Genomic DNA, 138,393 nt, shown 5'->3' with positions numbered 1-138,393 from the left:
CACGGCGGATATCGATCTGCAGCGAAAGAAGCTATCAGAGAAGCGGATGTCGGCCGATGACGCGGTATTCCGAATTCGTTTTAGCGAGAAGCAGCGGCAGCTCGTCTTTGATGGGAAACCTGTACAGGCAAGAAGTCGTAGGAGTGAAACGATCGAGCGGTGTCGAAAATTGACAAGTGGATGCACGGTCCCAGCTGATTGAATTCACCGGCGGCGGTGTGTGGGAAATTTTTTCGCGACGTTGTTTCGCAGCCCTGCAAAGGGTTCTCGGCATCTCGGCTTCGACGGAAAGGTGCGATCAGGGTCTGATGGCGTTCATTCCCGTGTGACGGAAAAAGGCATCGACATGGAGTGAGAAGCAGAGGGGGGGAAACGTCGAAAAAAAGAAAGAGAGAAGCGAGAGGTAAATTACTGTAATGTACAGGGACGCGAACTCCGCAGTCAGGCAGCCCTGTTATTACCTTCAGTTGGAGTGGAATTTTACTGCACAACCTTTTAATTTCCCGCGGGTGAAAGACTGCAGCAGGCTGGAGGGTTGGAGGACGGTCGACGATAAACGAACCGCAGGAGTCGAGGAGGTCACGGTTCCCCCATGGGTGACCAACTAGACCACGGATTACGGCTAATTCCGATGTCAGATAATTAGATTTTACCTCAAGAAGTAACGGTGGATCGCTATCGCTGTGATGCAGCCAGCCAAGCAATTTACCATTAATCTGCCTTCTGTCTCGTTACGTAACGTCTCGCCGAGAAGACGCGGACTGCACGAGACCTTGGATGGCAAAACAGGGTGCTCCAACCTACATTGTAACTCATTCGTACCAGGTATGCACGTACACGTTTCATACATGCATGCATACTAATAGCATATACCTTTATACTCTGCTCGTCTTCAGGCGGAAGCAAGAAGCTTAATTGTTAAGCTGTGCACCGATCGGTATATATTCACAGCCGGACCCCATTTTTAACCACGGTTCTCAAGGGAGGGATTTCATCCCTCAGACATCGTTTTTTTCCCGGTTTTTTGACTCACCTATTTTTTATTTCAACACATTTACCGTGGCAGTTGCGAAAGATTGGATTTAAAAAAATTACACGACTGCCGCGTTTTTCACAATTTTAAAGGTAGATTTTTTTTTTCCATCTGTTATTTCATCGTGAAAATTGAAATGCAACGTGAACAACGTGTGCTTGACAATTTCCAACATTTTTCAAATTCATTTCTAATATTTGTCTTCTCTCTCAGTCTCTGTTTTCTCTACGGTACTTATCACAGTTACGTGTTTCAAAAGCAGGAACATTTATCTTCACTTGTTAAAGCTAACTTTTCATAAAAACTCGGCACTCTCTGTACAGAACAACCCATTAAATTTATACCTTTCTGCATGTTTTCCCAAGTCTCACGATCCCAGAAAAATTCCCCTGACAGTTCCATGGTTTCCAAATTCCCGGCTCCTAATTCACTCTTAATACTCAACTTTCAGCCTTGCAGAGAAGAAAAAAATTTCCACAAACACAAGTTCTGACTTAAGGAGATTACAAATTCCCTTTTCATTTCAATTCGTTCGAAAAAAGATGAGAAATAAACGGATTGCTGAAACTGAAACTACGCCACGAAGACGGTCTTGTTCGTAAAATTACCTGCAGCAGTTTCGCAGCTAACCAAAATTTCGCGAGTCTATAGTTAACACCAGTCGAAAGGACTCGGGTGCTGTGGGTGTTTCTGCAGAACTCAAAGACTGGAAATGTTCCGAAAAGTCCTCCAGTGTCTGAGAGCCAGTCTCCCTATATAAACGACTACCCGAAATTTGCTTCGCGAAACTTCAATCCCCTCAGGGGTAAACTCTTCGAACACCAAAATGATGGATATCTCTACCAAATTGCCATCCATTTATCTACATTGACTGTACTTAATTTCCAGAGTTCATTTAACCCGCCCACCCATTCCATCTACTCCCTGAAAAATCTTCAACGTACTATAGTAAAATAATAATTATAAATTACTGCAGAAAGTAAGTTGTCTGTAACGGTGCAGCTATTGCGCTTTCAGCCACCCGTCGCTATAACGCGAAACCAATAAGTTTAATTAGAAATAACTATCCGATCGACGATAATCTCAGTATGTTCAACAAGTTTCGAACCCTAGAACACGACCGGCTAGTACTCCAGTTAAATCGGTAATTCGCGAAAAATCATAACCAAAATGCTGGAATCAAGAAATTGCGATTTATTGCGCCAGAACTTTAAATTAAAGGTCTCAGGCTGTAATGAAAGCGAAGACGAATCGCAATGTTTGAGGGGAAAAATGCAGGGCCGTTGAGTGAGAAATGTGACGAAACGAACCGAAATTGCCTCGACCGTAAATAATCGCGATGGCGAAGCCGGGCGTTAGATTACGCAAGTTGACACGAGCAAAGTTTCGATTTTTAACCTCGACGTTGAACAAGCCGCGTACGGCGAGGGATTACGAAGATATCGGATGACCAGGTGCCTATACGTGGTGAGAATACAGAACGTTAAGAGAGATCAGAAATCCAAAATAAATCCCGCAATCTGTGAGGAAAAGGAGAAGAGGGAGGAGGGCTTTGACGCGTCAACGAAACCCGGGGGAGAAAGCTTGTTAAAAAGCTTGCGCAAATAGTCAATGCGTCTATATATGTATGTATATATATATAAATATAGCATCGGGAATAAGCCTACACACCAGGCGATGCGGTGAGGGTGATTCGGGGTAATTGGATAATTCGAATTCATGAGCGTGAGCCGACCGTTTACGACTACGACTACGAGCTGGCTGTGCGACACCCGGAATGACAGAAGAATCCAATTCGGAGATCACGGCGACGACGGTGCTATGTGGAAAATAATCTGAAAGCCAGGGCGTTACCGTGCGATTCATTCGCGGATTCACTGTACTATTGACTTTCGCCTTCTGGAACCGACAGATAATTTCCGCCGTGATAAAACGGCTTTGCGGTATATTCGGGGGCGGAGGGATGAGGCCATTTTTCCATTCCTCTTCTTCACCCCGGAGGACGTAGAGCCGCACTCTCTACCGACGTCATAACTCAGCCGGATAAGATCAGAAAATGCGAAGAGCCGTCCGTCGGCCGGGACACGCGACTGACGGACTGACGCAACGTACGCAACTATCATACGGTGAAGAACGTAATCTTAATGCGGCGTAACGACGCGTGTGGCTCAGCATACGAAGAACCCGAATCGGGCAGAACTCGCGGTAAAGTCCTGTCCCAACGCGACGAGAGTACCATTGTGATCGGTCAATTGGCACGTCCATTTTGCATTCGAGTAATGCCCTGTGCTAAGTGCCCGCCAAAATAGAATACCGCCGACTGCTTGAACTGGCGTGAAATCGCTGAGAATCGTCCAGGACTTCGGGATAAATACGAGTTTCTAAAACTCGTTCGGATTCGCCTTTAGTCAAAAGTTTTTCGGCCGTACTTCAGCAGTCGAGGACTACTGAAGTATTTGTGCGACTATGATCCATGAATGACCCGTCTTGTTCGGATGAACGACAGTAACGGCGATCGTGTTCTCAACTTTTTTGCAAGAATTAACGACACGTTACGCAGAGCCGTTAATTGTGAGACTTGCAACTTGAGTGAACAGCATACCGATTGACTTTTCTCTCGTTTTTAAACCGCCAGTTGCGCAATACTAACCTTATGCAATCAAATTTAGGGCAGTCAATGGTTGCTGCTTTCAAAATTTGGCTGCTTGCAAAAAGGCCGTAAAGTTTCAAGAAAGAGGAGTGTCGATCTCATCGATTCAAGAATCACGGTGAAATATGTCCCGGCTTCAACGTGGTCGTCTTTTTACGTACCACCTAAAAACAGGCTTCGATGATGACCTGAATATCAAAGGTTCCGTTTGAAGTGAAATGACGAGTCGTAATGTTGTGTCACCCGCCTCTCTCTTCCTAGAAAGAGCTTGTAATATCAGCTTCTCAATTGTCGCCTAATCAGACTTACGACCTGTCTTATTACCCTGTTGCTGTCTTCGTTTTTATCGCACCGCAAGAACTTTAGTGATCTCAAACGCTCGAGGACTACAAAACGCGGCAGAAAATTGATTTGCATGGAGCTGAATTGTTAAACACTTTTTAACGCACCTAGGTATACGTTTCAACGGAGATACTCCGAACGAAATGGAGAGACCCGAGACCTGAGAGGATATAAACACGAGTTTATGGCATTATTTTCCAGACGTTGCATCTGCGTTGCAGAAAGTTGCACTGAGCTCCAGTCGACCAACGCATCGATACAAAGAAGTCTGTGTTTTAATGTTTCCGAGTTGTCCCCGTTAACGATGACGCGACTCTGAATAGTCGACGTGACGGTTCACGATCTCCTTTTTTTCTTTTTTCTTTTTTTGCATTGTATTTAGGAAGTTGGAATCTCTCTGTTTTAAGCTTAAAATTGTACTGCTTCAGTTTTGACACGAAACGCTGAAAAACGCGATGAATCTGAAGACGAGTTCCCGTTTGAAATGTCGTTGATCAGTGATTGCGAATGAACGTTCTGATTTACCGCGTCACTTGAATAATTGAGCGGAATTAAGAACAACGTGAAAATGAATTTGTAATTCCTTGACTCAGAGAGGATTCTCGTACCGTTGTTACTTTCCAAGAGCCGTTTAGAGCTGAGAAATTGCGAAGTTAAACACCGCGATAATCTCGTTCCCAATGCCCCCAGCTCCCTGGATCTCGGTTGATTCTGAATAAGCCAACGTTTTAATTTCGAACCCATGGCCGAGATTTTCATCGCAACGTTGTCTCGTTCAAACAACGTCTGCAGAAGCTTTCCCTCTTCACAAGTTATATTATTATACCTATACGTTGGTACATTGTGCACAATCTATACTCAGTCAACAAAGAGAACACAATCGCGCTTTCGCCGCGCGTTCGAATCATCTGCCAAAGCCACAAAGCTTATTCGCCAAGCGACGACAATACACTCACTGCATCTGTAACACCACCATATTATTATATAGATGTATATACGTATGTATGCATTTATTGTCAAGCACAAAGAGCGATCCCGAATGGATCTATAAATAGGAGCACTAATGCGGGCAATGGCAGGATGCTGATCTGATTGCGACATAAAAGTGGTAGCAATCCTTCCGCAGTCAAAAAAATTCATCGGAGCAGTGAACACGTAAGAATTGGAGTCTGTGTCAAGTTTACGTACTCAATTTATTTGCGCCAAAAGTCCGGATCGAATTCGAGAAAACTCATTTTTTCTCGTCGGAAATATAATAATACTGTCGGAAATAACGCGTCTCTGGGCCAATCCTGTAAAAGGACCTTTCGGCCGAGAATCGGGTTGACATTTCAATGCGACAAATTCGTATTACAACGTGTCATTCCGAAACACCGTTTCATCCGTATGTACCCACGTCGATCCAGGTCCGCACGAACACAGTGACAAACCCTGTTTACAATAGGTGAGCCTGCCACGTGAATGCTAATGATCGGATAAGCTCCATAGACGCGTGTGTAGGTGAGCGAATGCCTAGATATACACGTAAATTTATCCACACGTAGGACCAATCTGGCTGAAGCCACCGGGAGGAAGCTCGGTTCGCCATGCGTTTCATGAATAAATTTCACTCGTCTATTAGCCAGCTTACTTCAGGTTCAATTATTTCTTCGTTCAATGGGTATACGTATGTAACTTTGGCTGTAGCACCTCGACTAGTAAATTAGCAACATCTTTTTTACGACGCAACCGAGGTACTTTGCATGTACTACGGACCACATTGACGAACCTTATGGTGCCACGCTCCAACTATCCTGTGGGAGATGCAAAAGGAGTCGAAACACATTTATGTTACAAATTAAGATGGTTGGAATTATGGTGGGATTTTACGATAACGTTCACGTGATTTAAAAGTCCGAGGGGCTTTCGATCGCTATCGGTACGCTAAAATTTATCTTGCAATGCTCTGAACGTAGTTTTGAAAAGACGAAAAAGAAGGACGTGGATATCGGAGGAGTATGCATACCGTAAACGCGGGTAAATAGAAAACGTTGCAAAGAAAACAAGGAAATAATACAACCGGAGGGACTTTGAGAAGAATGAAACTCAGACTTTGAAATCAGTTATACTTATTCTCTGTTATTTTCAATAGGTTAAGACGTTACCTCTACGGATAGATACATTTAGAGGTAAAGCAAGCAGCTTCTACGTATCAAGTGAAAGACTGCATCTGTTGCTTTGACTTGATATTTTATTCTTCTTCAGCAGTGAAAAACATGCACTCCTGCATAATAGATGAATCGTATATACATAGAAATTTCGTACAATTAAATGCGAAAAACGACGTAACCCGAATCACGGTTCGATCCGAGTCCTCGTGACAACTGCTTTTGCTTCAACCGTATAAAATATAACTCCGTGAGAGGTAAAGTACGTATCGCAAATCCAGACTATCACAAGGTGATACTTCAAAAGACAATTCTACCGCTCTGGCGATGCTGCATTATCTGAAAAATCGCTCAGGACTCTTGGACTCTTTAAAGGTACCCTTAAGACGCATATAATACGATATACATACGTAACCTCGCAAGTAGGCTGATACGTTTTCCATGTATGTACGTCGTAATATCAGTTATACGATAACCGAAGAGGCATATGCATTGTGCGCCGTTTCCAACCATCTCAACACGGTGATCGACGTGCGTGTCAGAAAGCAGCATTCTGTTTGCGTTATCAACACCGATATCAACGATCGTTTTTCCATCACGAGTATGGTACTGCAAGCTTATGCCTACGGCTCCTGAGCATGATGAAAGACACGCATGGTGTACATGCACAATTCTCACAATCGCGTAACGCTCTCTTGAGATTTCCGCTTCTGTAATTTGCTATGACCCAAGCAAACGAGATTATCCAAAGATGTTTCAACGCCAACGTCATATCGTATAATTACTGCTAATGATTCTCGGTAATTATCTTTGATGAATATACATACGCTTTGGTGATTTGAAAGTCTTTTCTTACATTGCGACGATAAGGATGACCGCATGAAACGCCACGCGTCAATCGTGACTCAATATTCTGCACGTTTACGACAACGTACCTCGACTGCGTTGTTTGTTGTATAATCTACATTTTCCTACATATTTCCTAGACACCGACCGTAAACTTCGAACTTGTGTAAACTTGGCATATGTAATTCTGTAATGATAACATGTCATAAACGATTCGACCTTCTGTTGGCAACCAGGTTAGTTCTACGATTCCCCATGGATTTATACAGCAGTTCATTTATTTTTCTCGAAATGCAGCATTCCAGAGAGATGAGATGCTAGGCTAGGCTCTCGTAGCGTCGGATATTATCTCAACAGCAGTCGATCATTTCGGAAGACGGGTTGGGAAATTTAGATACGATATACGATCACGTGAGATCCAAATTGCAATCTCACTATCGGTAGCAAGCTTTTCGAAGCACAAAACCAAAGACCAGCAGTAGCATCTGAATTTTAAACGACAGCATTTTACATTGTGTCATCATTATTCCATACTACAATTTGGCATTATACTTCACATTTTTACATATCCATTTTTTTTTCAACATTTCCAATATTTGTGTATATTTTCATTTTGTTTCTAGTATCGGTATATCATAACATGTCTTATCACGTCTTAAATAAGTGTTTGTATTTCTCTCACATGTCTATTGCCGAATTGAAATCACAAAACCCCGGAAATGATGAGAATGAACTCTTGAACTTCCCAAATTCCGGGACTCCCGAACTCCCGAGACTCCGGAATTCTTGGGACTCTAAGACTCCCAAGACTCAAGAACTCCTGGAACTCCCGAACGTCCGGGACTCTAAAACTGTTAGTTCCATATACATATACGTAAGTGTATGTACATACAAAAACTACTCTCTGTTGTATACAAGAACGATATGTCGAACCTGGACTCTTTACGTTTATATTACGCTGTTATGTGTCCAGAGCCACAGGTAGGAATGATTAGCCGATTCTTGTTCAGCGCCTCAGTTCGTCAGTCTTGTTGAATATTTGAGAGAAGGAAGACCTAATAAAAGTGTCGAGTACAATCTGAAGTTAATAACCCATTCCCTGTAAGGACTGCAGAATTCCCGAACTCCCAGGACTCCAAAACTCTCGTGACCCCCGAACTCTCAGAACTCCCAAACTCCCATGTCTCCAGAATTCCCGGACTCCCAAAATCAGCTTGACTTCTCTCGATTTGATATCGAATCTAATTCGCTGCTCGTCCAGCCTATCAATACTCAATAATTAGCCATTTCAGAGGTGATTTCGGTAAAACTCGTTTCCCCCGGTTGTAATTTCTCTGATTTTCACTGAAATGATCAGGAAGCCGACCGTGAAACGCACTCGCAAAATCAGCTTGATGTCTCTCGATTTGATATCGAAATTGAATTCGGTGCTCAATCAGTCTATCAAAAATCAATCAAGTCATACCAATGTAATTTCGTGCCCATGTGGACGTAACGTCAATGTCAACACTGTAATGATTTAAACGTCAAAGTGGATAAATTGATATGCGAAGTCTTTCAACATACAGGCTTATTTATTCGTTGCTGAACTCTCAACGATATGCCAATGTGGAAATTTTCAAAGATTCGTACTACGTTAAATCGCAGAGGCGTCCCAGAATTGGTTGTCACGTGGTTCGAACCAGAACCACACGTGACTGTTGGGTTTCCTTGCGATTCGGTTATTGTTGCTTCGACAATGCTGCGACAATGACCACCCGACTCATAGTTCTGACAAACTAAATATCAGAAATATTCTTTCCAATCGTTGTTCCATAAAGAACTTTCGACAAAACCGGTCCTGGATGCAGAACTCTTCAGATTTGTGATCAATCAAGGTCAAGTGATCGAATTTCGTTGACAATAAGATGCTGTGAGATTCCACGCAAACTTAGCATCTAATTTTTTTCAGGCGTCGTGTTTTGAAAATCTCGACGAAACTATTACCGAAACTCATTGGGAGCTATAGAACTTACCTAGATACCAACAGAACTTTGATTTATTTATGCCGTTCCAATATTTGAGATGCACAAATGTGAACTTTGACGGTTGCCACATAGCTTTAAATTCACTCTTTGAACAAACTGAACAAATGTTTGAAATGGCGTCCGATAGCTCGGTATAACACTTAGATGTTTGTTTTCGGTTGATGACTTCGTGATAGCCGTTAAAGATTTTGTTTACATCCCAGAACCAAGGTAACGCAACCAGAGGCCGTTGAAATGTTAGGCATATTTCGATGATACCTGACCGACCTCTTGTTAAATAATTGAAGTGTATTGAAGATTTCTCCATTGAAGGATTCGAATACGTCACGCCATACCATACCACTATACTGCACATGGTCAATAAACTACTCGAGGATAATTGACAAAGACGTCCTTGTGGGTTCGGGGTCGTCCGGTCGAACGTTCGCATTCCCCGGAGGCTACGACACGCCACCATACGTTCCGGACTCGGGTTACACGAAGACGTAAGCCGCGCCATAGCCAGGTTCGTCTCCAAAGCTGGTCGTCCAATTCTTGACACGTTTCGACGAAGCCCAACGGGCTGGACTTAAAACAGTTGTCAAAGATAGTGCGTCCATATGATTGATCCAGATGTTGGCGAAATTTTCAGTGCACGTTACATTTTGGCAGATCAAAAATATTGTCTTTAGTCACGTGGAAATGACCTCAAACCTCTAATTCGATCATGTGAGCACAGAACCCTTTGGTATGATATGGAAAAGTGCGTTCTATACGTATTTTACAACTTATATGGTCCGCCAATTATCTTTTCCTTCTCTGCGGATATGCAATTTAAATATTGGTAAATGAGTCCACATCCTCGAAAAAAGTCATGATTTCTGACCAACGCCGAGACGAAAGACTTCAATGTCTACTTGTAAAATTGAGCTGATTTTACGCGGCAAGTATCGAGCACCACGGGACGACGTCTCGCAGATTTCTAGTTTCACGTCGGTTGTTGTGAATTAGAAAAGTGATCAATGACTGAACTAGAATTTCGCCGGAAGAATATATCCTGTAGAGACAGCGACCGTTTTCGAAAGCTCTTCGCGAGGAACTATCTTCAAGAAGAAAGCAAAAAAAGAAGAAAAAAAAGTAATGTATTTCGAAGATTAGAAAATGCAAAGCTCCAATGATAAACGAATCTCATATGCAATGAGCCGAGACCTCGATAGAGAATAAAACGCAAGCTGTAAGCGGTAGCAATGCCCTGTCAAGGTCACATCCGTAACGTGTACCAAGACACGCGATAATCACGCACGTGTGATCTCTCCCGCCTTCTTTCTATCTATACGACTCGCTTCTAGGCCGGTTAGTAACAAGACGAATATCCTGCACGTAAGTGCTTATCTCCTCCTCACTGCAATTCACCGGAGGTCCAGAAAGTATAACAGGCACGTACGGAGGCTACGTGTACGTATATCGCGAGACGAGTTTAAAAACGGTCGTAGGAACCTGCAGTTATGATTTAGCTACCTGTAGTCGTAATTCACTCGGTTAAACCCTCGAAACTTTCATCAGAAAATGAAATCACCTTCGTTCGTACGGTGCTTTCTTTTCGCAAAACTTAATGCGATTCAGCATCTGCGTATTGCCGAACGTAGCGTGGAATATTTAAATCATAATTAGATACGAGAAATATTTTGGATAAATACCTGCGCGTGAAGATGTTCCAAGAACGTCTTTGAAATTAATTGGGACGGTATCAGCGACTGTGTACTGCTTACTTTGAGGCTAAGAATAATTAATGTTACTATCCGGAGCAACCGGGCAGAAATTCAAAGTCTAATTAATATCTCGGCTTCCGGTAGCACAATGGCTGAATCCGGAACAGAGGCCCATTCGTATATCGTATAATGAAAGTTGAACGGTAACGTGAGAGTGATTTTACGTGGCTCTGTTTATCTTTGGTAGGTATCGCTTTTTGCGCGTGTGGGCGTGATACGTGTGTGGAAATTGTTACAGTGATGACTAATTGTATTATCCTCTGCGAATTTAGAGCCGATCGATTTGCGGACAACGTTCAGTTTCGTCATTCGGTAAAACGGCCGACAATGTGCAATCATTTCGCGTCTTGCGTAACACCGGTATCTAGGTAAGATCGATGCTAATACAGGCGTCTGTTGAGCCATCGCGAGAATGGTCCTTTGTCCAGTAAATACAGGATACTGCAAAGGAGATCAGTGGTGAACAATCGAGAGGTTTTTTTTTTTTTATTTCTTACAGCTTGTGGTTTGCTTATCGTGCGTCGAGAAGTTAATTACGTCGCTGATCGAGAGTGCTGCATGGGCGGGTTACAACGGTGATTTCGATGGAAAGCGAATTAGAATTAATCATTGCAACGTCGAACTTGAGCCTGGACGCAACGATCATTCGCGCAAGAAAGAGCCTCGTGGAAACGTGCCTTGTATAAAATATCGCGACGACGGCAGAGGCATCGATAAGTCGTCGTGAGGTTATTGCCAAGTAACTAGTGAAGGTCGAAAAGCTATTTAGAAACAATCGAACACCGATACGTGTTCGCAATTAAAAACATTCTCGTCTCCCATTCGCGAATCGTCAGTGCGATTCAATTATTGCTGTACCATTAACCTGCATCGCAATTCCGGCCACCAAATCTTTGGAACAAAAAAGTCTGGCGCTCGAGCTGGAAATAATCAACTCTACGACTCATTGCTCAACGCGATTTATCGGTTCGATAATCCCAGCACAGAATTTTCGGCTCGTAATGCGAGGGCAGCTATCATTTATCTCAAGTTGCGTTGTACGTATTACAAGAAGAAGTGCGTGTTTCTTCAACCAGACGCTTGGGATAAACCTCATCAATCCTCTTGTAAACACGTATGTTATACACCAATGTAAGACGTTGTGCTGCTTCGATAAGAATGACCAAAGAGCCTCCGTCTGTCGGGTACACTTGACTTTTTACAAAAGCTCGTCGAGTTAACGAAAGACCGCTGCCGTTACGCCCGGAGGTGAAAGGGCTCTTTGCTCGAAGCAATTTTCGGATCACCTATGTTCCGCTCTTTATTTTCTCCGCTTTCAATCGCATCATCGAACTCAATCTATTTGATGTAAATGGAGCTAGGCGCGGTTGTCGGGGTGTGAGAGAATCGCGAAATGGCGGCAAGAGAACGCGGACAGGTAGCCAATTCCCATCGAAGTAGGTGCATCTTCGCCGCGTTAAGGCCGCGCAGCGTCAATCACTCTTCTTTCCCGACCCGGAGACGGAGCGACATGACGACAGCTAGCGAGTAAAGGTCCCCCCTGATCGCATCGGAGGTGAACAGGAAGTGCTTATCTCCGGTCCACAATTTCCTCGCCTTAGACTCCGGCCGCGTCATAATCGGCCGACAGCTGTTCAGCTAACCGTGATCAAGACAATCACCGCGGCGTGTTGTTTCACGAAAACCAGCAGCCCAAGTGCAAGAATTGGTTTGAGAAAGAATTTCAGTCCGATTGTGAGAAGAACTTGACGGTAAATTCAAATTTCTCGAAATGGCGTAGATTGGTTTGGAGAATTAGAAGAAGGATTTTATCGTCGACATTTTGAATCTAGAGTATTTTGCGGTGAAGGACATTACGATTTTTTATACTGTAAACGCAGCCTATCTCGGTTGCTATGTTAAAGGCAACATTAATCTCGGAAGGCCATTTGAGAACAGATATTAGCCCAAGAGGATATATCATTAATCGCGTATTTCATCAGCGATCTATACACAACTATTCCCAGCTGATCAAGCAGTGTCTTAATAAGCTAGGATCCCGCTGATCAACTATCATTGAAGAGAAAAAAAAAGAAGCAAAAAGTATGTGTGTATATACTCGTAATATTCATATCTGAACGAGCATAAAAATATCTGAGATAATAAATACAGAACGTCGAGATTGAAATATTTTTTCAAATGAGAAGGTCGAGATTACGTGAGTATAATACTTTAGTCGAGTGCTCTAAGATTAGAAATGATTGATAAATTCTATTTAATGCGTCGGTATTTAGCTACAGTCGTCAGCATTAGATTGAATGTGATTTCATTTTCTTTTTTTTGCACACGCATTTTTCTAAACTTGAAGAATAGATCGAAACCCCGGAAATCATGTCGGATACACAATAAAAGTGAATTGTAGGACGTTATATAAAATATTCCCGACGGCTTTCTCGAGTGAGCATCGTGACGTGGATCGCAAGTTCTAAAAATCATATTTCGCCGCTGAACGAAGCACGTACTGCGGGAGGCAGCAGCAACGACGTCGACTAATCAGGACCCTTGGCGCTAGATTTTTGAATCCCGAAGAAATAGTATATTATGTTACAAGTACGGAAAGTGGGCGATTTCCGACGTGTCTGAAGTTTGCAGCGTGATCCGAGGCGAATGCTGTCAGGTCAGTCACACGCTGTTTTTTATAACATCTGTGATGGAAAGCTTGATTTGACAAGAAGACGAATTTAATATAATAATTAAAAAGAAGCACAGACCCGGCTGCATCAAACCTAACCTGATCGCGCCAAGGTCAGGTTGAACTTATTGTTAGTTCAATAACGTCAGTGGCGGTGCGTAAAATTGAGTTATCGGTAAGTGCGCATGCGCCAAGAAAGCCCTAGTGTGTAAAATAGAGAATTTCTTTTTACCGCACCGTTCAGAAATAAGACACTTTACACAAGCTCCGCAGGCTTCAAAAATCTAACTTTCCAAGCATTTGTTGGAACAAATATATTGATTCGCGCGGTGTATAGTCGAGTACCTCACAGCGGTGAAGCTGCAGGTAATATACATACAAAGTGGAATCCAGTCCCGACTTAAATTTACCCAGTGTTTCCCTATCAACTTTCCTACGACTTTCGTACACCTCGACCGGTTCGAATAAATAACCTCAACTTTCGGTTTACGATATTTTTGGCACAAAAGGTCTAATCTCACTTTAGAAACTTTCCTGCACAGGTATACACAGCTGCGCGTTACAAACTTTTCTACTTTGCAAAGGTTTTAATTCACAATGAAAAAGCGTGCCACGATCGCGTATCAAACCCGCGAAAATTTTCCTCCAAAATTTTCGTATTTTATTAGTAAATATACTCGAAAAATATCAGCCGACTGGATAAAATTTTTCACATTATTTGCCAATGAAACTCCGACCGTAGAGCTTACAGGATCAAACACAGCTGCAACGAGGCGTGTTATAACACCTCGCTAACGAATTCGCTGTAATTCTTTCTGCAAAAAATTGCAGCAGTTCTTGATCCCGATTCTGCAGCAATAAAACGTAAAAATCTAAAAGTTTAAAAAGGGGATTCTCGGAAAATCAGCTAGCTGTTAAAGCCGAAAAGGACTGGGGAAAAAACGTTTAGAAAAAAAGTCTATAGATAACGAATTAACATTGACATTCTCGGACGTGAATACAGTGCGATTTAGACGTAGCTCGATGCACAGAAGCTTCCATTGAGAAGACAAGACGTCGTGAGCCAAGGAAGGCATAGCCGGAGGTTGTCTGGATCTTGGAATTGAATGAACTTCCGGTCGTAGATGCCGACTCTCTCTCTCCCGGCATATGAATTCACGTCGTATGTATTCAGCCGTCAAATTCCATGGAGAATTGATCAACTGTTGCGAATCCTTGACCAAGCAGATCTTCAAAAATTTTCACCTTATAGTATTTTCCAAATTGTTTGCTGAAAATGAATTCTAGTCAAGAAAAATTATGCGCGAAAATTGGGTAAGGTGTCAGATTTTTGTTACTTTTACGAATGATTTTGATTTTATCATTTTTAGGATAAATATTTTCGTTCTAATTTTTGTTCTTGAAATGTCTTCAACGTTTTAGCATCGTGATTGAATTAAATACAGTCGTTTCTTTACGGTTGTAGTAAAATGATAACAGATATAAAAGTTTTCCATTCGCGATTCAAGAAGGAGTTAGGATAACGTAAATAAAAATAAATCCGCCGGTTACTTAGGCGACTGATCGTGAGTCTACCGGAAGAGAATGCTGCGGTATTATTATACGCATGTAATAATGCGGGTGCGTTGAACCTAAGCTGCAGAAACCGCGTGGGACATTGCGGAGGGTCTGAGATCTCAGTTTATAGTTTCCGTCGCTCGTTAACGCAAAAGTCTTGCTGATGGCCGCGTAAATCCGTTATCGCAAAGTTTAACGATGGAATGAGCAAACCGGAAGTACGTCGTAGAGGGGACGCAGCTCCGCACCATTCAACTTCCAATTTGAGGAGCCTGCAGTCCCGACGAACCAAAAGTCAAGATCACTCCTATGCTGTTTTTTCAACGTAAATAATCAGCTCAAATCTGAATCTTGATTATAAGATCGGTTCCGATGTACGGGATTGATTTTGTCCATTCAGGGTCAAGGAACTGCCAAATAAGAACGATATTTACTGTCTATCGACAATTCTACAGTATAATCAAGTTCGGAATAATATCAAGTGACAAATCTCTACTCTCGAATGAATACTGACGCAATCACTGAGCACTATGATACATTATCGATATTATAGGACAAGTACGTGTGGAGGATAAATTATGCGTGCGCTGTCGTGCAAATAATAGTTAAAACCGCAATTAATCATTTCACCTCCCATTTTAGCACTGGTTTAATTCTCCCGTATTACTAATCGCAATTAACTGGGAACAATGATATTGTCAATTTTGGCAGAAAACAGAACTGTGTGCACGTTAAACCGTTGCACTGTAAACAAATTGTGAAAATCTGATGATATTTGACCAAAGTGTCGACGAAGCATTTTACTAGCGATAGAAAAAATCTTTGCGAAATCAACGGCATGATTCGTATTTTCGGACAGGCCTTAGCCTTGAGGTTGCGCAAGGATAATTGAAACTAATAAAATTTACTGTCCTGAACGATTTTCGCCCGACGAAACGAGAGATCAAAATACCGTCTTTGACCGACGATTCGTTCCATGTCCTGTTAAAATCAAGCGGTGAGACAAGGGCGCAATAAACTCAGTAATCAAGACAGATCGTGAAAAAGAAATGGCGTAAAATTTGCGAGGTTGCAATCGTATGGTTAAAGTGACGATGGTGCAACGTGTAGCGGCTAAACATGCCCGAGGTTCGCTTATCTCACGCATGACACATAACCGTGTACAATTTACTCAACGTCAAATGCAGCGACTGATTTGCAACCGCAACGTTTGGCGCGTAACGACGTGACGCCTTCGTTTTGTGCCGATCTTTGTCATGCTGATATATATATATCTTGTGTATCCTTTGTGTTGCGCAACGAATTACAGAGATTCGAATTTCGCTGCTCAATTCAAGGGTTACACGAACCATTGCGGAATAAAGTGGCCAGACGATACGACCCGTCACAATTCGGCTTTCCGTATTTGTCGATTAGCGAAATCTGATGCTCACCCAATGTCACAGTTCAGGTACCTTGAGGGATAACACTACCTTGTAATAAAAGACAAAGAATTTCCTGCAAGCACATTTCTAACCGTCCGCCGCACCTAATACACTTTCTACGGAAGAATCCTGTCCTTTGAACCTTTTAGTTTGAGACGAGATCTTCGATGTCTAGGACAAAACAATGCTTTTTGAGAGAGTTACGTCTTCTTGGTGCCGTATGAAGTCCAGCCTGAACGACGCGACGGACGAACCGACCTTTGCGTGTAAGTTGCATTTATTTTTACTCACGTTCGTTGCATTCTACAATTTCAAATGGCACTGGCTTGGCCACCACGACTCGTCGCGATTACGCGCATGCAGGTTTTGCCAGCGTCAATCGAATGGCATTTCGAAGCTGCAGGGCATTCGGCGAATCCGCAATACGATTAGTGCGCTTCAACGTCAACCGCAATTTTTAAAACGAATCGGTGACATCATTCTTAGGATATATTTCATAATCGCAACGGAAACTTTCACCAATGCATTTGAGTATCTTCGGCTCATCTTTACTTCTACGAACCGGTTGGAGAATGCCACGAACCAATTATGAATTATCTGTGGTTAGAGGATTAGACAAAATCGCAAGATCGGTCCAATCCTTACGTACCAGATTTGGTGCATAGCTAATCCATGAAAAAACACCAAGCGGCGCGAGTATTCGAGAAGTGTTTCTCCCCAATTTCATTTCAAACGTGCGTGACGTTTAATTGTAATATTTACAGAAAGATAAAGATCGTACCTAGTTAAACAAAACGGCAAGTTTTCAGTAGTAAGTGCAAACGCGTCTCTGGTTGGAAATTATAAGTTTGTTGCGACCCTGTGATATAATTACCAGACGTTGAAACTTCTGGCACCTGTTAACGTGCTTGAAAATTGTAGAAAATAAAATTTCGCGCTGCAATATCTCGACTAAATGGTATACCTGTAAAGGCGTTTCGAGACCAAAGAGAGTGCGCCTAATGTAAAGAGATCCGAAGTACAGAGTAAGGCATGACGAAGCAATCTCAAGTTGGTTTAAATTAAAGTTAACGTTGAGTCAGAGTCAGCCGCTGTTGGGGTTGGGTAAATGAAAAAGTTCACTTGAATATCGCTTCGGTCGTCATCGTCATCGTCATCGTCATTGTCGTCGTTGAGGAGGGAGGTAGTCCCTCTTCTCGGCGTCTAAGCCCCGGAAAATCGGAAGGGCTTTGCAGCGTTAAAGTCACGTCTGTTTTCCGAAACGGGTGGCAGGCGAAATGAAGCGGCAGAAATGTCCTCAGCTCTGCAGAGTGAAATTTGTCAAGCGCCTAGAGTCCACTTAAAACTCAAGATATCCGCGCGGTACAATAAAGAAAATGGAAAAGAGTGTTCTGTTTCTCGCGTATATTTTCTCTAAGATGTCTCCCCTGCAGTATAAAATGGAACTCGGTAGGAAACGCGGAGTAAAAATAAACGGAGGAGTAAGAAGAAGAAGAAGAAGAAAAAGAAGAAGAATAAGATGAAGGAAAATAGGAAACCAAGTACAAAAAAGCATCGCTAGACGGTGAAACCGGGAAACTCGCGTGTAAAAAATGTTTTGCTTCGTTTCGCGTTCAGCAAATCCCCTTTTAAAATGAAATTCTGCAAGGATGGCAATGGCGAGACGAAACAAAGTGATTAATACCAGAAGCAAATTAAATTTCCAGAAATTATGCACAGCCACTCAGCATGTATATATGTATACAATACAACAAAATACTACACGGGTATGTCACATCAATGAGAAGGTATAAATAATGCTGAAATAATATATCTGCGCTTACTCAACCCGCGCAAGTTTTGCAATATATTTAGCCTCGATTATCACAGCTGATTAACACTTTGTTAACACGTCCTCTCGCGACAAGAGTTAAGAATCGTTACATAACTTCTCAACCTTACCTCTAGCTCCAACATTGACGAGTCTCTTCATTGAAACATTCACGATTTGTCATCGCCGAATTCGGTATACAAATTGAACGTACAAATCTTCGCTCATCTCTCAGTTAACCCTGCATGCTGATTACGTATTACAAGCACGTAACGTGAAACCAGATATTTTAACGAGGAAACATCCGACCATTCGACGCCTCGTGTGCCTGCATTGATCTTCCAAACGAAATTGAGACAACAAATAACAATTAATGCGTAATATAGTAGTAATACGCAAGGTATGAATCATGTGCGAAAAAACGTACAAATACCTGGTTAAAAAAGGTAAAATTTTATGCGCCTTTTGGTCCAATGTCATTAGCGTAACGGCCTTTGAAGGACATTTCAATTAAGCGAAACGTTGGACGGAAGTTTCGGTTAATTTGATTATAATCGACACATCCTGTAACCGAATCTCGGTTCTGTGTGCACGTCTGCCTCGGGCAAAAAAGTATTAAGCTTGGGTAAAAGCCCGAGCTAATTACGAAATAAAACAGACGGAAACGAGGGTCGAGGGGAGGGGGTGGATTAATTAAATTAAATATGATTTGGAAGAAATCCAAAGAATCACATCTGCGGCCTCCGTGTTTATCCTCGTGATTTAATGCGAGCAATGCGGTTACATGTACCGGCTTCAATCTATCAAGACACGCGGTTCGCGTGCGTTCCAATAACGTGTAACGCACTTAACTCTAACTGATAAGCGATTTTGACACACTGCACGCCTCGGGCTCGCTGCAACCTCGATCAGACTCTCCGCTGATCCGTTATCGATTTGCAATAGAAATATAGCGATATTTGCGTGACGTAATGCCCGCGCCGAAACTGGTTCAATACAACGTGTGTCTACATACGACGGTATCGGCACACGCGACACGCATCCGGAGTAAGGTTCGATCCGAGATAATGGAAGGGGAGACCGTTTAGCTTAGAGCAGTTAACTTTTTTGCCGGACCGTTTATGCAAACAAATACACCGCTAAATACTTCCTCACTTTCATTTTCGAAAATTGCTGTACACATATGTTGACCTATAGTTGTAGATATATTATGAGCTCCCGAAATTATCGTGTACACATTCTGTGCTCAACTTTGTTGTTTTTTTCTTTCACAATTTATCTAGGAGATTTCTTTTTCAAAAGATAATATCGCTCCTCGTCTCTTCGCGTGAAATTGGCGGATCATAGCGACGTTTTTTTATTGGAAACAGTCGAGAAGTGAGTCCGTAAGACAATGTATGTAGTTTAAAGACGAAAGATAGGGACTGAAGTGTCCTATTGAACTTTCTATAAGCTTACATCTATTGGAAAATCTCACAATACTCGTTTTGTACGAAATCCTAGAGACGGAGAAGCGATGACCGATCGATTTCACTCTCGTGTAGTCTTGCCCGAAGAATATTTGGCGACGAATTGCGGCACAATCTGACTATTCTTCGTGGTTTGCTTAAACGATTCGTTACTCGTTGTCGGTGAAATTTCTGTAATATTCTAGCCTTGAACCGATGTAGACAGATAATACGGGGGCGTTATTATAGGTCAGAATCACGCATTCTACAATGTATGTAGAGCAGGACGAGACTTTCGGTCAGTTATTCGACTTACTTCTGGTTTCAGGCTTCCCAGATCGAGGAGAAAGGTTGGAGAAAGGTATTCGGTACCTCAAAGATCACACTTTCAGCCGATTTTGCTCGGACACGAGGTGCTGTTCGGTTTCATCCTCACGGTTCTGTCCAACAACCGTGTCCTCTAAGCCCGGCACATCGTACGGATATACTTCATATTCAAATCTGGCACATGGCATATGCAGGGGTCGAATAAATCATTCCTATTTCCGTTCAGCTGGAGCAGACGGAAAATCCAAATCGCGAAATGAATCGAATTTCGCGCGACACAAGCCTCGAAGTTTTTAATCCATCATACGCTGTTCGCCCATCGATACTAATAACTCTATGCACGATGCGTGACTTCGAGATGTTTGCAATTTGCGTTTAAAGATTGCCGGATATTTCCGACTGAGACAAATTATGAACTGTGCAAAATTTTCTGAAATTCACGAATTAAGCTCATCAAGGAATGTAAGACGAAATAAAGAATAAAGAAATAAAGAGATAGAATGAAATTTGTAAAATTAGCTAAATCACTGGTTTTTCAAACTGCATTATGGCGGTTTGCAAAAGATTGCAAGCACAGAGAGACAGAAACTTGCTTTTCTCCAAATTCGAAGACGTGTCACTGTATCGAGTGAAACGCTCAACCTTCTCCTTCCAGTCTTCTCGGCTTACCGATCGACCTTGGCGTTCCATAATTCCAGACAAAGCGGAACAAGACGCACGAACGGAGACGAAGAGGACAACGCTTTGACCGCATCGACTTTTTTCCGTCCACCTAAAATGCGTGATTATCGAATAACAAGAAACTGTATCAAGAGCGGTTCGACAGTGCAGGTGAAACTGTACAACAAACCGCAATGAAGTTTCAAATAATTCGATCATTCATACGCTCGAACGCGTCGGGCATCACGGTTCGGTTATCAAAGTTATTTTGCCGGACGATATCGAAGCGAGAATCTACGTTGTTGTTGTTATTATACATTTATTATCAAGGGAAAATGCGCAATCCTCCGTGCCCGAAGATATATATCCTCGGAATTGCACGCGGCTATAACGTAATCGTTTTATACGAGGGCACATACAGAGCTAATGACCCGTAAAAATTTGGCGTTTATAGGTATGATGTTTGAGGAGTGATAGAGAGGGAGAGAGAGAGAGAGAAAGGGGAGTGGCTTACAGTTCTCGAAGTGAAAAATTCAACCGTCTGAGCAGAAAGAAACTTTGCCAGGGGTGAAAATATCGCGAATACCAACAGCGAATACTTCTGATTCAAAAACCTATTTCTTCTCCCTCTTCCACTGCAGCGTTCGCAAAGCTCAGAATTAAATTCGATTTTTTCACAGAAAATGGACTAACGCGTAGAAAATTCCCTCAACAAAGAGAAATAAAAATCTGATACACGATTTATCTACTAAATTTTTGCCATCCCGGCGCTTCGCGCTAGTAGAAGAAACTCATCTCTCATCTATTTGCGCCTGTAATGCGTAGAACGAAATCTGTTTGAAAAAGAAACTCCTTTGCGCCCGAAAGCGAAAGAGAAACGATCGAGGAAAGAGCGAAACAAAAGTATGTGAGTCGAAATAAAAGATATAGTTCGTGTATCAATCTACATACAAATGCAGGTAAATATTTGCTTCGGCGAGAAAAGTTCTGGCCCGTTGTCCTTTACGTTTCGCCCGATAAAACTGTGTTGCGTATAATCTGCAACAGCAGTGGCAGAAGATCTCGAGTCTCTTCTTCTCTCTTGGATGGTGTTAGACGGTAGAAAGTGGACGAACCTCCTCACAGAAATCGTTAACGCGGCGGCGGCGGCGGCACTTCGCACAATAAGAAGAGAGAGAAGAGAGAGAGAAGAGAGGATGCCCCCGCGTCTAGAGAAAGTCTTTGATCTTACCAAGCACCCGCACACAGATGCAGACACTCGCCACTCACGCTCAAACTATACACAATGAATTGTAGTGATCCGCGCCGAAACGAAGATCATCCTCTACTCCGCCGATGTAACAACATCGGTACGTAGGTGCTGTAATTGGTATCGAGCTACAAGCAAATTGCAGGAAAAGACTTGTCTTTGATACAGAGACAAGCTGCTGCTGCTGCTATCTTCGTTCATTTTTATTCCCAATTTAATTCTATAAGGTTGAAATTTGCCAAGTAACTTGATCCGAGCTCGAGTTACCTGAGATGGTAACATCCGTCGTCTATATTACTGACGTAAGTTGTGCATGAGGGATAATCCTGACACCTTTGTTCTGGACTTCTTCTGTAATCAGCTCGAGTGAGAATATTTCATAAACTTGATGAAAACGGGGGGGGGAATGAAACCAATTTCATGAGACGTCGATTAATTCGTCGACCTATGATTGGTAATAGCGAGATCGGGTTGGGTAAAAGATGGATTTTGCTTTGTTATTCAAGAAGACTAATCGCGAAGACATTCTCTTATTGTCATACCACTAAGAAATACGCGTAACTGAACGGTCAATTTCCGCAGATTACGTACAGCGGCGAGACGAATGTTCGCGTCTTAGGTTGTCATGTTATATAATACGAAACATTTCCGTGTTGATGGTAAATTAAACGATTCAAAATTAGGTCATGAGTTAATTGGTTACGGTTGCAACATCGTTCATATCGCTTCTGCCGCAACAATCGGTAATAAAAAATTGCGACGACCGTCTCTTTTTCAAACAATCATTCGGAGAAAACGATGAAAATCAAGAAGATAGCGGAAGAGGAAGAATGAGAAGTTTTGCACATTGGCCTATAAAATTCCATGAGAACTGATTCCGGACACATTGCACCGAGGTGTGAACTAGTGTTGAAATGGTGTACAGAACATCTCGATTTCCGATACATTTCCTTCTAACATTGCCATGCGACATCATAAAACTCGTTCCAAAATTTCGCAAATTCCTGAAATATTCGACACAAATTCCTAAAAATCTTGAAGAATGTCTGAAAATCTTGTAAAAAAACTTGCCTGTTGTACATCAAATCTCTCTTATGATTCACCCCTCGTATTGCACGGAGTGTTCCCGGACCCTTCGGTTCAAAATTATCCTAGGTAGTTAGAAGGGACACCGCGAAGGTGCGTGAAAGGCGGTGAAGATCCACGCAGGCTGGTAGAAACTATCGCAAAATTCTCCGCGTCGCGAAACGCGCAGTGATCTCGTTTTCGCCGTCAATTTCTGCGAGGGTTGGGAGCCGAGACATTCCGTGAAATAGCGGTTACAGGGGCAAGCAGGGGACGTGGGGTCTGATATAACACACGCGTGCAGAAGAAAGCAAACAGGTGAGAGGAGAGCTTCCAGGAGTATCGCGGAGATGAGATTTCGAAAATGGCGATTATTACATCAGGAGGAACGTCACGAAGCGAACAACTCGATTCGCAGCCCCTTTCGAATATCACTCAATTGACAGGTATTGTTTCTCCGTAAGAAAATTAAACGTACATACCGTAAAGTCTGCGAAATTATTAATTATCCAAGTGTTTGTACAGAGTCTGAGTAGAATCCTTTTAATTTTTCTTTTTCTGCATGAATAGCCCAGAGCATCCGCCCGTCTTTCACGTGCTGACGTAAAAACAGCTTTCCTACACCCTGAATATGTTTCGAGGAAAAAGTGCAAATAACATTCCTGACGGTTCAGAGACCCGTGCCACGTACCAGCGACGCTAGTGAAAACACTGAATACCACGTTAGAAGAGGCAAAGGCAAATAGAGGAAATGTTGCCGGAGGAATATTTTCAAGGAGAAGTAACGCACTATGTGCCGCAAAACCGTCGCGTTTGAAAGGGGGGGAAAAAAAGGAAAAAGTCGAGGCAAAACAAATTTCGACGAAATATATTTTATAAAAAATTAGAAAAAAGTAATGTATTTTTACTACTCGGGTCAATTTTATTTGAAGAGAAAGTACTTTATTACAGCACACGCGGTGCGTAAATGCAGCGTAAGGTTTGGTTCCCCGGTTTGGTGCTTGCTACGGGAATTCCTGAGAAAATATTTCCGTGGGAACTAAATTGCGGAAAATAGAATAGAGGCGACGGAACGGAACGGAACGGAACGGCGATATAACCCGGCTAACAAACTATGCCGACCCAAACTAGATAGATAGGGGAAATTACACTTCGGTCGATTTGGGTTATCGCAATTTGCAGGCTGCCAGTCAGTCCCTTCGGCAGGTATTCGTGTTTGCCCTGAAAATAAAGGGACTTGTTGAAAACTGTACAGATGATGCATAATTTGTCGATTTTATCCAGCCGCACGCGATGTTTTCGGGGAAAGCCTGGAATAATGAAATTTCGCGAAACCGCTAATTGAATTCATCGTAGTTCAATATAATTGTTGCAGAAATTTTCGGACAATATTATGAACGAGTATCTGTCCCCCCGTCCGTATATATTTTCATATCACATTCTATTTCCACATCAACAGTTAGTTTCAAAAAAATCGAACACACGGAAGCAGCTGACACGCGGTTAAAGTCGAATCGAAAAGCATGCTTAGGTGCACAAAAAAATTCTGTTTGCAGTTCACGATTGATCGGGAAAAATCGGGGTTAAAACTGTTTCTCTAATTGCAGCATTATAATAACCCGAGGGGCACGTATTAGTGCGGAGGAGAGCTAAATCACGGCGATGCACTTTCCCGCGGAGAAGCGCAGAAAAAGAGAGCTGATTAAAGAAGAGAAGGATGAGAGGGAAGAGGAGGAGGAGAAAACCTTGGCCGAATGACGAGGTGCGGACGAAACGTGACGGAAATGGCAAAGATTGCTAAACTCCGCAGGAAGGATCGTCAAACAAGAGTTTCCTGCTTCCGTGAAAACCGCTGACCCTGGTTCTCGAAAGGCAAGCAAATGCCGTTAACGACTGCGCATGTAAAACGCAGGGGGTAGGTATCGAGGATTCGTGACCCGACGTTTTCCCGACGGTGAAACAGACATCGACGACGATATCTGCACCTACCATCAATCGAGGGTCGACTCCGACGCAGGGATCACGCAGATTCTTATCGTTCTTTCCATTATTGTTGCACGCTATATCAGATTGCGAGTTAACCCAGGCGAAGTCAAAAGCCCACAACACGCAGCGACGAATGACCAAAAATAATCGATTTTCAACTAAATCGATTACTTTTCCTTCAGAATCGTTTTTTCTTTATTACTCCCATGAACGATGCAATACGATATCAATTTATGTGATTAAAGTATCAATTACTGTCACTGTCTTACTTGCTAAGTACCTATTTGATTTAGTAAGTAAAAGATGAACGAATATTTTCACCTAACATTAAAAGATATTTTGAATGAAACTATAAATTGTCAGGAAACTTTTCCCGCCGTTGAGACTAGATAAGAAATCTTACCAAAATTTTCGAAATTTTGGTTTCATATATGCACCGTTTCAATCGAGTCGCAAGCGATTATTTTTTTTGAATCTCTTGTTTTCAGCTTAGCGGCCATCGCTAGTCACTCCCTTGAGGGCCCAAAATTATCCTCAACTCAAATTCGAATTCCAAGAATCGCAAGGCGATGGAATTTGCCGCATCTCAGATTCGGTTATAATCCGGGAATCGGCTGCTAGACCATCCAGCGAGAGGAAGTCGCGGAATTATTCAGAATTTCAAGATCTTGATCAGGTAATTACCCGGATACCTGAGCCGTTCTATAATGCAGCAATTTCAGGCACGGAAGTTTACCTAGCTTTTGTTTCGGCTCGCCCAACTATCGGCCGAGTTTAATCCTGACGTCACATAATCCTGACACCGCCATTATAAACACACACCAGCGTGCGTTAACTTCGAGCGAATTAACTCCGACATTTCGGTGCGCTTTTTTAGAATTCGCACGATGCATGCGTGTTACCGTATCGCACGTAACGAGGCGACTTTTTTAACCAACGTTAAAATGAAATTCATTAGTCTACTCTAACGCAAGCAACGCGTGTCCTGATAACTCCAACTACAGCGGAAAAAAGGAGCGGTGAAAAAAAGTTTGAAATCGAACGAAAACAAAGCTTAATCACTGTCAGTCGAAATGAAATTCGCTAACAACCTCCACAAATACCGTACTAATTTACGGTAGATGGAAATTCTGGACAGTCAGTGCTGGAAAACACGAATCCCCGTAAGAAACGAACCCGAATCGAGGCCTGATCGTCGTTCATCTAAGGAAATGTAATGTCGCATGCGTGTATTAGGAACAACCGATGCCAAAAAGTTGGCGTTTGTTACTTGATTGTGTTGCTAGGTAGGCCAGAGGCCATGTGGATGTGGAATAAGCAGCTTGGCTGTTACCTTTGAAAGGTGGGGTGGATAACCTTGGATAATCGTTCCTGCACTGCGGTCACTTGGCGAAGATATATTTGAATATCAAGAAGGAAGATGACGCTCGTCTCTATTATCATATTACTGCAGCGCAATTTGACGGATAAGCTTCCGGGAGGAATATGGATGAACGAAAGTGAGAGGAAGAGGATAATCTGAATGCGGGGAAAGCGAAGACGCGAACGTGAGTTTACAAAACGCGGGACAAGCGGCCCAATTCCAAGACTCAGCCGACGGTTAATTAATCATCCTCGACGAACGGATAAAGAAGAAGATAACGTGTCACTGCCCGACTCGTGGAAGGGCGACAAATTATCACCCGATGATGTGAGCTACCTGTCGTCTCTACGATTCAGCTACGCAACTTGTTAAGGAAACTCCTAATCCAAGATTAATTGGTACCGTAACGCGGCAAGAAGATCGATAGCTTCGATGCTACGTACTTCATTATTTCGTGGTATATTACGTATTCGAAAAAAGCTGTTCTTATCATGATCGGAAGCCGGCTCTTCGAACGCGAAGAAACCTCGAATCTACGTGTCTTGTATTATACTAACATATATTGCAATGTTGAAACTTGACACTGTTAGCAAAAATATGAAAACAAGTGCACCGGAAATTTCGATCGATCAAGCGTGATCGAAAACTCTAATACTGCAGTTTCGGCGAGTAAATGAAGAAACTTGGTTGTAATCCATCAAAAAGCACGAACTCGGGATTCAAAATTCTACTAATCTATATTTTATTTATTATCAGAACGTAAAATAAGCGAAAACTTGAGTTTTGGATCAAGTTTGATCGATCAAAACTTCGGATAGGTACGTAAAAATAAAGTAAATTAAAACTTCCAATCACGAAACAATCAAATGATCATTGAGTTTGCAATATCTATGGTGATCGGATTTGTTTTGATATAACGTTCAGGAATGTAAAACAAAATTGAAGCTAACCGGTCTGCCAGTCGTATAAAAATGCCTCAGCCATTACAGTAAAACAGCGATCAAACACCTCAGTGATTTCCTGATAATCCGGCCGGTGTCCAATTAAATTCCTCAAATTTCATTAGAGTGGTATGACAGTGTTGAAATTGAATTTTCGATACAGTAATAGTCCCAGGAGTTGTATGGTGAAAAAGAAAAATGAAAAGAAAACCCAATAACAGATATGCAATATCTGGTTTATAAATGCTCAATATCCGTGGGTTTTCGATACAACTTTTTCAAACCAAAGACACTGGAGAGTGAAAAATGTCAACTAGAATCGAAATCATGCAAAGGTAAAATGAAACAGCGAAGACTGTCTTGGGACGATATTTTTTTGGAATCGAGGCTACGCGCCGGGCAAGCAGAAGAAAAAGTAGTAGACTTCGAAAACTGTAAATCGAACGTTATGTGACGCGTTATTAATTCAACTGTACACATATAACATCTATAGGCAGAGTATCAAAAAATCGTGGCTCGAGCAAATCGTTACATAGATTCGGGAAAAGGTAAAGGAGCAAAGTAAGAGGAGCGTTGTACCGAAAAAATGTAGTGTATTCATGAACCATGGTTATAATTTCCTATTTCGCAATGAATGGGCGACTAAAAAACATTGACAAAATAATAAGATGTCATTTTACATTTCACCCATTGCCGCCGCGGCCTGTCATTATCCACGTTTTGTAATTGAAATCGTGGCATTATAGCCCAACCATTAAAGTGATGCAATTTAATTGCAGGCGGTGCTGCTGCATAGAATTAGTCAGGTATAGGTATGAAAGCACCTATTTTTCATATCATAGGTCTCTCTCTACGCACGTATATTGCATGCATTATGCGGGATTGAAAAACGCTTTGCATGAACACAGTTGCAAAATCGAGAAGCGTTCGTACGTTTACAAGATATAATTTCAATACATTTGAATTCCACAGCTTTTTCTTCATTCACATACTTATTTGGGATACGGTGAATTTGTTTATGAGTCAAGTTTGTGATTTAGATTTCATTGATTTTTGGAAAAATTTAAAACGCGACTAAATATATTTTTTCCAGGCTAATTAGCTGCTTAATTATTCCTGCTTCGGTATCTTGTATCAATGATAGTGCTACGTGTTTGATTAGCTTTAAAAACTTGTCAAGTTTTTCAAAAACGTCTTACTCTTGACGCGTAAAAGTTATTTGCTAATAACTGTTGCGAGTGTTGGAGATTAATATTCAAATACTATTTAAACCAAGTACGGTGTGAATTGGGTTTGGAATGGCAGAGAAATGGTATTGGATAAGCGGCTTCGTTTTATCTTACAATAATTTAGAACTAAAAGGTAAAGCCAACGAGGTTGACGTGAAGTAATGACTTATAATTATAGGCGATGTCGAAAACCGCAAAAATACATGATAGTAAACGTCTTACTATATGACCGTTGATAAAAAATAATCACAGATATATTCAAACGTACGCTTACGATGTGTAACCGAATTAAAATCGCAAAATAATAAATTGGAGGCGCAATTATTCATTCGACTTTCTCTCAAGAATACTCTATCATCCAAAATTCATGCTGAAATACACGTGAACGAATAATTAAAAAATAACCGAAGCTAATTCCAAAATTATGACGGTAATTGAAGTAAAGAAATTTACTCTGTTTCAGTTGCAAGGTATCTATAATAAAATAGCGTGCGAAGAGATACAGGAATAAGTTTAGCGTATGGCCTGAATTCAATTCATTGGCCAATAACAAGGTTATTGGTTTTTTAAAACAGATATTGTACAGCGATAATGTTTAGGTGAAAAGATTACTTACCTGTTAATGGAAAATGAAATTACTGAGAAAGTCAATATTGTTAACGATTATTTTATAAGCATTAAAAACAAGATGTTAAAAAATCAACAATTGTAAACAATCAAATGAAATAAGCAATTGTTTCTGAAACTATCTGATTTGCTTTGAAGATATTGAAATTCACAAACTTTGCATGATTTCTAATCGAATTTTAATATTTTCAAAAAACAATTTATCCAATGCGTTTCGCTGGAGAAAAAACCCCTTAAATCAATAACAATTTGTTTCGGTATTTTGTATAACGTTCCGAAATTTAAAAATATTTCGACACAACTATCAGAAAAAAAACATTGATCGAAATTTTGTCGCTAACAATTGACATTCCGACATGAACTATAAAACATCATAAACAATATACATGCATTCACAGTCATTGAAATTAATACATTTTGTCTCTACGGTATAAAATCGACGCAAAAAATGGTCGAAATGTCCCACCACCAATGATTGCGAAACATGCCAACAACTGTAGACAGTAATCATTTAAATGGTATTAAGCAATAACGTCTTACCCAACAAAAATGAAAATTCCGAGATTTCTCCGTTCACATTTTTACATTGATTTTTGTCTTCCACAACAATAAACTTAACTAGCACTGAAATTTTTATTTTTTATTTACCGTTGTTTTCTATAGTGAAGGAGTACAAAATGACAAAACACCCAAAAAATATCCTGACGAATTATAAAAACAGTTGATTTGTTTTTGCGTAAGAAACGTTGTTTTACGGAACTTTTTAATTTAAAGAGTGGTTGGATAAATTTGTCTAACTTATGCTGATATTAACTTATAATTGTGTCAATAAAAACTATGAAACTTGAATTTCGTTCGTGTTATTCAAAATATTTGTTGGATGTAAACGCGAGAGTTATACATATGTATAGTAGATACGTCGTTATTACGAAATACGGTATTCAAGTTACACTTGGCGTGAGTATCGATGTAGGGAGAAAAGCGAATAGAATATACTCGAGTCTCATTCTCTGTATGCATTTGTAATTCCTCGATTTTTTTTTTAAATGTCGGTTCAAGATGTTATTCCCTAATACCATCCATTTGTAAAAGGTAAGAATGTGTAAGTCAATACTTGTGGTGGTGACAATTCGGTTGTTATAAGTGCGAAGTGCGTGCTGTCCTTCGTGATCCCAGTTCCGACATCCAGAACAGGTGAAGACTACACGATGAAGAAAGCCGGGCGATCATCAAACACTAGATACGGTTATTCGAAATATTTCGTGAGTTGTGCGTGTATGTGTAAATTTACATTCGTACTGAAGAGTGATCGTGTTGTTGACCTTTGGATATCGGTACAACAAAATTATGCCGGGAACTGAAATAGTGAAATTATCCGGGGCCAAACACTCCGCATTTCCAACCCGACATGAACACGGTCACATGTGACTCGATCGGCCTTTGTTTATACCCGCCACTCCGTGAACGTTGCCATCCATGGATCTCGAATTTTACACGCGTGGCGCCCCGTCGCGGTGAAAACGTTTACTACTCACCCTGCCTTGTTTGCGCGCGATATGACAGGAAATTTGAATTGCGAAAATTATGCAGACTTTGACTGGAGATTTGCGATGGTCGCTAACGCTTGTGAGAGTTGATAAATAAACTGAATCAGGGTGCAGAATTTGTATGTATTATTTAGACAGTGTGAAAAAGCTGGGAAATTCCAGTTTTAGACAACTACTGACTCGATTTGTATACCGTTCCGGTTGAACGAGTCGATAAGTGTAGGAAATTAGAATTCGATTGATAACGAGCAGAATTACTTTCCTAACTTATTGTTCAAACTACTAAATAACATGCAATTTCCAGATATTTCTGGTTTCTTGTTTTTTAATGCAGTTGATATTTGGACTGCCCTCGTATAAAAATTGATGAAAACAAGAAATGTAATATTACAGAATTCGAATCCAACATTTGATCAGCTGAATTTATTATTTCAAGCCGTTGCATCAGTACTTTCATATTGAGTGTTTCTGCATTTGAAAATGAGAAACGTCTCGAGGACGATGCTGATTTTCATTATTCATTGCTACGCAAACTTTTAAATATTCCTTTTTAGAAAATGTAACGCATTTATTTAGCCGCGTATAGTTGAAGACTTTTATCGAGATTCATGCCTAGCACATAGTTGAGATCCATAATCTAATCTTATTCTTAATACCGTATATATTTTCATTCTCATTAATATTCTGGCTGAGATTATGTCAGCTGTTATCACAAAGGTGTACGAATAAATAAGAAAACTCATTACGATTCGTTCCATTCCCCCTGGGATGAAAATGAGATAAAATCAGATTCTTGTATCGGCGTACCAACAATTTGAAGAAGTACGTAATCATCCTCGTCGACGCCATGTTTACAAAACTGCCCCCAACGGCTCTATAATCAACTCGCGTATCTCCACGTGCGGGGGTGTTTCCAAAACGTAGAGCACTGCGTCGGCAATGTCTTTCGACTGAAGAGTTACTTTGTGTTGAGAAAGCTCCGCCATATCCTCCTCAGTCAATTTTTCAGACAAATTTCCAAGCCCCGCTGCCATTTCCGTCTGCACGGTGCCCGGACTCAGGTTCTGAAATGTATTATATGTACGTAAATTGGATACTTCTGGACGTGTTTTCGAGATCCGGCGTGGTAAATCGTCAGAGCATAAGATACTCGAAAGCCTCGATCCGCAAGATCGAATTTCGGGTGAGAGAAAAAGAAACGTACAGAAGAAGAAAAAAAAGTCCAAGTTCACTGGATGCCTGGGGGCTATTTTTTATGCATGCAAATCAACTCACCGTGACTTTGATCCTCCTCTTATTGCGGGCACACTCTGCTCTCAGACTGTCCGAAATAGCTCGAAGAGCGTGTTTGCTTGCGGGATAGACGTGCAGGAAGGATGGAACCAAGTTCGGAATCCGATGACCTGCAACGCTGCGAAGGAAATCGGGAATCAGAGGATATTTCGATTCTAAAACGTCCCTCTTACCTTTTCGCGATCCAATTTCATACCCAGGATACAGGAGAAAAAGGAGTAACAAATTATAACAAAAACTAAAGCAACGAACCTGCAAATATTTATCACATGACAATGCTCACGATCTTCCATCAGCTGCATGGATTCCCTCGTGCAGATGCAAACCGCCAAAACGTTAATGTCCAGGATATGCTTCCAGTCCTCGGTATGCCCGTCTGAAACCATTTTCCGATTGATATACTACATTTACTTTTGACACGAACTCGCGAGGAACTCGGAACCGCGTGAAATTTCTGCAACACTAACTTGTCAGGGTGGATAATTTAAACACGCCTGCATTATTTACGAGCACATCAACTCCTCCCCATTGAGCTTTGATCCAACGAAAGGCCGCAAGGATGTCTTCCTCCTTGGTGAGGTCACATTCACAGGCGTGTAACTTTCCCGGTTCTTCTTTCAATTCGGTGGCAAGTTCTTGAACGCGATTTTTCCGTCTGGCAAGACCGACAACCGTGAATCCTTTTTTGACCAGAGCTTTTACGACTTCTGCACCGATTCCAGCCGAGGCGCCAGTCACGACGGCGACCTGAACAAAAGATTCCAATTTCATTGTCGATTTTCGGATATATCAGATCGCAGGCTCTGGCCGTAAATTACGCGGCATCGTAATTGCCTGGTGATTTACCCCAAAATACAGCTGACGCTTATGGTGCGTTTCGAGGTGCGTGCAGCCGTCTTTATAACCGGCTGGGCAAACTCCTGAGTGAATATTTACCTGCAAGTTTTCGATGAGCCAGGATTTCACCTGAGGCGAGTTTCGCAAACTCAACCCTCCCCCGATATACACGTATAATCTACTCAGTGATTTCGTGCGTATGTTCAGGAATATAATTTCCCAGGAGCATCGTGTTCCTGGTACGTATGAATACATCAGCAAAGTATGTATACATATATCTACACAAATTTCCCTGCCGAAAAATATTCTAAGGGGAAACGGAGCGAGTGGCATTTTTATGCCACACGTTCGACGCGAAGCGCGTACCTCATAAACAACGCCGTTTGAACCTTCTTGTTCGCAGAGTAAAGACCGAATTCTAAGTAGCCATATGTTAAAGTGTAAAGTCTGCGTGCAGGTACGGATAGAACGATTCCGCAGACTCTTTGATGAGGCAGAAATTACCTTCGTTCGTAAAATATACTCACGCTGTCTCGTCGTTTTCACAGCAATGAAACTAACGAGTGTTAAGTGCGATCCGTTGCCGATTTCTACGACTTATCACACGTGTTCAAGTGTCGGCACGACCAGAAGTTAAATAATTATTTTCTCGGGGGCCCAAAACCTCTATTCGTCCCTGGGCTCGAGCGTCACAAGTGCCAAGCTAAGGAACCAGCTGTAATAAACACGACTCAAGTTGATACGCCAGCGATGCTCTCCGAGCGAGAGATAAGAGGCAAGAAACGGAATTACACAAGAGCGTTGCGCCGCGAGTTTTACGCAAATGCGCACGTCGAATTATTCTCTGGCAAATAAAACTTGTAATTAGAAATCCTAACGTCAGTCAACGCCGTCACAGTATTTGCATGAAAAGTTTAAGCCTGAATCTAACAACGACGGTTTGTGCAGTGTAACTACGTTGTGTGACTACGCTGTACAGTTTCAAGGCGACAAATTCGAATTGTATACAACGGCAGTGTATAACGGTATAATCATCGTGCTTTCGGTCTTATAATTAGCTTGGAGATGCTGCCTACGCTGGGTGAATATTTAGCAAGTTTGCGAAACCTCTAAGCCACATCTAAGGAGGCCTGCGTCGGGGCTCTGGTAAGTTATATGGGAACCAACGGGTCCAGTGGCGGCTGCTTACCTTATCTGCCCATCGTTCCATGTCCCTGCACAGAGTAGGTATCCGATTGGCGAGAACGCTGTCGACGTCTACGTATGAATACCGGAGTGACGAATCCTGCGGACCTCGAATTGAACCCAATTCCACTAAAAGCCAGAGCCAAACTGACCACCGGGCTCAATTCACAAAGGAAATAAATATTCAGATAAGGTCGTCTACTCGGCAGAATCCCGAAGGTCCCACAGAAGATACGTCGGGCGACTATCGACGGACGTCGTCTGTTCAGAGAGAGAATATACTGTACACTGTCATGTTTTTATCTTAGCGACAGACTCTCGAGCAGTCTCAGCTCGCTATTCCGTAACCGGATCACACAAAGCCCCCTGTCTACGACGCGCTAAAGATCCAAACAATTTGGCTGACACAGGCTGAATACGTAACGTACAGCTTACACATTTTCGAGAGATTGACACACGACTTTTAATCCAGGTGTATTCGCACTTTCAGCTTCCAAATGCCGACTGCGGACGGAACGATCCGTGCCAAATTGAAAAGCGATCCAAACGATGATCGAACGCTCAACTTGGTGAGTGTAATTTTATATAAACAGGTTTTCACGACCGTCTCCTTGATCCTGGCATAGTTTCAAGGCTAAGATTCAACGTCACTTATCTAGTAGATTTATTCTACGTGATAAACTTGAGTAAATTTTGCAGCTCCGATACGGTTGTTTAACGGATTTTGTTACAACGTAATTACTTATCGCTAATTGATGAAGATCGCACGCAGTTAATGACCTGATAATCGCACGACCTGTGAGTCGAAATATCGATGTTTGGAAATTTACAAAGTGATGCGTTATAACATGCAGGCAGGGGTATAACGATCAGGCTTTTATCAGGTCGTTCACAGGAAATGATTAGGCAAAATCTTACATTAGCAATTCAAATCTCTGTACTGACGACAATAAATGGTATCCCCAGCACATGGTGTCTTTAAAAGTATTTGTAGCTTTACAGTCGAGCTCGTGGCTACGAATAAGATTAAGTCATTTTATTTGCAAAATGTATCTAAACTTAACAAAAACACATACCTAGTACCTTCATTAGCTTTCAAGAAAGATTTGACAATCGCTGTATCGGTATGGAAAAATAATTATCACAACTATGCGTACATCACATATCTTCGTCAAAGTGAACTAAATTAGTCTCTTATCGTCGACGAAAATGAAATATAACGTAGTTAAATTCACATTATAACACGCGGTTTTAACTACGTGATTCCTTTCACCTAAGAGTAATAACTTCGTAATGTATGTATAATCATCCGTGATGGAAAGATACAGTTAAATCTGCGACATTTAATTTCCCCCGGTGAACCAGCTAATGCTTGCTTGCTCGATGGTTACGATGGTTACACTTGGAAACCGGCAGGGAGAAGGTAAACCAACGTAATGTCCGAGTCTTCGTTATACTCGCCAATCTTCGATCATTTTCTCCCGTTACGGCAGGAAATATCAGAGGTTTCACTGTTCTATGTACGGTTAGATAGGTGTCTTGTCTCGTCTTGTCTTCCCTCGACGGAAATGGCGAACAAAAATACCGAAGCGTTTTCGGCAGCGCAATTCCACCAAGAAATTTTCCTTCTCTGCCAAATCGTACTCAAAGTTGTTCTCCGACTGGTCGAATGGTCAGTTCTGTTATCTGAAATAAATCCCATATGCATTCCTGCATTTCAAGGCACTTCAAAAGTTCACAAGTACTTGTAGAATAAATTTCTGAATAGCTAATGAGCAGGGAATGAACAGAAACGTCACGATTCGTGGAGAACTTCGGAATTCATTTGCTGTATTCACAAGGTCAGCGGCAATCGTTTAAAGTCGTTTGCTGTCGTTGATCGTCGATGCGAGATTCGATCACAGTTAATTCTATAATTCCTGCACTTTAGCCAAGAGAAGTTATACAGGCACCGTTTCCACAATGCCAAAGGCTCAAGGCTGTTCGAAGTAGTTCGAAGCTACTCAGACACAGAGACTAACTGGTGTTTTTCATTTTTTCAGGAAGCATCGCTACCACGAAAACAAAAATTTACTTGAACGTTTGGCGGTGTGCTGAGTATGTAAAGAACCGCATCTGAGATGTCCTTGGCCTGCAATGTCGGAGCATCGGGACTTCCTGTGTTTTCCACGCAATATTCTGCAGCCTCCATGATCTCGGTCTTCACCAATCCAGGACTAAGACTCTGAAAAGCATGTCAGCTCTGATTAAAACGCTTAAAAATACAAGAGTGATACGCGGTACTGTGAAAGAGATAACATGTCCGGACATTCCGCTTTTCACTCGGCTTTTCTACTCACCGTCACTTTGATGTTCGTTTTAGCGGAAATTAGCTCCCGGCGAACAACCTCCGTCATGGCGGTCAATGCGTACTTGCTACTTGGATAAAGGCTCAGATGATTCGGTAGATTCGGAATAGCATGTCCGGTTACGCTGGAGTCGGAATTGTTTGCAAATGTAAGATAATTTCGTGAAACTGGGAGAGGAATTTTACGTATACTGATCTGGCTTCGCGGGCATCTGATAATGATAATAGCGAAGCGTCCGTTTACCTGTTGATGTTTATTATATGACCATCGACTCGGCGAGCTCGCATATTCGCGACTGCCTCTCGTGTGCATATGGCCACTGCCAAGACATTGACATCCAGTACGCGCCGAAAGCCTTCCGTGTCTCCGCCTAAACGAGAAGACCTTGAAAATATATTCACGCCAATCGAGGAAATTTGGTATTCCTATAACATGCAGCAAGTATACGCGAATGCCTATGAGACCATTCGAAAATCGTTAGTGAAAAAAAGAGCCAGAAATCTTGTCTCAATTTAGGAGAGACATCGCGTCCTTCATCTTATTGTTGATTTAAATTCGACGCGATGATTTTTGCAGCCATTTTATAAAAATTATATCGAAACCGAGGCGTTGGGTGATGGATATTAGGGTGTATCGAAAAACCACGTTTTTCAAATTTCGACACGGTTTAGTGTTTCACTCCCCTACAGCTATCTATTGAAAAAAAAAATATACCAGTATTGACTTTTCTTGTTCTCCTTACTATATTCAAGAATATTTGACTGTGTTAAAGAAATTTCCAAATTTAAAAATGTTTTCCTTGAAACCGATTTATTTTTCTGTCAAGACCGAAATTTTCCACGCCAGTCCGTGTCGAAATTAGAAAAACGTGGCTTTTCGATACACCCTAATGGATATACTAAAAATTCATTCTTGTTGCATGGAGAATCGAATAGTTTTCTTTACTGATAATATGGGCGAAGTGGGCGACACCCGCATTGTTCACGAGGACGTCAATTGCTCCGAGATGATCTCTGATCCATCTGAAGGCATCCAAGATTTCTTGCTCGTTCGAAACGTCGCATTGGACCGGATACAGCTTCCCTTTCGCGATACTCAAGGCCTCGGCCGTGTCCTGGAGGCGATTTTTTCTCCTCGCTAAGCCTACGACGATCATTCCTTCCCGAGCCAAAGCTTCGGCGATGGAAGCCCCGATCCCTGAAGAAGCTCCCGTAACAACGGCCACTCGACCCGCCCAACGCTCCATGACTTAAATTTTTACGGATTGAAATCTTCGTTCAACTTATGCGAATCTCCTGATGATCAAGTTTTTATAAAGTTTTTATGAATCTATCGCAGTAATGTATTCAGACGTGTTGTATAACTTGGACAAAGACAGAACCGTTTCCGTATTTGATCGACGGATGATATCATGCACGGGCTCGAACGCTGTGTAATTATCGGTGAAAAAATATTGCGCAGTCACGGCAAACAAGATGATGTGTAATACATGTAGAGGTACATCAGATATTCATCGCTGACAAAAATAAAATGAATGGGAAAAAAGGACTACATATAATAAGAACGTGATTACGAACTGAGAACCAGTGGCCACGGAATCGTTTACGAAATTGCGTTTCTAAGCTAAAATTCTTTACCACCGAACGTATCCTTGCAAAACTGACCACAATTGGTGCTCGCCAAATACCGCGGTTTTCAAAAACTCGAGAATCGAGTAAAAGAGATTTATTACAATTAAACCAAACTTGTAGAATCCAAAGTCACCTGACTTACCTCTCAATGTGAATTAAAGTATCGAACGAAGTGGGTAACTTTATTAATTTCACTCCTGAATTACGGCCCAATTATTTCTCCTTGTAGCGATAACTAACGAAACCAAAAACCACTCACATACAAGTTACGCAGACATGAAATAGACCTATAATCGCAGCAGAGACGCTGACCGACTCGTTCGCGTACAGCAACTGAGAATGAAACGATGCTTTAACTAAGCAAAGACTATCCTTGACATCATCATCGTAATGTAGTAGACATCCCTGAACCGTGTACCCATTAATTTCTTTAGGAGGGGATTGCACTGGGACTGACGGCGTCGAACAAAAAGAGAGATATGTAGACGGTAGACATGGTATTATGGGATGTTGAATAATACCAGAGGCACTTCGAGCCTCGTATATTTTTATTCCAGTTTTTCCACATTTTTTTCTGTTCAATTTGTCTTTACTTTTCGTGGTTGATTTTGGCGATTGCGCAAAGAGAGATGAAAGAAATAGTTTTTACGACTTCCTGTTCGTGCGTAGGGATACGTTGTTACGAAGTTCTTGAAACCATAATGCTGTACATTTTTCTATGCGCTTAGATAAGTTTTTTACCAATTGGATAGAAAAAAATTAAATTGGTAATTACGACCGTTTGCCGCTCTCTCTCTTTTTTCTTATAATTTTTGGTAAGAAAGGCTGGGTTTTCGACCTTATGTCATTACACACTTGGTATGTTATTAGTTACACTTGTATCATACTAGATTACTTTTCTCCACTTATACGATTCGAAAGCAACGGAGTTCTTCAATTGTCGGTGCAGTAATCGAATTATCAAGAACTAATTTATCCACTAGGTAGAATCGGCGTACGCTTAATCTCAGATTTTTAAATTATACATTAGAAATGTCACAAGCTGATAGGAATTAGTGAAGTAACAAAGATTGCAAATCCGTTACTAAGGTTATAAAACTTTCACGGAATTACGAAAGATAACAATAACTACCAACCCTTTGGAAATTATACGGACACAGAAATTTCAAGTACCCCTAAATGTGTAAAAGCAGTATTAATTTTCAAACTTTTGATTACGAGTTCTAAAATTGACCGAAGGCTTCATTACGTATAACCGTATTAAATTTCTATAGTGATTTATGATTGTGCATGATTTCTGACATTCGTAAGACACGTAATTGCAGATATTTATCTTAAAGGAAAGCAAATTTAGAGCAGACTTTACTCCGAGCTAATAATAGAAATTAGTGTAAGCATGCAAAATGGATTGAAAGTGTCAGAGAAATGCGGCACTTCGTTACCCTGTCAGACTTTACTGTTACAATCCTGAGTGGTTTGCAGGGCCGAAACATATTGTACTCGTTATTTTGTGCTGTCTTCGTGAATTCGTTATGAAATGTAATGACGCAAAACGACGTACAGCGTTGAATTGACGTGATTATATGTACATATATTTCGACGCGTTTTATCGTAGGCATTCAATACGCATATAGGTATACTCGTATATAATTTCAAGACCGCACGCAACTACGTGAAACCTGCACGTAGTTTCTGAATTTAGCCAAATTCGTTGTTGAAATAGTGGGAACCTTGAGACATCTCAAGAATTTATAATTCGCTTTAATATCAATCGAAGTTCCTCACGAGCTGCTTATCAATTCCTGGCCTCAATTTTGCACTACGACACTTATTTTATTCATTCAAAGGCATGAACTTTGTGTCCGTGAAGCTTCAGTGACTGACTTAAAGCCGAGGCCTTCATGATTAACATATTTTAAAATCATTTACCATAAATTGTGAGAAAAATTTAACTTCACAATTCATCAGTATAATGGACAATCGATTCCGGAATCTCGTGTTTACTTTTACGTCGTTGAGCAAACTACGGCCTCGTCGAGTACTTGAAAATTTTCTTTCCATCATCGTTAAAATCACACTCTACGTATAGTTATAATACACATCTAGGCATGAGTACAGATTTAAATTTTGTGAGTTTCGGTGAGACGCCTCACGATCAGACCAAGCCGTGCAGTGTCTGAACACTTTTCATGTTCTCGTTAAATATAGGGTGCAAATGTAACGTTTCGTTTCTTTTATTTGTGGTGCGTAACAAACGAGTGCACTGTAAATACTAGGTGTAGTTATCGCAATTGAGGATTGGCAGATTGATGATCCTTTCCATAAAATTATACTCAACCAGAGTGTTCCACACACGATATCACGTGTCTAATCAAGCAATCGAATTACGGTTTCGGTGTGCCAGAATGCCCCAGAGTGCCGGCATTGTTGGGTACATTTCATGCCTCAGAGAGTTTCCCCAAGGGGTCGGAGTGTGAATTCCGTGATCTGTAACAATTAACAAATATCCTTATGACAAGCCGGCAACAAGAACCGACACGGGATCGAGTAATTAATGCAGACGTAACGTGGTCGAACAAGAATCGCACTGTTTCACATCACCCCGACCGGTTCCTTACCTCTGTCGTCAAGTTTCGTTTAGAATAGAAAAATGCGAAAGACCAAAAAGTCGAGTGAACGAAATCCCGAAAGTCAAAAACACGATTTGGCGTAATAATTTCTTGAATAAATTGAACGTACGGTGAGAAAGACGTAGCGTTTAATAATTTATTAAAAATATGCTGCCCATTCCTTTGCGTTCTTTTTTTCTTTCATCAGACGAACGATTGTTTGATACAATTAGACGATCTTGATAAAACTACCATCGAATTGACGAATTTCACAAATTCCGAATTCTCAGGAGATTCGGTATTTCGTCCTGTCAGGATTCTGGTCCTCCTGCATTTTGCGGATCGAGATTTTGCTCCTTCTGAATTTTGATTTTCGACAAATAATTATTTTTTTGTTATTTGGCTGTTCGAAGTATCAGCCGCTCTCAATTTTTTGTTTCGGAACTTTCATTTTTCTATATTTTCATATTCTATGCTTTCTTCGTTCAAAATGCCGACTGTTCTGAAAATACTTTTTCGGATAAAAGAGCGTTCGATTAAATGAACTTTCCGGAAAACAGTTATTTTACTGGGTGACTTATCGAAAATTCCAATTTCGGTACATTGATTATTCGTTATTTTCAAATTCGTATCTCGAAAATTTCGGCCTTTCGACAAGAAGACTTTTTGGTATTTCGGGATTTTGACCCCCGCTCCAACTTTCATACACACAGCCTTACAGATAGTTGTACAAAATTACAAAGCCATTCTGTTCCGAGACGTTTCCTTGAAAATCTACATAATCTGCAGTGACCACGCCTATGCATACGGCATGAGAGTGTAGAACTTATACGTGCGTACTACAAGGTCTCGAGATTTTTATTCTGGAACTTATGATGAAATTACGGAAGTCTAGTCCACGGAGATATAGAATTTACATCAAGCGGGCGTCTCCGAGAAGCTTCGGAAAGTAGTGAAACGATATTATCTACAACAGCTAGCATTTGACATAATTCTCCGTTGATATTTGGATGCAAATAGATTTCAGAGATTCCTGCAGAGTTACTGGCATTACAAACGGTGAGCCCGATTCGATGTCTATAACGGATAAATACATTCATATATTTTATAGTACGTGTTTTCCGCCATCTTTAAGGAAAAAAGCTTACCATCTCTACGATACAAGAAAATATTCCCGTTTCACAGCAACGTATCAGTAAGATGAAAACCGGCCCGGTCACGCTAAGCTCAGAAATAGTACGCGAATTTACATTCGTAGACGTATTTGATTCAGTTTCTTACGTGAACGTTGGGTGGAGTTGACAGAATGTAAATCGCGGCATCTGCGACATCCGAGGGCTCCAGTCGTGGAACGTCCATTTTCGATACCGGAACGTTTGCTTCGGCAGCTGCTGCGTCCAGGATTTCCGTACTTACGGCACCCGGGCTGATGCTCTATAGAAATAATGGAAACTGCACGACGGACGCATTTCTCGAATTCCATGAATAAGCATCTGACAGTAGTTAGATCGAATGGAAAACCTTCGAAGAATTCACTGTTCGATTATACTCACCGTAATTTTAATTCCACTTTTAATACCAATCAACTCTCGACGGACCGTCTCTGTCATAGCAGTGACTGCGAACTTGCTGGGCGCGTACAAGCCTCGATTGATGCCGACGACTTGATGACCGAAGATACTGAGAAAGCAAAGGTGAAAGTAGGAATGCGTGAAGATGAACTGTTATTTCATCCTGCCCTGTTGGCCATGTGAATACCTGTTAATATTGATGATGTGCCCATCGACTTGACGGTCACGCATCGATCTGACTGCCTCCTTGGTGAACAGAGCTACGGCCAGGACGTTCGTCTGAAGGACCTTCAGGAAACCTTCGGTGTCGCCATCTGATCGACGGTTGATAAATGACAATTAGGTATGGCTCGTGCGATGTCAATCAACGGACTTCTCAAACGTAACACTTGAAATAGCATTGGCATTAGCCAGTTACCGGTTATCTAACAGGCCGATTCTTCTAATCGCGGCTACATAGGTATATCGGAAATGGTCCGACCACTCGACCGAAAGATAATTACCGAAACTTACAACTCGACTCGATTTCTCGACAATTCGATCGCATCGTTAATTGGGATTTCTTTGACATTGACGTTGTCCTCAATGAGAACCACCTTGTATCCATGGGTTAGTAAATTTCACTTACCAGTGATGTTTGAGAGATGAGTGACTCCAGCGTTGTTTATCAGAATATCAACACCGCCCGCTGTCTCCTTTGCAAACTTGAAGGCAGCCTCGATCTCTTCCAACTTATTCACGTCGCACTGTTTGGGGTAGAGCTTTCCTCGAGCAAGCCTGAGTCTCTCTCTGAGGGAAAAGAGCCGGACGATCTTGACGTCCAGGGCGAGTACGTTGACCCCGCCCTTGACCAATGCCTCGGCGATGGCTGCACCGATTCCATCGGCGGCGCCGGTTACCATCGCCAGTTTACCTACCCAACGTTCCATGACCGTGCTGTAGAAATTTTGCTTACAGACTCGCGAGGGTAACTGTCCGAAGAAACTCGAGTGACTTGGGCATATCCAACTTGGAAACCACAATACGGTCATATCTTTACCACCTATCAATGCGATAGCAATCTTCGAAATAAACCTCGGAGATGGGGGTTACATAAAAGTCGGCGCCCACTTAGGTCTCAAGTTGTTTCATATCGTGGTCTGGTGACACACCTTTCAGAGTGACTTGTGAGGAGCAGTTATGTACTGCAATCGGTGCTAAAATTTCACTTTCTTATTGTGCTGATGCTTTGTTTTTTTTTGGGGGGGGGGGGGGGGGGACATACTCAGACGGTTATAGATCGGTAATAGAAAAGGAGCGAATGTTCAACACGTGTCCAGTCATCATCGTCTACCATCATTTTTTAAACGTTGAAGGGATCAAATAATATTTCGAGGATGTTCGCGTACGATGGTCTGAAATATGGGATCCAAAGATGAGAAATGTTGCAACTAATGATAAACGAACGAATTCAAGATTACCGCTGTAGTACATACCGCCTGCCACTTGCGATAAGTTACAATTTATGAGTGCAATTTATCGATAATATCGATTACTCAACAAGTAGATTGACGGGAAGAAATATAGCAGAGCACAGTGTATATTTAAGCTAACGGCAAACTTCATTTTTCACCTACTCAACTTTTAGACATTTTGCCGTTCTGCGAGGTCTTGGTTCGATTGTACTTGATTTGAGTCAATAAGGCTTCCGTGATTCATTTTTTCACTTTGAAAATTTTAACCCTACGCGTATCTTCTCGTTCATTGGCGTGGTTATAGAAATATATATCGCAAGCTTGTGACTTACCTCATCCAAATTGATTATTCTCTTATATCTCGTCGTCGAACGAGTTAATACAGTGGTTTATTGTGCCGATAGGAATATCAGGGCGTGGATATTGAAGGTCAAAATATTAATGCAGTGCAGCAGCAGCGAGTGAAGTAGACGTTTCATACTTCGGGGACATGTGACAATCGACTTATAATACACCTGCATGGTTTATTGATAGGAACTTCAAACAATCATAAAACTTTTACAAAGCGAAATACCACAACCGTAACTATTATCAGCCTACAATTAAATTGTTTGGTTAAGAAATCGATTTATAATACATCCGCGTTAGTTAAACAATGCTTGCTACGACCACAATAAATCACTTTTGCTATCCGACCACGTTCGGTATTACATTCAAAGAATGAAACTTGAAAACTCCCTGTGATTGCATCAGACTGCATTAGTTTACCAAGATTCGCCAAACGGACGGAGCGAAATATCTTGCACCTAAAAGACAAACGCAGAAATTGACAATGTATTTATTGTAAAAAATAAAATCGTTTCGAGAAATCCTGACCTTGTTCAAACTTCTGACACATCATACCTTCCATTACTTGATTAAAAATGGAAACACATTATTTTTCGATGCACGATTAAGTACCTCACCTGTACGTGAGGCGGTGTCGATAATACGTAGACAATTGCCGCCGCTACGTCATCGGGTCGAAGAGCAGGCATGGCTGCCAAAGCTTCTTCAGAAAAAGCTGAGTAACCGGACAGTAACTCCGTCGCTACCAAACCAGGACTGACGCACTAGAATGCCGAAGAAATAAAACTGTATGTAATAATGCCGTAGGTGAATTGCCCTCTCGGCAACTGCAAATATTAAAATGTATAATTAATTATCCGAAACGTTGTCTCTGACTACGTAGACGTTACTTCTGTTAAAAAGATCGTCAACGCCGCCTTACCGTGACCCGAATCTTCGTGGCTCTTAATTCGTGGCGCAGAGTTTCCGCCATGGCGGTAAGGGCGCGCTTAGACCCTGGATAAACGCCGAATCCAGGTACCGCAGGGACGCGTTCCCCGGCGAGGCTGTTTACGTGGACGACAAGTCCCTCGACGTCACCCTCGCGCATTAACCGCACGGCTTCTCTGGTACAGAGACAGAGGCCAAAGACGTTAACGTCGAATACGGCCCGCCATTCCTCCAGGGAACCCTCTGCGCGTGAGAGAAGGATCGTTAACGCCCGTTATTGCTACTGGTCAAATTGTTCGAAATTCAAAATGCGGAAGGGCGCTTCTACTCACCAGTCAGCGTCGTTTCCTTCGCGATCCCGGCATTGTTCACCAGGACATCGACGGTTCCAAGTTCCTCCCGGATCCAGGCAAACGCTGCGAGGACGCTTTCCTCTTTGGAGACGTCGCATTCCACGGAGTGAAGTTTACCCGGGAATTCGATTAGCGCATCCGCAAGCCTTTCGACCTTTTCCTTCCTCCTCGCGAGCCCGACGACTACCATTCCTGGGCAAAAAAAATAAAATGCGAAACTGCTATTCCGAAGAAGCAGATTGGCCGTCGTTTGAGCCAACTTACGCTGTCTTTTTCGGATTTACATTCAGGGTGTTGTTATTATGTTCCGCGATCATACGCAGCATTTTTATTTTTCTCTTAGGATAAATCGCTTACCTTGACGGACCAGCTCCTGGACAACGGAAGCCCCGATGCCGGAACTCGCCCCCGTTACGACCGCCACTTTGGAAACCCATCGCTCCATTCTGACGAACTTCTGGACCAGAAGTGACTCGTGAGCGAGGCTCAAAGTAATAGGATCGCACTTGCGGGGTTTGAAATCGATCCATTGAAGATCGTTTGAAAAATATATCAACTGGTTTGACCGGCTACTCGATATTCTGCGGTTCCATCGGCATAACTGTCATGCAGATGTATTCTCCGAACACGTCCGGCTCTCCTCGAGTTGCACTGCATAAATCGCATAGGGCATGAAAATGTATGATTCAATTTGCAAGACATGTATCACTTGGTACACAACTGTATACGTATCCTGAATCGTAAATGCATCACCGATGCAAAAAATTATGTGGATTTCTGCAAGTTCACATTACCGTACATATATACAACAACCGTTAGAGCAAGCATGAAAAATACTTTTCGAAAGTTAATTCCTGCAACGCCAACTAACGACTGGTTTTGTTGAAAAAGTCTCAAGTGCACCTGTTAGGTCTCTCTGCCAGTCTTTACTCACCCGCACCACATCTTGGCATACCTACGCAAATGACTATTCACACAGAGCTAGTTTACGCGATTGTGTCCGTGCTCTAGAAAGGGCGAAAATAATTGCGTAACTACCGGCTAAGTTTTCCAATAATTTCTAGTTTGCACTTGTAATTCAGGGTAATTTCTTTACGAGAAAACGAAGTTACTTTGCGGCTTTACCACTTGACTGCAGCTTTCTCCGGTGCCTGCGTGGATACTATTGCCGTAGATACGACGAGACGCGATGAACAAGTATATGTACTACTGCAAGTTTTGGCTAGAGTGCGTCGGTATCTTCGATCGTCATGGAAAATGGTGTTACGTCTTAATGGCCATGTCGCTACTTGTCAATGTATCTGCTATTGTTGCTGGATTCGCCGAGCTCATCCACGTGACAGACGATTTGCAACTGACCGCCGAACTCATGAGTGCCTGGCTGCTCACGTTCAATGCTTTAGCGAGACTTCTCTGCTTGATTATCAATCGAAAGAAAATGAACTACCTGAGAACCGTTATTGAAACGGGCAAGGTGAGCGAAGGACAGAGATCCGAAGCCGATGATCCAATTTTAGAATATTACGACCAAGTAGGACTACGATTCTGCAGAGTTTACGGATCCGTAATACTTTTAGTGGGCGTGGTTATGTTGGTGCAGCCTGTGCCAGGTGATCATTGATCTACTTTACCCTTGACTTTTCGAAATTACGATGTAAGATTTGAAAATTTTCCCTCCCCAGGCATCTTACTCGGATACGAACGAAAGCTGCCTTTTCCGACCCGTTATCCATTCAGCGTAAACACAACTATTGGCTACAGCGTCGCCTACGTTCACCTAGTCATAAGCAGCTGCAGCGTCGTTGTCCACGTCTTGGCCTTTGACACGTGGTTCATATTCCTAAACCATCACGCCTGCAGTAATTTTCACCTACTCCAAACTTGGCTGGAAGAAATTAGCGAGGTTGATCCTCGCCGTGAGCACGAAAAGATTTCCAGGTGCATTCAACTTCATCAGAATGTCAATAAATTTGCCGCGGATATCGAGGACGTCTTCAACGGATCTATCATTCAGCTGTTCCTTATAACTACCGTCAATACCTGCATCAGCGGCTATGCGTTAGCCAAAGTGCGTGAGACATGAAATTGATATCTATGTACGTGTAGCTGCGGTGAAAACAAATCAATGGCCAACAGAGTAACACACTCGTAAGCGTATTATATGTATATGCGTATATATACGACGTTTCCAGATGTTTGACTCTTTCAGAGCCGTAACGAGGTGCGATTGATGGTAAAACATTTCTCCTCAATTTTCGGACTAATCTTGCAAGCCTTGATACTCAATTGGTGTGGGCAGTTTATCGAAGATAAGGCTAGTATATGTGTTAACAAAATAATAAAGGAATCTTTTATACTTACAATCAATGCGAAATAAACAAGAAATTCCAAGCTGTTGCAGATATCCTGATTCGGCATCGAAACATTTCAATTGAGATGTTTATATTTTCTGTTACTTCTGATCGAAGAATTCAACTAGAATTTTTTCCTCACATTCGTACTTAATTTAGGCTCGACGTGTTTCAGAGCATCGGGGTAAGCCTTGCTATTTCAAGGTCCAAGTTATACGAACTGAATGATCGTCATCAAAGAGATCTGAGCTTAATTATGCTCGTACGAGCTCAGAAACCGACTTCGCTGTCAGCTGGAAAATTCTACAGCTTATCTTTACCAACTTTCACGAATGTAAGATTTCGGAGCATGTATTCAGCTTATCGGATCGACATGCCAAACTTATATCAAGCTTGAAAAGAGAGACAGAAAAAAAAAAAAAAATTTTACGATTGCAGATCGTACACGCGTCCATGTCGTACATGACCGTGCTGATGAGCATTCAAGAATGATGAAATGGCTGTAGAGGAATCAGCTATACACACCTGTAGTGAAAAAAACAATGTGAATACCAATAAAAAAAAGGAACAAATTAATCGCAGAAATTCACTCGACTGTTCAGCTACAATTATTTATACATTTTGGAAGATACCCGTATCTTCCATCATCCTTGTCTCATTGATACACAATTGTAGCGAAACAGCAAAATCGATTGCTAAACTGGGCGTAGTTTGAAAATTGATTTCCTAATTCAAAATCTTCGCAATATTCAAATATAGCTACTATAGTTCATTCAATTGAAATATCAACGAATTTTATTTTTGCAATTCAAGGCGATAGCCTATTTAACGGATGAACGTTTGATTAACCAACGAAAGTGGACAGTAAACGTCCAGTACATAATTACGCAAGCGGTAAATCAGAAGAAATATGCATATATTCGTGATCTGCACATGATTTTCAGCTCAAGCTGCCCAGTCGAAGGTCGATTCATGGATTATGCAACCGCGATACGGCTTGGGCACTAAAATTAATTTAGTTAGTTGCAATTTCGATTATCGTAATCAGTTTAATAAGTGATACATATTACGCCAATCTTATACAGACTTGACCAGAACGAGTCGAATGGAATCAGAAAAATTATTTTAGGCGGCCCGGGCTGGGGGTCCCAAAAGTTGAAGCGCATCTTGCAAGCATTCGGCCATAAACTCGAATTTATCGCACAGACTGTGATTCTATCGTGGAATCGCTTCACACCGAAGCGGAATGCCTCGTACAGATTTATCTTCACACATCTCATCGTGTCTAAAAAAAATGTCTCTTTCTCAGCTTTCAAATATGTTTCGTCACCCTAATATTCGTTTTCGCGTATTTTTATGCATACGCAAAAGGATGAACAAGAAAAGCTTGATGATTTCAATTTTATTCACCGTGTTTAAACCGGTACACCGATACACTGCACGCTCGTAGATTAGCGCCAATAAACTTCTGTAGGTCGAGACGATCGAGACCTTCGAATCAGTGTGTAATCATATTTGTGAGCTTTATTATTAAAAAAAAACATCATAGCGCCCGAGCAATCTTTGTACAATAGCAGCTGGTATCCGCGATTACGCGACGTCCGACAGTTGAGCAAATCTAGATAGACGTGCATGTTGGAAAACATGTTTTTCACTGGATTACTGCGAGAAGGAAAATTACTCTGCATAGACTTGACACGCCATGACATGAGATGAAAATAACAAGGACAAGTAGAAATGACGATAAGATTCTTGCTCATAACACAATGATGTGTTTTCGTCGATTCTTGCGTAAGGTTAACGTCGTGACATGAAACTTTAGAATGGAAAATACATCATCGTATCAATATAGAGCCGATTAATGCACGCAGCTTTATCTTGGGCATTAATAATTCAGAAATCAATACTTGCCTGAGAGTTATTGAGAAATACAAAATCCCTTATTTCCTGTTATTAATTGCTGCTCGCGTTTATTCCATGCGACTTGGCGTGTTTTGAAAGACCTTAAAATCCATTTCCAGACTTATTTATTTAGGCTAAACTAGTTCACCCCTTTAGAATGACGAGGTTCTTTACATTCAACATAATACCTCTACAAATTAAAACTTATTGTTCGTATGCAATTAGGTATCGATTACCAATGTTTTATGAATCTCTTATTCAACGGAATTATTAACAGAGTCCAGTGCAATAAAATATAGTTTTTCCTCGGGCAGTAGAGCATATTCTGGACAGAAGACGTTTTATTTCTTCCCGTCTAGGGTAAATCTACACTCGGAAAAAACTTTCGGACGTTATGATCAAAATTTAGTCCTGGCAACGAAATTTCAGGATTAATATTCATTCGACCAAACGTTATTTTCACCAAACAAAATCGTTTAGTTGATATTATAGTGCGCAGAAATCGAAAGGTTTCAATAATGTCGAAGAAAAGATTCGGCACCATAATCCCATAGATTCTGTTGCGATTGCGAAGTCAGGTCATGTACACAGTGAAATCATTTTGTAAAGATTGAAAGATGATTGATTAATTGCTGTAATTGAAAAAACTATCGTTTGATTCTGATTTATGCTACACGAATCGAGTGCCACGTCCAAAAACGACAAAGAAATATGCCATTGGCTGATTCAATGGTATTAGACCACAAATAATTTAGTTCTGCCGATTATACTACAGATTCCTGGAGCTCCTCCTAATAACTGCTCATCTTACTTCTCTCGCGAGAAAGGATTTTTAACGCGTTGCAAGGTTTTTAAAAGAATATTTTGTAGAATTTCGATGCTAGATATTATTTGATAGCGGCAATCAATTAGTAGCTCCCATGACTTCGTAAATTTTACTGACATTCATCGAGCCAACAGATTTAGTGAACTATATGAAACGATTTAGTTGAATCTATCTGAGCGTATTCAGTATTTTGATTGTACCATGAAAAAAGTATTATTTCGTTGAATCGATTAAATTAAAATCGATATTTCATATTCAATTAAAATGCCTTTGCGATTTATTACGATTATTTCATTAATTTTGGTATTTTCAATGAAATATTGTGTACAAATTGATTTCTTTAACAAAAGCAAAAAGTTTTCTCTGATTGTAAGCGCGTACAGCAATCTTTGCACTGATTGCGTCACTTCCTGCAGTTCATAAAAATATTGGTGCTGTTCAGAGATTTTTCTACCTCGGAACAAAACATGTAGCAAACGAATTTACATTAATTTATATTTATACGAACACATCATAAGTCCGCATATAGGACATGATATCAATGATTGACAAACATTATACACTAAAAACTTAATAATTCAAAGTTTCTTTGAGCACAAAAGTTCATTTTACCTCCATTATCAAGTGATTTTAAATTATCGAAACGATTACGCTTTTGTGCCAAAAAAAAGTTAAATAGTCTGTTTTAGCCAGACAGCATATATCCGGTTATCTTTGAAGGTCAGGCCTGATATTTCATTCCCTTGTTTTCAATATTGGAACTGCGGACGGGGTTGGCGGCTAATCTGCATGATTTAGCGAGCATCGAAGCTCTGCGAGAGAAACACTACCTATAGTAAATCGATAAGGATAACTTCGAGGAACATAAATTGTTGCTGTTTACAGAGTAAGTGAGAATTAATCTTGCATGGCTATTAATGTATACTGACCCGTAACCCTCTCAATCTTGGACCACGTTCGTTTATGTATAAAAGCCGGATTCATTCGAAGAAAAGCATCAACCTTTCGAGGTAACTTGCTGAGTTAAGTCTTACTACCGCAGTAAAAGCCGAAACCACTCTAAATCCAAAATGGATCGTTGGGTCGACAAAGTTGCTCTAGTCACCGGTGCTAGCTCTGGAATTGGCAGAGCCATCGTCGAGGAATTAGTCCGGAAGGGAATGAGAGTCGTCGCCATGGCTCGTCGCATTGACAAAATCAAGGTAAGTCATTTTGGTGATTTATTACAATTACTTTATTACCGTTCTAACAAACAATAGAAAACAAAGATACATTCTCTAGAGATTTTCAAAGATGAACGCTCAAATTTTACATCTTTTAAAATAAATACATGTATCGGTGGAATTCTAATACGAAATTTCTCGCTTTGACTGGAAGCCCGAATCAAGAAATGCCAAATATCGAAACGGTTGCGTCCATAAAACTATTTCACATATCACAGGCGTATGCCGAGGAGTTGAAGCACCACCCAGGAAAGCTCCACCCTCTGCAGTGCGACCTGACCAAGAAGGATCAGGTGATGCATGCAATGCAGTGGATAGAGAAGAACATGGGAAATATCGACGTCTTGGTGAACAACGCCGGTGTTGACACTCACACCTCTTTCCTCAACGGGACAATGGAAGACTGGGAGAAGACATTTGACGTAAACATCCTGGGCTTGGTAGCAATCACCACCGAATTCCTGATGATGAAGAAGAAGCAAGGCTTGATGGACCGCGGTCACATCTTCAACATCAACGACTTCCGATGCTTCACCCGCCACAATACCATGGAGAACAGGATGTCCGCTCCGTACATGGCCAGCAAATGGGCTATGCGTGGAATCACGGACATGCTTCGTACGGAACTCAAGGAACTCGAATCAAAGATCAAAGTTACCGTAAGTCCGAAACAATTTCAGTGTACGGAACATCCTATCCGTATCATCCTTCCTTGTATACACGTAATATTACTCAAACTGAACTTAACACTGTTTATATCGTTTTTCAACCAGAACATTTGTCCGGGTATGGTCCACACCGAAATGACAATGAAGGCCATAAAGGAACACGGTTGCGCTGCTCTGGAACCCTGTGACGTCGCCGACTCCATCATCGTCGCATTGTGTACTCGTGACACCGTCCTTATCCGAGACATGATCGTATGTCCCTCTCGTGATCTCTACTAGAGAGCCAAAAGGACGTCAACGTCGCAGATCACTGACCGCTCTTGGTATATACTCGTTGCAAATTTTCAACTATGTCGTTCGTTGTGATTGTATGTTTTCGTAAATGATGTTATAAAATAAAGTCTTTGGATCTGAGCATACAAATCCGTTCTCTGTGAACTTTATTTAAAAAACCCTGCGCAGACGAGATATCATCTGGATTACACAATATATTCGAAGAAACGATTTTTCGAAACAAACACCATGAAGCTGTCTGAATATAGATATAGTACCGTTCTGAACACCTGATATTCGATAAATGAACATTAGCTATTTTTCATGACATCTTCCAGTTGTACTTTTTCTATGTGACTTTTTATATACTCGAAACGTCGTATGCTTAATTACATACATAACATTCAATCTAAATCCGTTTAAATTCAAGACTCAAAATGCGCCCGGCACAGGATTTAGGCCATTTGGAAAAGCTGCTGATGACTACGAAGACACGTTATCAAAATGCGCACAGTGAGGCTATGATGGTATAACAGTATACATTCATGTCATCGTCATCGCCTCATCTTCTACCTCGTAGTGTCGGCAATATAGGCTATTTGGAATAACAATTCAAACATTATCGGGCTGGATTAGAATATTTTAGACTGTAGCAATATATCCCTGTGAAACTCAACCCTCGATAAATATTACTTAGTTTTCGCAAAACTTTTAAGGTTTCAAGTACTTTCGACTCCAGGTAGTATTTAATTCAATTCAAGCAAGTTTTCGACGTTTACAACCACTGTGACGGTTATTTTCACCTTATTAAGATTATCGTTATGCGTCATTCCTGCACAGTTAAAAGTACTTTGGACATACGAAAAAACTCTTGACAAAAAAGGTGAAATCGAGATGGCTAATAAGTACCTCAAAGAAGCTACTGAATTAGTCAAAAACCCTGACGAACCATCGGAAAAAGCACTTCCTGTTATCAGGAAGGGATTGCACATGAACCCTCATTCACATCAGCTGTATGCTCTTAGAGGACAAGTTTATGCCCAAAAAGGTAAATTCGAATATCTTACACGTAGAATTGAGATAAACATGAAACACCATATATGCTCAAGATTTTAAGCCAAGTGGCGACGGACCTCGAGATTTCTCTGGATTCTAAGATACAAAATTCTTCGATGTCTTACACACACGTGCAAAAATGTTTACGCTGTTTAGAGGATTGGCAAAGGGCAACGAAATGGTACGAAACCGCGAGAAGCATGGTGAAGTTTGATCAGACATCCGATGGTGAAACGATGGCACAGTATAGAAAGGAATTGGTAAATGCATACTGCAAAAGGGGCCAATGGCATGAGAATAACGAGAGACTGATAGAGGCTGTAGCTGATTACGAACAAGTCCTAGTACTTGATCCCAAAGCAAACGGAGGCTACGAATCACAGGCGAGTGCAAACATCGTCAAATGACGTTGGAACGTCCATCCCAAAAACACGATCAACGTTGAATCAAGTTTTTCTTTCCCCTTCTTAAGGACATGCTCTTGAAATGCCTTCGGAAACTCGATAAATACGACTCGTATTGTTTGGCATGGTCCGAATTCGTAAAAGGGACGAAATCGCAGAGGAATGCAGATTTGATGACGCAGCATGCTGAATTCAAGATTCACATTCGAGAAGTCGCTGCCGCACGGCGAATGTTGCGCCAAGCAATTTCTCTAGACAAAAATAATATGGAAGCTCAGGATCTACTTCAGGTATTTTTCCAAATGCCGAGCATCGATCCTCAATGGAAGATAATTTTCCCCACCATTTGGTATTTACCTACCGCCAGTCCTTCTTGCAGGTGATCTACGATACCGGGCACACTATGCTGTCTTACGCCATAATATGGTGCATAAATGGATGCTACGATAAAGCTCTAATGACAATCGACAAAGGGACAGACTGCGATCCTTACAACCCAGGCTTTACAGTCCTCAAAACAATCGTATTACGACTTTCCGGTCGCCTCAAGGAATCAATGCAATGGCTCGACAACGTGAACAAAGCTTTCTACAAGCTGCTTGAACCATCCGAAAATAAACGGGGATCCCTGATGGGAAATTTGACGGTAGAGCAAACTAGGGAATTGTTGATTGACCAGTGGTGTTTAATCAGGTACATATTTTCACGATTGAACCACATGCGCTTGCAATTGGCTCGACGAGACTTTATACGCAAAACGACGGTGCAGGTACGACATGGCGATGGAACACATGATCAACGGGAGATACGAGGAAGCCATAAAGGTATTACAGAATAAAAAACTCTTGGAGAAATCCGGGGAACCACGACTTCTGATGGGTGATTGCTTTATGCAACAAGGAAAAATCGATCAAGCTCTGAAAGCGTACATGCAAGCGCACGAACAGAGCGTCGCGACGGGCTGCTGGAAGACGTCGGACAAAAGGAACCTCCTTGCTCAGCGAATAACGGAAATTTTGAACAGTCAGTCACGCCCAGCGATTCAAACGAAGCAAACTCGAAAGGCCCTTAAGAAATCCGAGGGTGCCCTGAAGGTGTTGAGGGAGGAAAACGTCCCTGAAACACGACTTGGTAGTCAACGTAGCGAGGCACTGATGTACCTAGCTAGATCCCACTATCAGGCATCGCCAACGCATCCGACTTGTCCTTGTCTGAGATCATTAGTGGATAGTTTATCCTTTGGTCGAGGTGTCGATGACGGTGGCATTCGTAATTCCGTACTGGGAGACAATGCGAACTTGAAGAGAGCGATCGCTTGCTTTGCTTCAAAAAAGAAATTTCCGTATTGTACGAAAATTTTGATGCAAAACTGAATATGGCATATTTTTGAGAATATATTTTCAACAGTATATAAATCAACTTTCATCGTTTTTCATGCAACTCGTATGCATAAATAATTCTCTGCTGATTTCAAATATCAGTACTAATGTATAGAAAAAAATTTATTGAACGAAAAATAATGTATCAACTATATTGCACGATAGACAAAGTATCAACAGATAGATATTATTGGAATCTATTCACGATTAGTCCCTGGCTCTAAACGAGTTACACGAGCATTTTTACGTAATGTATTAGCTATTTGTCTGTACATATGGTGTGAATCATGAAATTATCACCCAACGATATCTTCAAATTGTGACTTGTTCTTTTCTTATCAAGAACCATTATGTATAAATGATAAATTTCTTTTTGGTTTATTCGCTAGACTTGAACTTGACCAAGACGAAAATTCGATCACTTTCATTTCTATATTTTTATCCTTTCTTCCAGCAGCATTCGTTAGTAAGATTTTTTGCATAATATAAATATACCTGCACGTTAATTTATGTGGAATTTGATTATGAATTTTTTACCCAACACTCAAAACCGGATATTATAGATTAACTTCTACATAGATATACACACTCGTTAAATGTATTCGAGCACCTTTAGCTAATTGGTGGTCTACGATCATGTAATAAAAAAAACGCATAAACGAATTACGTTATGTTCGCTTCAAGTAAATAATTATGTTCGGCGATGGATAGAAAAAAAAACAGTTTACTCATTGACCTAACTGATAATTCATCTATTTTTGATGTGTGATACTTTTATTTTTCCTTTGATGAAACTTCTATTCATGAAATGACTAGTAGAATTGAAATTGTTTTCAGGACTCGTAACAATATATGCATGAGCCAATTGGCACGTAATTTTTTGCACCATAATATTTTTTATTTTCACGAGTATAACGGTTTCGCAAAACCACAAAAGGCGTAAACAACAAATCAGTACTTTTATGGATGTAGCGAGTAAAATTTCCAAAGCTGAGCTTCCACCAACATATTATGTTAAAATATCGACAAATCGATAGTTACGTGTATAACAAAAGTGGTCTATGGGTGAAAATAACTAGAAATTAACTGCATAACAATATTCTACTTATGTTATTACCTAGTGTTGTTAAATCCACACATTGTACATCGAATCTAATTAAATAGTTTTAAGAAATATTCTGGGTACTTTATTCGTATTCTTTACACCTACGATATATTTGTCTCCGAATACCCTTGTAAACTGGTATCTAGTTAGTACATTTGAATTATGTCAAATTTTACCAATATCGATAATATTTACAATGTAAAACCTACAGAGAAGATTAGGACAATGAAGCTATACGGGTCAGAGTGAATAATATGTGAAATGTACTTTTTGAACTTTCATGAAAAATAGCTTTCATTTTGTGTATTTATTACACTGTATTCCGTAACTTGTTAATTATTGTAACAGGCATTATAGTCCAATAATTTGTGTTACACCGCACAAGCATTTCACCCTCATCTTCCCTAATTCTATATAAATATGACATTAAGTTCTTGTATTTTTTATAAAATAATTGCATGTTCGCAATTTGTACTTGTGATCATAAAATAGATATTGCACTGTCAACTGGAAGAGTTCTCAAGTATTCTCAACACTTATGAAAGATGCCCATTGATAAGTTACGGCAACAATGGTAGGCGCAATAAGTACATGTCAAAGTTATAGAAAAAATGAATACTTTGTATTTGTATATAGGCATTCATAATAAACTCAACATGACTGTTGAGGTAAATTTGAAATTGATCGTAAAAATCATATGCACATACAATTCATCGATTTTATAATACGCTGTTCGAATCACTATTGAAAATCCATGTACATTAATATATAAATTTGTATATATTTTTTTTTATGCTTGTGTAGTTTTATCACAGGAGTCTGCCCGGCCAATATACTACAACGTCAAATCAAAACACCTATGTACATCAAGGCTGCATAATACATTGTTAATAATACATGATACCATCACCAAGTTATGCAAAAATTACAAAGGTTGTTACAATTTTCACCTAAGAAATTCGTCAACAGTGGCTGCCGTGCCGGCTCAATGTGAAATGGGGATCCTAATCCTTCAGAAAAAAAACGTAGCGTAACCGAGATTTTAGCGTCCAGTGGTTATTGAAAAACTATTTTATAAAATTGCGTACCGTGGAGAAAATTCCATATTGTAATTTCAAAAATTTCAGATTCGAACAACCCTGTTTATTAAACTTGGAAAGTACTATTAAATTCTACGGAATTTGTAAAAATTTACGTATCTAATACGAAAATAGTTTTGTAAGAATTACTAAATCTTCATCATTGTATGTGAACTGTTGCACTTTGTTTTATCATGAGATCATGAACCAGAATAATGTATCTTCGACCTTTAGATCTGGTAGTTAATCTTTTAATTAGTTCTGGATATAATTGCACAGTCGTACGTGGGTATGTCATATTATCAATGTTCTACGTTCTAACTGATTTATCATTAATTAGTAACGAATGATTGAGGCACTGAATTACATGTCATAAAAACATGCATATCTTCTATCCCTCCACCTACGATGTGTTTAACGTAGATTGAGAAATACATAGGTAATTCTTCAATATTGATTATCAAAACTATTAATCTCAGTGATAGTGATTTTCCTTTGAAAAACCCTATCATAAAAGTGACTATATCTTTAACTATGGAAATCAATTAGCTACATCATGAACTATTTATTAACGGAGATAAATTTGTACTATATATCAAAATAACATCTTCATCTGTTCCATAAGATTTCCTTGCTTCTTCCATATGGTAGTAGGACATTGCGCATATACCTATATGTACAAATCTGACTTTTTAATCAGGTCTTGTCCCGACTATTACATGAGGGATAGTAAACAATTAAAATCTCTGTCGGTGATCATTTCTGCCAATTCTCTTATAATCTATTATCTAGTGCAGTAAGTAGTATAACATGTCAGAAAAAAATATGAAGTACTCACGTTCTCTATATGAAGGATTTCTATAAAGGAATCTCTTTCTACGGTCATTGTAACCCACTAAGACAATGTAATGGCCGTTATAGCTTACAGGCCAAGGAAAGCAGTTCCGTAATTCGCATGTAATTTTGTTATTTTTGCAAATATCACACCACAGCAAACTTGCATTAGTTAAGAGTATAATCGGTCCTTCAGCAGTCAAGTGCCTTATGAGATCTGTATTTAACAATGACGTTCTTTTTACTGTAATATTATTCAATCGTGCCTCTTGAAATCTCTTATTCACTCTGTCTTCATCCTGTTAATAAGATAATATAACTTTGACAAGCAATTCCAGCTTGGAATACCACATGCCAAATGCATCGTTTGCATCGCAATAGCTTCAATAAAACCATTTTAATTAATACAGGTAGTTTACCCTACAAAAATACATTGCCATTCGCATATAAATTTTTGTTTACAACCTTAATTTCTCACCAGTTTTAGTAAACTGCCTTGTCTCAATTGTTCTCTAATTCTGAATTATTAGATAGCTGAATATTGAGTATGCAATCATAAAACACCGAACTGAGAGTAGAAAAAACAAATACTTGAAAATTAAGAGAATTCTCTGACGTAATGGTACTGACTTGCAGCAGCACAAATCAGAGAGAACATATTTTGTGACTACCTTGTGTAGTATCTTGTCGTAAAAATGTTCTCCACGGTATCCAGGATGAACACCAAAGGTTATAGTGCAATATTCATGCGTAACCCCGAATCTTTTCAATAGATAACATAGATCTATACTCCAGGTGCTGGAAGTATTAAACGTATAATTTCGACTCTTCGGATGTAGGAAACATATCCATTAAATATCATAGATGCATTGTGGCGAAGAAAGGAAATTTACCTCTTGTCGAATCCCTCGTCTTTACAAACTTGGTCAAAATTGTCGATAAAATATTTTCTCTGCTCGTCAGGTAGGACCATCAACACGCAGGATACCCCACAGTCCCAATTAAAACGTTGCCTGATGTGGGAAATCTTGACTTCAATAACATGCTGTGCTTCTGGAAGGTTAGAAACACAATGAGGATGCGAATAGTGCTGGTAAATTTGTGGTCTGTCGTTCTGGGGATCTAAGGAATGACCAGCAAAGGTTACAGTGCAATACTCATGCGTAACCCCGATTGGTTTCAATAAACAACAGAGATCTGTACTCCAGGTGCTGGAAGTATTAAACACGTAATTTCGATTCTTGGGACTTAGGACACTTATCCACGAAATATCATAAGCACACGATCTGAGAGAAGAATACGACAGCATGGTGTACTTACTGTCATTTTTGGGGCCAGTCATGGTGCAACAAGCTCACTAGCGAGCCTTACTTTACCGTGTTTACAAACACATGACTTTTATATTGCGATCTTTTTTGCGCCATTTCGCCATGCGACACGCCCATTAATTGTCATTGATCAAGTCGAGGTCGTCGACTATCGAAATTGAAGGCTCGATCGGCCTGATCGTCCTTGACCCTATCGACATATATCGCTTTGACGTAAATATGGCGCTCTCCAAATGTATCAATTTTAGGTTAGCAAGGACAGGCAAGAGCTTTGCCAACCGGCGATTCAGCGTTACGTCTTCCCAGCGAAGTTCAGCTTATAGTGAAAAAAAAAACGACGAAGATGAGAGCAGAGAAACACATTTTGGCTATCAAACTGTCAAAGAAAATGAAAAAGCGAAAAAAGGTAAGGTTAGGTCGTAACCTTCGATGTTTACGATTTAATACAAGATTTCTGTGTATATTTTAATTGTTTTCATTGATTGGGACGGGCTAGACGAAGTACATACACTTCGCATGAAATCATTTGCAAATTCTACTCGTTACCTTTTTCCTTTGAAAATATATCTGAAAAGAATTACAGATTACCGCAGACTCATTACAAAACTACAATAGTGTTTTTGATTTGCAGATTAAAGTTATTGTTAGTTTGCTATTGAACGTTGCTTTATATTGCAGTTCATGCTGTGTTTGAAAACGTTGCTGGGTCATACGACGTGATGAACGATGCAATGAGTCTCGGTATTCATCGAGTGTGGAAAGATATTTTCATCCAACGCTTGGGACCGACACACGGTACGAAATTGTTGGATGTAGCTGGCGGCACGGGTGACATAACTTTCCGATATTTAAATTACTTGAAAAATACGAGAAACCCAAAAAATTTGCAAAGCCATGTGACTGTGTGCGACATAAATGAGGCAATGTTGGATGTTGGCAAAGCTAGAGCTGAAAAACAAGGATGGACTGTTGACAAAGGCTACGACATCGCCTGGAAACAAGGTGACGCCGAGAAACTACCTTTTGCCAATGATTCTTTTACAGCCTACACTATTGCCTTTGGGATTAGAAACGTCACGCATGTCGAAAATGTAAGAACAAGCATTTAGAGGAAGATTATTCTCAATATATTTGTGTAAAACTTAGACGACCATGATTCGTTTCCTCAATGAATTTACAACGCTACGCACGTTTTCCTTATTGAAAAATAATCTGCCAGTACGCATTACACGCTTGTTTGAATCAAAATTTAGCTATTTATATAACACTGGTCTTAGTGGCTACTTAACTTAAATATCCTTCAAAACTGTACACTGTAAACGAAATTCTGTTAGATCTAGAATATGTATTACTATAAATTGAGTGAAAGCTATGTTTACAGAAAAATGAACTGTACATTTAAGCAATTTTTCTTATGATAAGATATGGGTATTGGATACAATACGTTACTTTTGCAAAGATTGCAGAATGCCATGAAAATAGAGAATGTAGAAAAGATTATTGAAAATATGCAAGAAAATAATGCAAGGAATCAGAGGATGCTTCGTTAATATGCAAATTGCAATAACGGCTTTTACAAGAAGCCAATATACCCTCAAACTACATATACTCCAGCTTTGAAAGTGGCTTGGAAATATGAATCATGTAACTAGTAAATATATCTCAATATGAGTATCCGTTACATTCCAGGTACTCGCCGAAGCTTATAGAGTTCTCCAGCCAGGTGGACGTTTCTTGTGCCTTGAGTTCAGCCAATTGAATAACGAGGCATTGCAATGGTATGAAATAATGGCTTGTCTTTCATGTGAAGTGTTAGTAAATTCAATTATGATAGTTTTACAATTGATACAGTAAAGTGATATTACATATGATAATTCTGAATCAACAAGAGGAAATAATTTTCGTTATTATTTCAAGATGAATGTACCATGACACGAATTTACGATTTGTGAGTCTAAATCTATTATGCAATGTTTCGTTAGTGTAACTTTTTCTGAAAATCAGTTGATAGACTTCCATCAACTTATCATCAACTGGTTTACTCAGTACAAAAATTCGATAGTTATTTTTTGTAAAAGTGAAGTACTGAGGGTCAAATAACATCTTTAATTTTCTCTGTCTTTCAATACCATGTTTCTTCAGGTGATATACTGTTAAAAAATATCCGTAGTTAATGTTAGGATGCCAATGATGTAAAGCTTAAGGGTGGGAAGACTGCTACTGCATGTGTATTGATTTACTCAACTCGTGGAGTTAACTTAATTTCTATAGCAAGTCGGGTATATTGCAGATGAAACAGACTACTGCCTTGATGCAAGTTTTGGGACTCAATGAAACGTTCCATGTTTTGAAAAAATGAAGCACATATTGAAGAAATCCCCTTATACTCGCCTTATTGCCAAACGTGAAATGTTGTTCTTCTGTGATTTGTCTTTACATGTGTATATTCAAGTTTTAACGAAGCTTTATGCAATTTCATCTACCATTTGTTTTTTCACGCAATTACAGCTAAAAATTACCTCCACTGCGCTTTTAATATCTTAGCAATAGTTTCAAGGATTCAAAAATCTCACAATTTTCCATTTTTGTAGTGTAAAGGAAAGCTGTCCTATTGTTTGGCATATATTAATCTTCTATCACACATATCATAAACTAGACCTTTAACATAAATTTTTAAGGCTTTCCACAGCAGTGGAGAGTATTTTCATTCTATAGCTATCGGTGCATCTCGGCTCCCCTTCATGTTTACCTTGATACATCAATATCCTCAGATTCTATTTATAAGCACAAACGCACAAGCTACCCCTAACAGAAAGTAGCATCCTTCGAACTGGTGAAAGTACACTTCCAGAAAATTGTCAGCTATTAAGAAAATTCACGCATTTGCCTGAGTGAGCAAATACTGGTATATGGGAATTGCATATTTTGAATTTACGGTAAACTGCACTCTCAGCATCGCATTGATATAAGATCGCAAGTAAATCTTGACAAAGATATTTCTGCATGAAAAATCTTTCTTCCACTCTTAGATCTCGAATAGAATAACAACACAATTAAATTTCCAGTCGTGAGGATTACTTTTGTCTGTAATTTCCAGTGCAGTATCAGATTGCACAGACTGAGATTTTGTGATTGCATCTCGGTGGAATAAAACTTGTTATTATTTACACAGATTCAATCCTATACAATTTTTTTAATCCTGATACTCATACACAGGACAATTTCAATTTTTAGTTAAACTTCAGCAAGTACATACGTATATGCGTCCTCTGATTCTACCCATAATTTTGATTCAGTTGTCATCTCTTTCCCAGCTGAAAAAAAAATGTGGAAATATACTGAACTGATTAAGACATATCTCAAAATTCTGTATTGTCATACTGATTGTGAACAGTAACTGTTTGCTGTGGTTTATGTTAGCCCTCTCAGCGCCCCGTTTATGTGCAAGTAGAAATTCATAATATGGTAGTCTATAAAAAAAAAAGTTAAATCTGTTCGACCTGCATTTGAATTCAGCTAAATGCCAGATACCATAGATGCAAAAACTTAGTATACGACGTTTCGATTTTTGAGTGTAACGTAAGAAAATTTTTGCTCTTGTTCAGTTGAGTCATCTTTGAGCAAGAGAGTTATGAGAATAGCATCAAATTCCTTTTCAAATCAATAGAGAGTACGTTTATGCTTGATCAATACCGATGAGACAGAAATTATTATTCAAATGTGATTCAGGCATTATCATTCTATATTTACCTGATACAATGAGGAATCTTGACCTGACTACGGGTTTTCCATTGACTATTTAAGATTTGAGTTTCAAGTGCATCAATGTGAATACCTACAATCGCAGCAGCTATATTGAATTTTTCAATATTTATACAGTTTTACGATTACCCCTTACAAGTTACACTGCGTGAATCCAAACACTAATATTCCATTGCATTGGTATGCATTATCATACCTAAGCATTGTCCTTTAAATTTGATCTAAGAATAAAATATTTGTGCGATTTACTGTATTCTTCATTCATTATCATTTTATCACAGGATCTATGACAAGTACTCCTTTCAAATGATCCCAGTTATGGGCATGCTAATTGCTGGACAGTGGGAACCTTACCAATATCTTGTTGAAAGTATTAGAAAATTTCCCAGGCAAGACGATTTTAAGGTAATTTTTAACTAGCATATCTGATTATTTTTATAGTTTTTTAATGGTCCCCTTTAAGAAGCGAAGTAAACGTTTTTGCATATCTAATTCAGTTCATTTATCGCAACCCACTCCGAACAATCGGAATCCAATTGCGACGAATTCTTATGTACTTTTCTCATCTGCAGCTCCGATAAGATAAGGATAATATACAATGTGACATTCTATTTACTTTCAGAACATGATCGAGGATGCTGGATTTAGACAAGTAAATTACGAAAATCTAACTTTTGGTATTGTCGCCATACACTCAGGATTTAAACTATAATTACCTAATTATATATTCTTGATGAGCAGCACGAACACATGTATCAATAACTAACGTGTATAAAGTTATATGATAATTTAGTGTATTGTGTGTAATAAATAGTAAAATGTTATCGCATCATTAAATAAACAGAGAAATGTTTTACATTCGTTTTTATTACACATCTCTAAAATTTTAGAGATGTCAAGTTATGGATATTCATATCATACCTTCGAGTTTACTTCTAGGCATTCATACTTGCTGTACCTCTGATACAAAGTCTGAAGTATCAAGATTGGACGGCGAACTGCTGCAAAGTATTCAGAGGTTGGCGACTCTCGTATCCTCTACACACAGGCCTACAAACATTCACAGCTTCCAAGAATTTTCTATAACTGTTTTTCCTATCTAGATTGAATTCCAAACAACCTAAGAAATTTTACAAAATATGGAACCGCCATTGACGATTACGCAAGAAAAATGAAAATATAAGTCTAATTACTGATAACTCTTTGAATATTATCATGCTCGTTATCGTTTTTGATAATTTTTATCTAAAACATGTGTAGGACACGAAAAGGACATGTAATCAGGATAATAATCACGAGTACTTTCAGGGACAACTGTATTAATATTTAGTAGTGAAAACAGCAGCCTCAGATAGAACAAGTAAATACACACGCAGTACATTCCATCCAGAGATCCACAACATTAAATTAATACCGTTCCCCCACAGGAATTGTTTAAGGCTGTGTCTCAAGTTGTATAAATTTTATGTCTTGTTTTTGTCATTGAATATCACTGTACCCTGCCAAATTTCGAATATAATACACCGCAATTATCCAATTGCAGCGTGCTAAGTTAGCATACACTCCAGTTTTATAAAATTTTTCTAGGAAATTCATGTTTGCCTTACAATAATGCTTACTGTCAAATATCATCACTATCTTAATTTTTGCTGTATAATGCAATTAATATACCTATACATATGATAAAGTTATGTAATATTAAAATTTGAGACACGCCTGTCAAGCATTTATCTGCTAGATTCCATAGTTAAACTTTAATAGCCAATATGAGGTATCCGACACATCATAAATTCGCCCAAGTCTCGTTGATAAAACTAGTTAATACTGGAGCATGTACGAAGATTGAAAAAATGTCTATCTAATAACTTGCGAACGTAGTAATCATTGCCAAGATACAGGTGGTGCGAGGATGCAAGATGATTGCTACACAGAATAATCCGTGACATAAATCAATGAAACTTATTTCAGGCTGTGTACAAAGGTGGTCATACTAGTTTAGAAGTTCGACATTGTGAAGGATAATTAATCACTTGTGGTGAAAAAAAAAATTGTGTGTACAATTGCTAGGCTGGTGGCACGTCAGTTTTTTGAGACTATGGGTCGCTTCTCACACAGAAACGTCGATTCAGTCTCCAACATTCAAGTTGAAAAGTATACTTTCATTTTCCAGCTATGTGTATGGGATTATAATACTTATTCCAAATATTTGACGAGATTGCTATGCAAGTGAGGAAGAAACTGTGGTGTGAGATACACTTAAACTATTTCAACTTAATCTTCATTAATCGGGTCAACAGTTAATTCAGAAGAATCCGTATTTCCATAGTACTGTGCTGTTCTGCATTTTCTGATATTAGAGAATTCTTCAAACCACAAACTCATAACTATCCAACACATAGGCCAAGAATTTCGTTATGTTTGTCGATTTATTCCAGATTTTCGTAATAAAAATGTAATTGAAAAATTGTTGAACTAGCACAACACTTGCAAATATCCAGGGTATAGCACTCGAAGAAGCAAAGATTTTGCATCTTACAATCTTCAAGTCACAAAATTATTTCACCTTGTTCTAAGCTGTTTGATGCGACACCCAGATCCCAAAATAGTGGATGTTTGAGTAAAAATAGGTTTAAAGTATGATTCATTATGGCATTAGGGTAGGATAACTATAATCAATTCTCATTACTCATTATTTCGCATTAAACAATCGATTTTCTCAGATTTATGAAATAGCTTAGTTACTAGAATCTGTGCATTTGGAATCACAGTTTCAGATCTAGAGTGAGAATAATTTCCTCAAAGGAGAATTCTTCTGCTAGGAGATGACAGAATTAGGTCCAATCTAGATGTAAATAATAAATGTGTACGATATATACTTATCGTGACACACTTAAGTAAAAGGATGGGGCAAATAATTCAGTGATACTTAGGAAAAAACGAAAAGGAAATTGGATTTCAAAAAAACAAGTATACTTTATTATTAATTTATATTAAATGTAATGAATAAGTGAATGACACAGATTCCAACAATGGTCCAGACTTGCAAGACTTACGATTTGAATAACTTGATGAATTAATCAACTATTCAAGCAATAATAATAAATGTTTCAAGTGCTTATTTCCAATAAATTGTGAGATTATGCTTTCTAAACACTCAAGAGGTACAATTCTCTCCTAGTTTTTTGACTTTTGCCCTTGTGTTCTGGCAATCCTTAAGCCCTACAACGCTATCAACGTTGTGAAAATATTACCTAAAGGTACGCACTATATGCGTAGATGGTGGTTAATTAAAATCATGCTGAGGCCTGAAATTTGGAAAAACGTTGTTACTCTTATAGCAACACATATAATTTACTTGCAGGGCGCAAACCCGATTCATTCTGAATTAGAGAATATCGCATGTGGATTGCACTATGTATAAATAGCATATTTGTATAATCTATTTATTAATTATGTTATGTGTAATTAGCGTATGGAGTATTGAATGATCAATAGTGACGATGGAACAGACAAACATTGTCTGAAGCAATTCTGGAGCCCGAACATACCACTGATTTTTAAGTATGCATCGCCCTGATAAAACGCCAGTGAAAAATCCAGTGTCAGTTACAAAATACAACAATAGTAACACGAATGTTTCTAATAGTATTAAGTAGTATCGTTCTTTCTCTTTTCCTTCTTTATGAAAATCGATATTCAATTGTTATGTAATTAATATTTATTCAATGTATAATATATATATGTGTGTGTATATATATATATATAAAAAAAAATCTGATGCTTTCATCGGCACGTTAAATTTTTAATACTCCTCTTCATCTTAATATTAAACAAAACGTCATCAAACAAGTAAAAAAAATCATTCAACTAATTATTCATTGTGTGTAGCATTGTGGGGGAGGAGGGGGTAAGGCTAAGTAGGGAAAATTTCGAAATTTTTGTTGTTAATTATGGTAAATTGTAATTATTAGCTTAATCAGTGTTCGCTAGTGATAATTTCCAGCACCAGGGGATCTAGTTTCTGACATAATGTATACACAGACTAGTCAACACGTTGCATTTTCGTGATCCTGAACAATAACGCAGTACCAAACTGCAACGATGAACATAAGGTGGAGAACCCTGAGTAACTGTACATTATCACGAGTAAGGTCTGATTACACGTAGTATATACCTAATAGAAACAAGAACACAACAAAGTTTTTTGTTTTTTTTTTCTTGGCATACGCAATACATTTCAACGTGTAAGGTAGTATGTCAATATTTTTATATGTCCCCCAACCCTTAGATTCTCTACACAAATAGATTTATATTTTAGTCCATATATTGTTGTCCAATACGCAATTGGAGAACAAACGAGATTGTTGCGTCATATATGCCATCTTTCAGGACCCTCCTTTACCTTTTTTTTTATTGAAATCAGTTCTTATCATATATTTGTATATGTAATACAATTTAATTTCTCAGATGACATAGCGATTGAAGGGGGAAGGGGGATAGTACAGAGGATAGAATCCAGCTTATCCGCTCTTGAAAAGAAGAATGGCTACCTGGCCCAAATAAAAATAGATGAAATGTCTTGTTTCGTGCGTCACATAGCTACCAAAGTTACGTCCAACGATACAATGCCACGTGGGATTATATTTTTTGTCAAACTCCTTCTTTATGAAAGCTGCAATATCCTATAACACACCAAAACATGAGGTTTATTATTAAATATTCATCAAAATACCAAATCAAGTTATAAGTAATATTATAGGGGTATATACACGATTTCTTCAAGAAAACCCACCTCCCAGAATAATAATCAGAGAAATTTCGAGATTAACAACAAGTAATGTTAAATGTGAGCAACTCCTAATTTGTACTTTTGAAATATGAAGGCAGATTTGACAAGATGGATTGGTAACATGTCTTCAAATATGAGTATGAAATATGTCACTTTTGCAATGGCTAATTCAAAATATAGATATTATACGTAACATTCACGTTGCTTTTGCAGCGTTTGCTTTATTAAGGTTACTATATCGTCATTATCTTAATTAACTAACAAAAACTTCCTCTCATTTGCGTAACGCTTCCATTATTAGGACACCTTAAGAAACTTCCGGGAGACATGTTAATCTCTATATTTAGACAGATCAAAATAGCTTAGGACAAGCTGTTATCGAACTTTCGCACCCAAGTGAACCCCAAAGCGCATTAATTAGTATTCGTACTTCTAGTTTTCGATAGTAATGACAAAAAGAAATGTCAGGTTATCGTAAGTAGCAGTCAATTACTCAAATGTTCAATAAACATTATTGACGATTAAAGAAAAAAATTGAGCACAGAAAATAGATTCAGAACACTTGAAAAATTAATTTGTGAGTCAATTCCCTCACCTTTTCAATATTAAACTTCTCGAGGGCCTGAGTGGCGCAGTCCACAGCGTCCTGTTGCATCTCCTCGGACATGTCAGCATTTTTGATCACAGCCTTACGGTCTGACATCTTGTTTGGTCTGAAAACAGCAATGAAACGTTTTTCTCAAGATAAGAATGATGGCCCGATAGGTATTTGTCTGAAACCTTGCATGTAAACCATGTTCAAAGACGATTAATTACTCGGTATTAATAAATCAACTGATTGCTATATAATGGATTACTGACGATTAAATAATTCATTGAAATAACACCTGCGCTGGGATTATTAGAAATGAAAGTGAGAAGAAATGGACCCAAATTTCAAAGTTAATTATTTTTGGACATATTTACATTGAAATTTATCAGTCAATGTTGATGTTCATAAGTTTTCACGATTCCTTAGATATTAAACTTTCTAGTTGGCTACTCTTTCAAAAATATTTCATATTTACAATCAGCTGTAATATTCATGTTGTTTGGTATTCTTGTCAAGTTTGTAGCAAAATGAGTGAAACATTCGTTCCACACTATGCATTTAGTTGGTATGTGGAAAATTAATCAGAAAACAGAAAAAAAAAAACGAGCAGATGCCCAAGAGTATAAAATAAATCCCTACTGTTTCAAATAATCTAGTACGTATCTTGTTTTACCAATAATAAACATTCCAAATTTTGCATCTGTTTTTACAATTTTATGAGCCGGTTCTCAAGTGCAAAATATTCTCAAGGTGGTAGGCCAATGTGAATTATTATCTTTGCAAAGCATACAATTAAAATTTTATCTCTTATGCTGCCTTCTCATGTTTATCGTCATTCTAATGGGTGCTCATGTGCATTATACAAAACTATAAGTCGATGCATTAATTTTTCCACAAGATATTTTAGGACGTCCAACAAAAAAAAAAGTAAAATACTTTTCTCAATAGATAGCAATCATGGTAAACTAGAAAAATTTCATTTGCTCATTTTGTGATAAAAAGATAATTCTAAATTTTGTAAAAGATTCTGCTGAGAAAAAAGTGAGTGAAAAGCTTTCAGATACTCGTCAGTGGTTAATATTGTCAAGTCGCAAACAGCGTTAAAGTACCCTTTGGAAAATTAACCAACAGTAGCAGCACTTGAAAGATTTGTAAGCAGAAAAAAAAATATATCAACTTGCCACAAGACTTTGAATATGTGCTACAAAAATAGTAATAAACTCTGTCTCACCACCTCGAGTAAATACTTTGTTCAGTTGGCAGGTTGAAATACAGTTTCGACTGCACATCGACAGTAACCAGTGGGGTGTCTGATACGTAATTACAATAGACACGTAAATTTTGGAGCTACTTGATCGACATGAGTGATTCAGAGTATAAATTTAGGGCTATGCACTCAGATGAAATATACTAAATCGCACAAACGAAAGAAGATGAGATTATGGAAACGAAAACAACGAATTTTGGAGAGTAAGGTGTAATTTGTGAGGTTTCGCACCTAATATACGAATTAATTTTAAATGAACCTCGGAGGTAGAACACGCGCGATTTTGACAGTGGCGTGAACGTCAAATACCGGCATGTCAATACCAGATGCCAGATCGCCAGCAGCAGAAGAGGCTCGGTTAATATAAGCGGGCGGGAGCGACGGCGAAGCGCGAGGAGAAGCGCGGGACGGGTATTGTTTTATCGATAAGAAAATATGTCGCAGGATCGGCACGCGATCGAGAATAACGAGTGATAGAATTGTAATTGGTAACGAATATATGTCATGTTTAATATTCGCGAATACGTAATGGGTGATATAGAGACCGCCAACGAAAGCCAAACTTGACAGTAAGATCATTGCCCCCCCGACCGTTTGAAACCGAAATATTTCGTAAAGTAGCTGTTAACATACCTTTTAAAAAGCTACACTCAGCTAGTTTATATTCTGGCAAACACTTGAGGCTCTTTCGATTACGTTTCACACAGTTTACCGCGGCAAACCGAATTTACTCCGCGATTTTTCCGCGCTCGAGCCAAACACCAAAAATCCCTTCACGGGTTGAAGATTGTACCTCAACGTATCTCGACCCTGATTGGTCGAGGTGTAGGGTCTTCTATCAGGGTCCTCTATCAACCCGGCATGCCTTGCGTCGTACAGCCCGCGCAAGAAGGGATACCGATGACGCATTCAAACGTTATTCAAACATTATTACACCCGCAGCGAGAAATATCACATCATTTCTTGTTATTGTTCAAATTGTTAGTTTTGCGGACTTATTTTTTCTTTATTCACCATTTTAAGTCGAATATACACCAGCAGCAGGGAATTTTGGCTTGTTCCAATTAATATTGTACGTAATGAAAACATAATGCAACATACGCCTCCAAGCCTAGCGATTATTGTGAAATTTAGTATATTGACGGTAAAATATTAGAGTTCATGAAAAGAAAATGGGATGGGATACGTTAACGAGGGATTCGTACGGTAACATGTGTAATCAAATATCTAAACTTACCTACTGTAATTTCTGGAAAAACGAAAATTTTTTTAAGACTCAATAGTGACTTCACAAATTTCAGGATCGGATATAAATAAACCGTCACGGTAACGTGCGTATCTTTGACAATCACCAGCTTGCTTTTATTTATATGTCCTTTTTCCGTTTATCAAAGCATAAGTGATTGATTTTTTTCTCCTGAATATATATGTACGGAGTGAAATGAAAACTACAAAAACATCGTACTTGCAACAATTGGTCACCGTCAAATCAACATCTGTAACTGAAATCAAAGCTCCCTCTCGGGTTTGTAGCATTGAAAATAAGTTGAAAAATCTTCAACCCATGAATAATGATTAATTTTTTGTTATTCACAAGAATCTTTCTCTTCTCAGTTTTAATTAAACCAATTCAAAAAGACTAGTCAAATCAATTAAAGTATCCGCTTCCGAACTGTGACCGGGCCACGCCATCTTGTTTGTTCCACTAAGAGTGAAGCAGCGGCCGTGAACAATTAAGGCGCAAATATCGTCACTGTTGCATTTGATGATTAACTAGACTCTGTTAGTTATTCCGTTTAATCAAGATGTCTCACGGTGGTAGGAACGAGTGTAGGATTTACGTGGGAAATTTACCACCAGATATTCGTACCAAAGACATTCAGGATCTTTTCTACAAATTTGGTAAAGTTACCTTTGTTGACTTGAAAAATCGTAGGGGGCCGCCATTCGCCTTCGTTGAGTTCGACGACCCAAGGTACGTATTTTTTTGCGTTTCTACCTGTTAGGTTAACATACGGGTGTTGGGCATACTTGTTTATCGCATATTATGCTCAGCGCGCTCTATTCCGCCCTTGTCGCTAATAATCATGCTCATCTCTAGGCCTATGCAACGTAACCTTGTACTTACATTGCGTGATCTATTTTTGATAGCAACCACAAATTTACCAACCATTTGAATTCATGAGCGAATTACGTCTATTAACACGTATCCGCATTTATGCACAAATACACGGCGATACTTTAAAGTTAAATTGTGCTTAATCGTTTTAGCGGATGAGAGTTCATGCATATTGCATAGCTTGCAGAAGTCACTGTGAAACTTGTTACACCGAGCGCACATTTGAATGGAAATTACATATGACTGTATTCAAACTTTACATCAATTAAAGCCCACAGTATCTAGGCACTGGCAGTCAGTGGATGTAAATGACGGCAAGATTGGCAGTCGAGAAATTTCACGGCTTTATAGCAAAATACTTTCGGGTATATTCCATCCTTGAGCGAGCAGGTGGCGCAGTGGCTAAGGCTCTGGAGCAGTGAACTGGCAAGCTTGGGTTTGAGACTTTGGGCCATAGAACTTTCTGTGTCTTATTTTTTGAAAGAAGTTCGACCTTCATCATACTTTTGCTACGGGCTTGATAAATTATTGTATTGCGTTGTCATCCGAAACCCCAACACACACTGGGTTATGATTTCGCTGCCAGTTTGTGGCTACCAACCATGCTGCTGTTATAGTTGTTATTCTGTATGTAAAAACTCAGGGTCTATTCCATCTATAAAGTGAATTACATATCACTCCAAATACGTAGTCTGCTAACCTCTCAGCCAAAAATTCTGGATGTGCGTCTGGTTACTTTATAGTGCAACAAGCCACACTGACCTAAAAAATACAAGTTTTGCAAGGTTACTGAATTATTAACTTTGCGCATCCTATAGTTTTTACAAGACAGCATAATTGGGAAATATCAAGGAATTTTACTGAACAGATCAAACATTATAAAAACTCGACAAAAAAATAAAAAATGAATAAATAAAATAAAAAAAAAAAAAAAACAAGAAAAATCAAAAAACTGCAGGTTTTGGTTCTCCGACTTGCAGTTTATCGAAACTCAAGACTGTTTCAGATATATTTTATGATACAAAACAGGTTCTACTCGGAATCAAGATTTGCATAGTTGATGAGGAGTAGTAAAACATGATTTTTTTAAAAAAAGATTGTAGATTTTTTAACAGTAAACCTTACTAGCTGTCATGTAAATCAGTCTTCAATTTCATTCAGTTGGACAGCATAAATAGCTAGGCAAAAGTTTTTTTCAAAGTTACTACAAATTTTGCAGAGTTTGGCGATTAGGAATTTCTAACAATCTGACTTCTTGACAGTGTCTTTTGTAGGCTCAAAGTATCTCCAATAGTTGACTAATCTTTTCGAAGATATTCAGTTCATATTGTAGAATGATAGTTTCATGTTGCAAACCAATTTCATATATGATGTGAACTAATTTTAAGTTACACAGCTTCAGTAAACTTCACCTGAAACATTTTGATCAAATGAATAAAAATAAACAAATAAGTAAAGATGTTTATATTGAAATTACAGGGATGCCGAAGATGCAGTACATGCTAGAGATGGTTATGACTATGATGGCTATAGGTTGAGAGTAGAATTTCCCAGGGGTGGGGGACCAAGTAACAACTTTCGCGGGGGACGTGGTGCAGGAGGTGGTGATAGTGGCGGTAGAGGTGGCAGAGGTGAAATGAGCAATTCTAGAGGCCGTGGTCCTCCGGCTCGTCGATCTCAGTATAGAGTATTGGTTACGGGGTTGCCATCCTCGGGAAGCTGGCAGGATCTCAAAGACCACATGCGCGAAGCAGGTGACGTTTGCTTTGCAGATGTCTACAAAGATGGGACTGGTGTCGTTGAGTTTCTACGTTACGAAGACATGAAGTATGCGGTCAAAAAATTAGATGACTCCAGGTTCAGATCGCATGAGGTACAACTTCTATGTTTATTTGTAATTATTTAGTGGAGTGCAATTAACTGAACTATCTTTTTCCATATCACAGACATATTTTCTCTTCTGTAAATGACAAACTAGACATTGAAAAAATGTAATTTTCTAAAACTGAAAATTCTAGCTTATCGATTTAAGTTAATTTTTAATGTACTGCAGGTAAAAATATTGCAGTAATTGAATTGGCCTAAAATTTTTTGAAGGATTGCACCTTATTTCATGACAATTACAATAAATTTTGTTTGCCTCAATATTAATACATGCCTTAGCCACAACAGTTTCTCACTACTTCAGCATTTTTCAAATATATTATTATTTAAACAATGATCGTAAATGTCTTATTTCTTGTGACTGTCACGTTAACTTTTTATCCCAATTCTCAGGGTGAAGTTGCATACATTCGTGTCAAAGAAGACCACAGCAGTGGAGATCGCGGCCGCAGTGAAGATCGAGAGAGAGGACGTACTCGTTCGAGGAGTTACAGTCCACGTCGTCGTGGTTCTCCTACCTATTCGCCATTGCGTCGCAACTACTCGCGGTCACGCTCACGCTCCAGGTCTCGCTCATACGATTAGTGTGTACGTATCAATACTATATAACCTCAGTGATAATATGAGTGATTTTTCAACCACTCATGCCTTGCCGAATTTCGTTTTCACTGCTTTGACTCACTAAAGACATTTATCTTGGCTGAATGAATTGTAAATTGTATTTTACAAACTGTATTCAGGTTGTCGTTGCATAATTGACAAGTATGTTGTTACCTGTGTAATACATACGATCACAGGTGCAGTGTAACATAAGATTTTTCACAGTCTTTGATAAACATGATTCTTTTTCCTAATAATTTTTCATCCCTTTCTTGATCACTTCAGAGGGAAATCTTGACAAGTTTTTGGCATCGAAAAATTGAAAGGAATTGAATACTATCATTATACTTGTTGTGAATTGCATCACTTTTTTTCTACAAGTTAAACCTAATCAGTTTTATTAATTGTCAATTGTGGTTGATGTTCTGATATTGAAATAGCTTTTCATGCATAATGTCTGTAAAGTTAACAGTGTTCGGTTTACTCAAATAAATTTGTACCAATTGAACTAGACAATTACAAAAGTTCAAGGAAAACATCTTTAACGGCCACATTTTTTTAAACATAATAGTGCTTTGATACAAGATATGAATCGTCACCGAAACCTATAGTGATTGCCGAAATTTTTGAATATACATCGTGAGTAATATTCGATATGTCGAATAATTCTGTACCACTATTGTTTTATCAAATCAATCTGCAATTTCTTGGAATATTACATAAAGTCTTCGTTCCATTTCTTGGTACCATAATATTAAAATGCGCACATGTGCATATTCTTTACTATGCCCATGTAAAGGAATAATGTTTGCAATCCCGATTAATTATCATTATCAGCTAGATCAGGGATAGGATTGTAGATCCGGAGCTGGCGTAAAATTCGCAATTCACAACAAATATGACGTGATATATCATTATCATCTACAAATACGGATCAACGCGTGATTTAATGTTTTATTTTTTGCCCATAAAAATTGTTTTAAGCCATAATTATTATTGCAGGATAACAGATCTTTGTCAGATGAGACCTCATGGTAGCCAAATATGAGAACAATGATTTGGTGATCATGAGCATTGCGAGACATTGCGCTGACAACCCCACTGCATCTTTTTACTCATAACATGCTGTACACCGCGTCATCTCCCACCTTATGTTTAATACGTTTATAACTTTTAATGAGAAAACTATCTGCAACAGACAAGTTTCAGTATTCATAAGTCTTAACACTTATGAAAATGGATTGTGAAAAACACTTTTTCAAAGCATATACGTGGCAAACCACAAAGTATAGTCATTTTAAAGCTTATGCAGAAAGTAAAACGTATTCTCCTGCATTATTAAAACCACCAATCCATTTCTATAAGTCTTTGATGGATAACTCAATCCTGTGCTTAAAAGATGTAAATGTGAAAAGATTTTCTAACTGCACACATATTTATAAGCTTTCGCTCTGAGTCGATAATGCAAAGAGGCTCTGAATATTATAAATATTTTTACCAATGGGAACATCTGAATATATTTACATGTATTACATATTATAAATGTTTAAGTAAAATATCCATTCCTTTGAGAATATTATCAATTGTATATACGAGTCATAGGTCAGAGTTGCATGCTCAAATTCAGCAATGTTCCTTACACAACTCGTCGCAAAACGATTTCACACCAATTATATGTTATCTGAATCTTGAAGCGATTCCTTCGATTGCAACAGAGGAATAGCCTATAACGTATTTTCATTGTATTTTAAAATATATTTAATTCTATTACAGAGTTAATATGTGTTCATAATTCGAAAGAAATACAAAGATTCATTCCTGTTGTCGTTACAATCGCTTAGGGATTGCAGAATACGCGTTTGGGGTTTAAAGTTTCGAATCTGATATCGATTATCTATTATTGTATCAAGAAACTAATGTATTTTTTCTTCTTTTGTATATTGGATTGGATTGTAACACAATGAATGAAAAACTGAGAAACTACACGATGTTACTTCTTGGATGGATATAATGCTTCGTTCATACTTGACGATGGGATGGGATGGAATGCATTTTGGATGGATTTGTATGGAGCATAAATTTAAGCGGATTAAAGATAAGTCGCAGTGAGGATAATCAGGATTAAGGATAAATTTGGACAAGAGGAAATTCAGGAACGCGATCCTCAAGCAAGGATATATTCGATTCGAGGATTATCGATTAGCTGGGATTGGATTCAAGCTGATACACATTGGCAAGTCCATTGAAAACTCCGTGAAATTGACGTGGTTTTTTTCGTGTTTCTTCCTTTTTTCTTCCTAAATTACAGTCTGTTCACGTCCATCCACAAACACTTCAGTGTAGAAATTTAATAATATTTTTAAACGTGGCTAAAACATCAAGAACATATACCATGTTTTAATGTATCAAGTTGAGATGATTTGTTCTTTAAAAATTCATATGCATATTCATTTCATTTAAGTTTTATTATTTTTTTTTTTTTTGTTTCAAGCTGAAAAATTTGTGAGTGGTAAATATCCATGTGTCAATATTGAAACATCTTTCACTACCAATCAAAGTTCTTCAATAAATCACATTTTTTTTCTGTAGCTTATACCCAGGAGTTTTATATCCAGGCATCAATTAAAATAAAGTACCACACCATTCTTACATTATTATGATCATCTTTTTGCATTTCTCTCTGATATATAGTAATACTTTGCATTAGTAATTGATATTAGTATGATTACTATTAGTACGATTGCTCAAATTTAGAGAAAAATAGTTAGTGCTAACAAAATGTTGTTTAAACCCTTGGATTGATTATGAAACATTCTGCATACTATGTTAAACAAGTTATAGCCAACTACACTCCTGGTCTCGAATGTGTTAGAATCAATCTAAAGGTCTATACATTAACTATGCAATCATCTCAAAAAATACATGGATAGTTGTATATAATTATATTTTGAACTTTAACATCATTGGAATATTATTTTGCTTCAAAGTTGTTTTTCTATCTCAGGAATCTGATATCATAAACAGAGAAGCTTCAACAAGAACAGTTCTATTAATGCCAATTTTATCGGTTTTTGTTTGACTTCAACAATGCTATACTTTGGTTAAACTAAAAATGTTTAAATCACACTTTTAACGATATACTTCGAACTTATTAAAACATATAAATACCAGTGTTTAATATTCGCATCATTTATATTTAAAAGAAATGCAAAACGGAAAGAAGAGGATTTCACTTAATTGAGACTTTCTTCTTTTGACGTGAACGGACTATAGTTTTTTGTGGATTTGGATACCGCGAAAATATATCTGCTGCGAAAGGAACAGGGAGATGGACAGGACTGGAATTTATTGGGATTCAGAAGCCTCGCGGGATTGATTATTACGCATGGAGGATTCTGCGATCTGGATAAATTCAATGGATAATATAATACATACCATTTGGACTTGTCAAGTGGATGGGACAGGATATTTGGCAGAAGGATTCATATTTCGATCAGTTTCAATTACATGAGACATGAATGAGGAACGCGCCTCACCGCATAGGGTTCATGGAATGCTCTAGGTTGGATTCGGACTTGCAGTCGCTTAGGAGGAAAGGTTCAGGATCATTACAGAATAGTTGGAAATCATTTTTAATGGAGTCAAAAGGATTGGATGGCTATTTATAAGGTACTTGTACACCAGTTTTGAAACTGAGGTACTTTCCATGTTCGCTTTTTGCATGCCTTGCTTTATTCCCTTCTGTCGTCTTCTTTGAACACCTCCTAATTATCTTTCCATTCATTGGCTGAATGCATTCAAGTTGATCTATCCATTAACTAACACACGTCCAGTACTTAGCAGGAACTCTACTCACTGGATGAGTTTCTCTAACTGCGTGTATATACACATATATACACAATTAAGTATCGCTAGTGGCTTTGTGACGATATAATCCATTGATTTGATGTGAAGATTGTTCTAAACAAACTTATTTTCAACATCAAAGACGAAACATCCATGTCTTAGAAATAATTCGACACCTCATACATTTGCAGAAAACATCCACATAGTTTATTGTTTCGAAGTCAAATCTATACATCCTCAGGTAACGAGGTATTCAAAATGGATTGAACATATCGTATATTAAAAAGTAGCTGTTTTTTAAGTCAGAATGATCAATAATGTAAAACTGACTATTTTTATGATAAAACTGATATAACGATATTTCTTCAATATTGATTGTCTTGGCCATAAACTAAAAATGAATTAAAATGCTGAAAAAATCTTCATAGTAGTAAGTACATAACGGGGAATTTAAGTTCGTCAATCTCTGAAATAAATATATACTCTTCATCAGACTTACAGAGAATTTCAATTTATTTGAAAATTATTATCAAACAAGGGTTTTTATGTGAGTTATACTGACTACGAGCAGTAACAAAACCTGAGGCTGTTTAGATGTTCTTTTCGTTGGCTGGTTACTATCTTTGGTTGAGTAGACTAATTATATAGTTAATTCGTTTTATTACCACCTTTGCAGTTTGTTCAAGCTAAGTTTAATATGTCATTGGTGGTAAAGTAAAACATTAGGCGATTTTAGTTTTTAAAAAATTGTACCCACTCATATTGCCACCAATCCCATAATCACTCATTTCTTTCGTGCATGTTCTGATTTCTCTACAGCAAGCACTTTGAGAGAGCTTAATACAATAGGTTCGTTTTGTAAACTCACTTCTTTTTCAAGATGTAGAAATATATCACGAATAGTGATCATTCCATATTTGTTTACTTGAAACATTCTGCTGGTAATGTACATCCTAGGATTTGACCACAATAAAATTTATATATGCCGATTAAAAACGTCGTTTATTCAACCAAATAATTTATCCTATCCAAGATACTTATACTCGTTCATACTTTCCATATACTTTCATTCGCAACTTAATCATGATTATTACTGATCTGAAAGACCTAGAAAATTGATAATTTATGTTAAGAATTGCACAATATTTTATATTTTAGTACTATAAGTCAAAGCAAGATTTGTAGTGTTATTTTCTAAACACAGAAGACTTTACTATCTTCTGATTATTCAAGAAGATATAGATATTATCGCAGTAAAATACAATATGATGGAGTATGGTGATTTCACAGCAAAGGATCATCCAAACATTCTACATCTTGTTTAATCCATGTGCAGTAATCAACCAAATCATAGTGTAATATATTTTTAAATTATAAGTGTGTAACAACTCTAGTACTTAGTTTGCTTCGAAAAGAAACAGTGGTTTTATTTATCAATCTGTTTACCACTTTTAATCTTGGAAGCGGGAAAGGCGCAAGCCATCAGTGGACATCCGGCATAAAGAACCACAAAAGTTGTTTTTATCGTACATAATTAGATTCAAACACGAGTTAAGCATACATAATATTCAATGTTTGCTAACGATGAGGATGTGGTCTCTTACTCACCCCTTTCTTTCACTATATAAGATATCTGCAAGGATTCCTGCAGTAGTTAGTCTTGTGCCATCTTATACGCTAGACAGTTTTCCAACATGTCGCGAAGTTTGACAGACATACTGTATCTCTATGATCGTCCATCGGAACCAATATTTGTCTCACGTGGCAATAAATCAACCACATTTGACGTTCCACCAAGTTATTTAGTAAGTATTATTCAGGGCGAAAGACCAAATATTCATAATTCGTTTTCAAGTGAATTACATCACCTATGAGGTTGAAGTGATAAAATTGCCAAACCACATATCTGGATTTCGAATAAAATGGAGAAAAATTTGAATCTAAATAATTTAACAATGAGTTAATTGTCATGTGAATAGATGATTGATTCATGATTGATACCATACTTGATACAATCAATTTATACTGTCTCTAATTTTGATAACCTATATTTTACATAGTATGATCCGTTCAACGGATTATCAATTACCGAACTTTATAACCATTCATTACAGGTGGAAAGATATCAATCTGTTCCATCGGTTTTATCACGGGTTGGTGATGATGTCCCTAGAATTCCTGTCAAGAAAATAAGCGTACCATCACTCGGCATAGCAACCAATCTGGGTCGCGCAGAGAATTTTTCTCTTTTCATGCCAAGCCACCGCAAAATGGCTGGACATCTAATTGAGATTCTACTGGGAATGGCAACTTATGATGATTTTCTATCTGCATCTGTTTTTTGTCACGATCGAATCAATCCCCAAATGTATATTTACTGTTTGTCCGTTGCTATTCTGCATCGACCAGATACCAGAGATCTGCCAATACCTACCTTGTGCGAAGTCTTTCCAGACAAGTTTGTAACAAGCGGAGTTTTTGCACAAGTACGAGAAGAAGCAAACCTTGTTGCACCTGGCTCAAGGGTAAGCAAAAATTTTGATGTAGTTATTTAAGTAATAGTACAGACAAATGCGACTCAATTACTCAGTATGTAATTATTTAATAATTATTGCTTCATTGTGATTTTTCTGCAATATTTTCTGAAATAATCCAATCCATATGTATGTTAGTACCAAACGTGTATCGAAGTTCTAACATTAAATGCCTTTTAGATGCCAATCGAAATTCCTCGAAACTACACTGCATCTGATTTGGATGTGGAGCACAGACTTGCATATTTTCGTGAAGATTTGGGTATCAATCTACACCACTGGCATTGGCACTTAGTCTATCCACCTTCCGGGCCAATGCAAATAGTTAACAAAGATAGACGTGGCGAACTTTTGTATTACATGCATTCACAGATTATGGCTAGATATAACGTTGAACGATTTTGCAATGATCTTCCACGAGTGGAGCGTTGGAACAGGTGGCGCGAACCAATTGCCGAAGCTTATTTTCCCAAACTGGATTCGCTTGTAGCCAGTCGTGCTTGGCCAGCTCGTCCAGCTAATTCAGAGCTTAAGGACATTAATCGTACAATTGATCAACTTCAATTTGACATACAAGACCTGGAAAGATGGAGAGATCGTATTGCACAGGCAATTTCAACTCAATCTGTAATAAATGTAAGAGACTATTTTTCTCTGTCTTCAACTAGCCACAACACGGTAATACATTGAAGACTGATTCACAATCTGAAAACTGTGTCCTCATTCACATTATGTATGATCATGCAGACATTTTTAAAGGTAATTTTAACTATAGGAGAGAGGTCAAACTATACCACTGACAGAAAAGGATGGCATAGATGTATTGGGAAACCTCATGGAAGCTTGTATTCTTTCTCCAAATTTTAATTATTACGGTGATTTGCACAACTATATGCACATAGCACTATCATTCATACATGATCCGGATCACAGATATTTGGAATCCTTTTCTCCTATTGGGGATCCAGCTGTCACTATGAGAGATCCTGTGTTTTATCGTCTACATGGTTGGGTAGAATCTATTTTTCAACTGTATAAAGGGACGCTCCCTCCATATACAGTGGAACAATTGAATAACCCAGGAGTTGATGTTACAGGTTTGTAGCAGTAATTTTTAAAAAACTACTGAGCCAATTTAAAGAGTATGCGTGGGTGCTCTTTGCATAAAAACTACAGAAGTGATAAGCAGCAACTAACGAACAGTTTTATTCTGTGAATCACAGGTGTGGAAGTGGTGACAGAGAATCAGCCGAAGAACGTATTTCATACTTTCTGGCAGCAGAGTGACGTTGATATGTCACGAGGCTTGGATTTCATACCCAGAGGTTCTGTTCTCGTAAGGTTCACACATTTACAGTATACTCCATATATTTACAGAATTCAGGTAAATAACAAAAGTGGAGCAAATAAAATGGGAACCTGTAGAATATTTCTGACACCAAAACAAGATGAGCTTGGTAGACCTATGGCTTTCACAGATCAAAAAAATATGATGATTGAACTGGACAAATTCACCGTGAACTGTAAATAACTTATTACTAAAAATTTTAATACCAGTAAACATGGCACCGTAGCGCATTCCTTTAAAATTTATGCATAATTCACAAATTTTTAGTAAGACCTGGAGCCAACACCATTGAGCGTAACTCGACATTATCATCTGTAACAATTCCATTTGAAAGAACTTTTAGAAATTTGACTGTCAATGTTCCAACTGATATTAATGAGCTTGATGCTTTTAACTTCTGTGGTTGTGGTTGGCCTCAGCACATGCTTCTTCCAAAAGGAACTGAAAGTGGCTATGCGACAGAACTTTTTGTTATGATCTCCAACTACGACAATGACAAGGTATTTTCACCTGGTTAAAGTTATTTAAAGAAGAAAACAGCAATTTCTTAGAAATACACAAAAATTATCAATGGATTTGAGAAAAATACTAATGAGGCTTAATTGTCTATCATTCAATAAGATTAAAACGCATTGTAGCATGAATCTATTTTGAGCCAGAAATAATTCAACCAGCTGTAACGAACAGATTCAATTTAAACAAGTGGACTTACATTTTGTCTATTGTGATGTATCAGGAAATGTTTGCTTGAAGAAATATCTGGATATTTTGATTTTAAATATATACATTGCGATATTGCTAATAAAAAGTTTCATTTATTGTTAGATCGAACAAGACATAGGTGGACAATGCAGTGACGCTGCTAGTTTCTGCGGAATACGAAACAAGAAGTATCCAGATGCTCGAGCAATGGGGTATCCATTTGATCGTCTACCACGTAATGGTGTTGATACTTTATCCCAATTTTTGACACCAAATATGAGAACTACGAACGTGCTAATACGTCATACAAATTCCATCTTACGTCGGCCAAATCAATCTACTGCAACTCCATCTACAACAAGGATTTAGCTCTTTTAGAAGTGTGTAAATCTATCTCAGAAATACAACTGTTGATGTTATATGAAGAAACCATAGCATGAATAATTGTTCATCAACATATTTCATTTCATTTGTTATGACTGAATTTTATGTAAGAAACTATGTTTAATCGAATATCACATAATCACAGTATATTTAATACAAGAAATCATGCTACCTTAGCAGAAGTTTACATGTATGTACACGTAGTTAAATAAGGTCAGTCAATATTTGTCTCTATTGCTGACATCCATATTTTATCCACGCTTATGAATTCCATTCTTCGCAAAGTTCTATACTTACATATCTCAATCAATTATTATTCAGAAATAAAAAAAGTTTCTTACACTACACTTCTTTATACACTTGTGTGTTTTTATGGTAGGAAAATAAGAATAAATTGATGTATCTTCACATGGAACGTATAACAGTTGAAAAACCTAAACCTTACATATCTATACAAGTACTCGGTATTTGATGCTGTCACATGTATCCATCAGTATAAAAAAGATAAGAATCACAATTATTCCCAATCCACACGGATTGTTATACTATTTTACTAAACAGGAAGGCAGCAATTATTCTTCAAGTAATATCATAATTACTTTTCAGTGAAGCTTCAGACTTATTTCTATTTTGTGTGCATCTTCACATTTGGTATCGTGAGTGTATGTAGTTGAAACGTTATTCTGAAACTGTCTACTCTACATATAACCGTATCAAGTCATCCTCTTTGGCTGGATAGTTTGTGATCGGGCATTTCTCGTATTCTCGTATGTACTTTAGAATACACTGGTAGCAGAAGACGTACCTACGTAGAGAGTAATATTTATTTTTGGTAGAAATTTTGTTTGCTTGGTAAGGATGCTTTGTAAAACATATCGATACTTCCGCTATGTGAAACTACATGATAAAATGGAATTAAAACATGCCAAACTTACCCTGAAACTGGCAGAGCTGTGGGGATTTGCCGACCTTTCCGACAGATTGGACATAATCCTTTATACTGTAACGCTATTTTTGGAACCTGGATTGAAAATTAAAATGGAATGACATTCATCCATGTCTAGCTTAAGTGCAGCAAACAAAAAATCCGGATTTTTCGGAACATGATGCATACATTGTTAAAAACATCAGGAGAGGGAATATGAACTCCCCGTATTTTGTTGAAGACAAATGTAAGTATACCTTTCATTTACCTCAGGAGGCACAGGTGTAGGCAGAGCCATCAGGTTTACGTAATAATTTTCTTGATTCCACCATCGAAGAAACTGGAGAAAGAAAGCTCCAAATTCAAGTGATCTAGTAAAAAGCATTCCAAACAAATCTATGCCATTACTGAAGGTCAATGTTCCGAGTCTTATCTTCATGAGAAGGTCAGTGATGGTGAGGAATTTTTTACCATCTGCGTAAGACAATGTAACAGAAGCCAGCCAAAGAAGCGGAGTTGAATATTCTGACCGTCCAGCCATGTACCTCAGGTACCGATAGAGTATTAGGCATTCATAAATAACATGAAATATCATGTTTCCATTTATTACCAATTTCCTTACAAGTTTCTGCCATCGCTGAAAAAAATTAGTTATTTAAATAATGTGGAACAAATTAAAGTGTTTGTACTGTTGATGACAACAAAAAGCATATTCAAAGCTTATAAATTATATAAATAGCTTTTCGAATTCACGTACCTTCTGAGGTATTTTACCATCAGCAACTTCCAATTTATATTCTTCCGCAAGCCTAAATAATTTGGTTCTGAAGTGCGGAAAGACGACTAACAGCAATAAAGAAATTTTCTCTTGCTTAGTAGATAACTTTCCATCTGAACCTGCCACGACTGAAGAACGTTTCAACCCATAAAATGTTTCGGAGAATGATGCCGCTGAAATAAATATGGATTTGATTAGGCTGACGAATATTTGGAGAAATTAGTTAGAAACGTAAAAAAAATTGCTCAATATATTTACAATATTTTTTGAGATAGTGATATTGTAGAGCGGCATTAAAAACCAGATACGCCTCATCGCACCATCTTTCAAGCCATCCATATCGATGTGGATTGACCAACACCAAATACTGAAATACTGTGTATAAGATTCACTATGTAACAAATTACAGGATAATAATAATGAAAAAAACGAGCCTGCGACGTACCGAGATGATTTTTTTGAAGACTGGCTCGAGTGTAGAGGCTAAAGATTCTTGCGCAACAATTTCAAAAATCGAGGGTTTAGCCTTGACTGTATCCGTTAAATACGCTCCTTTTTCAGCCATAACTATTGTTGTCTAATAATAAACCATAACACGCTCCGTAATGACGCTACTATTTTCATTCATAAAATATACATGAAAGCAATTGGCTATGTTATGTTGATTTTTGACCTGATAGAGTTCAAAGAGTTCAAGGTTAACAACTCCGTTCACTTGACCACCATGTTGAATTTTGTACCTGAAATCATTGAAATACGCGGCTTTTTATCAATGTTCAAAATCATCTCTTAGTTCCAGTATGTATTTGAATTGTTCCAACTTGACCATCGAAAACTTTAATATTTGTCACAGGTTACGGATCAATTTTGGTTAGAATGAATTTACAGAGACGCGTCAATTAAATCCATCAAAACGCGAGCTGTCAACCGCTTTGTGATTATGAATTTTCTGCAAATTTATTATGCTTATTTACGAAACTTTTGGCTAAAATAGCAATGGAATTAAATTGGATAAGATTCGATTTTTAATGCAGATAAATACCGATTCGGTATATAAGCGGACTACGGAGAAAATCTGTTTTAAAACATATTTGCATTTGTTAACCTCGAATTTAATAACTTCTCATACTTTGGCGAAGATTGTTGCATTTCCGGAAAATATATACTTAAAAAATTGGGCCAATTTCTAGAGGTAGTAGCAAGGCTTTTGGGTACAATTTTGTGTTACTGAAGTGAATATCTGACCTCTGAGATTAATTCGAGGGAAATTTGTATACGTAACAACCGATAGCAGCCGACAGCTAAGGTCAGTGTGAGAGAATGGTCGTTCGTGGGTGGTTCCAATTGCCTGTGTCAGATGTAGCTACTCTCGTGTCAAAGTGAGTGAGAGAAGACGGAGAAAAAAATACATAATGTTTTCTCTTGCGAGTGGGTCGACGTATATTCCTTATAAATAAATAAGTGATATGGTGAAGAAAAAAAATGTAATAATCGTGATGTCAAATAAATAAAATGAAGGATAAAATGCCACCGTTTCGTAGGAAAAAATCGGGGAAATCGTTTCCGGTGAAAGTCTGCACTTTGGACGCCGAGCTTGAGTTCAATTTGGAGGTTAGCTTCTGGAATCTATTGTTGCAAAACATTGTTCCCAAATTATACGAACAATGTGTTACGTAATGATTCCTATCCTCCATGTCATTCGAATGTTTTTCATTGTAAAATTCTCCCTTTCTTAGTGGCGAGCCACTGGGAGAGACTTATTTGATTTAGTGTGCCGAACTATTGGTCTCAGAGAGACCTGGTATTTTGGACTTCAGTATGAGGATGCCAAAGGATTTATTTCTTGGCTCAAGTTGGACAAGAAAGGTATCTCCCTCATTCTTTCCTCTATTTATCCTTTTAATTCGCAATTTTATTCAACGCTACCAAAAGAACTGCCTACACACCTACTTCCTGCTATTGAAAGAAAGTGAAGTCTTATTTTTTTTTCAATTTCCTGCCTAGCAGGTTTATTATACCTAACACAAGAGACTATGCACTGCAAATTCTGTTATTAGATCCCAAGAGATAATATAAGATGATAACAGTGATTTTAGGAAGATTTGTAATCTTGTTATTTTGTAATTTAAGCAAAGCTCAGTGCTCAATTCCTTGATTGATCTAAACTTATATTAAAGCTATTAGAATTTGGGTGCGTTTACGAATTTTCGAGAAAAGGCTCAATAGTTATATTCTTCTTACACCTGTGTCAAAACCAAGAGCACAAAATATGTTCTGGCATTGCACCAAACTTCCAGAGCAGGTGTAGTTAACATATTTTCGATGAAACCACTGGTAGGAGCCTTTCTCCATAGAACTGTCAATAATTTTTAGTCCATGCAGTTACTATGGGATTTAAGCGTTTTGCTTAGTTCTTCTGACTGCGGTCAAATATCTATGCATTTGAATTTTAGTACAAATACAAAACAATCGATCACTCATGCTAATCAATATTATGTCACGTGATAAAAAAAAGATTAACGAAAAAAAAATAGGTATGGTGGATGTGCAAGTAGGTAATGTTTCTGTGCTTTCTATCCTTCAATTAACACAAGTTAAAAACTTGGCACTTCATCTATGTATAAATTTCTAGTCCAGGACCAAGGAATTTCACAACAACCAACGACGCCGTTTATGTTTCTCGCAAAATTCTACCCTGAAGATGTGGCTGAGGAACTTGTTCAAGAGGTAACGCAACACTTGTTCTTTTTGCAAGTGAAGCAAGCCATTTTGTCTATGGATATTTACTGTCCACCTGAAGCCTCTGTACTACTTGCGTCGTATGCCGTGCAAGCGAAGGTAATCGAAATTTTTATTGTTAACTAGTGTGATTTTTAGTAACGTGTTGTTCACAGTTTATTACTATCTGGTTCGTATATCAGGTTTTCTCACTTTGAGATTGCCTCGCTTACAAAGCACCTTTAAAACTGCTGAAGAAGTCCAGAGTGTAAAAATATTGAGTAAAATCTGTCGAGGAGATGTCAAAATGTATCATCACTATATTGATAATGAATACCTGTGGGTGTTATTATATTAAACCTAGTATGGTGATTACGACGAGGTATCATACCGGCCAGGAATGCTGGCTAGCGAAGATCTTCTGCCACAACGAGTGATTGACCAATATCAAATGACTCCTGAAATGTGGGAAGATAGAATCAAGATTTGGTACGCTGATCACCGTGGAATGTCTCGTGACGAGGCTGAAATGGAATATCTAAAGATTGCCCAAGATCTGGATATGTATGGCGTCAACTATTTTCCTATTAGCGTAAGTATGAAAGATATAATTCATTTAATACTTACCGACGTATTCTCAAAGACAGAAAATATTGTATGTTTGATAAATTGGGCAAGTGCATAACTCTACTTCTTCAAATTCATGGACCATTGGCAAATCAACTACAAAGCGGCAACAGATAAACTCTATAGCCTAAGTCTCTTCAAGCATCCTTCAGTCCATCTACATGTTCGATTTGTAGTGATCATAAAAAAAAATTTGACACCTTTTATATGTGGCAAATAACAGCACTTTTCTCTTCATTTTAGAACAAGAAGGAAACGGACTTGTGGCTCGGTGTTACAGCACTTGGGTTGAACATCTATGAGAAGGAGAATAAGCTGGCACCTAAGACAACTTTCACTTGGTCAGAGATCCGGCATATCAGCTTCGATGACAAGAAGTTTGTAATCAAACCTGTAGAGAAGTCGTCACCGAACTTTGTCTTCTTCTCGCAGAAAGTTCGCATGAACAAACTGGTAAAAAAACAGTCACATGTTGGCAGCTGGGTGAAGGGCTTGGTAGCTATAGGGGTCGACGAGCATTGTAGTGAAAAAGCCGCACGGTTCTTATTTGTTAAGATTCTGGACTTGTGCATTGGCAACCACGACCTCTTCATGCGTCGCCGTAAACCAGACTCAATGGAGGTACAGCAAATGAAAGCACAGGCCAAGGAAGAGAAATCTAGGTAAGCATAAGATTATCGAGACTTTTGTATGTACCATTAGCTTTTGCATCATTCCTAAATTAATACTTTTCAGAATTGTATTTCTTAGCACACAATTATTTTTATTTCACATATTAGTTGGTACAATTTGTCATGTACCTGGAAAGCTTATTTTCAGCTCACAAATATAACAACGGTCATTTCTGCATCATAACTCTTGATGTTTTTCAAACTGTGTTCCGTTCTGAATATTTTAACATATACCATAAAGAACTTATTATAATATTTATATATTTTATTTTGAAAGAGGAAAATTCGTCTAGTTATTGATCCATGGAGCAGAACCTGTAAATCTCGAACTTGCATTTGTTTGATTCAGTCATTTAACCTTGACCTCAAATACATTTGCAACATTATATTGCGCAGCAGTAATTAGGAAAAAGATAAAAACACATGTGGCATGTATTCAACAAAATAGTACAAAAGTATTTGTTTAAGGAATGATCTAATCAGTGCTTCTGCATAACACTTAACACGTGTGTTCTATTTCCTAACAGGTTTTCTAACACAATTGGTATATTGTGTTCTTTGTTTGTACTAATGTTGTCCCAGAGTGTCGTTGTTTTTCATATTGATACGAATTATTTTACATGTAGGAGGCAGATCGAAAGAAACAAACTGGCCCGGGAAAAACAGTTAAGAGAAGCTGCAGAAAGAGAAAAGGCAGCAATGGAACAACGGTTGTTACAGTATCAAGAAGAAATAAGACTTGCCAACGAAGCATTGGTAACATTTTTTTGGGTGTTAAAGATTTGTTAGCCAATTACCTATTCTGTTAACAACAAGTGGTAATGGCAACAAATTACTTGTCTCACCATACTTCTTATTACAGAGAAGATCTGAAGAGACAGCAGATCTGTTAGCAGAGAAGAGTCGCGTTGCTGAGGAAGAAGCTATGCTTTTAAGCCAAAAGGCAACGGAAGCAGAACAAGAGATAACTCGTATACGACTTAATAATATGAAAACGGAGGAAGAAAAAGTTCACCTAGAGAGAAAAACTCGTGAAGCTGAGCTTCTTACAGAGAGATTAGTTCAAGAATCGGAACGACGAGCAGCTGAAGCCGAAAAACTGAAAGATGAACTGCTACGTGCTCGAATTGCTGAAAAAGAGGCTAAGGAAAAGTTGCTGGAATTTTTGAGCAGAAATGCTTACAACGCATCTATCACTGTAAGTTTACATTCATTCTATTGAATTTTTTTTCTAAGATACACTATGCATGCAATAGTTTAATATAGTCTGATCCACTTTCAGCCTTCAAACAGTAGCAAATGGCTGAAAATTTGCACATATTACATTTTCACTACTAGTAAATAACGAATTCTTTTCTATTTACTTTAGCCTGTACCAAATTTATTCCCGTCAACACAAGTATTACCATCTGAACTACAGGCCGATCTTCAGACGTTGCAATTGGACGCAGAACCTCTTCCAGCGGACCTTACGTCATATGATCTTATTGCCGATGGAGATGTCGATCAATTGTCCCTTGAAATAGAAAAAGAACGGGTGGATTATTGGGAGAAAAGCAAGCATCTTCAAGAACAATTACGTGAATTACGATCTGAAATTGAGGTAATGAAGGTTGGTGAAAAGCAGTGTGAGCTGGACCAGCTACACGAGGAACAGGTGCGACTTGGTGAAAATAAATACAGTACGCTGAAAAAAGTGAAGTCTGGATCTACCAAAGCTCGAGTCGCATTTTTCGAAGAGCTTTAGGTATTTATTTTTTGAAATTACGGTTAAGAAAGATTAGATCATACGATAACCATTTCAATTGAAAAATATTTTTGTACAATAATCAGTGCCTATCTAGCTTAAACATTGCGTAATATCGATGTTTTGCTAACTGTATATACCCTAATTAAGTTGTAGATATTTTCTACAAATTTTTGACGTTTATTTTGGCCAAAATTTATAGCTTATCATTGTTACAAGAGAATTTCAGTCACGGAGAGCAGGCTTAACGATAAGCTCTACAGAGTTATTAATTATATACTTTGATAGAATCTATCAGATAGTTTTAGAAATAGGATGGATACAATTTGATATGGTAGAATTTATCTGCTTGAATTTCCTATTGGAGTTATCACTTTACGAAGATTTTTTTTCGTAAAACTTTTAATACCTATTTCTTATCTGCTTGTGAATAAAGGAACGTATTTATCATCAGACAAATATTCCGATACATAGATCATGCCACAAAGTTCCAATATTTTGTACAAGGTCATTAATTTCCAGGCGCTTGAAGTAAAGTCGTATTCGTAACAATTAGTCGAATCGTTGATATTCAGATAGAGCGTAATATAAGTATAATTTTGCCTATTAATTATGAGATATACCTTGCAAAAAATCACATAACATTTCAGGCTGTGGCATATGTATTTTTTCGCCAATTTTCGTAATGTTTCCGTAGTTGTTTTCTTCAGTCATTTTTTATTTAGTCAAGTAAAATTAATATTCCCTTCATACATTATTGTTAACGTTGATGAAGACGGTGTAATAGCTTCATAAGTTAACTATAATATGTAAGCCTTTAAAGAATGATCATAGGTATATAGCTCCGAGCACAAAAACGCATTACCATAGAGACATTATGAGTTCGTGTAATAGAATCTTAGGGTAAAAAATGATTCATATAGGTATGTTTATATTTCAGTGTTTGCATGGTATTTATTATTCAAAATGCAACGTTGATAGCCTTACTAATAGAAAACAATTCGAATGTGTTTACAAGGTAAAAAAGGTCGCTAAGAACAAAAACATCTGGTATAAGAAGGGTTACTTCAATTGGACACTTAACAAATGTTTATGCAGAATAATTTAGATTTTAATCTATATAGGTAAGAATGTTTCCTGATGCTGTTTAATCGGGTGAAAAGAACAAATATTTTATCTACCACGTAGACAAGATGTACACGTTATGCCGCCTAGAATAGTTGTATAGTAGTTATGAGTTATGATACTATTACACCTGATTTGAATTAGCACCTTGGATTTGCTTTTATCGCAATATTTTGGAAGTGATTTAAAGGATGTATATATCATTAGTAGTTCCTTCGAAAAGTTGCATGTGCGTGCAGAATGCTTACTTTTATCACCCATACAGAACAATAACTGGAGCTTTCCGTAATAATCAGACTACTCGTTCACCTTGTATTTAAAGGCTCTCATGAGACTCAAGTGGTGCTTTGTTCTCACAACCATACAGACTAATAAGAAAATGTCTGATAATTGGAGACGTCGAAAAACTCTAAAATATACGTTATTTTTACACAGTCCAATTATTGTGTGTAAAAAAACTTGACTCGTCTGTCGTGAAAATCTGGTACCATGTCAATAATAGTAATAAATATTGCCACATTATTTTGATTATTTGATTAACAGACTTTTTACAATCTCTTCAATTTACTCAACCAGTGGACCGTAAAATTCATCAGTTTATCATTTTCGGCAATCAATTATTAGCATATAGAACAACAGTACGGTTCAGATCAAACTGGCAATAAATATTTTCATTGATGTTCCTCGCGAACGCTACGGTGATATAATTTTTAATAAAATTGATTGATTCTTAGTTTTAACGTATCAGTAAAAAATGATGTTTTGAAATTGTCAAATTGTTTGTAATAGTTTTTTTGTCAATCTTACGTCTAGGGAATTACGTCCCTCTCAATATGAACTTGTCGCAGCGATATTTTCATATTTTATCGGCAAATTGCTACATTCGTCAGGCTATCAGCAAATTTCTGGTGCCATGCTAGTCTTAACAAAAATGTATTTCATTTGCATCAAAACCGCATCACGTTTAATCCACTATTATACAATTTGATCATTATAATGTAAACATACGTTTTCATGAGTAGATACAGGTGTACATAAGGATTTATCTTGAAATAATTAGAGCAATTTTTCATAATATAGCAATATAATGTCATAAATAAAATTTAATTCCAATTTAACAATGCTCTCGTTCTGTTCGTGACGTGGTTTATAAACCGAGATACGATTTATTGTGATTTTATTCCAGTGATATTTGAGTATTCAACGCAGCTTCTTTTTTGCAAGAATAAAAAAATACATTTGTCAATATGTAGCAACACCTGTAACACTCGTGTAAATGATTAATAAACGAACTGAATATGATATAGCAGAAGTGTAGAAAGGTACTTGATCTATTACTTTAGTCCAGTCAAAATGTTCCTGAAATCGACGTTCCGAGGTAGAGCGCTGAATTTTTGGGGTAGGCTGTGTTTGACGATCACAATAGATGTTACAAAGTAGGAGGGTTGCAGCATTCGGGGGTCCGAAAAAAAAAATTGTAAATGGTGAAAAAACATATTTTTAGTTTATAACTTGAAAACTAAATACAAAATTGGAAAAAGTTTCACATGAAAGTTGTAGAGCATTAAATTGTATGTGAAAAATGTCATCACATTCTTCCCTCATCTTCAATAGATCCGCCGTCAGAAGTATGCGAAATGTGGGGGTTGAAAGAAACCTTAAAAAAATCGTATATAATCCCAAATTTGACATATTATATATTCAATTTTATTTTTTAAACGTCGAAAAAATCCATTCTACAGTCTCCGACAGATATTTTGTAATTTCAACCTTTTCCCTTTTTTCATAACAATTTTAATTATTAAATCAATGGTTTGCCTCAATTCGCGGGGTGCTCAATTTTTTATATTATTTTACATTATTATTTTTTATATGATTACTTTCCTACGAAAAGGTACCCTATGACTTTTTTAACTTCCCGTTTCTCTGTTTTCAGAGATAAAAGGAAGTTATTGTAATCAGGCCGAAAATGAAAAGTCGAGTTTTCACTAGATCTCGACGTTTCGAGATCTAGAGAATCACCTCCGACTATTTTCGTATGGACGATGTGTGTGTGTGTATGTGTGTGTGGTCAATGTTTTCATTCGACGATATTTTGAGACCGTGTAATCGGATTTCAATGATTTTCGTCTCTATCGACGCGGCTTTTCCAAATTTAGAACTGATCATATTTTCGCTTTGATCGGTGCAGTTACTTTTTGAGTTATGTAATAACAAAATTCCAAAAAAAAAACAAAAAGATATCCTGAGAACGAATGAATAGATTTTAATGAAAATTGGTACTTCATAGCTTTTGGGTCGCTATTCACGAGCCTAAAGTCAGATTTACAAAATTTAAATTTGGCGTATTCAATATGCTGGAAAAAACTACAAACATTTGGATTTTTATAAAAATTGGTACTCGAAGGTTTCTTGAGTGTCTCGTCCCGAATTTGAGGTCAGATTTGCGAAACCCAAAATGGGGAATATGTTGGAATATTTTTTGTTAAACATTCGAATTTTGGTAAAAATTACTAGTCGGAGGTCTTTGGTTCACCGATAACTAATCTGAAGTTAGATTTCCAAAATTGTAATGTGCGATGTAATATGGGATCTGAGGTCTCAGTAGCGTAAATCGTTAATCACGAATTTGAATTTACAGTTCGAATTTCGAATGTGATGTTATTATTTTTTTTTTTTTTTTGTGAATTTGGAACCATGATGGGACCTGCAGTATAGAAACGGGAAGTTCGAGGGCTGGTTTATAGCCACCCTAAACCGCTTGTTTTGCCTGCACTCCTTTTATGAGCTATGATTACTTACTTTTATTGCCGCGTTCAACGTGCTTCCTCGCATGCTTAAAATGCAGATCAATTCTTCGTATGATAAAAATCATTTGGCCGAAATAAAATGAGATGAAAATCTTTTTAAATGTTGTACGTGAATTGATACTATACCGAAATTCGTTTCTGACGTTTCGAATTAAAAAAAAAAGCATTCAAACTAATATGAGAAATTATAGTATAATTGTTTTTGTAGAACTCAAAATTCTCGAAAGCTCTATCACAGCATCAGACTGATATTGATATCATCGAGCATTTCTTTCTACATTTTTTTCTCCCATCTTAAAACCTTGAGAGTAGACAAATTTCACATTTTTATTGTACTGGACAGGTGAAGTAGAAAAATAAATTTCTGAAATATTATAAATCTCAATAATTTCAATAGAAGATTGTTCATGTGCTCTACAACTTTCCTTTGAAATTTTTTTCAATTTTATGTTCAGATTTTAAGTTATAAGCTAAAAATGTTTTTCCACTCTTTTTAATTTTTTTTCGGTACCCTAAGTGCTGCAACCCTGATACTTCGGAACATATTGTTTTGTGATTGTCAAACACGGCTTACCCCAAAAAATCAGCTTTCTAGTTCGGAAGGCCGATTTCAGAAACATTTTGACTGGACTAATTTTGTACGTTTACTTTCTTTAAATCATACAAAAAATTTCAACGTTAATTCTAGGTGCAAATGTGACTGTAAAAAAACAAGTCGAAGTTTCATACTAGTGTGTAAGGTGTCACGAATCGGCATAATTGAATAATTACTCTAATGTTGTAAACGATTTAATTATATAAATAATATTACATTATCACATATAAGTCTATTATGCATGTGCATACAGTTTTACAAAATACAATATTGGCGTCCGTACTGCATTATTGATTGCAACGGTAATGCAGCTGTTATAAGAATGTCCTTATGTAGATTATAATGTTAATATTAACAAATAAAAAATTTAGTTTATATTTTATAACAGGCATGTATTGATTCCATTCATGAGCTTATTAGTAACCATGATTTTGTAGCGAATAAACCCCATAGTAAAAGTAAAACCGAACGCAGTTATCCCGCAGCTCCTGTAAGGTCATGCAAATCATACGATTTGAACTTAGCTACGAGGGTTTCAACGACTACCAGCAAGACAAGGTAAAATATTACTATATTCAAATTCAATAACATTTGTGTACGGAAACTGGAGGCAAACTTCAATCGACGAATGTTGAATAAATTATAATAGAATAACTGATATGCAATATGAAACATTCTCGGGTTCGCACAAAACGAAAATGAAAATACAATTTGCAAATGATGCGAAGAGCGAAGCGAGATCTTCTATCTGGTATTGATAATTAGTGAAAAGTGATTTCTGTGGTAGGATCACACGTTCCGTGCCATGACGTCCTTGAGATAAATTCTCAGCGCGCATTGCAGAGAATTCTGGGCCATTCACTGCCAACTACAGCGGGAGTCTTGCGTTCTGAAAAGGTTCCGAACCAACGTTTCTTGAACGGACGACTTCCGCCCAGTTTAGTGAAATTTGTTATATTCAAAATGGCAGCCACACGGAGGCTGCAGAAGGTAATTTGACATTTTTCAACAATTTCATTCCATAGTACTTATATATGATTAGAATTAATGATTATAACCTGAAAAGACACATAGGACGGGAACGTAACGTTGTGTTGGAGTTATTTTTTATTTCCCGTTGACAAATGTCAAAAATTTTTGAGTGACCAATTTAGCATTTACAATTTTTCTTATCAGCGGGAAACGTTATGAATTGATTAATTATTGAATCCGACAATCATTCGAAGTTTTTCAAATTATTATTCTTAATTAAGTTTACCTGCGTTATGAATCATTCTTACTAGGATTACCACTTAAGTGTTTCGTTTTTTTCCTCTACCACCATTGTCACGTTTTAACTGTTCTTTTTTTTCGCAGGAACTAAGTGACTTGAGGGCGTCAGCCATGAAAAATTTTACCAACATCCAAGTCGACGAAGCTAATATTCTTACTTGGCAAGGTCTTATCTTACCGGTATGTTATATTTGTAATTAGTTTCAAACATAACCTAACTTACCTGCTCCAAATCCGCTCTGTATGCTTCTGTGTATTCACGCAGAGGTATTCATGCATATATGTATATATACACATGTATAAGTATGTGCATGTTTCTATGAACTTTCCAGATTCACCTTACATGCATGCATGATTCATCAGTGGTATTTGTGTATTTGAACAAGCACAAGCATGCTCCGATATTATAGGATTAAATGAAGGTCGTAATTGTGTCATCATTTTAACATCAAAATATCAGTTTATTAGGAGGCTTCATTGAATTGTACTTCCTTTACATGCATGAGGAATTCCTTGATGATTATTCATATACATCAACCAATGATCGTTGAACTGGTAACAGACCTCACACTCGATTCAAAACATATACCAATCTGTTTTTGTTTAGTATTGAAGTTGAATTAAAGCACCAATGAAGTAATGGGTTCGTTTTATTAAAATTTGGTTAAAAACTTTGTGTGGAGCAAATCAGTTCCCTGAAATTTGAGAACTTAAGCAAGAACTGAAATTTTTCATGTAGTAGTAGGTACAAGTTACTGCCAATAGTAAATTTTGCTTGTGTTTTGATTCAGTTGTAATTGTTTACACGACCAGAGAAACAAAAAAAATATGAAATCTAATTTTTTCATGAACTGTAATATATTTCATCGGAAATAAAAAATTTTATGTCAAACTGCTAATAAAATCACTTGAAAGATGATCAAAAATATTGTATTTTTTACAGACAGTTGTTGAAATTCAAATATTTCTTCCCGATGAATTGCTGAAATTGCATGTCCGTTAATATGAATTCCACTCTAGTAATTTGAAATTTTAACCATGTCGATGAACTTGTTACACTTACATAAGAATCTTGAATTTTACGTTGTTTTTGGGAAACCAATGTGAGAACAAAATTGGAAGAAAATGCTTTGATGCAATTGAAAATGTATCAGTATTTTATAGTTTTTAAACAATGTTAATTATAACTATTCTAGTTGTCAGATGATTAAATTTAATCTACCAATAAAATTTCAGGATGATCCTCCGTACAACAAAGGTGCCTTCCGTATCGAAATAAATTTTCCAGCAGAATATCCATTTAAACCACCAAGAATAAACTTCAAAACAAAAATATACCACCCCAACATTGATGAAAAGGGTCAGGTGTGTTTGGCAATCATCAGTGCTGAAAATTGGAAGCCTGCCACAAAAACCGATCAAGGTAAAGTGGTTGTAATATTCAACAGTAATAGTTATCTCAATATTCTTGATCAACAATCATGTTCCACGAATCGAATTATCAGTATTCTTGTAAAAATCAATTGTTTACATTATTCATACGTTCACCTTTAATTAAGAAAGTCATTCCGGCATATTTTTATTTATTCATTCTTAATAACATATTTCTTGATGATGTTAGTAACCACTTTAAAATGTCTGATACAACAAATAGCCCAAGAAAATGAATAACCGACATAACTTTTTCGACACTTTTTTGTTATACCTTCATCTCTAGTGATTCAAGCATTGATCGCATTGGTAAATGATCCTGAACCTGAGCATCCACTGAGAGCAGATTTAGCAGAAGAATTTTTGAAAGATAGAAGAAAGTTTTTCAAGAATGCAGAGGAGTTTACAAAAAAACATGCAGAGAAGAGGCGAGAATCGGCTTCAGCAGAATAACATCGATTAGCCTAACTCACCGAGATGCCTGTTTGTCCGCCCGCCTCATGACCTAATTGGTACCCTGACTTGACTCAGAGAAAACCAGGATGTTGCTAGCTTCAGGGCTGAAATCCCATCGTACAGTATTGGTTAATTGATTTAAAAGAGAATCAGAGTAAAAGAAGAAAAATTGAAGAAAAAGAAATGAAAATCATAATAATTATTCATAAGATGGAGAACTTTTAATAATATTATAAATTATAATAATAAATATTGTATATCATTCAATAGAAGCCATCAAGGGCGGTTTTGGTAGCCATTGATGTCAATACCCGATTTTCCGTTATTGTTACTAATTCATAATAGGGATCAAATGATCGCGACAATACAATGGTAAGACCACTTTCAAGAAGAAGCCTTTTGGAAACGTACACTGACATCATATCACACATAATTGATAGTTCGTTACTATTTTTATTTTTTACTCACGAGCTTGTGGTCGGGAATAGTGTGTATTATACAAGACTTAAACAGCTGTGTATTATGAGTAACTTTGTGCCAAATTTGTCAAGAATGTGCTTTCAGAGCTGCTTGATTGGTTATCAGTCAGAGAAATGATTCGATATCTAGAGAAGTAAGCGTATTGGTCCTTTACTTTCTAATTTAAAGTTGCAGTTAATTGGCTTGAGGTTGCAATAGGACTATGCTCAAACGCCATTTGGTGAGAGGTTGAAGAGAGCACTTGTTGCTTATTTATCAAAGATTGGAAATCTGTTTCAGTTTTCATCGAATGCTATATTTTCATTTATTGTCTCGACTTCTATTTGCAACTACGTGGAGTAAATAGTATGATGACAAAATAAATGAATCTATGAAATGTTTCAGAGCCAAATGATGTGATTGTCTAAATAATTGAGAGCAAAAATGATTGAAAATGCATATGACAATTTGTTACGTAACAGAGAATGAATTTCACCACATAAAAGTCTCATGAATCATTTCAAGCAGTAATTGTTCCCAAGAATCATTCTACTCCAAAGGTCATGCATGATTCTGTATTCTCTCCAATTCTGCAAGATAACATATTTCTGAATGATTGACTTTAATCTCTTGACTGAAAATTGATAAATCATAACAGTTTTTAGGCTGATTAGTTGGGGAAAAATTTTATTCATGGCCCAAAACTGGATGAAAAACCTTTTTGTAAGTCTTTCGCATTATTCTTTCTTATCAATAACACTGATGTATTCTCAAGAATTCGATCGAATGCTTGGTAAGCACATGGTGCCGCTTTGCGGCATTTACACCGGAGTTGAATCATTTTACTGAATAATAGTGAAACTAATTCATAGAGGTCGGTTTATGCAGCTTCACCCCTGTGGTACTTGTGACTACTTCTGTATCTTAATTTGATATTTGAAATAAGTATCCATTATGGATGAATAGGTTAATGTCTCAGATTTGTCGGAGACAAAGTCTTTAGTTCAATTTATGTAGGAAATTCAACGAATCTTTACATTTTAGTCCATCTGTACGAAGAAAACTAATTTATGTAGTTGCATTTACCGTATTCGTTTGCATAATAATTTCAGTAGCTAACAAAATAGCCCTTAATGATGTACAAAAATAAGGAAAACAAGAAGTTAAATAATAGAGCTGTATCTATGTGCATCGTCACTGCGAGGCAGGATCATACATCCAGCGATCTATGAGCCAGGCTTAATTTAATTACTGCTACGCTAGTCAGCTATAACGAGGGTAACTTTCTTTTGCTTCTTCAAGAACAAGGAGGAAAAATTTTGTTATGTTTCCTAAAAACATCCAATTATCGAACTATGAAAATAGAACGATATAGGTATAAATGATAAAATCATTGTGTTTTGAGCATTGGGTAAAAAAATATTTATTCATTTTACTGTAAAAGATCATATTTACATTCTGAGTTCTCTTTGGATTTTTTTCTTAAAATTATATAGCTTTCTATAATGTCACTCTTGTATTGTTTATACTTAATAGTTTATACCAAATGGGAGTTGCAAAAATCATTGAAGATATTACGTTTTTTTTTTTAGATCTAAGGAATGTAAAAATAAACTTTTAAACAAAACCTAACTTTTGTCAATTATTTATGTATAAAATCTGGCTATTAGGTTTTACGGTAAAGACCTTCCTCACACAGGATTATTACTATACAGGAATCATTTTGCGTCCCTGTGACACAGAGTTACATTTATAATCGAGGATCCAAAGAAATGAACACAGGTGTCGTATGTGTAATTATGAGTCCATACATGACTTCGATAGTAATCTTTTCAGTTTATTTACAGCAAAAATCACTTGATTTTAATATTTTTATTTTATGCGCAGTGAATCAATCAATTATTAGATATGAATAAAATATCTTGCGTTATATCAGGAGACTCAATTTAGTGTCGAGTTAAATTACGTAATCTAGTGGGACAAATAAAACATACATTGAAGGAGAAACTATAAATCGTACAATTTCATAAATTAGCACACGTAGTTAAAAATCGTCATTTAGATTTCTGAAATATTTAGTTTACAAATTGAAAAATACGAATAAATAGGAATACACTTCATGACACAGCAACAGATAGAAACGACGTCAAAATACCTCTTACCTCTAAAAATAAATTCGAAAGTAAAGCTGCACTATTTCACCATAAAACATATTACAAAACAAGTTACGATAAAGCAACAATTTAACAAGTAAATGTTTGAGCTAGCACTTTACAATGGATAGAAGTTCTCTCCACTGAAAATCGGCACAGCCGTTTTGCAATGTAATCAAATCTTTGCTCCTAATTTGATCAAATAATTTCTTAAATGGGACAAACTGTTTCAGTGTTATGATATCGCCGACGATAATTAATTTGTGCTTGGCTCTTGTGATAGCAACGGTGAGTCTCCGATAATCATCTAGGATATTGAACTCCTGTAAATAGAAATTTTTTTTTGTAATACAAAAATATGTTCGCCAGATTTCAACTCCAACTACTGTGTATGGTACCAACTTTTTCTGCATCAACAGACCGAACGTAATTGGACCTAGTTCCAGAATACAAAATGAGCTCTTTATCGCGCCCCTGATATTGATCAACAGTGTTTACTTCCACATCTTGCTCAATAATATCTCTGAGAAGGTTTACTTGTTCTCTGTATGGTGCTATCACACCAATTTGTCCAGCAACAACGCCTGCCTGTGTCGGTAATAGTGAAAAGATCGTTAGATGTATGATCAATAGAGACCTCTATAACGTGATATCAAGCGCTCAGGGAAAACTTAAGAAGCTTTGAGATCCAAAAGATCAAAACTGTTTCCTTTTATTTCTGATATTGGCTTATAAATTATCATGTTGAAAGTTTCACCTGCATAAGGATGGTTACAAGGTGTAAAATAACTGCAGCTTCGCATAAATTTGAGCATTTTCGTTCTCGGTAATTATCATTTTCGGGGCTTATGTCATCTTTGAAAATGTTATGTGTGTCACCGGTATGAAGTACAACAACAGAGTCGTCCAAATCAGTTGATAGAGCACTTTTTACCCAGTTTTTGGATGAATTTAGTACCTGATTACGAATAAACACACAAAAATCGTTCATACATGCTGTGATTACAAGTTAGATAGTTTGTTTTTATTTGAATACCAATAATTCATTGACCCAAATTGCAAGCCTTTGTACAGGATATTTCTGTTACCAAACATAGTTTTTTCTTCAATTTATTACTTAACATGCTGTTAAGCCAATAAGCATCTGTAAGTGGATTGATTTTCGTGTAGATGTATTAAGAAGAAACCTCATACATACTGATTTGTCAGGAATATGTAAAGTTGCCATGCCAATATCATCTGCGCCAATAGTCAATTGGCCTTTGTATGTAATTTGGTTGGCCACAGACATAATTCTTTGGTTCATCCTGTATTGCAACGTGAGCGTGACGGTATTGTTTTCATTATCCAATCTTTCGAACAGAGATTGATCCATTCCGAGTTTCCTAGGAAATATTACAATGTATTTATTTGAAGACAGACTTTGTGAACCATCTCCTCTTAGCCTTCATACTCCCATTTGAAAATCTGGCGTTAAATTAATCTCTCAAGAGTATTCATTCGATAATGCATACCTAGCTTCATTACTTTTTACTACTGGCGGCAACTGATCAGGATCTCCAATGAGAACGAATTTTGATGAGCTGTAAAGGGGCCGGAGTAGCGATGATTGCAGTACTTGTGTACTTTCATCCACCAGACAGACGTCAAAAATTCGTCTTCCCAAAAGAGGATGGTTAGCTCCAAGGCATGTAACACATACCACATTCTATAACAAAAAATGAATTTACACTAGTTTAAGTATGTGAAGTTTTAATTTAATGGGAAGTAGGTACCTCAGATTTGCAATGCATAGAAACGTTTTGGATTTTTTCCAAGAACATAGAAGTGCACACTATGTATTTGCTTGACTTGTCTTCAGAAGTTTCGACTTATTTTGGCTTTGTTGAATATTCTATTACATATATTTGCTATGTTTATACTCCTAGATTTAAAAATTTATCCATTCTTGATATATAACAAAGTTGAACAATTTCAGTTCTAGTGCGCATACTTTACTGTTGTATGCTGTGTCCAAGCTTTCTGGTGTACGACATTCCTGCGTTAGCATTGCTTCGCTTTTGGACAACAATTTAGGATTAATTCTGTTTGTTGATCCCAATCGTACAAAATCCACATTAGTCTCAATTAATTTCAACAAAACATTGTCTACTGCAGAGTGAGTATGAGCAGTAAGTAGTACAGATTTTCCCATTTTGACTAGTAACTCAATTATAGCAACCAGTGTTTGAGTTTTTCCTGTGCCTGGCATGCCTTTTATTAGCAAGTACTCATTTGCTGCGACAACCTTCAGAACTGCTCTTTGTTGCATTTTATTCAATGGTTTTAAAACTTGTTCAGCTACTACTGCTACTGAGCGGTCTAGTTTCTTCAAAAACGTTGCAGGCGCCCTGAGACAATCACGTAAAATGCAAAGGAAACAAAAATTACAACATTGTTAATTTGTACTGTCATTGCTCTGTTCAAAATGAAAGTAGTTGAAAGAGAAAAAAATTATTAGGAAACCTTTCTATAACAATCTTCCGCATTCTCTCAGTGACTGCATTGTCATCCAATAAGTAGCCAATGTTTGAAAGATTTGCTATCAACATACTTTGTGAAACATAAGGATCAATATGAAACACATCTTTCGGTTTCTTTTCCACAAGATTTCTGTAAGTTTTTTTCTTCAATTTAGGACATATATAATGCAATAGGTTTATGGGATTAGAGCTTTGCTCAAAACATACGAACCGTTCAAGTAGTACCGTTATGGTATCTTTAGATAACTCAATCACAGTACCAGCACAAACATTAATTTTAGTATCAGTACTAATAATGACATATTCCATTGTATTAAATCCAAACTTTGTCAAATCGCTTGTGACCTTGAAATCAGCAGAGTTGACACGGGTAAAGGTATGGCGAAAACGATTGCATTCTATAAATACTTTTCCAATTATTTTCAGATTGGATATGCATTTTCCATTTTTCTCTCTGAAAAAAGAGCACATGGTTTAGATGAGTTTAATATTAAGAACAAATTCGAATTATATTTTTTTTGGTGCTATGTTCAATACCTTTGAGTTGGTGGAATTGTCCATAAATTCCGCAAAGGCTGGTTTTGGACTTCATCAGCTTCGTTGATCTGGAGCATTTTCACCCATTTCTTCACATATTTGATATGTTCAGGCTTTAAATAATTATCCAATTCCCTTATAATTGAAGTAAGCGGATGTCGGTCAGTAGGTTGAAAACTTTTGTCGTTCTTAAGGTATGCACAGCACAAAGCACTGTAGGGGCAATTTTGACAAGCTCGATGGTTGATAGGTTCTGGTAATTCCATAGAATCTTCGTTGGATTCTTCTCCGACTCCAGAGTTAACTGGTTTCATTAATTTTGGGGTACGTGTCAGATAATATGCCAGATTATTCCTCAGCAGAATTAGATCTCTTTGTTCAGGATGACTCACTTTGATTTCACGCATGATGTTATCCCTGTCGTAAATGCCGTCATGAAATTGATTGGAACGATAAAGAATATATAGTTTAGCATTTATTTGCATGCTTTGCAAATGTATAATGCCAATTTTTATCGTTGTGTAAGCCCATATTATGAAATATAATCAGACTTCTCAGTATAAATCATACAGCTGATGTAGGTTTCTTTCTTACCGAAGATATAACAGGAGACCAGCTTCGACATCCTGTCCTGTGACCGTCATCATCATTGTGTAAAGAATTACCTGGCCTCTGTGTTCTAGTGAGAAACTGGGACGACCAGTTTTCAATTCGAGTGGCATAGTTCTCGGTTTCAAATTCACATTAACTTCAACCGTGACATCAACTTTTCCTTTAACACCTAGTTGCGGAACCCACAAGCTCTCTTCAATGTCACGAATGACATTGATTTTTCCATTGAAATTCTCATCAGCATGTTTGGATTTTTCACCTAGTTGAATGAGCAAAGCTTCATTTTAGATTTATTGAATTTCATGACATAGAGATTTTATTCTAGAGATTTATCAATTTTGTTAAATATCAGAAAAATGTCAGTTATAACAATAATGAAGATATCTATATTACCTTTGATATATCGCTCGGTGAAATGGAATATTTTTGGCACAAACGGTAACATTTCTTTTTCACAAGTTTCCATAGCCATTCCAGCAGAATATAACATACTTGCAGTATTATGTGATTTTATTAGATCTTTTAATAATTTGGTGATACCTGGTTTGGTGTAGATTTTTTCTTTTAGTACCTGGTACATACATACAATATTCATCTCAGTGTTAAATAAACCTTACCTCTTGACATGACCTTTCTAGCAACACGGCTGACTTTCTATACATGAAAGCTATAGTTTAGAAAAAAGTCTTTCTGCTTAGACGTTTATACATCTTTATTATCAATTATTAATTGTGTCTAAGATTGAAAAGTATCAACTGTGGCCAAAACTGATAGTGATTTTAATATCTATTGTTCAAGCAGAATGGCAACCATGGAGATTATAGAAACCAAGAAAAAGTTAGAGTCTTCAATGTACAAAAAAAACAGCCAATCAAAAACAATCATACCTTTTGAAACAATTCATGGACTAGACTTCCAATAACCATAACAGAGGCACCTTGTTTACAATCTGTGACAGACTCGATTCCTTTAAATCGATCACTCAGAATGCCTCGTCTAGCACAAAACAAAGCTCCTACAACAGAAGTTCCAGATACTAAGAAATCTGGTTGTTCCACAACAAAACCACTTGTATTGTCAACAACCCAATCATTTAATTGTTTTTTCGCTTGAATGTTGACAATGTCACCCGTTTGAAGTCGAGTATCTTTCCTGGAAAAAGAAATTGTAACTAGTGCATGCTCACAATTAGTTATAAGAACATGAGAAAGAATGAAGATCATAAAATGCAGTGCTGCTGATTTTTCTCATAAGACTATTTAATAAAACCCTGTCTGACTTTTACTCCGCAATTCTTGTTTTAATAATAGCAGTATGTCCATGTCTATAGAGTTGAATAATTTGTTCTTAATTTTATTGTAAACTATAATGTACGATGTGACGGTACAAGCAATTCACGTACCAAAAACCTCTTAATGTTACAGCTACTGGAATTTGAGATTCAACATGTATAACATTGACGATAAGATTCTGGAATTGGTCTCTGGTGGTATTAGATACTTGACAACGTTGTAGAGTACTGAGATCTACTTTGACCTCTGGATCTGCATTCCAATCTTCGCTAAAAAAATCACTGAAATCAGCAGTTACGGCGTTAGCATTGAGCATTTTCTCCGAATCATAGTCCGATTTGAATGATTCATCAAATGTATCGAACAGAAAATCATCATCAATGCTGAAAGTTTCTTTTGTAGGTTTTTTAGGATCTAGTTTGATGTCTTTCTTGTCTTTCTCCTCTACTTTAATAATTTTCAGTATCTTTTCAGTGTTTTTAAATTCCAAACTGCTAGAATATTTCCCGTCTTCTTTCTCAGTTTGGTTTTGAGTAAACTGGTTGCCAGAGACTTTCTGAAAATCACATTCAATTCTTCTTTGGCTACTTTTGAAAATCTGTTCCTCTGCGCCAAACTCACTGTTCAATAGCTCTTGAGGAATACCACTCTCTCCGTTGATTCGATAATTAACATTTTCAGATTCTGTATTCAAAGATGAAAATTTTTCAATAGTACATGTTAAATCTGTGATGACTTTCGAACTACGTTTGCTAGGTTTCATTTCTGAACTAGTTGCCTTGGGTGAATATTTTTGTTTTAACACATGGCAACAGGATATCTTGCCTTTTTTTTGAGGCGAATCACTCATTAAAGTTTCCTCCCCAAAATCCGGCCATGTACTGCTGGTCATTTCGAACGAATTTTCTTTCAATGAAGAATCATCATCTTCTTCCATTACCAGAACTGGATTCTTTTCGCAGTTTATACTTTCCGTAGATGTTTTGGACCTACAACTTTGTACTCCAAATACTTTCTTGCTGTAATGTTCAGTCCAAACCCCTTTAGCTTCATTGTTTACAAGATGTGTTGTCAATTGCCTTGCGTTGTTGCACTTCACGGTGATATCACTGATATGAGTAGTATATTTTTTTTTTGAGTTTGATTCATTGTCGTTGACATCGCTGCTACCTGGGCTATGTTTACGTTTCTTGCAGAGTTCTATATCAGTCGAAGATTTAGCTTCACTGCAAACATTCCGGGACTCATTAGGTGCCGACTTTTCAGGAGAGCTAGAACTCTTTGACTTTGTACTGAAGAAAAATGATGAAAGCGTTGCTTGATGTTTACCAGGCGTTTTTGGAGTAGTCTGAAATTATAGATTTAAAAAAAAAGAATTTCAATAAATACCATAAATAATTCTGTGTATGGTAACATATTATATTGCATAACTCAGTACACTCATGTAATTAATTAACCTTTTTTCGTGTTACGCTGGAAGACGTGTTCATCGCGCTTGTCAATTGTGAGACAAAATAAAGGAGGATTAGGTTTATAACTCTTAGGTTTTAAAATAATTTTCGGATATCTAAATTATATTTCCATTTTTTCAGTAAAAATTCCGCGAGAATGTCTATCATCTGAACACTCTCCGTGTCGATTCGCGCCAAAAAACGGTAAACCCATGATTTCAATTTTCAACCCTCAATCGCTGTAACGTCTACGCGACGAGAATCAAGGTGATTGGTATTAGGGCGGGTTTGATGGGCAGCAAAATACTGCCGCAGTATTTTGCTGCCGAGCTCTCGGCCAATAGGAATGCACGTAAAGCAGAGAAGCGCTACCTGGTGCATGCCGAATGCGAATTACGTATTTTATTGGCATTCCTATTGGTCAAGAACTAGGCAGCAAACTACTGCGGAAGCATTTTGTTGCCCATACAAATCCAGACCTAGCGTTCTCATTGTAACTGATGTATGATGCAACATATACATGTAATTCGAATTTCACGATCAGATGGTACAACATTTTGTGTGTCAGTCCGCCTTTATACACTTAACGCCTTGTGTTGATTGCGAACCACTAGCGAACATATAAAAATTACGCATAATATCGAAATATGGATACGCCAATGTGCGCACGCCAGCGGCGCAGAGGTCCGCTGCCAAAAAGGGCAGAAAAGTGTCGTGAAAATTGTCAAATATTGCGTAAAGTCTAGTTTAAAGTGCATCTGTCGGTATTCGTAATGATGCCGAGTACGCTGAAAACCAAAATATTAAATTTGCAACAAAAACTGAGAGCTGAAAATGAGTCAAGTGATAGAGATAGGCAAAACACCGTAGGGATGCCAGGAACGGGCTTACCGCCGTCATCCTCGGGGCCTGGGACTAGCCCTGCTGTTCGAAGGCCGAGACAACGTAAGATTATTCGTCTAATTCCAAAATTGTTTATCACGATAATCTCAAATTACACAAAATAATGAACTAAATTCATTCCCTAGGATGTAATGTCGATTTTGATAGGTTATGTTCACCCTACGCATCTTAGCTCCGCTAAATAAAATCTTTTAAACACTGATTCTGCAAAGCTTTGTAGAATGCAAGCAACAGCAGCTGCCTGAGCTTGATCGTCTCGTCGATATAACTGACTGTACATAATTTTCAACTAAAATCGTAATCAGAGAACTGTACATCCGATAGTTTGTTCGTCTGCTATAAAATTAGTTTGCTATTGATGATTCCAGTGAGAGCAAAAAATTTTTGAGGCAAACCCCATTTGAGGACATTTTTTTTATCACTTGGCTCACACACACATGATTTTTAATATTTCTTTTGAGAACAGTTGTTGATTCTGGAACACCAACGCGCCCTAGACGGAACCTGGACTTGCCTGTACTACAAATGCCACCCCAGCGTACACAGGATAGTGAATTTGACTCTAAACTTCAAGAGATTATGAAAATGAATGGGATTTTAAGTATTAATGGACAGAAATATCAAACTGATATGAAAGACTTGGAACACCTTGGAGAATTGGGAAATGGTACTTGCGGGCACGTCGTCAAAATGAGGCATAGACCAAGTGGAGTGGTCATAGCTGTAAAACAAATGCGAAGATCCGGAAATACGGAGGAAAATAAAAGGATAATAATGGATTTAGACGTAGTGCTCAAGTCTCATGACTGTCCGTATATCGTACAGTGCTTAGGATGTTTTATTACTGAGTCTGATGTGTGGATATGTATGGAACTGATGGCCACTTGCCTTGACAAATTGTTGAAGAGGAGCAGACAAGCGATACCTGAAGAATTTCTTGGAAAAGTTACCGTTGCTGTAAGTGTGAGCAAGAAATTTTTGATTTACGTCATTATATTTCAAATTGTACACCTGCGGTATAATCTATTTCTACAGATACGATTTGGGATAGATTAAACGAGTCAAGGTTATACAATCTTATGTAAACAGACCTGAACCAATTGAGACAAATCTATGTAATCTTACAACAGATAAAGAATCACGTTACCGGTGGTTGAAGTTGATTTTAAAGTATAGGTCCAGAAATCTGAAATGTATATTAGGTTTAAATAAATGCAAGATGCTGCTCGTGCCCTTATATGGGTTATAATTTTGCCAGCTAATCTTGTACATCATTTTCTCAATAGTTATAACTGTCATTATGTGACTTATTGTGACTTACATGACCACAATTTCGATGGCAATCCATCCAATTATGTACCTGCTTTTATTCATGGTCACTACATAGTCAGCTTTGAATTATTTTGAAATTAAATACTTGCTTTTCTCACTCTAAATTATTTTCATGAATATGCATTGTCAGTAATTGCAAAGCAGAATGATGTTATCCTAAAATTTTTATGTGATGTGTAATATCAGTACCAACAAAGGTTGAGTTGAAACTGTTATTAATAATAGGGCTCGTATGGTTGCAAGAAGTATTCAGACTAGGTCTATTGTATCATTTATTTATATATTAGCTAATGCGTACTGAAGGTTTGGAATCATGATGAATGATATGTAATCATTGAACATTCAAACATTTCCATAGAAGAAAATTAAATCAATATTATTTGACTTGTATCACACGGCTGCTCCGCCATTACTCTTATTATAATTGTAAAATGCATTTGTCGAAAGTATTTAAATCCCAAACCATTTGGAATTATTCTCAAAAGAAATAGACCTCCTCGAACTCTTATATAAAGATCATACAATGTAGTGAGGTTCATTCAACATGCAGATTAACTGGGCTTGCTGCGAAATAGTTTATTGTTGTTTTCACATCTGATAATCTACTTGACCGTCAATAGATTGACCACACATCTAGTCAAGGAGCCTATCGTACACATAAGGAGGTGAATACTGATCGTTACTTAAAGACTTTTTTAAACCAGGATAATAATAAAAATGTTATATTTCTTTTCAGTGAGTGAAAACAGTGTTATCAACTCTCATCCTGCAGATAAACAGACTTTTATTCATAGTCTCTTCTTGCATACTTGGTTGTAAATTTGTTGTAAAAACTTGCTCAATAATTCTTTTTTGCTTTTGAAATTCCTTTTGAATCTCCAAAATTTATAAAATAACTCTCAGCAGTACTCAAATTTCACAATTCTGTGTAGTAATTCTTCGGTCATCCCAATTTTTATTCTCGTTTTTAACAGGAAATGTTGCTTACTAATTATTTATTTCATTCTTTGATACATTTGAACAGACAGTGAAAGCGCTATCGTACCTGAAAGAAAAACACGGGGTAATCCATAGAGACGTGAAACCAAGTAACATTCTACTGGATGAGACGGGGGGTGTCAAGTTATGCGACTTTGGGATATCTGGTCGTTTGGTTGATAGTAAAGCCAAAACCAGGAGCGCAGGATGCGCAGCTTATATGGCGGTAAGTTGTTTTTTTTTTATGCCTTTGATTCAGTAAAGTTTCTAATTTTCTGTAAATTCAGGGTGGCCATGAAACCTGGAATCGAAAACAAAACTCAGAATCCTTTTTGTCCTACAGCCCGAAAGAATAGATCCGCCTGACCCAACGAAACCTGATTATGACATAAGAGCCGATGTCTGGAGTCTGGGAATTACTTTGGTAGAATTAGCTACTGGAGTGTTTCCATATCGAGATTGTAAAACCGATTTTGAGGTGGGATATCGATGAGATTACCTATATCTGAAAATACCCACGCCAGCGATTGTGCAAGTAATAATCTATAATCACTAGGTTCTGAGTAGGGTGGTACAGGACGAACCTCCCTCTCTCCCTTTGGACTCGTCTTTTTCCAAAGAGTTTCGCCATTTTGTTTGCTGTTGCCTCACAAAAAACTATAAACATCGGCCCAAATATCATAAGCTCATGGAACAAGCTTTTTATAAAAAGCACGACTGTGAACAAGGCGAGGCTGAAGGCTCTTCATCACCTAATTCTTGTTCTGAGTGGTTTGCGACAGTTATGCGTCAGTTGGAACCAAGGTCAGCAATAAAACTTAACAAGATTTCCCACTTGTTTTTGCATAAAATATCTTTATTTACCAGCACTGTACAGGACGTTTTTGAATTTATGTGGAACTTGCAAAATCGTTTCAATGAAATATCAAAATTCAATGCTGCTTAGAAGAAATCTATGCGGTTCAGAAATCGAGTTTAGCATAGTTACATTTCATCAGAAACAAGATATCGTATAATGCGATGAAAAAAAAGTTTCTAACATGTTTATATTATCAAAATTTGCATACTAAAAGCTTTAGGTGTAGGGCCTCGAAGCAAACAATATCTCAACGGCAGATAGGCAACTGAAGTTTCATCAGCTATACTTACAGCATGTAAGATGTGTTTTCGGTTGCCTATGTGCGTCGAGACTCTTCACCGAAAACTTCCGATATGAGCAGTGCCAGCAGCAAATAGATTTTCTGCCGTTTTGAAAATACTGCTACTTTTTGCAATTCTTTTCTCTTATACTAAATTTCGACGGATCAATATTTCACTAAAATGACATCATTAAACTTTTTTCACATATGGTATTAAAATCTCAATAAATATCTGAAATTGAATATTACAGAAAGTTTCATGAATCATACAGATAAAAAATAAAAAAAATGTGACATCCTGTATGAAGATTAGTTTGAGTTTTAAACATGGCATGAGTTTTCCCAACTAATATAGTAATGTTTGGTTTGGTTTGAAAATAACCAGTAATCCGTTCAAGTACTGAGTTGTCGTAGGGATACAACGTTAACTTAGAGTTTAGTTAAAAGTGTGTTAAATGTTAGTCTACTGATATGTTATATATTTGATATTGGTCGCTCCAAGGTTTTTTTAATTATTTTTTTCATCCCATTGCTACCTTTTTATTGATAATTACTTTCATATAATGAAACTACGAATAATATCCTGATTTAATTTGAACCAGTCACTTAAACGTTTGCGTGCGTGTTGAATTGTGTTACAGCGTTGAGCTTGGGGGAGGCAGCGCAGCGTAGCATCCCCCCTCTCTCACCCCTACCCTTATTTCCATCCCTTTCAATAAAGTACCCTAAAATTCCCCAAAAGTATAAAAAAAATACCTCAAAAACGCCAAAAAATCTGCCCGATTTTCGTTTCGATTCGCCTCCCAGTTGTTTGGTTTGTGCACGCGCCTGTTACACACCCCACCCTTCAACCCCCATTTATGGTAAGCATTTGTCTTTATTTATCTGTTTATTTCGTTATATATGGTTGTAGAGCGAGAAGACGTCTCTGACCTCCCTACGTAAATCAACATACAGCATTTATACATTTTTTTACTTCGATAGTCTTTAAAAAAATTATCAATTATTTTAATGTATATAAAAATTCCATGGTGTTTGCTTCATTTCACGACACTATAATAGGTGATGATTAAAATTGTTATGCATTCTCTCAAGTACACATGGACATTTTTTCGTAAAATCCTTTAGTATTTCATTTTGTCTGGCTGATACTGACATGCAAGGAAGACTGTAATGTTTCAAAGAACAAGCACACCATTTTGGAATGTAACTATTTCACTTTTAACTTTAAATGCAAAACTTGTTTGCTCCTTAATTCGTTGACACTTGTAGATAATCCTTTCACCCTTATCTGTGTTGCATGGTTTTTTCTCAATTTTTAACAACCTTCTAACTTTTACTTACCAATTTCATGTCCTTCATATTTAAAAAAATATGTATGTTATGTAAATGTTACAAAGTCAGTGAACAGATTATATAGCATTGAGTGCAAAGGTAATGTCACAGACTGCATTAGTGTATTTTTGGTCTGACAAAGCGTTATTTTATTTTATCTGCACAGTAGAAAATGGTTTTTAATTTTTTTCGGTATAATTGTGTATAAACGTTCAACCGAACATTACTTACGATGTAGTGTTATGATGCATTGATGATGAATTAATTAAGTTCTGAGTCAGACTTCGTCACCGCAATTAATGGTATCACAATCTCACTTAATGAAAGCATTAAAAGAATCGATAACAATCAAAATCGCTTCTGCTTTGTAACATCAATAATACTTTATGGGCAGTAAAAATATTAATTTATTATATCTGTTGAATATGAATATTATGATGTTTCAAAGAATTTGTATGCCTTTATGTTGTTCTTTTAGGTTTCAAAATTTATGGATTTTAGCTTCCGATTCTATTCCTTAATACCTAGGATGAAACCTTATGTAAGGATATTACATCTTAAAGTACAAGTAAAAGGATTGATGAGCGCGAGTTAAGCGAAAAAATGAGAATAGTTATTTCATTACCTTAGTAAACACTGACAGAAGTGATCATAAATTTAATTGTAATTTAAGACTAACAAAATTGTACAACATTGTCAAATTAAGTATATGATATTTTTATTCCAACTATTAACCCCCCGGGGACATGGTTTGAGTATAAAATGGTAATTGAGTTCTTCACTATTCACCTTCATTGATTTCTGGAATATTTACAAACATTTGATAAATGCCACAGTAAGAATCATGTGATAAACATTGAATCTTCAAAGATTCCCAATTTGGGCATAGTGGCCCTGTCGCTGAATGGTCTGTGCGCAATGTAGAATAAATGGGATGCTCAGATTTTTTAGTATAATGTAATTTAGTTGCAGGCCAGCGGGAGGGCAGCCACGGGTTTCCGGACACGTATCATTGAAACAAACAGCTCATCTTAGAACACACTCTGAAGTTCCAGCGTTCCTACGAAGTGGTATCACCAAAGATCTACAAAATTCCAGTTTCGTACCCTTTCACCAACGCCAAAGTAGTGAAAATGGTTCGAGTTACGTCCCGTATAGTCCATATGCGTTAAGAAGAAAGGAAATTGCTAGTCCATTCTCAGCACCAACTACCAAAGAATCAGGAGAAAGCTTGGATTCAAATGTAAACAGGCAATTTTCACCTTTTCGACGACAATCCAAAGGCACTGATCATAATTGTGATCCATTCAGTAAACCTGTCCCAGAGATCAATCCAACAAATGGTCAAGGCGGACCATTTTCTCCATTCAGGCAGGATGCCAATTTTGCAGAAACCAGAAACAGACCTTACTCACCGTTTTCTTCAAGATTAGAAGAACGAGATGGAAGTAGGGATCGTTGGCAAGGTATTTCGAGATCTTTGAGTCCTTTTGCTCGCGATTATTCACCATGGAGACGAGAAAATGTTGACCCTCCAGGAGTTGTTCAACCTACTAATGAGGGGGGAAAATATTCACCGTTCATGCAACAAGTTAGACATCAGTCGCCTCAAACTCACCCACCAATTCAGGATATATATGGAAGTCCTTTGGTTAGTCGAAAAAGGCAAGTTTCACCAACCTTACACATCATTAACAAATTTTTTATTATGTTTTATGAATTGAACATGCTTGATACCATACTTTGTATGAAATTTGCTCATTCACAACGTCTCCAAATTTCAATACCTTCATTGTGATACAGGAAAAATAACCAAGTCTTCTGATCTAAGTTAATGGTATTTCGATTCCTAGATTTCCATCGGAGCCACCAGCCCAGGGTTCTACTAGTCCACAATTATTGATATCGCGCTATGCTCATCAGCACCATCAGCGCAAGCAAGAAACTTCTCCACCTCTTACACAGGGTCAGGGAGTTTGCAAAGAATCAGCGAAAAAACGATTCGCTTCCTACGTTAGGCTTAGACTTGGGAGCGATCGTGCCCCTTCGCCAGAACCTCCTCCAAGATTTAATCGCGGAGAATCTCCGCTTGCACTGAGAAGGAATATTACGGATCCAGCGTCACCTTCATTTTCCAGAAGGTAATGTTATGAAATATTTCTGTTATAATTAATCAGGAAAGTTGATATCTTTTAATACTCCAAAGATTATGTGAAACTGTTCAGATCTACTAATCCTAGCCGGCAAATGGTATTAAGAAATGGTTGACAAGTGTCAATTGATAAAGTTTATTGAAGCTAAGCAAATCGCAACTGCAAGAAATCAGCACTATTGTAATTTTTATAATTCAGGTATGTGTCGCCATCACCCCCACAGCCACCACCTAGAAGACTTTCTGAAAGCAACTCGGTCCCTGGAAGTCCGCAACACATGCGCACCCGTTTACATTATACTCCTGAACCCCAAAGAAGGCCTCCACCCACATAACCCAATACATCTATAAAGACTTGGTCTCTTATCAGTGCCATACACTATTTTGCTCTGCCAATTTGACGCACGGCCTGGACCGATTTTACACTCAATATTACACTCAACTGTCTGCTGGGCAGTCTATGTACAAAGTGGTGGAACCATAGTGGAATCAGATGAGTCGTTTGGCTATCGCGCACTAAAAATCAAACTTTTATACTTACAGTTTATTACAGCGCTTAAAATCACGGTGACAATTGGTGAATTTTCGTACTTGCACAGTCACTGAAAATTGTAAAAGATAAATTTTCCATTGCGCAGCAATTCTCGTAATGAAGCGGTATAATGAATTTTTGTAATTTTATTTATTTTCATTTTTATTACAGTGTGTAAGTGCAGGGCTGGTAGGAAGTGATTTGTAGTAACTTTCGTTATTCTACAAAACCTCTGTTACTTTTTTAGTGCAATACTACTTTATGATTTTCAGTGATATAATATAAATTAAAAAATTCTATCAAATATTACTTCCTGTCAGTTTGGACAATATTTTCTTCCAAAAAATGTTTTGGATGTATGTAACGGTTTTTACAAATTCATTACTAATAGTCTAATAGTTATTTCTGAAAGATTCTATAATTCTGTGCTGCAGCTCGAGGTGGTGAACATTCTTACTGTGCATGCATCGCTATTTGAAAATATTTTCATAGTGCAAAGCGAGATCACAGGGCACAGCTGTAAAACTCACGTTCAGTTCAGTTTCAGTTGGCTTGGTTATTACCAGGCCTGGTACAAGAAAAAATTGCTTTCAATAATTGACAACGTTAAAAATTCGAATTCTAGTAAAATCAAATTCTCTATCAAGATTCATGGCAGCGAATCACTATCAAGTTCCCGTAGGTCGACACACGTTAGTTATTTTTAACCTCGAGTCATTGTGCTACGAAAATCTAAGTCATTTCTGGAGAGTGAAATTTAGCCTGAACGTATACCTTTTATTTATTTTATAAATCTCAGATACAGAAAATGGTGTATACAAAGTTCAATTTACGTTTATTTTTTCAAACTACGTGTACTGGTTTTCAGCATCTTTTAACAGAGCATTGTTTCACGCTTGACTATACATTTTGTTATTACTACAATTTCGAAATATAGAAAAGAACCTGATGAAATCCTTTGCCAGTTTTAGCACATGGTGATAGTGTTCTGATTGGATAACAGCTAATAAATTTTTATTTCCAATTGTAAATCTATTTTTGAGCAATCGAACGCAAACCAAATGACAAGGACCATCGACTGGCTCCTGTAAGTAAGCATAAGCTCCACGTCTCTTCAACGCTATAAATTTCATTGTATATTACTTAAAGGAAGGGCGTGGCAGCTAGCAGGATGTAATTATTATTTTTAAATAATATTATTAACATTAACTACGATGAAGTCTACGCTCGTAATCACTTTTGTCGCTTATTCGGCAAGAGGATTTTTTGCAATGTAAATAAACTTATATTTATACGACACTCTGTTTTATATGAAATGTGCCTATCGTACTAATTGACATGTTCCATTTTTATTAGTTTGTTGTAAAAAAGAATACAAAAAATTAGGAGTCTTTTCCTGGGTGACTTAAGTTTAAAAATCCAAGGAAGTAGACTATATAACTCAGTAGATGATTTATTATCTGTGGAAAGGTAATTTGAATACAATCCAAATTTTATAATAAAGTTTCACCGCTTAAACTGTACATACCTATACACACATATATATATATATATATATACACACACAAACAACTTCAGTATATATATATATATAAAATATAAAAATGAATTTGTCTTTATAAATACAAAAGGTACTTTCGTTCAATATTAATTTATATTTTTATATTTTTAATGATAATGTGTATACAAAATGTATGTACAAGTCATTTCATGTGTATGGTATAATTTAGAATACTCTTGACTGGAGAATTGCTTTTTGCAGCAAAGCAGCGAACGTTTTGTTGACCTCGCGACATAATATTTCTGCGGATTTATCTCCCAGGGCTGCTTGGGCCACACTAACTCGTCCAAGTTGTAGCAATAAAGCAGTTGTATCTTCAGCCAAAGGTGGAAATGCCAAACAGATCCTTGTAAGAGCTGGTAAAACAGGCATGAATAACAACACTCTACCTTTAGCTGGCAAAACTCCTAATAAAGTTGCCAGTGTATTAATAGCTAGCCGTGATACACTCAGAGCTTTTGGTAGGGCATACTGAACTGCCAAATGAGATGCTAGATCAACAGCAAATACTTGCTTCTCTGGTTCAGGCTGCGACAACAACTCTGGTATCCAATCGAGACAAATGTGCATAGAGGGAATACCAGAAACAGTAATTGGTAATAGCTCTCTTGGATATCCCTGAAATCATAAATAAGGATGCTTCAAATATTTTGTTTCATTTACAAAGGCTGGAAACCTGCAAAGGAATACTTCAACCAGTGTTTAGGGAATGTAACAGGATGCATCACGAAGTTAGTGGCAAAATTCAATCAGCCAAGTAGATATTTGGAGCTTATTCAGTTACAGAAAGCAAACCGAAATTTGTGCTAGTATTTCCAGTTCTGTTTAATTTTCTTACTCGATTACTGAATGGTAATTTCTTGTGTTATAGCCATAATCATTCAATAAAGTTGATAGATTAACCCAGGGTTTAAAAAATAAGTATACTCACTTGAAAATGCACTAATTTTGCTAGTGAAGGATCAGCAATAAAAACTTGATGAAGGTATGAACAAACGACACTTCGTATTTCCCTTAGGGACCACATTTGACCAGGCACTTGACGATCTTCTTCTGTTTCTAAGCAGGCTTCTAAGAGAATTTGTACTGCTGCACTCTCTTGCCCTGCAACCAGAGCAGTTCGTAGATCCTCTCTTTCAGCTTCGCTGGTTAGTTGACCAATTTTTTCTGTTAAGGGTCTGTCCTGCATATGTCTAGATAACTGAGATCGAGATGCAGCTAATGTTGCTTGCAAAATACTGTTGGAGTGGAGAAATAAATCGAGTCAGTTTCTAATTCATCAAGAATGATATACTGGATTTGTATTCAACTCAGCCTTTTACCGACGCTTCTTTCTTTGATCTCTCAAACTTATGCCACACAGACTTATAACGGCATACTGTTTTGTTAAAGGAAGTTGTGGACGTCAAGAATTCGTATCCATGACTTGCAAAGAGGTGAAAATTTTCCAATGCAATAAAATCCAAATTTTAAGAAATAATGTCATGTCAAATGTTGAAAGTATGAAAAACAATTCGTAGAAACGTCTGTTGAACAGAAGTGATATTTTACAATATTTCTGTAGAACACCAAAGAAGCAGGCATTGAAAACTGATTACAGTGGGTTGCAGTAGGCTGAAATGAAAAAGTTCATATTTCTTACCGTAGAATAACTGACAAGACGGGCGCGCATCTAAAAACTCTTGTGTGGCATCGCAAAACTTGCAGTGGGTCAAGGACAATGTTTTCTTGAGTAAGAAATACATTCCTGACCATTGTATTTTCAATGATTAATGCATTGATTGATAGTACCCAAAGGCATCTTGGTAATACAGTGTTTAATCTTAACCAGACTTGTTTATACAGTTCTGAAAAATTAAATTGAGTATTAGAATTTTCAACATTACATGTATATTATTTTGCGGTAAGATTTACTTAGGAATCATTGTGAAGTACTATTTATACCTTGAATGTATCTTGGTACTTTATTGTCCAATATTGCTTTGAAGAAATGTATAATGGTTTCCGCATGTGGCCAAATATCTGTAGGCTTCATGTCTATAAGCTGACGTAGTAATCTTCCTGTTCGGGATGGGCAAGTTTCGATATGTCCAAATGCCTCGATAATTGCTACATCATTAATTACAACATTGTCGTAATTAGCTGTCATTGAGTCTATATTTATCATCTCTTCATCCAACCAGTCATCCACCAACGACAGATGTGGAAAATGTGTGGCTAAGAGCCGCAAAAGAGGAGAAAACAATCCTGCGTAACTCATTTGATCCCTTTGAACTTGTTGCAAGAGATATTTTATTGGCAACTCAGATAAGAACTCGGTTGAATACGACTTCACTTTTTTACCCTGTGATATGAAATTATGCATATTTGATAATCTCACATCCTCGTACAATAATAAATAATACAATAGCAACAGTTGTGACGTTAGGGATGGTTTTGAAGTGTCAACATCCATGTAATCATTTTCCATATCAGCAATATTTAGAACAGACTTTTTTGGATCGAAATTTGCTCCAAAAACACTATTCTGGAATACTCTTCTGATTTCATCCTCTGTGATCGGTTTATTGGTATGTTCGGAGGTTTTGTTAGTTGTAACTAAAATTGAATTGACGTATACCTCCACCAGAGCTGGTAGTACAGGATGTAGGGGAGGTACACTGTCGCATATTTGACGATAAATCCAATTTTTAATTGGTACTTTGTGTTTGGCAAACGCTCTTGATTTTAGCAACTGATGTATGCAGTGCACAGGCAAAAACCCGGGGATGTTTGCGCTGAGATTTGCTGTAACAGGGACCTTCACTGCATGAGATGTGACAACCTGTTCAGTGAATATTTCTTGTGTGAATATCTGCTTCATTCTAGTGAGATTATTTGGCCTGATGGGTATTTTCATTCCTAGAGTAGCGCAGACCAGCTCACAAATAGCGGATAGCTGATTGCTGTGGAAATGAATAGCCATGAGAAGTAACATTTCACCAAAGCTGGCAGACACGCCACTTGTACTTTCGAAGTAAACTTCTTCTCTGACAAGCCACTGTACCCATTCTATGCTACGTTTTTCAAGATTACTGTGTCCTATCAGCGACGGGCAAGCAATTAGCATGCACAATCCCAAAGACACGAATCTGACCCCAGCTGGAGATGGTGGGGGATGAGAAGTCAATAATTGCACTATCATGACAACTTCGTCGTCCTGAAATTTTATCCCGCCGATTCCTCTGAGCGCGCAATAAAGTCTGAGCAAGGCACTGGCTTGAACAACATAAGACTCTGCCAACTGACTGTCTGAGCTGTGGGAAGTAATTGCCTTTAGTCTTCTAAGCAGTTCTTCTCTAAGAGATTGCAGAGCTGTATGGGACTCCCATTTTCGTTTCTGACCATTCCTGACAAACATCGCGATCCAAGTTCTTACTTGCTGATCATTTCCAAGCAACAATCCAGACACAAAAGCAACCATGTCGCTTTCTGGTTGTAAGTTATCGATATTCTCATGTTCAAGACTCAGAGTTATGGCAAGTGCAGGCATGCGGCATAGTTCAACACATTTTGCTCTAACAGCTAAAGCCTGACTGGGATTCATTTGGCACAGCATGGTCAAAGCTTGGGTACGAATTCGACCTAAGGCAGATTCTTCTTGTCTCTCTCCATTTGCGATCAGATGAGCACAAACCTCTGCAAAACTATCTGGACTGTTGGCTACGATCCAGCATATTATCTCTGGACCATGTTTAACATGTAACAAAGTTTCCGCTATGTCTAGAATCGACAATAGAGCAGGGAGTTCTGCCAGGGCTATGCAAATAACATCGCTTATTTCTTCCATGTAAACCGCATTATCAAATAAATCTGATTGCTTGATCTGAAACTCTTGATTTCTCTGGAGCTCTTGTATCTGAGAGGCTATAAAAAGGATCTCACTGAGTACTAAGCGTAGTCGTCGAGTAGAGTCACTACGTTCGAATTCCAAAGCTAATCCGCTCTGTAATGACTGAGCAAGAATGCTGTCGCTTTGAACACTTCCAAGTTTTTGTCTGAAACAAATAAAATTGAATCAATCAAATTCCTATAAGTTGACTTTGAATTATTTCTTTCACTTTGCTAGAAATAGAGTCTAGCAAAGCCTTTCACCTAAGTGAAATACATTTATGATATTCCATATACACATCGGTAATGTGTCTTTGATCCAAACATTTTTCATTTCTGGTGTATTTTCACAGTAAAATCTTAATGCACATTACAACATTTAGCTAGAGATTGCTGCCAGAATATGGATAAGAAATGGAATGAAGTGATAGCACAAATAGAAGAATGATAAGAGAATTGTTTTCAAAATTTGAACGTGCTATTAAGACCATTCTCAGGTTACCGTAAATCTTTCAAAAACTAGAGGTAAGACAGAGTTTCAGTAAGTAGGTTTTTTGATTTCATTGTTGACAAACTGTTGTTTGCGTGCCAAAAATCTATGACAGATGTTTGGGATAACCTAACTTAACAAAAACTAACCTCAATTGTTGTTCCTTACGAACGTCAGTTTCTAACGCGTGAAAGTCTATTGATAGAAGAGCTACGATGGAATTAACTAATTCTATCCCGGATAATATCGTTAATATTTCTTTTCTCCCTTCTGCGCATTCTTTTGTGATGTCCAAGGGTGAGATCAAGCTCATCCTAACCAAACAGGGTAGAATTGGTCGTATTTCTTTCTGAGAGCACGTCGATAGTTCTTTGATATGTACATTTTGTATCGCAGTAAAAACTCGGGGCGACACTGCAGTGTTGGTTGGCATTTTTAAACAACTATTTAATAACGTTATTAGAATTAAATTAAATATCACCACATCCGCGTACGAGCAGACGCAACGTCAACCTCGTTTCAAGTTTCAATTCAGCTATGTCGCTTTCAGGAAGTAGTAAGCCTGACGCCGTGGACGACGGCAATTCGGTAAGCAAAGGTTAACGCTATCCTCCAGAGAAGCCTGCATGAGGAGAGAGGCCAAGCTCTGACGCCGAATAGGTTTTTTAAACTAATTTTCGAGCTACGGGGACGGTAAATACGTATGTCCATAGCTGACTAATACTCTGCCGTATTTAGCATCACGAAGACAGTGTATTGTGCAGTGCATATTTTCCATAGCAAAGTGCCACCGCAGTGGTCGAAACAGAGTAATTCACAAACATTAAAAATTCATTCAAATTTGCAACGGCATTTACGCCGAGCCGTGTCGTTGGCTAAAGACAACAACGACGTGTTACGGAAATTCAGTAAACATCCGATCGCATTGCGCGCAGCTCTTAGCGCTGCTGACTGGTCGAAACAATTGTTTATGAGCGCCTCGCAGCATCAGTCGCTTCCGAGCAGCCGAAGCGAAATTACGTGGCGATTTAGGCCAGAGTTCAGCTCAGCGTTATTCAGGCTCTGTCACGTTATTTGAACAGTGCAGTACTCGTACCAAACTCATCGGTGTATAATCTGCGAATGATAGATTGTGGCCCAAAGAAAAATTTACGCGATGCGAGGAGGGAATTTACCTTAGGCGGCCAAAAAGTAAATGGTTTTTGGGAGTCTTTTCAACGTGGAAGAATTGAATGAATATTTTCTATACTCTGATGATCTTTTATTACTAGATTGCACTATATCTGGTAATTCTTACAAATCATTTGAACCATAACTGCGAAGATTGTAATTTTGATCTGAAACTAACTGAACAGAAAGTTTTAATTTTCAGATTATTTTTAAAAATATGAACTTAAATCCACCCATTAGAGTTAAAAATTTAATGTTTTACGCGTGTTCTAAAAAGGAGGTGCGATTTTTTACCGTTCTTTCACAGTTATTTTACAATCAACAAAGGGTATTTTAGATAATGAAATCACCTCAACGATAGGTAGGTTTTAGCCAAATTGCCAACGCGAATGAAGATTCGCTTAATCAATTGTGGTTCAAATGACTCGAAAAAATTACCAGATGTAGTTCAAACTAGTAACAAAAGATCCCCAGAGTTAAGAAAATATCCATTCAATTCCTCCCTCCCGAAAACATTTCCGAAAACCACTTACTTTTCGGCCGCCTAAGGTAGATTAATTCCCCCTGCTTCTAACTGATTTTTCTATTTTAACATATTACGAATTATATTCTAATTCGTTTCAGGTCACTGAGTTTCATTGACTCCACTGAAAAATCAACATATCTTTATTTAGGTTGAGATTTGACCACAAATCCAATAAATGTTCAATGTAATAACATTTTGCAAATGATACAAAAGTAGTGACATATATCTTCTGTAGTATTCAACATACCCGAAACTATAAAAACAATGATTTTATGGGGGCTTCGATATTTTATTTATCAGTTATGTATACTATTATGTTATTAATTATACTCTCATCCCTTTCACGTGGATGAGAAGTTTAGTTCAATATTTAGGCGAAAACAAACGAACTCGAGTTTTCATTTACGTCAGTTTGTAATTGATATTCATAAAGTGAACCAGAGTTACTCAAGGGCACTAAGTTTCTCTCTTCCTAAACAGGATCAATGAATTAATAGGGATAAATCATTATGGAACTCTGGCAAAAGTGTCAGTTTGAAAACTAAACAGCGCGTCTCGTCTAGCGCTTTTTACTATGCTTTTTACCGACGGTCACGTTTACGCGGCAGGTCAAACCGAATCCAGGTGGCACTACTTGACTCGTATTTGTTTGATTAGCCACAATTCAATACACTGCCGGTTCTTCTGACACGTCGAATTAAAACTTCAAAACGTTCGTAATTTTAATACGCGCCAATTCCTGCCATACTTTTGTATTGCATAAAAAAAATTGCCATTCAGGATCATATTGAAATAGGCTGAGAACGAGTTTGGTTACAAGCATCAATATATAATGGTAATTTCATTTATACATGGTTAATCGTAATTGTAACATATAATTTATTCGTGAGAATCAACAAGCGGTTGTGGTATATTACATAACAACAATAGCAACAATATTATAATGCAAGTACAATAACTCTAGAATTGATTTAAACTTAAGAAACGTTATTTATGATATAACATTGTATATAATGTAATACATCGTAAATCTCTCAAATATTTGTATAATTCATAATTAACAAATGTATACATACATGTATAAAAAGTATGTACAATTCAGGTATGTTGATAAAATTACACCAGGGAACGAAGATTTTGATCTTGAATCCCAACACAAGTGGCTCAAAGTCAGTCTATGTAATTGTATCGCCTTAAAAAATTTGGTAAATTTTTTCATTAAATATCTGTTTACTTCCAATGCATGGAAAAGACTTATCAACATTTTTTATGTCAAATCTATTATAGACGTAAATCACCTCAAATGTATGTATTACCGGTTTTTAAATCAACGAACAAATTATTCTATACCAATGGATGCTGAGGATGCGGTATCTGCGGCTTATAATTAGATATTAATTATGCATTGTAAAGTATAAAAGTTATTTTAAGATAAAGAATATTTCGTCGACTTCGTAATGACTGGAAGCTCTCAACCTTCAAATTTGTAATGAATTGTTGATTTATGGTAAGTTTGAAGAGATGTTAGCTTAGACGCTCAATGAATTCAGACGAAATTAACTTGCTAAGAGTTAGTGAAAATTTTTATGAAAAAGTATTCATTTGCCGTTTTAACGGGTACTCATCATGAATTAAGTATGGCTGATAATCGATAGAAAAAAGAGTTACATTTTTCCGTGATTTCTCCAAGCAGAGTAGGAAAGCTTAATCGAGCTAGTATGTTTCGTGGTAAATTCAGGCATTAGAGCTTACTGTCATGCTATAATATTATAAGCAAAAACTGTACTCCAAAGTTGCTATAAAGTGCATTCGGAAGCGAACATTATTCGTAGGGTATATACACAGCTTGATACAATGATTACTGCGATTACATTCGAAGCACCAACGACCGATTAGCAATACCATAAGATTGAGAGAATTGATTAATCGTTGTCGAGGTATACAGATATGAATTCGAATTTTGCTTATAAATAAGTTTTTCTTTTTTTTTTTCTTCGTAACGATAATAATATTATCAACAAAGAATGATCACTCTGCAGAACAGCCACTTACGAATAATTTTTTTAAATCGTACAGTTAAGAAATTTGCAAAATCTTTATCCTGTGCTATGTATAGTTTTGTCAAAAAGAGAAAAAAATCATTAATAATTTGAGTTTTATGCTCGAGGCCGTGACGTAGAAAATGGGCTGAACGCAACGAGTAGTTTAATTCAACCAATGCCTGCAGAAGGTCAACGTCTAGTTTGCCAAAAGTAAGAATACGCCTTGTACGAGTATGTACGAAAATTTATTCGAATTCCGGCTTTTAGCGCATTTCCTATATCGCGTAGTTTGATTTTTCTAGTAGTAAGCGCGTCGACTATTTCAAAAATTTCTTCATTTGCTTCGTTTGATGCTGCATACTGTACTGTGCGTTTTCCGCCTTCGATATCAACAGGTCCAACTTGTCAACGTGTGACTCGATCTTATCATTGATATCGTGCCTCCGAGCACCAGCCCCGATCTTTTCAACCGTTTCATCCACCGTACACTCCACAGATATAGTCTCATCGGCCGTCAGGGTGTCACTCAAGCCTTTCGAGCTGTCCGGGTTTGGCTGGAGAGGTGCATGGTCTGGAGTGCTTGACCTGGAGCCCACTCGTACCTTCAACATGGCCCCCAAGCTACCGCAGACAGTCTGGAATCGAAGCTTACGCTCTAAACTCGGTAAGCATGAGGAATTTCATTCATCGCTGGCCATCAAGAGCCCCGGAGGAAAAGACGCGCCGGACCATTATGTTGAATGGTTTTCGTGATCGATGGAAAGAGCTGACGGTTAAGTGTTAGCGAACGGGACCGTGTAGAGTGTAAACATCCGCTGTATTCATTCAGTACTCATCGACTTTAAAAACTGCCGTGAATACAAATTTGAATGGTAAAATAGCGACGGCCATAAATTATGCATTGTGTACCCAGCGTTCGGGTTATCAGGAATTACTACTTATGTGAATGCTGCGAACTGAATCTATTCAGAATCACTGTCGGCGAACTGACGGACGGTCGTAATATATTTTATTACTCAACGTCTGTACGTTAAAGTAGTATAAATCTGAATACATTAAAAAAGCCTTTATCGCTTGAATGAAACGGTTTCCAATCAGCGTGCCCATAATTCTTTAACAGAATTCGTGAATATAAAATTGCAGTCGCAAGATAAACTTGATTGTGCGACCGAATCGGAGTACGATTGAAATTTCAGGATGATATCGAGTATAATCGAGAAGCAAAAAATATATATCATCTTCAATCGAATAGTAGGTATGGAAGCACAATAATCGACGTTTAGCGTCACTTATACTGCTGAGAAACACAGACGAAAGTAGTTGGACGAGTTAATGAACACGATGAGAGGCTGACGACGAGTGAAATAATTTCCGGATAACCGGAAGCATGTAATACACAGACGAAACGCCAGTTAGTTTATTCGAATCGAATTAATCGCGATTCAATGCGAAAATGCCGTGCGATGTTTTTTTTTTCATACTACATCTGAATATTTATGAAGCGTCTACCATGGTAAGAAAGAATTGCGACTTCAAAGCCATGCGATTAACTTTTTTATCGGTCCACTGTTCGATCGTCTTGAAAATATCCGGAACAGATGATGTCTTGAACTTTGTTGAAATTTTTTATGAAAACAACAACTGTGGTAAAAGTCGATAAACCGCGCAGCAGGCTGTGCTGTGTACTACCTAAAAAAAATACACTCTCCTCTGCTTTATCTTACTTTAAACCTGTTCAGCTTCTTTTGAGTTGCGCTTAGGATGCTGTTAAGTTCATCCAGACCGCCCCCGACGCGTTGCAAGCTTTCATCTTTCATAGTGGCATCCTATAAATCAGAAGATTCGCTTATTATTTTACGAGTCTTTAAAATAATCAGGGTTTCGCGATTACTTTTCGATCATAATAAAGATGATGACTATAATATAAGGTTTTATCGATAATCAATTTATAATGTCGCGATAATCACCTAGAGCTTGTAAACTCGATTTGGCCATCAGATTAACTTTTGGTACACTATTTGAAACAAAAAAAATTGCTCCAGGAATATATATGCGTTGAGAATGTAGCATGCATATTCGGTTAACGATTGCAATGAAAGAGATGCGACTCAACTCATCGATATCAAATGAACAAATATAAATAAATAAACAACGAGGAGAATCCAGACACAACAATCCGAGGCATGGTTTAATTCAGTTTACCTTCTCGATATTTATTTTGTTTCTCCATCTCACACGATTACATCAGAAATTTTTTGGGCTTCTCATAATAAATCGAAGGGTATTGGAAGCCCCGAATTCAGGTCATCATAACGCTCAGTCTTAACACGTACCTCGACTATCGAGTCCTCGATCTCTTCTTTGGTGGATTCAGTGGCTTGCCTTGACTTGGTCCATTCCTCCTGACTAGGTAGTGGCAGCCCCAGGAGTTCGGCTCTTTGACACGCGTAGGCGTAGTCCTCGGCCATCTCTAGATCCCCGGGTCCCGAGGGACTGAACCAGATCGAAAAAAATACTAGTTGAGACACCGCCAAAACGCCACCAAAGTCCAAGCCCGCCGGGTACTCGAAATGTTACGAGATACGCGGCAACGACACTGTTTCTTTAGTCACCGAAAAGGGACACGCTTACTACGTTACCTGCCGCCTATCGAGGGTGAGGAATCCATATTGGTGTACGGATTGCGCCGACTCGTCGACGGTCACGGTTGCGCGGTCAGGATAGGAAATTCGGAACGGGTGGAAAATCAAACGGTAGATTGAATTGTTCGTAATGGGGACATTCCTTGCCTGATCGCCGACCCTTGGAATCGGGCTCGGGATTGTCATTCTTTTCTGTGATCTTCGGGTCAAGTAATCGAGTTGCTCGGTTGATCAATGGAAGACTTTGACGATCGTCAAAACCGAATTAATCCCGCGAGTACTTAGGAATTATCGCATAAAATGTCCTATTTTCTCAATTCAATTGTCATGAAAATATATAGTAAGATTTTCTAATCACTGCGAGTAACTAGATGAGTGTTACTGTAGGATACTGAATGATAATGACATGATTAAACTCATATGGACAGCGGAGAAGTAGAAATATGTTAAACGCATTATTACTATTATTGGTTAACAACGATACGTGAAGTTTTCAACCTCAATCGGGTGAATTTTTTCCACATACGGGTCATCAATTCTTATCAATTACAATGGAATCGTAGACCAAGAGCCTGTCGAGATTTGCGGAATTAACAGCAAACTCTTTCAATGCTAGGGGTTGGGGTCTATTTTATTAACGTCCAAGGTTGTGGATACTGCATTGGTTCCACAACCACAAATAGATCGCTAAGAAAACCTCGGAGAGTAGAATAGGCTGATAGTTTTTGACGACCTTACGAGATGAAAACAGTGTACAAGGTATTCTCGTTTCGTTAAAATCGGTCTTCAGTTTTACTCTGTCGTTGATTTTTCGACTACCTGTAATTTAACTAGCTTCGATTTCATTTTAATGACACTAAATGTATAACTTCGACTCTGTACTTCAGAAAATTGTTACACCGTATCCTACCGAATGATCGATAAATGTTTCAAGATAATTCATATACTTGTAGAGAATGAGTGAGGCAATCGATCAATTAATCAGTGTGCTGTATAAATCCAATAGACTGGTTACGACCGATCAGGAGTTACAGAATAACTTCTTGCGTCAACTGTATGGACGATTATAACGCTTGGAAAGATATACGAAGCAGCATCGATTGTGCACTTCGTGCAGGTGTGGATATAGGCACAATAAATGTACGAATGAAAATCTCAGTCCCTAACTATCAATAAGCAAACGAATTTCGGAAAGATTGTAAAAATTTTGTACCGCGTCATTTAATCGTTAGATATGTTCACAAGGTGACAGATGAGAACGTTTGATTAATCGCGCAGTGTTTATTGGTAAATTTTTATTCTCTTATTAATTTTGACAGTTTATAATTGGAAAAGAATAATTGGGTACGTAATATCAAATATTTATCAATTTCTATAAAACAAAGTGCTTATTGCCGACTGTGGAATTTGTAAATAATTTAGTACTTATGAGCCTAATAAGTATTCAGAACCTACAATTACGAACGGAGAAAAGAAATATCGCGATAGTAAATGTTTAATTGAAACTGCGTACAGTTGACAGCGAAAAATTTACTCTGACAAGCCGATTTTCATTTAATTTAATTCAATAAAACCTCCGAACCGATTCCCAATAATTCGCTGAGAGGTGCTTCATTTCTTTCCGTATATTGAAGCAACGACGTTTTTAATCTTTTCTAATAAATTTTTCATTAGAACCAGTAAAAAATTGAATGCGGTCGTAATGTCAGCAAGCTGCTAGAAATACGTTGGGTTTCCCTCTCTCAAAAAGAGAAACTCATCAAGCGTTAATATGTTATTTCAAACAAGTACTTCGGGAAATCACGACTTATAATTGTAAATGCTCCGTAATGGCAATTACGTCAATGTTACATCACTGTTGGAAGAGGAAATTAGTGGAATAGCTTGAAATAATTGACCTGCAGGCAAAAGTCACGGTACATGTTGACAGTGTTCATCTAACGATAACAATCATCATACATCATATCATACATAGTATTAAAGTCCGAAACCAAAGTTTGGATGTTCGTATGTTCAGAAAGTGACGTCACCCAAATTTTTTTTTTCTTTTGACGTCATCGATCTATTGTAATCGTTGACGACGAAAATCAGCCGAGTTCCTCAGTCTGGAAACAACCGCGCGGTAGAGCGGACGTATGAGAATCGCGCTCCGCAGATTTCGAGTACCGGGTTCTCTACCTTCTGGATCCTGCGCTCTAGGTCCCCCACCTGGTGGATCTCGACCTCCAGGACAAGCGCTCCGTAGTTTCTGCGCTCAAGGACCACTACCTGGTGAAATTTAACTTCCAAGACAAGCGCTTCGTGGTTCCTGCGGAGCAAGTACGCTACCTGGTGCAACTCGAGTTCCAGGACAAGCGCTCCGTAGTTTCTATGCTCCAGGTTCACTACCTGGTAAAACTCGACTTCAGGGACAAGCGCTCCGTAGTTCTGGTTGACCTGGTGACTTTTAACCTTCAGAACTAATTTTCCGTAATTCTGGCTGTCCAGGTCCTCCACCCGGTGGATCTTGACATCCAGGAAAAGCGCTCCGCAGTTCTGGCTGTCCAGGTTCTTGACCTGGTGACTTTTGACCAAGCGCTGCGTAGTTTCTGAGCTCCAGGTCCGCTTCTTGGTGAAACTTGACTTCCAGAACAAGCGCTCCGTAGTTCTGGCTGTCCAGGTCCTTCACCTGGTGACTTTTGACTTTCAGGACAAATTTTCAAGTGTACAAGTTTGATTATTGAAAACGTCATGTCTTGTACCATCAAACGAATATTCATGCTTCAGATAACATTTTGAATCCGAAAAAAAACCGAACGACCAAGATCAACAAATTACAATCGGTGAGTAGTTGGCATAGTATACATAGGAATACATGACAATAACGTCGTTCAATCAGAGCTAAAATTGCTGTGCGTCGTGTTTCAAATCTGTTAGCACTTAGCTGATTGTTTTGTGGTATTTTTTGACGAAATTTATTGCCATAAAATCACAATACGTTATACTTACATGCATGTGTAAACGTGATTTGTAACATTATATAGGCAAAATCTTACGGGCAGATTCGGTTTGCGTCACATGCACAAAGACAGTGTTTATTCTGTATACCGTGAAGCAAATACCAGAATTTTTTGGGGGGTCATCGTGCCCCAGTCTCCCCTACAACTACGTTATCTGGTGAAACACTGATAACTAGTAAGCGAGCGCACAAGCACAAAAACCAATTACACTAGACATGCGACCCCGAGGGAGCTTTAGCGAGCGAGGGTTTTAAAGCTAGTATTAAATAATCTGTAAAAAATAATTAGTAAACGTTTCCTCTTCAAAGGAAGATGGAATTAAACGGACGGTGATGGAAAATAATAAGACCAGATTTTGTTCCGCCATCGCTGCAGTTGTAATCGGACTGAATTGCATTTTCACGAGCATCAACGCGCATCGAATTCGATCCTTTGGCACGATTCGTCGTGGTATAAAAAAATAATTTCAGATCTACTGTCGGAGTGGAGGTGGTTACAGCGTTACGAAAAACGGCCTTAGATCGAAGACGAGTGTTTGCATAACCGTATACAGTGCAAGTTTTATTTACTACGTTTTGATGAATTTTTTCACGCCGTCGATCGTGACTGTCCATTTACCATCGCCAAATCACTCGTAAAATGTTCGCTTTATCATTCACTTTGCCAGAGTTGATTAATTTATGCCCAGAGCTTGACTGACGCTGCCTTGCGACGTTCGCCGGTTTGATAGGCGTCGAGGGGAGATTAATTCCTTAATTACACGGTTCAACGACACTCTCAGACAGAGTTCAACGGGTCCCGAAGGGGTTGGAAAGGGAAAGGGAAAGGGTTTCTCGGCCCTGTACGTAATCTGTAATAAATGTAGGATTTTCTGGGTAGGACATGGTACTTAGGTATACGTTGAATCCGTAAATCTAACGTCTTCATTCGTCGATGATAGTGAATCTAGGGGGTAATTCTACATCCTCCTTGTTCCTTTGGTCGAAGGATCCCGGAGTGAATGATTCCGAGTTACTGATTGCCATTGCTTTTAATTGTGCTTCTAATATCCTCGTTCGTTTTAATCGAACAATTATGTACCCCGTCGTTGAACAGTTACGCGATTTACTGCTAATTATATCAACACTAAATGAAAATATCAATCAAATTCCGACTGAAAGCCGTTTCTAATGAACTGCTTACAAGTGGCTGCAGTTCGTTCGACATTTTATAGACCTGTTGAGGGGGACAATTTACTGTGCGAGAATTGATATTTTAATCTCGTCGTTGATCCCGTAGAATTGAACTCCCTCTAGGCCGCAAACGAAACCAATTTCATTTTTGTAGAGTAAAATTCTGTTTGTAATACATATATTCAAGAAGTAGTGGTAAAATAATTCTCATATTATTTCAACGTCGATTGTTACTACGTCAATTACTGCAATTAACATTCCATTATGGGATCGAGTGACACGGGGAACAAATTTCAGTTGCAAAATAATCGGGTGAAGATGAATTTTACGAAAAAACTTTTGTGCAATCAGGATAAAAACGAGAAAATTGAATCTCAAACAAGGACTACCTAGTATAGATCCGGCCTGAAAATGACCGCATAAATGCTATATAATAACACAGAGAACTGCGCGTACGCCAATTGTTAATTTAAATTTATCGTCAACCTGTTTTCAATCGTGCTGATTTTTCTATTTACACTTATTTAACATTTGCTAAGCAGGCAATCGATCGGGAAAAATTTAATCGGCAATTGTTTGAAATTGAATTATAATTCGCGTGCTGATAGAGCGGTTGTTCCAAACGTATCACAGGCGGGTTACAATCTTCGAATACTCTGTGCTCAGTGGCAAGAGTCTGTCACTGATCACGACGTCTTCTTCGTGCGTCGAATACACACAAAGCTGAAATTTATTCTCAAACTTCGTGGTTTCTCATTCCCGCCCACGCTGCGATCAGCGACTTTACAGCTTTGCAGGTGTGCAGGGGATGCAAGTGTGACTAAAGTGACATTTACAAATTTCGCATACACACATGTCACATCTGTACACAGTGCATAAGTTTCAGGTTGCGTAGGTCGTTTACACGCGAATACAGCGTGACTAGAGTAAGCGATATAAACAGCAGACAGGTTGTTGTCCAGGAGTGTATAATTGAGCCATTGTTCCGTCTGCAGCATCTTTGGCAATGTTGCTCCGGTGGAAAGGAAATCTCAATATATTCAACGTGTTTATCGTTGCTTTGGTTATGCGGACCGAAATCGTCACAGTAAGTATCAGTGCAGCGTAGAGTAAGCCGTGACGTTTTATTGTTCATCAAGATATATTACTCTAATAATACTGCATTTGAAATGATTATTAGATACTCATGAACTCGGTTATTAAAATTCGATGCAAATACATATTTATTGCTATTGAAATGCACTACATCGTTACGGTATCGTTTACCATATTTTATGACTTAAATATACAACATGAATTACTTTTTGGGATGATTTTGTTCTTATTGAGAACATTTTAGCTCAGTTTAAAAAAGGAATTATCAGTTGAGGGTCGTAACACGGAAACATGTATTTTGTAAAGTGTGTAAAAGTACTTGTCGAAAGTGATAGACTACGTAGGTATTTTTTTAAGAGAATAAAATCCATGGTGATATTATTCGAGGACTGTGGTTAATTGTTGTTACAGGGTTTCATCGATTACAGTGAAATACGGCGCAATGAACACCCGATCGTATTGGACCCACATCTGGCAAGGACAACTCGTCAATTGTTGGAAAAGTACGATAGCTGGGCGGTTTATAGGACGTCGTACACACTGCAACAGGCAACAGAACACTTTCTCCACTACGGAGCCTTCCTACGTAACCAGATCCTCGATACCTTCGGGGCACTCGTCTACGACAATTACGACGATTTTAGCATGAGTCAACTCGAAGCTCTTTACAGAGTTTACCGGGACACGCTCAAGAGGAAGTACAATATTTTTGACATAGTACCGAGCGTTCTTGCGCAGTCGGACATGCGGCCGTCAAGCATATGTCGGCACATCAACAAGAACGTTCGCACATGCTTGAGGGAAAGCTCACTGCGGTGTGCAACGATGAAACAGCACGATAAGTCACATCCGCACACGATCTTGACGCGAGTTTTCAACATAACGCGATACATGTTCAAAACTGCTGGGTTGAAGCAACAGTTCCCAGAAGGATTTTCCCTGCCAGCTATTTTGGAACGCCTAAAATCGGGGCATCTCTCATTGACGGCTGGAATGGTGTCTGGGCTCCTGCAGAGCGTTCAGTACGATAGTTTCAACGATGAAGTTCGTGCGGCGGAAAAAAATGTCATGCAGCTACTCATGTCCGAAAAATTGGACAGTGGTCGTAAGCAAAGTCTTATGCCGAGAGATCAGCTGCGACAGGTTTTGACAGTGAACGAACTGCTTAAGAATATTTTTGACGGTCGGAAATCCATGTACGATAGAAATGAGAACAAGAACTTTGACGTACTGTCGCAACACGTCATCAGCGAGGTCGAGGCCATCAGTCCTAACATTGAAATTCTTGGTGCGGTTTACGATAATAACACAATCCAGATGAAGTATCTTTTCGATTTGGTTCTACCGCCAGATGTTGTTGACAGGGATATCAGTGACGCGAAAAATTACCTTTTGAACAAGATGCAGGATTTTGACGTGGTGCGAAAATATTTGAAGGTTGAAAAATATCAGCAGAGTGGCCCTGATCAGTTGTTAATGGAAATACTGAGGCAGATGAGAGACATCAACTTTGCCCCTGATATAGTGACGGCTCTTCACACTCACGCTCGCTTCTGGCACCAGAGTCGTATGATAAACAACCTGAACGACTTGCTCGATCTTTTCGATGCCTACGAGAACCTTCGCAACGTTCCAAATTTCTCAAACCTAGTCTCGTTGATGGATGATATTCGGGGAAGTTTGATAAATTCGAAGGTCGTGGCGATAGAACTGTTGTGCAGTAACCCTAGATCGTGTCTGCAGCGCGGCTTGAAGATTATCGCACAGTGCACGCTAGTGAATTCAAAGACCAAATCTCTCCTTGTTAGATTGTTCCATAATTTGAATCAGGATGGGTCAATTGATATTGACAAGTGTAAGCGATCGACGAATCAGCTGATTACGGAAGTGTTGAAGCCTTCGTTACAGGCAAGATCGGAAAAGACTGGTGAAGTTACAAGCGAGCTGACAATTCAGAATGACTCCAATAATATGGAGTTGTCTGGTGCAAAAAATAATAATACCGCAGTCCATGAAACGGCAACTGAAATGATCACCGTAGAAAATTTTGTGGAAAAGCAGCTAGAGGTCAAGCTGCGGGCAAGTGAGGAACCAACAACAATAACGACAACCAACACAAATTCCTTGGAAGAAGACGATTCCGATAAAGCCTATAATAGATTTTTTGGCCACTGTTTAGGCATGGAATGCTCTGACTACTTCAGTTTTGATTCAAACTACCTCGATTATTTTAGTGGTGATTGGCTTGAAAGCTCGAGTTCCGAAGAGGAGCAGCACCACCACGAGCACAAGTGCATTGGAAAAAACTGCCCGCCATCGTGGATGCCCAATAAACCGCAACATTGTGCAAACGGCAATTGTGGAACACCATCCGTACCTGAGCATCCGATCGAATGCATCGGTTCTGACTGCAATTACTCTATTTCTCCCAGTGTCAGTTATCCCGAATGTATTGGCAATCGTTGTGATAATAAACACGAGTGCATTGGGAAAAATTGCCCGCCATTTTGGATGCCCAATAAACCGCAACATTGTGCAAACGGCAATTGTGGAACACCATCCGTACCTGAGCATCCGATCGAATGCATCGGTTCTGACTGCAATTACTTTATTCCTCCCAGTGTCAGTTATCCCGAATGTATTGGCAATCGTTGTGATAATAAACAGGAGTGCATTGGGAAAAATTGCCCGCCATCTTGGATGCCCAATAAACCGCAACATTGTGCAAACGGCAATTGTGGAACACCATCCGTACCTGAGCATCCGATCGAATGCATCGGTTCTGACTGCAATTACTTTCCTCCTACAGGTCCCAGTCCTTCCGAATGTATATTTCCCAATTGTAATAAGCCTCCTCTGAGCAACAATTTAGTTTGCAGTGGCAATAAATGTAAGCCCAGTGGTGAGGTCAACCCTTGGACACTAGATGAAAGTAAACTTACCATGACAGTTCTGCCCTACAATCAGTGCAAGTTCAAAGATCCCCAATACCAGAGAAGGCTTGATCGACTGAAAAAGATTCGTATCTTAGATTCCTTTTATGCAACGGAATCGGTTCCTACCGACGCTGCTGCCAGTTTTTACGAAAATTTTTCGGACGAGTCGCATGGCCAATCCGCACCACCGACAAAACATCGGCAATCATCGCATCTGGTTCGCTCAACTCAGCGAAAACCCCCACAAAATGAACTTTTGACGCGCCATAAACGTCCATGGCCTTTTACGTTCTATCCATTCACTTCGCACTCTGGTCAGGTACTGAAAATCAAAAAACCCGTTACATTCAACGATTCATACGCTGACTCTAATATGGGATCGGGAATTAAGTCCGGCATCAGTGCAATAAAGAATCACACAAATAAGCGCAGAAAAATGAATGTGAATGTGAATGTGAATGTAAACCGCGATAGCAAAAATCGGCAGAAGAGATTGCAGCGGCACTTTATAAGTGGTTCCAGAGGTGTTGTTACCAGTCAAACGCTTGGTTCGGAGGTGAAACCACTGAGGAACACGGATTATCGGAGTTCAGCAGTCGATGTTCGAGTTGGGGAGCATTCAGGTCTGTCGAATCCTTCGACGATGTATTCGGATATTAAGAAGAAACAGGCGAATAACCAGATGAGAACGAACCATGTTCCTCATCAGACCCGGTCCGATGGCAAGATCGATGTCGTCAGGAAACGTAGATCCATCATTACGGCACCACGGAGAACGAACCATCGCTCTGGAAGTCTTTGATCATATGATCATGTCACGTCCAAAATTGAACACCGGATGAATCATGGAAACCAGGATGGACGAGTTTCAATCTGAGAAGAAGAATCGTACGATGACAACAGTTGGCAGCCTATTATAGCAGTATAACTAGTTCACAAGCTTGCCGATATTGTACACGCAGAATGGAAATTTAGAAAAACCTTGCCTAATTGCATTCGTTCTATTCAACTATAAAAATTGAAACTAAAACAAGGAAAGGAAACCACAAAAAAGAAAAAAAAAAAGGAAACAAATCTTCAGACAAGTGACCTGGCTATATGTTTCACTGATATTATTTATAATCAGTATTTGAGATGATTATTCAATTTGAACTGAATTTGTAATAGCTTCCGGAACGGGAGCGGAAGCTCAGAGGTTAATTGCCATCGTTAACTGCGATGATGTATCTGTCCTTTATCGGTCCGACGAAATTCAATTAGTTCGAGATAGTTGTGAAAGCCGTAATAGCGCGTATAGCGTCGCCGTTGAAGAACAAGGTTCTATAAATGTAAGATAAGAGCCGCGTTGAGATGAGATTAAAAACTCCGAATACGTGTCCCCTTTCCTTTTTCTTTCTATCCCGATTATTCACTGGCTGAATAATTTTTTTTTTTTTTCATCTTCATATTGTTCACTGATTTGCCTTCCGTACGCAGTAGAAATAATACTGATTGGGAATTACGATCGTGATCAATATATAATAATTATGGCAATGGACTTTGAAAGTAAAGTGGAATCTGAAACTCTAGCACAGCTAATTATACTTGCCGGACAGTACATCTGGCTCGTAACTTTTATGAATTTAAGTTGCTTACTTAGGATTTTTTTTTGAACGATAAAATTATTAGGAAAAAAGGATTTTTTATGCAGAGTTATTGTTTTGTATCAAAACAAAAGATCAAGCGTGTGACTAATAGAAGATCAAGCAAGAGTAATGACAATGGCCAACAAAAACTAACTATTTTTTGCCGTGCTTCGCAATTATTTTTTTCCACACCTTGGCATGA

General features: G+C 38.0%; 18 protein-coding genes and 1 long non-coding RNA gene across 34 annotated transcripts; 10 read left to right on the top strand and 9 right to left on the bottom strand.

The window, feature by feature from the left end:
- Positions 1 to 29,777: 29,777 nt before the first annotated feature.
- LOC107223159 (farnesol dehydrogenase) lies at positions 29,778 to 34,147 on the bottom strand. Of its 2 annotated transcripts, none has more exons than XM_015662759.2 (5): positions 34,017 to 34,147; positions 32,458 to 32,737; positions 32,243 to 32,366; positions 31,973 to 32,108; positions 29,778 to 31,761 (listed from the first exon to the last, which is right to left on the bottom strand). In XM_015662759.2, exons 1-5 carry the CDS (start codon positions 34,035 to 34,037, stop codon positions 31,549 to 31,551), a joined length of 774 nt encoding a protein of 257 aa, XP_015518245.1. In that variant the 5' UTR covers positions 34,038 to 34,147; the 3' UTR covers positions 29,778 to 31,548. The 2 variants fall into 2 exon arrangements, with proteins under 2 accessions (XP_015518245.1, XP_015518244.2); XM_015662758.2 differs by lacking the exon at positions 34,017 to 34,147 and adding an exon at positions 32,927 to 33,299.
- LOC124293758 lies at positions 33,506 to 37,052 on the top strand. Its single transcript, XR_006903631.1, has 3 exons — positions 33,506 to 33,973; positions 34,050 to 34,581; positions 36,055 to 37,052. It is a non-coding gene; the product is annotated as an uncharacterized LOC124293758 (long non-coding RNA).
- Positions 35,034 to 38,272, bottom strand: LOC107223160 (farnesol dehydrogenase). The gene is made up of 6 exons (XM_015662761.2): positions 38,134 to 38,272; positions 37,306 to 37,608; positions 36,604 to 36,730; positions 36,352 to 36,484; positions 36,087 to 36,236; positions 35,034 to 35,698 (listed from the first exon to the last, which is right to left on the bottom strand). Exons 2-6 carry the CDS (start codon positions 37,604 to 37,606, stop codon positions 35,657 to 35,659), a joined length of 753 nt encoding a protein of 250 aa, XP_015518247.1. The 5' UTR covers positions 37,607 to 37,608; positions 38,134 to 38,272; the 3' UTR covers positions 35,034 to 35,656.
- Positions 38,273 to 40,209: 1,937 nt separating this feature from the next.
- Positions 40,210 to 46,595, bottom strand: LOC107223151 (uncharacterized short-chain type dehydrogenase/reductase y4vI). The gene is made up of 9 exons (XM_015662747.2): positions 45,614 to 46,595; positions 45,236 to 45,448; positions 44,896 to 45,146; positions 44,591 to 44,737; positions 42,800 to 43,259; positions 42,359 to 42,485; positions 42,154 to 42,280; positions 41,882 to 42,034; positions 40,210 to 40,478 (listed from the first exon to the last, which is right to left on the bottom strand). Exons 1-9 carry the CDS (start codon positions 45,699 to 45,701, stop codon positions 40,437 to 40,439), a joined length of 1,608 nt encoding a protein of 535 aa, XP_015518233.2. The 5' UTR covers positions 45,702 to 46,595; the 3' UTR covers positions 40,210 to 40,436.
- On the top strand, positions 46,530 to 48,180 carry LOC107223148 (odorant receptor 82a-like). The gene is made up of 5 exons (XM_015662744.2): positions 46,530 to 46,866; positions 46,939 to 47,324; positions 47,466 to 47,570; positions 47,783 to 47,941; positions 48,046 to 48,180. The coding sequence occupies exons 1-5, from the start codon at positions 46,530 to 46,532 to the stop codon at positions 48,097 to 48,099; spliced, it is 1,041 nt and encodes a 346-aa protein (XP_015518230.2). The 3' UTR covers positions 48,100 to 48,180.
- A 3,153-nt stretch (positions 48,181 to 51,333) lies between these two features.
- LOC107223187 (farnesol dehydrogenase) lies at positions 51,334 to 52,649 on the top strand. Its single transcript, XM_015662798.2, has 3 exons — positions 51,334 to 51,537; positions 51,777 to 52,217; positions 52,332 to 52,649. Exons 1-3 carry the CDS (start codon positions 51,406 to 51,408, stop codon positions 52,503 to 52,505), a joined length of 747 nt encoding a protein of 248 aa, XP_015518284.1. The 5' UTR covers positions 51,334 to 51,405; the 3' UTR covers positions 52,506 to 52,649.
- Positions 52,650 to 55,464: 2,815 nt separating this feature from the next.
- Positions 55,465 to 59,853, bottom strand: LOC107223175 (protein GUCD1). Of its 2 annotated transcripts, none has more exons than XM_046733473.1 (5): positions 59,677 to 59,853; positions 59,250 to 59,409; positions 59,028 to 59,154; positions 58,361 to 58,655; positions 55,465 to 58,206 (listed from the first exon to the last, which is right to left on the bottom strand). In XM_046733473.1, exons 1-5 carry the CDS (start codon positions 59,696 to 59,698, stop codon positions 58,193 to 58,195), a joined length of 618 nt encoding a protein of 205 aa, XP_046589429.1. In that variant the 5' UTR covers positions 59,699 to 59,853; the 3' UTR covers positions 55,465 to 58,192. The 2 variants fall into 2 exon arrangements, with proteins under 2 accessions (XP_046589429.1, XP_015518270.1); XM_015662784.2 differs by having other exon boundaries at positions 55,466 to 58,192; positions 59,677 to 59,850.
- A 12-nt stretch (positions 59,854 to 59,865) lies between these two features.
- On the top strand, positions 59,866 to 64,299 carry LOC107223184 (2-methoxy-6-polyprenyl-1,4-benzoquinol methylase, mitochondrial). The gene is made up of 5 exons (XM_015662796.2): positions 59,866 to 60,090; positions 60,363 to 60,775; positions 61,374 to 61,462; positions 63,728 to 63,851; positions 64,069 to 64,299. The coding sequence occupies exons 1-5, from the start codon at positions 59,904 to 59,906 to the stop codon at positions 64,156 to 64,158; spliced, it is 903 nt and encodes a 300-aa protein (XP_015518282.1). The 5' UTR covers positions 59,866 to 59,903; the 3' UTR covers positions 64,159 to 64,299.
- Positions 64,300 to 66,394: 2,095 nt separating this feature from the next.
- On the bottom strand, positions 66,395 to 70,907 carry LOC107223183 (dynein light chain 2, cytoplasmic). Of its 3 annotated transcripts, none has more exons than XM_015662795.2 (3): positions 70,728 to 70,907; positions 68,831 to 68,948; positions 66,395 to 68,128 (listed from the first exon to the last, which is right to left on the bottom strand). In XM_015662795.2, the coding sequence occupies exons 2-3, from the start codon at positions 68,936 to 68,938 to the stop codon at positions 67,967 to 67,969; spliced, it is 270 nt and encodes an 89-aa protein (XP_015518281.1). In that variant the 5' UTR covers positions 68,939 to 68,948; positions 70,728 to 70,907; the 3' UTR covers positions 66,395 to 67,966. The 3 variants fall into 3 exon arrangements, with proteins under 3 accessions (XP_015518281.1, XP_046589432.1, XP_046589430.1); XM_046733476.1 differs by lacking the exon at positions 70,728 to 70,907 and adding an exon at positions 70,326 to 70,427; XM_046733474.1 differs by lacking the exon at positions 70,728 to 70,907 and adding an exon at positions 70,354 to 70,375.
- An 876-nt stretch (positions 70,908 to 71,783) lies between these two features.
- On the top strand, positions 71,784 to 76,680 carry LOC107223174 (serine/arginine-rich splicing factor 1A). The gene is made up of 4 exons (XM_015662783.2): positions 71,784 to 72,069; positions 73,693 to 74,086; positions 74,491 to 74,685; positions 75,700 to 76,680. Exons 1-3 carry the CDS (start codon positions 71,900 to 71,902, stop codon positions 74,680 to 74,682), a joined length of 756 nt encoding a protein of 251 aa, XP_015518269.1. The 5' UTR covers positions 71,784 to 71,899; the 3' UTR covers positions 74,683 to 74,685; positions 75,700 to 76,680.
- A 3,034-nt stretch (positions 76,681 to 79,714) lies between these two features.
- LOC107223157 (phenoloxidase 1) lies at positions 79,715 to 83,868 on the top strand. The gene is made up of 7 exons (XM_015662755.2): positions 79,715 to 80,348; positions 80,658 to 81,068; positions 81,258 to 81,713; positions 81,853 to 82,174; positions 82,301 to 82,600; positions 82,693 to 82,925; positions 83,251 to 83,868. Exons 1-7 carry the CDS (start codon positions 80,238 to 80,240, stop codon positions 83,494 to 83,496), a joined length of 2,079 nt encoding a protein of 692 aa, XP_015518241.2. The 5' UTR covers positions 79,715 to 80,237; the 3' UTR covers positions 83,497 to 83,868.
- On the bottom strand, positions 83,405 to 86,592 carry LOC107223158 (peroxisome assembly protein 12). Of its 6 annotated transcripts, XR_006903432.1 has the most exons (8): positions 86,344 to 86,493; positions 85,660 to 85,954; positions 85,473 to 85,581; positions 85,194 to 85,387; positions 84,705 to 85,073; positions 84,447 to 84,532; positions 84,111 to 84,316; positions 83,405 to 83,479 (listed from the first exon to the last, which is right to left on the bottom strand). XR_006903432.1 is itself a non-coding variant. In XM_046734844.1 (7 exons), exons 2-7 carry the CDS (start codon positions 85,777 to 85,779, stop codon positions 84,205 to 84,207), a joined length of 990 nt encoding a protein of 329 aa, XP_046590800.1. In that variant the 5' UTR covers positions 85,780 to 85,954; positions 86,460 to 86,592; the 3' UTR covers positions 83,631 to 84,204. The 6 variants fall into 6 exon arrangements, 4 of the variants coding, with proteins under 4 accessions (XP_046590800.1, XP_046590801.1, XP_046590799.1 ...); XR_006903433.1 differs by lacking the exon at positions 83,405 to 83,479 and having other exon boundaries at positions 83,631 to 84,316; positions 84,694 to 85,073; positions 86,344 to 86,497; XM_046734844.1 differs by lacking the exon at positions 83,405 to 83,479 and having other exon boundaries at positions 83,631 to 84,316; positions 86,460 to 86,592.
- On the top strand, positions 86,566 to 93,408 carry LOC107223173 (merlin). 2 transcript variants are annotated; one of them, XM_015662781.2, is made up of 9 exons: positions 86,566 to 86,825; positions 86,951 to 87,080; positions 87,847 to 88,052; positions 88,297 to 88,524; positions 88,803 to 89,012; positions 89,115 to 89,221; positions 89,857 to 89,986; positions 90,093 to 90,428; positions 90,600 to 93,408. In XM_015662781.2, exons 1-9 carry the CDS (start codon positions 86,727 to 86,729, stop codon positions 90,975 to 90,977), a joined length of 1,824 nt encoding a protein of 607 aa, XP_015518267.1. In that variant the 5' UTR covers positions 86,566 to 86,726; the 3' UTR covers positions 90,978 to 93,408. The 2 variants fall into 2 exon arrangements, with proteins under 2 accessions (XP_015518267.1, XP_015518266.1); XM_015662780.2 differs by having other exon boundaries at positions 88,803 to 89,221.
- A 2,931-nt stretch (positions 93,409 to 96,339) lies between these two features.
- Positions 96,340 to 98,981, top strand: LOC107223150 (ubiquitin-conjugating enzyme E2 L3). The gene is made up of 4 exons (XM_015662746.2): positions 96,340 to 96,497; positions 96,864 to 96,959; positions 98,016 to 98,202; positions 98,497 to 98,981. Exons 1-4 carry the CDS (start codon positions 96,471 to 96,473, stop codon positions 98,661 to 98,663), a joined length of 477 nt encoding a protein of 158 aa, XP_015518232.1. The 5' UTR covers positions 96,340 to 96,470; the 3' UTR covers positions 98,664 to 98,981.
- Positions 98,982 to 100,647: 1,666 nt separating this feature from the next.
- Positions 100,648 to 107,940, bottom strand: LOC107223149 (DNA replication ATP-dependent helicase/nuclease DNA2). 2 transcript variants are annotated; one of them, XM_046734840.1, is made up of 15 exons: positions 107,699 to 107,940; positions 107,067 to 107,589; positions 106,352 to 106,925; positions 105,837 to 106,101; positions 105,343 to 105,520; positions 104,932 to 105,208; positions 104,338 to 104,754; positions 104,012 to 104,254; positions 103,784 to 103,930; positions 103,272 to 103,668; positions 102,793 to 102,986; positions 102,477 to 102,663; positions 102,036 to 102,236; positions 101,681 to 101,866; positions 100,648 to 101,601 (listed from the first exon to the last, which is right to left on the bottom strand). In XM_046734840.1, the coding sequence occupies exons 1-15, from the start codon at positions 107,729 to 107,731 to the stop codon at positions 101,389 to 101,391; spliced, it is 4,035 nt and encodes a 1,344-aa protein (XP_046590796.1). In that variant the 5' UTR covers positions 107,732 to 107,940; the 3' UTR covers positions 100,648 to 101,388. The 2 variants fall into 2 exon arrangements, with proteins under 2 accessions (XP_046590796.1, XP_015518231.1); XM_015662745.2 differs by having other exon boundaries at positions 106,352 to 107,589.
- A 336-nt stretch (positions 107,941 to 108,276) lies between these two features.
- Positions 108,277 to 117,360, top strand: LOC107223169 (dual specificity mitogen-activated protein kinase kinase 7). 2 transcript variants are annotated; one of them, XM_046734841.1, is made up of 8 exons: positions 108,277 to 108,637; positions 109,062 to 109,552; positions 110,952 to 111,131; positions 111,249 to 111,383; positions 111,462 to 111,709; positions 114,352 to 115,044; positions 115,233 to 115,520; positions 115,731 to 117,360. In XM_046734841.1, the coding sequence occupies exons 1-8, from the start codon at positions 108,466 to 108,468 to the stop codon at positions 115,864 to 115,866; spliced, it is 2,343 nt and encodes a 780-aa protein (XP_046590797.1). In that variant the 5' UTR covers positions 108,277 to 108,465; the 3' UTR covers positions 115,867 to 117,360. The 2 variants fall into 2 exon arrangements, with proteins under 2 accessions (XP_046590797.1, XP_015518260.2); XM_015662774.2 differs by having other exon boundaries at positions 114,346 to 115,044.
- LOC107223178 (integrator complex subunit 2) lies at positions 117,091 to 122,514 on the bottom strand. 3 transcript variants are annotated; one of them, XM_015662786.2, is made up of 5 exons: positions 122,134 to 122,514; positions 119,569 to 121,661; positions 119,267 to 119,471; positions 118,556 to 118,862; positions 117,091 to 118,242 (listed from the first exon to the last, which is right to left on the bottom strand). In XM_015662786.2, exons 1-5 carry the CDS (start codon positions 122,415 to 122,417, stop codon positions 117,790 to 117,792), a joined length of 3,342 nt encoding a protein of 1,113 aa, XP_015518272.1. In that variant the 5' UTR covers positions 122,418 to 122,514; the 3' UTR covers positions 117,091 to 117,789. The 3 variants fall into 3 exon arrangements, 2 of the variants coding, with proteins under 2 accessions (XP_015518272.1, XP_015518273.1); XM_015662787.2 differs by having other exon boundaries at positions 118,105 to 118,242; positions 118,556 to 118,728; XR_006903431.1 differs by lacking the exon at positions 117,091 to 118,242 and adding an exon at positions 118,947 to 119,150 and having other exon boundaries at positions 118,737 to 118,862.
- A 1,994-nt stretch (positions 122,515 to 124,508) lies between these two features.
- On the bottom strand, positions 124,509 to 128,404 carry LOC107223155. Its single transcript, XM_015662753.2, has 4 exons — positions 128,362 to 128,404; positions 128,056 to 128,215; positions 127,447 to 127,548; positions 124,509 to 126,357 (listed from the first exon to the last, which is right to left on the bottom strand). The coding sequence occupies exons 1-4, from the start codon at positions 128,388 to 128,390 to the stop codon at positions 126,040 to 126,042; spliced, it is 609 nt and encodes a 202-aa protein (XP_015518239.2). The 5' UTR covers positions 128,391 to 128,404; the 3' UTR covers positions 124,509 to 126,039.
- Positions 128,405 to 130,485: 2,081 nt separating this feature from the next.
- Positions 130,486 to 137,943, top strand: LOC107223188. Of its 2 annotated transcripts, XM_046734396.1 has the most exons (3): positions 130,486 to 131,186; positions 133,531 to 133,622; positions 134,042 to 137,943. In XM_046734396.1, exons 2-3 carry the CDS (start codon positions 133,542 to 133,544, stop codon positions 137,366 to 137,368), a joined length of 3,408 nt encoding a protein of 1,135 aa, XP_046590352.1. In that variant the 5' UTR covers positions 130,486 to 131,186; positions 133,531 to 133,541; the 3' UTR covers positions 137,369 to 137,943. The 2 variants fall into 2 exon arrangements, with proteins under 2 accessions (XP_046590352.1, XP_015518285.2); XM_015662799.2 differs by lacking the exon at positions 130,486 to 131,186 and having other exon boundaries at positions 133,123 to 133,622.
- The last annotated feature ends 450 nt before the right edge of the window (positions 137,944 to 138,393 follow it).

The sequence above is a fragment of the Neodiprion lecontei genome, chromosome 3 (assembly GCF_021901455.1).
Source record: "Neodiprion lecontei isolate iyNeoLeco1 chromosome 3, iyNeoLeco1.1, whole genome shotgun sequence".
In the NCBI taxonomy this organism is placed as follows: Eukaryota; Metazoa; Arthropoda; class Insecta; order Hymenoptera; family Diprionidae; genus Neodiprion; species Neodiprion lecontei.
Note: the sequence above shows the minus strand (reverse complement) of the source record. Positions and strands in the feature narration are given on the sequence as shown.

Excerpts from the sequence above, each read along its gene's own strand:
- LOC107223151 (XM_015662747.2), bottom strand. The coding sequence starts at position 45,701 with ATGGAGCGATGGGTTTCCAAAGTGGCGGTCGTAACGGGGGCGAGTTCC. Across the intron at positions 45,449-45,613 it reads CCAGGAGCTGGTCCGTCAAG|GAATGGTAGTCGTCGGGCTC; the intron begins GTAAGCGATTTA and ends TTTTTTGCCCAG. Across the intron at positions 42,486-42,799 it reads TCATCTCTCAAACATCACTG|ATGGCGACACCGAAGGTTTC; the intron begins GTAAGTGAAATT and ends ACCGTCGATCAG.
- LOC107223178 (XM_015662786.2), bottom strand. The coding sequence starts at position 122,417 with ATGCCAACCAACACTGCAGTGTCGCCCCGAGTTTTTACTGCGATACAA. Across the intron at positions 121,662-122,133 it reads CGTAAGGAACAACAATTGAG|ACAAAAACTTGGAAGTGTTC; the intron begins GTTAGTTTTTGT and ends TATTTGTTTCAG. Across the intron at positions 119,472-119,568 it reads AGTACCAAGATACATTCAAG|AACTGTATAAACAAGTCTGG; the intron begins GTATAAATAGTA and ends TTAATTTTTCAG.
- LOC107223188 (XM_046734396.1), top strand. The coding sequence starts at position 133,542 with ATGTTGCTCCGGTGGAAAGGAAATCTCAATATATTCAACGTGTTTATC. Across the intron at positions 133,623-134,041 it reads TGCGGACCGAAATCGTCACA|GGTTTCATCGATTACAGTGA; the intron begins GTAAGTATCAGT and ends TTGTTGTTACAG.
- LOC107223158 (XM_046734844.1), bottom strand. The coding sequence starts at position 85,779 with ATGGCTGAAAAAGGAGCGTATTTAACGGATACAGTCAAGGCTAAACCC. Across the intron at positions 85,074-85,193 it reads ATGGTAAAATACCTCAGAAG|CGATGGCAGAAACTTGTAAG; the intron begins GTACGTGAATTC and ends AATTTTTTTCAG. Across the intron at positions 84,317-84,446 it reads ACAGCTCTGCCAGTTTCAGG|GTACGTCTTCTGCTACCAGT; the intron begins GTAAGTTTGGCA and ends CTCTCTACGTAG.
- LOC107223149 (XM_015662745.2), bottom strand. The coding sequence starts at position 107,731 with ATGAACACGTCTTCCAGCGTAACACGAAAAAAG. Across the intron at positions 107,590-107,698 it reads CCAGCGTAACACGAAAAAAG|ACTACTCCAAAAACGCCTGG; the intron begins GTTAATTAATTA and ends CTATAATTTCAG. Across the intron at positions 106,102-106,351 it reads GTAACATTAAGAGGTTTTTG|GAAAGATACTCGACTTCAAA; the intron begins GTACGTGAATTG and ends TTCTTTTTCCAG.
- LOC107223157 (XM_015662755.2), top strand. The coding sequence starts at position 80,238 with ATGTCGCGAAGTTTGACAGACATACTGTATCTCTATGATCGTCCATCG. Across the intron at positions 82,175-82,300 it reads CCCAGGAGTTGATGTTACAG|GTGTGGAAGTGGTGACAGAG; the intron begins GTTTGTAGCAGT and ends TGTGAATCACAG. Across the intron at positions 82,601-82,692 it reads GGACAAATTCACCGTGAACT|TAAGACCTGGAGCCAACACC; the intron begins GTAAATAACTTA and ends ACAAATTTTTAG.
- LOC107223155 (XM_015662753.2), bottom strand. The coding sequence starts at position 128,390 with ATGGATTCCTCACCCTCGATAGGCGGCAG. Across the intron at positions 127,549-128,055 it reads TCGAGGACTCGATAGTCGAG|GATGCCACTATGAAAGATGA; the intron begins GTACGTGTTAAG and ends TCTGATTTATAG. Across the intron at positions 126,358-127,446 it reads AGAAGCTGAACAGGTTTAAA|ACTGTCTGCGGTAGCTTGGG; the intron begins GTAAGATAAAGC and ends CTTCGATTCCAG.
- LOC107223174 (XM_015662783.2), top strand. The coding sequence starts at position 71,900 with ATGTCTCACGGTGGTAGGAACGAGTGTAGGATTTACGTGGGAAATTTA. Across the intron at positions 72,070-73,692 it reads GTTGAGTTCGACGACCCAAG|GGATGCCGAAGATGCAGTAC; the intron begins GTACGTATTTTT and ends TTGAAATTACAG. Across the intron at positions 74,087-74,490 it reads CCAGGTTCAGATCGCATGAG|GGTGAAGTTGCATACATTCG; the intron begins GTACAACTTCTA and ends CCCAATTCTCAG.
- LOC107223184 (XM_015662796.2), top strand. The coding sequence starts at position 59,904 with ATGGCGCTCTCCAAATGTATCAATTTTAGGTTAGCAAGGACAGGCAAG. Across the intron at positions 61,463-63,727 it reads AATAACGAGGCATTGCAATG|GATCTATGACAAGTACTCCT; the intron begins GTATGAAATAAT and ends ATTTTATCACAG. Across the intron at positions 63,852-64,068 it reads CCAGGCAAGACGATTTTAAG|AACATGATCGAGGATGCTGG; the intron begins GTAATTTTTAAC and ends ATTTACTTTCAG.
- LOC107223169 (XM_015662774.2), top strand. The coding sequence starts at position 108,466 with ATGATGCCGAGTACGCTGAAAACCAAAATATTAAATTTGCAACAAAAA. Across the intron at positions 111,132-111,248 it reads GATGCGCAGCTTATATGGCG|CCCGAAAGAATAGATCCGCC; the intron begins GTAAGTTGTTTT and ends TTTGTCCTACAG. Across the intron at positions 111,710-114,345 it reads ATGCGTCAGTTGGAACCAAG|TTGCAGGCCAGCGGGAGGGC; the intron begins GTCAGCAATAAA and ends AATGTAATTTAG.
- LOC107223160 (XM_015662761.2), bottom strand. The coding sequence starts at position 37,606 with ATGGAGCGTTGGGCGGGTCGAGTGGCCGTTGTTACGGGAGCTTCTTCA. Across the intron at positions 36,237-36,351 it reads AAACGAACATCAAAGTGACG|AGTCTTAGTCCTGGATTGGT; the intron begins GTGAGTAGAAAA and ends CATGCTTTTCAG. Across the intron at positions 35,699-36,086 it reads GCACACCGCCAAACGTTCAA|ATAACAGAACTGACCATTCG; the intron begins GTAAATTTTTGT and ends GATTTATTTCAG.
- LOC107223173 (XM_015662780.2), top strand. The coding sequence starts at position 86,727 with ATGAAGGATAAAATGCCACCGTTTCGTAGGAAAAAATCGGGGAAATCG. Across the intron at positions 88,525-88,802 it reads TCAACTATTTTCCTATTAGC|AACAAGAAGGAAACGGACTT; the intron begins GTAAGTATGAAA and ends TCTTCATTTTAG. Across the intron at positions 89,987-90,092 it reads GACTTGCCAACGAAGCATTG|AGAAGATCTGAAGAGACAGC; the intron begins GTAACATTTTTT and ends TTCTTATTACAG.
- LOC107223183 (XM_015662795.2), bottom strand. The coding sequence starts at position 68,938 with ATGTCAGACCGTAAGGCTGTGATCAAAAATGCTGACATGTCCGAGGAG. Across the intron at positions 68,129-68,830 it reads AGAAGTTTAATATTGAAAAG|GATATTGCAGCTTTCATAAA; the intron begins GTGAGGGAATTG and ends GGTGTGTTATAG.
- LOC107223148 (XM_015662744.2), top strand. The coding sequence starts at position 46,530 with ATGGCCATGTCGCTACTTGTCAATGTATCTGCTATTGTTGCTGGATTC. Across the intron at positions 47,325-47,465 it reads GCGGCTATGCGTTAGCCAAA|AGCCGTAACGAGGTGCGATT; the intron begins GTGCGTGAGACA and ends TGACTCTTTCAG. Across the intron at positions 47,942-48,045 it reads CTTTACCAACTTTCACGAAT|ATCGTACACGCGTCCATGTC; the intron begins GTAAGATTTCGG and ends TTACGATTGCAG.
- LOC107223150 (XM_015662746.2), top strand. The coding sequence starts at position 96,471 with ATGGCAGCCACACGGAGGCTGCAGAAG. Across the intron at positions 96,498-96,863 it reads CCACACGGAGGCTGCAGAAG|GAACTAAGTGACTTGAGGGC; the intron begins GTAATTTGACAT and ends TTTTTTTCGCAG. Across the intron at positions 96,960-98,015 it reads GGCAAGGTCTTATCTTACCG|GATGATCCTCCGTACAACAA; the intron begins GTATGTTATATT and ends ATAAAATTTCAG.
- LOC107223187 (XM_015662798.2), top strand. The coding sequence starts at position 51,406 with ATGGATCGTTGGGTCGACAAAGTTGCTCTAGTCACCGGTGCTAGCTCT. Across the intron at positions 51,538-51,776 it reads GTCGCATTGACAAAATCAAG|GCGTATGCCGAGGAGTTGAA; the intron begins GTAAGTCATTTT and ends CACATATCACAG. Across the intron at positions 52,218-52,331 it reads AATCAAAGATCAAAGTTACC|AACATTTGTCCGGGTATGGT; the intron begins GTAAGTCCGAAA and ends TTTTTCAACCAG.
- LOC107223159 (XM_015662758.2), bottom strand. The coding sequence starts at position 33,160 with ATGCCACTCGCTCCGTTTCCCCTTAGAATATTTTTCGGCAGGGAAATT. Across the intron at positions 32,367-32,457 it reads TAAATTATCCACCCTGACAA|ACGGGCATACCGAGGACTGG; the intron begins GTTAGTGTTGCA and ends AAATGGTTTCAG. Across the intron at positions 31,762-31,972 it reads AGAGGAGGATCAAAGTCACG|AACCTGAGTCCGGGCACCGT; the intron begins GTGAGTTGATTT and ends AATACATTTCAG.
- LOC107223175 (XM_015662784.2), bottom strand. The coding sequence starts at position 59,698 with ATGACTGGCCCCAAAAATGACA. Across the intron at positions 59,155-59,249 it reads GACGAGGGATTCGACAAGAG|CACCTGGAGTATAGATCTAT; the intron begins GTAAATTTCCTT and ends TAATACTTCCAG. Across the intron at positions 58,656-59,027 it reads ACGACAAGATACTACACAAG|GATGAAGACAGAGTGAATAA; the intron begins GTAGTCACAAAA and ends TCTTATTAACAG.